Source organism: Equus quagga, chromosome 10 (genome assembly GCF_021613505.1).
Source record: "Equus quagga isolate Etosha38 chromosome 10, UCLA_HA_Equagga_1.0, whole genome shotgun sequence".
NCBI lineage: Eukaryota > Metazoa > Chordata > Mammalia > Perissodactyla > Equidae > Equus > Equus quagga.
The window spans coordinates 1,590,149-1,705,703 of record NC_060276.1 but is presented as its reverse complement, the minus strand read 5'-3'; the positions used below and the strand labels follow the sequence as shown (position 1 = coordinate 1,705,703).

The 115,555-nt window shown below is 55.0% G+C and overlaps 7 protein-coding genes across 18 annotated transcripts in view; 2 read left to right on the top strand and 5 right to left on the bottom strand.

The window, feature by feature from the left end:
* Nucleotides 1-1,156, bottom strand: part of L1CAM (L1 cell adhesion molecule) — a 25,915-nt gene extending 24,759 nt beyond the window's left edge. For all 3 annotated transcript variants that reach the window (XM_046672610.1, XM_046672609.1, XM_046672612.1), the window contains exon 1: nt 577-1,156. The gene's annotated coding sequence lies outside the window, so the exon portion shown is untranslated. The remainder of the gene's footprint in view (nt 1-576) is intronic.
* A 20,420-nt stretch (nt 1,157-21,576) lies between these two features.
* AVPR2 (arginine vasopressin receptor 2) lies at nt 21,577-23,975 on the top strand. The gene is made up of 4 exons (XM_046672629.1): nt 21,577-21,586; nt 22,066-22,119; nt 22,532-23,416; nt 23,627-23,975. The coding sequence occupies exons 2-4, from the start codon at nt 22,095-22,097 to the stop codon at nt 23,830-23,832; spliced, it is 1,116 nt and encodes a 371-aa protein (XP_046528585.1). The 5' UTR covers nt 21,577-21,586; nt 22,066-22,094; the 3' UTR covers nt 23,833-23,975.
* Nucleotides 23,976-24,528: 553 nt separating this feature from the next.
* ARHGAP4 (Rho GTPase activating protein 4) lies at nt 24,529-41,202 on the bottom strand. The gene is made up of 22 exons (XM_046672628.1): nt 41,074-41,202; nt 36,816-37,023; nt 36,577-36,739; nt 36,277-36,339; nt 35,803-35,991; nt 34,894-35,022; nt 34,591-34,812; nt 30,476-30,577; nt 30,131-30,322; nt 29,954-30,038; nt 29,680-29,707; nt 29,326-29,428; nt 28,617-28,677; nt 28,429-28,506; nt 28,211-28,345; nt 28,005-28,110; nt 27,662-27,895; nt 27,499-27,572; nt 27,226-27,409; nt 26,945-27,037; nt 26,541-26,655; nt 24,529-25,151 (listed from the first exon to the last, which is right to left on the bottom strand). The coding sequence occupies exons 1-22, from the start codon at nt 41,138-41,140 to the stop codon at nt 24,918-24,920; spliced, it is 2,865 nt and encodes a 954-aa protein (XP_046528584.1). The 5' UTR covers nt 41,141-41,202; the 3' UTR covers nt 24,529-24,917.
* A 4,084-nt stretch (nt 41,203-45,286) lies between these two features.
* NAA10 (N-alpha-acetyltransferase 10, NatA catalytic subunit) lies at nt 45,287-50,260 on the bottom strand. Its single transcript, XM_046673881.1, has 8 exons — nt 49,955-50,260; nt 49,440-49,538; nt 48,981-49,039; nt 48,105-48,150; nt 47,903-48,018; nt 47,657-47,701; nt 46,244-46,328; nt 45,287-45,608 (listed from the first exon to the last, which is right to left on the bottom strand). Exons 1-8 carry the CDS (start codon nt 49,973-49,975, stop codon nt 45,372-45,374), a joined length of 708 nt encoding a protein of 235 aa, XP_046529837.1. The 5' UTR covers nt 49,976-50,260; the 3' UTR covers nt 45,287-45,371.
* A 139-nt stretch (nt 50,261-50,399) lies between these two features.
* RENBP (renin binding protein) lies at nt 50,400-57,306 on the bottom strand. Of its 3 annotated transcripts, XM_046673878.1 has the most exons (11): nt 57,208-57,306; nt 56,807-56,916; nt 56,621-56,696; nt 56,305-56,380; nt 55,957-56,129; nt 55,108-55,332; nt 54,438-54,519; nt 53,944-54,119; nt 53,145-53,276; nt 50,640-50,727; nt 50,400-50,550 (listed from the first exon to the last, which is right to left on the bottom strand). In XM_046673878.1, exons 1-11 carry the CDS (start codon nt 57,232-57,234, stop codon nt 50,417-50,419), a joined length of 1,299 nt encoding a protein of 432 aa, XP_046529834.1. In that variant the 5' UTR covers nt 57,235-57,306; the 3' UTR covers nt 50,400-50,416. The 3 variants fall into 3 exon arrangements, with proteins under 3 accessions (XP_046529834.1, XP_046529836.1, XP_046529835.1); XM_046673880.1 differs by lacking the exon at nt 56,621-56,696 and having other exon boundaries at nt 57,208-57,229; XM_046673879.1 differs by lacking the exons at nt 56,621-56,696; nt 57,208-57,306 and having other exon boundaries at nt 56,807-56,931.
* Nucleotides 57,307-60,159: 2,853 nt separating this feature from the next.
* On the bottom strand, nt 60,160-86,105 carry HCFC1 (host cell factor C1). Of its 7 annotated transcripts, none has more exons than XM_046673086.1 (26): nt 84,687-86,105; nt 78,421-78,569; nt 78,042-78,202; nt 77,209-77,417; nt 75,785-75,869; nt 75,180-75,286; nt 73,834-74,013; nt 73,394-73,753; nt 72,953-73,113; nt 72,167-72,364; nt 71,568-71,792; nt 71,321-71,425; nt 70,846-71,065; nt 70,387-70,529; nt 70,103-70,241; nt 69,656-69,876; nt 67,441-68,953; nt 66,996-67,159; nt 65,925-66,498; nt 65,137-65,460; nt 64,881-64,999; nt 64,653-64,790; nt 64,055-64,240; nt 63,110-63,410; nt 62,440-62,503; nt 60,160-62,231 (listed from the first exon to the last, which is right to left on the bottom strand). In XM_046673086.1, the coding sequence occupies exons 1-26, from the start codon at nt 84,877-84,879 to the stop codon at nt 62,192-62,194; spliced, it is 6,279 nt and encodes a 2,092-aa protein (XP_046529042.1). In that variant the 5' UTR covers nt 84,880-86,105; the 3' UTR covers nt 60,160-62,191. The 7 variants fall into 7 exon arrangements, with proteins under 7 accessions (XP_046529042.1, XP_046529040.1, XP_046529041.1 ...); XM_046673084.1 differs by having other exon boundaries at nt 65,925-66,501; nt 84,687-86,104; XM_046673085.1 differs by having other exon boundaries at nt 65,137-65,457; nt 65,925-66,501; nt 84,687-86,104.
* TMEM187 (transmembrane protein 187) lies at nt 83,417-91,747 on the top strand. 2 transcript variants are annotated; one of them, XM_046673092.1, is made up of 2 exons: nt 83,417-84,069; nt 90,357-91,747. In XM_046673092.1, the coding sequence occupies exon 2, from the start codon at nt 90,588-90,590 to the stop codon at nt 91,419-91,421; it is 834 nt and encodes a 277-aa protein (XP_046529048.1). In that variant the 5' UTR covers nt 83,417-84,069; nt 90,357-90,587; the 3' UTR covers nt 91,422-91,747. The 2 variants fall into 2 exon arrangements, with proteins under 2 accessions (XP_046529048.1, XP_046529047.1); XM_046673091.1 differs by lacking the exon at nt 83,417-84,069 and adding an exon at nt 86,864-86,909.
* Nucleotides 91,748-115,555: the final 23,808 nt, after the last annotated feature.

The window sequence follows — 115,555 nt, the reverse complement described above, 5'->3', positions numbered from 1 at the left end:
CCCCCCCCCCCCCCAGCTTGGGGCGGAGGGCCAGGCAGCGTCCAGCCCTGTGCCCTCCCCTCCCCCCATTGCAGGGGCAGCCTAGCCCAACCTCCCCCCTACCAAGCTGGCGGCCAGGTTTTCAGCCTAACAGGGCCTGGGGAGGAGGGGCAGCCACGCCCAGGGCCACACCCCACGGCGGCCGATGGGGGTCACTCGCCCCATTGCGCTCCGTTTCTCACACACGCACACACTCGTAGAGACGTGCCAACTTCACCCCCACCTGCCCGCACCGACCCCGCCTGACTCCCACCCGAATGTCCCTCCCCGTGTCGGCATTCTGGGCGCCGCCCAGGTACCCCTCACCTGTCGGTCTCTGGCCCCTGGCCTCCTTCCTCCTCCCCACTCCCGTCCGCGGGGCCCGGAGCCGGGTGCCCGGCCTGGGTGGGGCTCCGACCGTCCTGCCCGTGACCGCGGGCCAGGCCGAGCGGCACTCCCCGCTCTTGCCACCCGGGCAGGGCTGGGCTGCCGGGGGACCAGGGGGCCGGGGGCGTCGCAGCTGCGACGTGGGCGCGAGGGCAGGTCTGCCCGCCTTACCTGCGCCGCGGCCGCCGCTCCGGCTGCCCACCCAGCCTCCGCGCACGCCGGCTTCGGACCCACCGCCCGAGCGCGTCTGTGATGCCGATGCTGCGGCGGCGGCGGTGGGGCGGCGGCGGGGGCGGGGCGGGCGTGCGCGCAGGGGAGGGGGAGGGGAGCGCAGGGGAGGCGGGGGAGAGGGAGTGAGATCACCTCCTCGGCCGCGCGCCCCGCCCCGCCGCGCCCTAGCCCCTTGTCCGGGCGGAGCCAGACTGCGGAGCGCGGCGCGGGCTGAGAACCCTTGGTGGCCCCCTCCGGGAGCTCAGTGGGACCCCCGCCACCAGGTCCCGCCGGCCCCGCGCTCGCAGCCTCGGAGTCCCTGGCCCGAGAGTGCCCCGCACCGGGGCGCCGGCGCAGCAGTGGAGGCTCGGGCTGGAATCGTGGGGCGCAGGTGCTCCCGGGCGCGGGGCTGGGCGGTGGAGAGAAGAGTCGGGTGGGGAAACAGATCCCCTCGGCCCTCAAGGGCGCTGGCGAGCTACGAACATCCACAGGCAGCGCCGTCCCGGCCTCGCCCTGGTCGTGGTGTGTCTGGACGCCCCCCCCCCCCCCCCCCCCCCCGCTTCCTGAGTCACTGAGCTCTCCCCCGAATCCCGCCAATCCTAGACGCCCGGCCCGGAAGGGGCGCGGGGGCCTTGATCTCAGCCCCCCAGGGACACGCAGAGGGGCGTGGGCTCCTGCGCAGCCCAGAGCCCCGGGGGCGAGGAGGTCGCGAAAAGGGCGCCCCTCGAGCTGCCACTCCCAATTCCCAGATCTTCCTCTGACTGTCTGCCAGTTTTCCCAGGCCTGGCGTCTTCTTTCTTTGTCGTGGCGATTGGCCTCATCCCGACCTTTCCCGGCGGCCCCGCTCTCCCCGCAGCCCTGTACTGGAAGCCTAGGGAAGGCGCTCCTCCCCAGCGCCCCCCAGGCTCGCGGCCGTGACCTCTGAGGCGAGGCGGAGGGCGCAGGAATTCCGGAGTGAGCCGAGCTGGCCGCAGGGCAAGGAAGGCCTAGGGCCCAGATGGCAGATTGCAGCCCTGGTGGCCGCGGTATTTTTATGGGCATGCCTGTTGCCCAATGAAGCATTCCAGGGCCCTCAGCTCAGCCTCCGGAGACCCTCCGAGTTGTGCAGGGGGCCCACGTAGGAGGGACCCTGGCATCCTGGCCTGAAGTCCCCAGCCCCTTCAGGAGCAGCGAGGAGGCCAAGCGAAGTGCAGGGCCAGTGGGCCTGGAGCTGGGAGTGGAGGGCGGGCCTGGGCACCCAGGAGGGGGGTATTTGCCACGGGGCACTGAACTGTGGTGGCTTCCTGCCTGCTCTGATCTGACCTCTGATAGGCTTGGCCTCTCTCCTCTCCAGCGCCTCTGCCTCCACTAACCCACCCCCAGCAGGTTCCCAGTCTCTTCCTCAGGCCCCAACGACCACAAATCCTTCATGGAGTATAGAGTTGGATGCTGATTGCTGCGGTGGCAAAGACAGAAGTGAAGTTAGAAGGGGATAGAACCCATTTAGCATGCTCCTGAGGTCTCCAGTCGTACTGGTATTCGTTACACCCTTACACTAAATCACCTTTACTGAGCACTGCCGTGGGCCTGCCATGGTTCTAAGCACATTTCATGGATTAGCACACTTACTTTGCACACCAACCTGGGGAGCTCAATCATTAGCCCACATTACAGATGAGGAAACTGAAGCCCAAAGAGCTCAAGGAATGTGTCCAGGGAGCACAGCTAGGAGAGTCTCTTTCTCTTCATTAGCTCATTGCATCCACACGTGACCCTATGAGGAAGGATCTGTTATCATCCTCACTCTCCGAGTGAGGAGTCCGGGGTCTGGACAGACAGTCACATGGCTAGGAGGCACTGTGCCAAGCATTCCACATGCCCTTGCTCACCTACTCCTCAGCCCTTCACTGTGAAGTGGGCACCATTATTGCCCCCATTTCACAGGTGAGGAAACTGAGGTTCAGACAGGTCAAGTGACTTACTCAAGATCAATCAGGCGGTAACCGGCAGAGCTGGGATTTGAACTTGCTTCTATATGACTGCAAAGTCTGCTCTCCCACTTCCATGTGCTGAGATGGAAGGGCCAAGGGGAGCAAGAGCAGGAACAAGAGAGGACCTTGGGCAGAGCACGTCCCTGGAGAAGTAGGAAGGATTGGCCATGAACAAGAGGTGAGCCATCCCGCCACTGCCACCTGCTCCCCAGGGAGGCGGAGAGGGCACTGGACGGATGCCTGGGTCCTGCCCACTTGCACCCCCTTTGATGACAGCTCCCTCTTGGGCACAGTCAAATGGACGAGGGCAGCCCCTAGAGTCTTGCTAGGTCACCCCCGAAGATGAAGAGCCGTGTCATGAAGGGCTGGGAGCACAGAGGCCAGTGGAGCGGGACAGCGTGCAGCGGGCTGGCAGGGCGGCCTCAGGAACCGCACAGTTTTCTCTCTTCTTCTCCTGTCTGTCTTTCTGTGTCTTCATGTCTTCTTGTCTCTTTTGAAAGAGCATATAGTTGGGATTTGGTTTACTTTGATCCAGTCTGACAGTCTTTGTCATTTTTTAAAAAGCAGCTTTATTGAAATATAATTTACATAAAATTCGCCTTTTTGAGGTATACAGTTCAATGGGTTTTGATAAATGTCGTGTAACCACCACTAAAATCAAAATATAGAACGTTTCCATCATCTCCCCAAATTCCCTCCTGCCCCTTTGCAGTCAACCACTCCTTCCAGCCCTGGCCCCCGCCCCAGCCCCGAATGGTCTGCTTTCTGTCTTTGCTAGAATGTATTACAAACAGAATTGTACAGTGTGTACTCTGTCTGGCTTCTTTCGATAAACGTGGTTTTTGAAATTCATCCATGTTGTCATGTCCGTCCTTTTTACTTCTGAGCAGCATCCCATTGTTTGTATCTGTCATGGCAGGTTCAGCCACGCGCCCGTCCAGGGCATCTGGATTGTTCCCAGCCTTGGGCAATGATGGCAAGAGCTGCTCTACACACTGACGCACAGGTCGTTGGGTGAGCACGCTTTCACCACTTTCCTTTCTGTAAGATGACCACGGTGGAGCGGGGCTCCTAGTTGGGCGGTGCACTCCGCGCCGCATCCGTCTTTTCCCAGTAGGGGCTAGTTGATTACACTGATGGGGGTTGCTGTGTATTTGGATTTATTCTTGCTCGCTTATGAAGTGCTTCCTATTTGCCCTGCTTTCCAAATTTCTCTGCCTCTTCCCCCTCTTTCTATCAGTGGTGGTTCAGGGCAGGAAGCAGAAATCACTGCAGCCATCTTACACGGAAAGGGACTTTGTACAGGGAATCGAAAGTGTACACAACCATTGGAGGGCAGAGGAATGTGCTCTGAGTGGGATCCACAGGACACCACCATGGAACCTGCACCCCGAAGGAGCTGCTACCTCTGCCACCAGCAGCAACTGCTGAGTTCAAGAAGACAGCACCACAGTCGTGAGCCACGGATCAGCCAGCTGGGACCTGGAAGTCATGGCTGCCACAAGAAGCGGAGGCCAGACACAGAAGCATTGCTGCTGAAGCCCCACGCCACCTTGACCTTGACAGCCAGCACAAAACACCTCGACACAGACACAGCAGGAAGACGGTCCCCCTTCCCTCAGCTTCCAAAGCTCCTGTGAGTGCAACTAATTGGCAAAACCTAATTTGCCTCCCAGAGGCTGTCGCACAAAGCTGGGAAAGGCCCTGCCTAGGCTAGCCTGCGGAAGTGCATTATAAAAGAGGTGGGAGTGGGTGGGGAGTGTGATTGACCGTCCCAGCAGCTGCCTTCACTCTTGGTCATCTTTTAGATGGATTGAATTTGTTTCCTTGTTTCATTCCCACCCCCCATTCGTTTAGAAGCACTATATGAATTTTTTAGTATTTACTCTAGCTATTTTTAACATTTTTTTTTAAAGATTTTATTTTTTCTTTTTCTTCCCAAAGCCCCCTGGTACATAGTTGTATATTTGGTTGTGGGTCCTTCTAGTTGTGGCATGTGGGACGCTGCCTCAGCGTGGCTTCATGAGCGGTGCTAGGTCCACGCCCAGGATCCAAACTGGCAAAACCCCGGGCCACCAAACCGGAGCGTGCAAACCTGACCACTCACTCGGCCACGGGACAGGCCCCTTGACGTGCATTCTTAACAAAATCTAAAGTTAATCGATATCTCTGCTCTGGTGGTTTTAACCTAGGGCCACAAATTCTTGATGCTCCTCCCTTCCAGAGGTGAAGCCTACGTCCCCTCCTCTTGAGTGTGGGCTGGACTTAGTGAATCATTTCTTTTTTTTTTTTTGAGGAAGATTAGCCCTGAGCTAACTGCTGCCAATCCTCCTCTTTTTGCTGAGGAAGACTGGCCCTAAGCTAACATCTGTGCCCATCTTCCTCTACTTTATATGTGGGACGCCTGTCACAGCATGGCTTGCCAAGCGGTGCCATGTCCGCACCCGGGATCCAAACCGGCGAACCCCAGGCCGCCGAAGCGAAACGTGTGCACTTAACCGCTGCACCACCGGGTCGGCCCTGGCTCATTTCTAATGAACAGAGCGAGGCAGAAGTGACTGCGGTGGGCACCTTTGGGGAGCACGACATAAAAGGCACTGCTGCTTCCTCCTTCTTCCCTTTCCTGGATTGCTCTGTCTGGAGGAAGTCAGCTGCCATGTCGTGGGGGCACTCCACAGCCCTACGGAGAGGCTCCTTTGAGGCTCTTCTCAATGGGCTCGGCCACCCTCTGCTCCTTCTTGTGCTATCTCTCTGCCTTATTCACCAATGGCTCCCAACTTTTCCCTCACCCACACAACATCCCAACCTCTCAGTTTCTGGACCTTCTTAACTCCAAAGGCCTTCTTGACCTTGCCTCAACCTCCCCGTCTCACAGTTATGCGTTCACAGTTATGCGTTATCGTCCTCGTCATCATCCACAGAATTACTCTGACATGTTAAGTTCCAAATGCCAACTCTCTGGGCATGATCTGCAACCTGTTCCTTCTGGTTCTCCAGCTTGCTCCCTTCCACCACCCCTGCATTTTGATCTCACAGAGCTTTCCAGTCCCTTGACCACTGCACCCAAGTCGTATTATCAGATCTCACTTGGCCTTCCTCTCTTCCATATCCTGCCTAGGCCCTAAAGTGTATCTCTTCAACATGCTCAAGTTTCTTTATTAATAAAGGATTCATGTGGGAGCTGGCTGGGTGGTGTAGTGGTTAAGTTTACCCACTCGGAACCCAGGCACGGACCTACACACTACTCATCAAGCCCTGCCATGGTGGCATCCTACAAACTGTAGGGGAGGAAGACATTTCCTCTCCCCAAATGTGGGTTCGTCTGGCCGGAGAAGGAATTAAATTCACATGAGACAGAATAGCAGGAGAAAATTAAACAAAGCTTTATGAGGAACCATGGCCCGGGGCCTTTCTTCCCGAAGGAAGAAAGGGCACCGAAGAAGTGGGGTGCACAGAGTGGTTATATACCCCCAAACAGGGTGTTTCACATGTGATTGAAATGTCCCTCCCACAATAGTCACAAGACTGCCCTGTCGGCACAGCGCTTGTTGGACACAGCAGGTAGTGGGTCTGCTATCTCGGAGGGTGTAGCAGGAGGCAAGTTTATCGTCTGGAGCTGGGCGGTCACAGGTGAGCGCAGCAATCAGTTCCTAGCCTAAGGAAAGATGCTTAATCCTTAAGGAGACGCCAGCGTTGGGAGGGGGAGGGAAGTCAGTTGCAGGAGGTTACCAGACAAGCACAATAAACAAATGCAGATTTAAGTCCTTGCCTTTGGCATTGATTAAGAGTTTCTAGAGAGAAGGTCATCTCCTTTCTTCTTCCTGGTACAGAGAGGGAGGCACCTTTACAGATAGAGATTTACCTTACAAATGTAAATGTGTCCTAACCAAGGGCAAGTTCCATTCCTCAGAGCCTCCTTCCCTGCCCCAGTTTATCAAAAGCAATCAGCCTCAAATAATCCTCATGCCAAAGAGACATATCTTGGGGTGGCCAATTTCAGGTCCCCACAGTACAAAATAGAGGAAGACTGGCACAGATGTTAGCTCAGCGACAATCTTCCTCACCAACAAATACAAAATAAAAAATAAATAAAGGGTTCATGTAGGAATGAGGAAGACAGTTACATTAGTCAGGATTCTCCAGAGAAACAGAACCAATAGGATGTGTGTGTGTATGTATGTGTGTGTAAAGAGATTTATTACAAGGAATTGGCTCGCGTGACTATGGAGCCTGAGAAGTCCCAAAACCTCCGGTCGGCATGCTGGAGACCCCAGAGCACTGACACGCTGGAGACCCCAGAGCACTGACAGTGTAAGTTCCAGCCCAAGGGCAAGAAAAGGCCAATGTCCCAGGTCTAGCAGTCAGGCAGGAGAGTTCCCTCTCCCCAGCCTCTTTGTTCTATTCGAATCTTCAACTGATAGGATGAGGCCCACCCCCATTAGGGAGGGCCATCTGCTTTCCTCAGTCTACTGATTCAAATGTTAATCTCATCCAGAAACACCCTCAGAGAAACACCCAGAATAATGTTGGACCAAATGTCTGGGCACTCCATGGCCCAGTCAAGTTGACACATAAAATTCACCATCACAGCAGTAATCTTAGATGTGTGGACCAGAGCCCAGCGAGAATCATACACCTGAGCTTTGGGGAGTCTGAACCAGGTTTTTAAGCAGCTCTAGGGACCAAGTTATCTTATCTACAACCCCAACTTCTCACCCTTGAGCTACTGTTATGGTGACTCAGGCCCTGCTGCTTCTGACACCACCAACGAACGCTACCATCCTCTCCTCTGTGGCCACTTTGCTTCATTTCTTGGCTCCCGCCGAATCCTGGTTTCTGCTTCCCCTTGGCTTCTACCACTTCATCGCAATTACACACTACCTTTCCTCCACATGCCTTTTGGCTTCACTGCAGTTCAGGTCCCCACGAGAGAGAAGCTTATTGGCCCAAATACTCACTGTCCTCATTGGGCGAGAGCTCTCATGCCAGGTAGCCTGGTAGGCAACTGACGAGTCTATCAGTTGGCTGCTCTTGGCCAGGTGCTTGCTCCTGGTCCAAGCAACCGAGGCCAGGTTGGAGCAGGCTATGTGATACACAGTATGGCCATCTGTTATGGACTGAATTTTGTGTTCCCTTTCCCAAATTCATGGGTTGAAGCCCTAACCCCTTTGTGACTGTATTTGGAGATGGAGCCTCTACAAAAGTAATTAAAGTTAAATGAGGTCATAAGTGTGGGGCCCTGTCCGATAGGATTGGTATCTTTATAAGAAGAGATGCCAGAGAGCTCTCTCTCTTTCTGCTATGTGAGGACGCAGTGAGAAGACAACCAGCCAGCCAGCCATGAAGAGAGCCTTCACCAGAAACCGACTCTGCCAGAACTTGATCTGGGACTGCCCACCTCCGGAACTGTGAGAAAATCAAGGTCTGTGTCTAAGCCCCCGAGTGTATGGTATTTTGTGAGGGCGACCCGAGCAGACTAAGACAGCGTCTGTGTGTAATCACTGACTATTGGTGCTCCCACAGCAGAGAGCTGTGTCTTGGTAGGTATCTTGCTTGGCCTGCCCACTCTAACCACACTTAAGCCACCTATTCTCTTGTTTTTCCTAAAAACCTCCACTGAAACGGCCCAGGTGCGTCACCCTACAGTGAAGCCCGTAGTTGATAAGCCCACACCTTCCACGAAGCTTTTGGGTATCCCATTCTTAACTATGAGAGGAAGCAAGGGTTGCTAGACATCTGAGGAAGCCTCTAATGTGAGAGCATGGGAGAGAGAGGTCAGAACGAAGAGGATGACAATCTGTGGTGAACGGGACTATGAGGGATAAGAAATTATTTTCTTCAAAACTCCTTAAATTCCTCATGGAGATAATAGAATGTGACTATCCATGAAAGAAGAATAGGGTGCTGTAGAAAAGTCAGAGAACAAACAAGAACTTTCTGTGGCAGCATAAATTAAAAAGTCAGTAAATGGATATTTTGCTTCTGCCTAGGAGACAGAAAGTCACACGCCATTACTTCCACCTAAGCTATGAGAACCTGGGTAACCTACAGAATCATAAGTTTTTCTTTTCTTTAAGCCTACCAAGGAGCTGAAGGTGCCAAAAAAAAAAAGTGAGCCAAAATGTAAAAGATGACAAAGGCTTGCGAGGCGAGGCCCCATCGCTGCTTTGCCCCTCGGCAGCAGTAGCAGCGGGAGACTCCAGAGACTGGGTAAGAAGAGAACAGAGGCCTTTTAACACATTTTTAAAGGCCAAGTATGGGGTGGCATGACAGTTTGAGTCCTAGGAGCCTCAGACACAAAGAGAGTTTGTGTCCACCCACCAACTCTCTCCCATGGGCCTTCACCAAGAAAGTTCGGAGGCAGGGCAGGTGGGCTGAGAGATGGTCTCTGCGGTGGGGATGTGCCAGGAGTGCTGAACGCAGGGCAGGAGACCTGAGAGAATCCACACTCCAGACCTTCCAGTGGCAGTTGGTGTCTGGGGAAGGGCAGAAAAGCTGAGAGAGATCATCTCCAGGCTGGGGGTACACAGTGCCTGCTGAAGTCTTAGGATAGAGTAGGAGGACTGAGAGAAACCTTCCAGGCCCCTTGAGGCGTACACTGAGTACAAAGCAGCTGACTGCCATGGCGGGAGTTGAGGCAGAAGACCGCAAAGAGGCACTCCTGTGGTGCATGTTCATGGGTCAACTCAAGTCTAAGGGCGAGGTAAGACTGAAATGAATCTCCCGGGTACGCAAATCCCAAGTCCTGCTAAAGAGAAAGTTCCGATCCGACCTTAATATACTTTGAAGTCTGTTTGGAACTGAATCCACCCAAAGCGGCAAGAAAACGTAGCTTAACATCAGACCAGATTGACTCAAAATCACCCTCCAACACACACACACACAGATGGCCTAACAGAAGAGGCATGTCATTTTTTTGGCGTAAATGTTATTTATTATACTCCCTACTGTTCTATTACATACAATGTCTGGCATGCAATAAAAACACTAAGATACACGTGAAAAAGCAAGGAAATATGACCCATCATGGAGAGGAAATGGTCAGTAAAACCAGACTCAGGGGGCCAGCCCCGTGGCCGAGGGGTTAAGTTCGCGCGCTCTGCTGTGGTGGCCCAGGGTTTCGCTGCTTTGGATCCTGGGTGCAGACATGGCACCGCTCGTCAGGCCACATTGAGGCAGCGTCCCACATGCCACAACTAGAAGGACCCACAACTAAGATATACAACTATGTACCAGGGGTTATTTGGGGAGATAAAGCAGAAAAAAAAAAAGAGAGAGAGAGAGATTGGCAACAGTTGTTAGCTCAGATGCCAATCTTTAAAAAAAAAAAAACCCAGACTCATAAATGGCCTAGATGTTGGAATTATCAGACAGATACTTCAAAATGATAACATATTTGTCATAATTCCAACATCCCCTAAGCATTTCATAGTCAAACTGCTGAAAAACAAAGACTTTTTAAAAACCTCAAAAGCAGTCAGAGGAAAAAAGATCCTATACACAGGGGCAGAAGCAGAGTGACAGCAGGCTCCTAATCAAAAACTGATAGAGGCCACAGGAGAATGGACAACATCTTCAAATGCTGAGGGAGAAAGTTCCAATCTAGAATTCTATATCCAGTGAAAATATCCTACAAAAATTAAGACAAAATAAAGTTGCATGTCCAGATAAGAATAAATAGAGTTCATTTCCAGCAGACTTACAATAAAAGAAATGCTAAAATAAATTATCTAGTTGGAAGAGAAATTATACCAGACTGAAGAAAGGAGTGAAAAACATCAGAAAGAGTAAATGTGTATGACCATTTACTGTGGAAAGTACAAATGATAACAATGTGACGTGGAGTTATCTTTTTGTATATTGTATGTAAAAACAAAACATATGACAACCAGAGCACAAAGGTTGGGACTGCAGCAATTGGAATGCTGTTGTAACATTCTTACATTGTTCATGAAGTAGTAGAATATTCTTTGAAGGTAGAACGTGCTAAGTTAAAGAAACAAATTGTAATCTCTAGAGCAACAATTTAAAAAATAACACAAAAAAGATATATAACTAAAAAGTCAATAAAGAACAGGAAATACTGAAAAAGTCCAATTTGTTCCCTGAAAAAAGGCAGAAAAGGAGAAAAACAAAACAAAAATGGATGGGACAAATAGAAATCAAACATTGAGATGGTAGACAAACTAAAAGACAGCAATAATTATATTAAATATAAATGGAGTAAATGAACTAAAACTCTATTCCAAATATTCTTGCTGCATAAAAAATTCCTCCAAAATTTAGTGTTTTAAAATAATTACAATCATTTTCTTTTTTTTTTTTTGGCCTTTTTTTATTGCAGTAACATTGGATTATAACATCATATAGCTTTCAGATGTACATCGTAACATATTTCGAATTCTGTGTAGATTACATTATGTTCACAACACAAAAACTAATTATAGTCCATCATGTGAGCCTAATCACCCCTTTTGCCGTCCCCTCTCCCCCCTTACAATCATTTTCTTATTGCTCATGAATTCTGTGGTCAAGTATTTGGGAAAGTCATTCCCCAAAGCTTAAACATGGAGTTCTCATATGACCCAGCAATTCTACTCCTCGGTATAGACCCAAGAGAATTGAACATATACATCCGTGCAGAAACTTGTACACAAATGTTCATAGCCGTTAAAAGGTGGAAACAGCCCAGCTGTCCATCAGCAGGTGACTGGATAAACGAAGTGTGGTGTGTCCATCCGATGGAAGGTTATTCCGCCATAAAAAGGGGTGAAGTTCTGCCACATGCTACACCGTGGATGGACCTTGGAAACATTATGCTGAGAGAAAGGAGCCAGACACAAAAGGCTGTAGATGGCATGATTCCATTCCTATGAAAGGTCCAGAAGACGCAAATCCGTGGAGATAGAAAAGAGATGAGTGGCTGCCGGGGGCTGGGGGGTGGGGATCTGGGGGAGAGACTGCTAATGGGTACAGAGCTTTTATTTATGGTGATAAACAAGTTTTGGAAATAGGAAAAGGAGGTTATAGTTACACAACATTGTGAATGTAATTAATGCCACTGAATTGTACTCTTAAATGTTAGATATATCTGTATTCCACAAGTTTTTTAAAAGGAATTTGGGAAGGGCTCAAGCTGTGTAGTTCTGGCTGAGGGTCTTTCACGCGGTTGCTGTCAGAAAGTGACTGAAGCTGGAACAGTGTGGAGCTGGAGCAACTTAGAGTTGGCTGGGCATCTCTCTCTCTTCATGTCCTCTCAGAGCCCTTCCATGTGGTCCCTCTGTGAGGACTAGTTTGGTTTTCTTCATGGCATGGCAGCCTCGGGGAAGCTGGACTGGTTAGGTGGTGGCTAAAGGCTGGAAGAGTGACTCTCCCTGTTCACAAGGCAGAAGTGTGCCTCTCTGAGTGAGCCTCTGAGACCAAGCAGCATCACTTGTACCATAGTATGGTGATTACAAGCAAGTCACAAGCCTGCCCCATTATGGGGGGGGAGGGTTAAATTCCACCTCTCGATGGGAAAATGGCAAGGTTCCAGAAGAGCATGTGGGATGGGAGAGATTATTGGGGCTACCTTTGAAAAACATGATCTGCCACACACCAGTGAAAAGGCAAAGACTGTCGAAATAGGTAAAATGGTTATATGTTATTTACAAGAAGCACACTTTAAGCATAAAGACACAGAGAGGTCAAAAGTAAAAGGATGGAAAAAGATACACCATGCGAACACCGAGCAAAGAAAGCTGGTATGGCTGTACTGATAGCAGATGGAGTAGAATTCAAGGCAAAGAGTATTACCAGACACAAAGAGGGACATTTCATAATGGAGAAAGAACACATAATCAAGAACACATAATCATTTTAAATATGTAAGCACCTGATAACAAAGCTCCCAAATACATGAAACAAAAGTTGATAGCACTAAAGTCTTCTAGAAACAGACGAATCTCCAAACATAATTGGAGACTTCCACATCCCTTTCTCAGTAATTGACAAAACAAACGGAAAAAAGTCAGTAAGAATATAGAAGATTTGAACAACACTATCAACCAAAATGATCTAATTGATATTTACAGAATGCTACACCCAACAACGAGAGAATATACATCCTTCTCAGGTAGCATTCACCATAGACTACGTTCTGGGCAGTAGAACAAGCCTCAGAAAATTACAAAGGATATGGGGCCAGCCCGGTGGCACAGCGGTTAAGTGTGCACATGCCACTTCTCAGCGGCCCAGGGCTCGCCAGTTCGGATCCCGGGTGCGGACATGGCACTGCTTGGCACGCCATGCTGTGGTAGGCGTCCCACATATAAAGTAGAGGAAGATGGGCACGGATGTTAGCTCAGGGCCAGGCTTCCTCAGCAAAAAGAGGAGGACTGGCAGTAGTTAGCTCAGGGCTAATCTTCCTCGGGAAAAAAAAAAGAAAAGAAAATTACAAAGGATAGAAATCCTAGGATTTCTGACCACAATGATGTTGAATTAAAAATCAATAACAACAAAAAGCAGGACTAGAAGGGCCTAAAACTAGAATATACAACTATGTACTGGGGGGCTTTGGGAAGAAGAAGAAAAAGAAAAACAAACAAAGAAGATTGGCAATAGATGTTAGTTCAGGGCCAATCTTTAAAAAAAAAAAATCAATAACAAAACAATATCTAGGAAGTTTCTAAATATTTGGAAATGAAAAAATATACTGCTAAAATAACCCATGGATCAAAGGAGAAATCACGAGTTGAATTAGAAAATATCGGAGCGGCTCTGTGGCCAAGTGGTTAAGTTTGCGCACTCTGCTTCAGCAGCCCAGGGTTTCGCCAGTTGGGATCCTGGGCACGGACATGGCACTGCTTGTCAGGCCATGCTGAGGCGGCATCCCACATGCCACAACTAGAGGGGCTCACAACTAAAAATATACAACTATGTACCGGGGGGCTTTGGGGAGAAAAAGGAAAAATAAAATCTTTAAAAAAAAAATTAAAGACTCTCAGACCAAGTGTTGGCAAGGATGGGAGCAAACAGAACTCTCCTCCATTGCTGGTGGGAGAGTAAAATGTTACAACTACTTTGGAAAACAGTTTTGAAGTTTCTTATAAAGTTAAATACGTACCTTAAAAACATAATGAAAGAGAGGGCACCACTGCAGATCTTAGAAACATTAAAAGGATAATACGGGAATATTGTGAAAAACTTATGCCAATACATTCGACGACCTAGATGAAATGGACAAATTCCGTGAAAGATACAAACTATCCAAGTTCATTCAGGAAGAAATAGATAACCGGAACAACCCTATATCTAATAAAGGAATTGAGTTTGTAGCTAAAAACATTCCCACAAAGAAAACTCCAAGCTTATATGGCTTCACTGGTGAATTCTACCAAACGTTATGGAAAAATAAACACCAATTTTACACAAACTCTTCCAGATAATAGAAGAGGAGAGAACACTTCCCAACTCCTTTTACAAGGTAAGCACTACTCTCGTACCAAACCCAAAGACATTACACAAAGAGGAAACTACAGACCAGTATCCCTCATGAACACACATGATGTAAAAATACTAACCAAAATGTTAGCAAATCAAATCCAGCAATGTATAAAAAGAGAAGACATCGTGACCAAGTAGGATTCCTCCCAGGAATGCCAGTTTGCTTTGACAGTTGAAAACCACTCCATGTCATTAACCCTATTAACAGAGCGACAACAACAAAGAAAAACCACATGATCATCTCAATAGATGCAGAAAAAACATTTAACAAAATTCAACACTACTCGTGATAGAAGCTCTCCGTAAAGTAGCCTGATAAAGGACGTCTGTTAAAAACCCACAGCTCCTGTCACAGTTAGTGGCTGCTGCCTGCCTTCCCCTGACGATCAGGAAGAAGGCAAGGGTGCTCTCAGAGCCTGGACACATCTTTGCACTGGAGTGTCTAGCTAGTGCAGCAAGGCAGGAAAGAGGGATAAACGGCGTGTAGATTATAGAGGAAAAAAGAAAAGTGTCCTTATTCAGAGATGACATGATTGTCTACGTAAAAAAAAAATCCTAAGAAATCTACAAAAACCAGCAGAACCAATAGTGAGTTTAGCAAGGTTGAAGGATGGTCAATATGCAAAAATCAATCATATTTCTACATCCTAGCAATAGACCATCAGAAATTGACATTTCAAAGTACCATTTACAATAGCACCAAAAGCATGAAACACTTAGGGATAACTTACTAATATATCTGTAAAACCTTTTTTTTTTTTTGGTGGAAGCTGACACACTGATTTTAAAATTTACACGGAAATGCAAATTATCTAGACTCGTCAAAATGATTTTGAGAAAGAACAAAGTTGATTTATACCATCTGATTTCAAGACTCACTACAAATCTACAGTAATACAGACAGTGCAGCACTGATAGGAGGATGGGCATATAGATCAGTGGAACAGAATCGAGGGTCCAGAAATAGACCCTCCCACACACACACGATCAATTTGCGGCAAAGGTGCCAAGGCAATTCAATGAGGAAGGGACAGTCTTTTGAACAAATGGTGCTGGAACAACTGGACATCCGCCTGCAAAAGGATGAGCCTGGACCTTTACCTCATGCCACGCACAAAACTCAACTCCAAGCGAATCACGGACCTCAATGTAAGAGCTAGAAACATAAACCTTCTAGAAGAAATCATTGGAGAATATCTCTGTGACATTGGATTAGGCAAAGCCTTTTTATTTTTATTTATGTATTTATTTTTGGTGAGGAAGATTGGCCTGGAGCTAACATCTGCTGGCAATCTTCCTCTTTTTTTTTCTTTCTCCCCAAAACCCCAGTACCTAGTTGTATATTCTAGTTGTAGGTCATTCCAGTTCTTGTATGTGGGACTCCACTGCAGCATGGGTTGATGAGCTGTGTGCAGGTCCGCACCCAGAATCTGAACTGGCAAACCCGGGCCGCCGAAGTGTAGCACGCCAACTTAACCACTACGCCCCGGGGCCGGTCCCCTAGACAAAGACTTTTTATTTTTTAAAGATTTTATTTTTTTCCTTTTTCTCCCCAAAGCCCCCCTGTACATAGTTGTGTATTTTTTTTTTAAAGATTTTATTTTTTCCTTTTTCTCCCCAAAGTCCCCCAGTACATAGTTGTATATTCTTCGTTGTGGGTCCTTCTAGTTGTGGCATGTGGGATGCTGCCTCAGCGTGGTCTGATGAGCAGTGCCATGTCCGCGCCCAGGATTCGAACCAACGAAACACTGGGCCGCCTGCAGCGGAGCGCACAGACTTAACCACTCGGCCACGGGGCCAGCCCCCATAGTTGTGTATTTTTAGTTGTGGGTCCTTCTAGTTGTGGCACATGGGATGCCGCCTCAGCATGGCCTGATGAGCGGCGCCATGTCCGCCCTCAGGATCCGAACCGGTGAAACCCTGGGCTGCCGGAGCGGAGCATGCGAACTTAAACACTTGGCCACGGGGCCGGCCCCGGCAAAGACTTTTTTAGATAGGACACAAAAAACCCGAACTTCGGAAGAAAAAAATGGATAAATTAGACTTCATCAAAATTTTAAAAGTTTGCTTTTTAAAAGACATCATTAGTAAAATGAAAAGGCAAGCCACATACTGGGAGAAAATATTTGCAAACCATATCTGTTAAAGGACTTGTACCCAAAATATATTAAAAATGAAAAAACTCTTACAACTCAATAATTGAGAAAACTCCTAAAAATTGACAAAAGGTTTGACTAGATAATTCACCAGAGAATATATACAAATGGCAAATAAGTATATGAAAAGATTCTTACCATCATTAGTCATAAGGAAAGTGCAAAATAAAACCCCAGTAAAATACCACTAAAATAGTTAAAATTAAAGAGGCTAAAAAAAATTACAGACTGATCATAGCAAGTGCTGGCTAAGATGCAGAGCAAATGGAACTGTCACGTCATACGCTGCTGGTGGGAACACAAAACGGTATGATGAACGTGGAAACAATCTGCCAGTTTCTCATCAACTGAAACACTACACCCTCACGTGACCCAGCAGTCCTGCTTCTGAGGATTTACTCTAGAGAAGTGACAACACGTGCACACAAAGGCTTGTACTCGTGTTCAGAGCAGTCTCATTTATAACAGCTTCAAACTGTAAACAACCCATGTGTCCATCAAGTGGTAATGGAATAAATGATCTGTGGTCCATCCACACCTCGGAACTCTACTCAGCACAGAAGAGGAACTCCTGATACGCACAGCAACAGGGAGGACTTCAAAGGCATTCTGCTGAGTGAAAGCAGCCAGACACAAAATACGACATACTTTATGATTCTATTTTTATAAAATTCTAGGGGCTGGCCTGGGGACACAGTGGTTAAGTGCACACGTTCTGCTTCAGTGGCCCAGGGTTCGCTGGTTCGCATCCCAGGTGCGGACATGGCACCGCCTGGCAAAAGCCATGCTGTGGCAGGCGTCCCACATAGAAAGTAGAGGAAGATGGGCACGATGTTAGCTCAGGGCCAGCCTTCCTCAGCAAAAAGAGGAGGACTGGCAGCAGATGTTAGCTCAGGGCTAATCTTCCTCAAAAAAATGAAATAAAATAAAATCCTAGAAAAGACCAATATATAGTGATAGAAAGATCATGGTTGCCAGGTTCCAGGTGGGGGAAGGAGATTGTAAAGGGCCATGAGAGAACTTTCTGGAGTGATGGAAATGTTTTATGTCATGATTATGGTGGTGATTACATGACTGTACATACGTCAAGTCTCGTTGAACAATTTGTGAGTTTTATTGTATACTAATTATACCTCAATAAAGCTACTTTTAAAAAGTCATTCGGGACAAGGAGAGAAATCGCTGCCTGGGCCATGTTGGCCAGAACAGTGGAGGCACTGAACACTGATGAGGTGGCTCTAGATGCAGCCATAATGGAAGGGGAGCAGGCGGAGGAAGAAGCGGGTGTGGTGGTGGCAGTGGTGAAAGAGGACTAGAGGTTCACTTCTGAGCAAGACGGAGGAGCTTACTCAGAGAGCCCTTGGAAGGAGCCACAATCGGGCGCCTCTGGGAAGAGGAAACGGGGAGGGGCGGCTGCCGCTCTTTGTTACAAGCCTCAGCCTCGGAACAATCTGCCACTTTAAACCACATGCCTGTATAACTCTGACCAAAACGGAGACGCCTCCTGCTGGACTGCCTTCCCCTCAGATGAGGACTTCATGGCCATCTGGGGTCACAGCCCTCAACTGCTCACCTGCCTTCTACCCCCCAGCTCCTCAGCCCAGGAGAGGGGTGCCCCCCAGCGCCTGCTGGGGACCCTGTCCCTCCCAGCCCGCAGGGCTCCTAATCCATCAAGTACCATTCTTCCTCCCTCCCGAAACTCGCAAACAGGCTCTATCTAACTTTCAAAATTACTATTCACTTTAATTTGGACCTCAGGTAAGTGGACACCCTGTCTTCCTGTCGTCATTGGCCCATGCATGTCCCAGCACACACTCACATGCACGCACGTGGTTTTATTAAATTTATTTTTCCCCTTTGGATCCCATCCTCTGACCCAATGCTCTTCCACCCCATGGGAGCCTCTAAGCATTTGATTCACAAAGGCCTCCCCTCCTCCTGCTCCTTACTCTCATTCGGGTTGGTGGGAGCTCCTTCCTTCTGCCGCTGCTGCGCGGGCTCCCCCACCTGCATTGCATCCCATCCTCAGGGACACCCAGTTGGGGCGCCTCTCTGCCTCCCAGGGCGTGGCCTCTCAGCAGCTTTACTGGCGTCCTTCCTTCCTTTGGGGCATCTGTCTCTCCTCACAGCCTGTGAGCCCATGCTTTCCTGATTCTTCTCCCAGCTTTTTAATCAGTCCTCTCCGGGTCCTTGGCTGGCTCCTCTTTCTCTTTCATCCCTGAAATGTCCTTCAAGGGTCTATCCAGAGTCCATGAAATGCCTTTTCTCTCCACCCCCACTGCCTGGTGGCATTAATTAGGTCCCGCCTTTTCTCTTCTGAGTGATGGCAACAGCCTCTTCTAGCCTCCCTGCCCCCACTCCTCTTGGCAAAGGACTGTGTGCTCCTCAGGGCAGTGCCCAGGTCCTTCCACCTCCACACCCACAGCGCAGCACCAGCAGCACTTGCTGTTTGTGAGCAAAGGGTTCTGTTTGCCGGGAGCCATTGACAGAGCAGGACAGGGCGATCTGGAGTCCTGCCAGCTCTGATCCCCTGCCCAGGTGGCTGGCACCTGGGATGGTCTGTGCCCTCCACATCCTGGGGCCTCCTGTCCTCTTCTGCTTGGGCCCTGGGCTGGGGGAGACACAGACCCACACCTTGGCAACCCACAGAACCCTTTCTGCAAATGTAATCTTAGAGGGAGCTCGGTGGGGGGCACAGACGGGGCTGCGCTGAGGGGATGGGACATGCGGAGAGTGTCTGCTCAGTCCCAGGCCCGGGCCTGAGGCCCACTGAGGCTAACTCGCCAGCCCCATGGCCAACCCCTTCTCCAGCCTTCCAGAACCAGCTTCCCAGTGCTCCCTGTGATGAGCATGGGCCCTATTCGGCCACCTCCTCAAACACTTCTCAGGGATCCTTTCTTCTCTCGCCTCTCCAGGGCCCCTCACCCATCTGCCTGTCTCAGGGAGACAGGCCCAGGGCCATCTGTGCAGCCCAAGGAGGGAGGGCAGCGCACCCCCTCTAGGTAGGTGCCCTGTTCTTAGTTCATACTGCCGAGGGCAGGGGCTTCTGGGCAGCCCAGTGCTATCTCTGCCAGCTTACATGGCCCTGACAGTGAAGAAGCCAGTCGGCCTTTCTTCTCATGAACTGCTTCCCAGCCCCATCTTTCTAGGCCCCTGTCGGGTGACTGGGGCAGAGGCCTGCCCAGAGCCTCCAGCCTCTGATCAGCTCCTTGCTGCAGGCAGTGGGATTGGCCCGGCCTGGCCCGGCCTCCGTGCAGGTGGCATGGCACCCATGCAGCACCTGCACACGCACCACCGGCTCCCTGCTGAGGAGCCAGAGGCTCCCTGGCAGTCCTCTTCCCCGGCAGCTCTCTGCTCCTCCGGAGGCCCCCAGCACACGTTCCCGCTGAGCAGGGGAGCTGCATGCACGACTTCCCCTTACGTCCTGGCTTTGGTGTGGACACAAAGCCCTCCCCTTGCTTCTTAGAGCCCAGAGAAAACTGCAGAGGGGAGGCCTTCTCCAAGGCTTTTCCCTGGGCTCAACAACAGGAAACCAGGAATGCAGGGAGCAGAGAGGCGGCTGTGGGCCTGGCCTCATGACTCAGGGGCCCCAACCTGTGCCAGCACTCCGCGGGGATCCAGCCCTGCACGGCCTCATTTAGGTCTGGGCAGAGAAACCCATAAGGAGATGATTGCCCGTTTACTGCACAAGGCTGGCCTCACTTCCTCAGCCAGTCCCAGGAGCTCCAATAGCAAGTGATTTCTGTGCTGCTCGGTTAATAACGGTAGTGTGGCTACAGGGCAGAAAGTGAGGAGCTTCTTGTCCTTAGGGGGTGCAGTGGAAGTGTTCGGACCTGTGATGGCAGCATTCTGCAGCCCATTTCCTAATGGTTCTGCAAAAAACAATAAATATGCATGTGCAGTGTGGTGGGGTATGGGGTGTGTGTGTGAGCCGTGTGCATGTGTGTACTGGGTGTTGTGTGTGTGCTCTATGTGCGGCACATGTGGACGTAGTATGTGTGCTGTGTGTGTGGTATGTAGGGGTGTAAGACACTCACCCCCATGTCCCCTGCTGCCCTGTCAGGGGCTGAGAGGGGCTGAGGCGCCACCAGGTTCTCCGGCCAGAAAGAGGAGGCCGAGGCCTTGGCCTTGGCTGTACTTGGGCCTGGTCAGTGCAGGTCACCACAGAAGACAGAAAAACAGAAGAAAAAGGCCAATCCTGGCCTAGAGCCTGGCCCCAGGCAGTGTGCAGGCTTCTGCCTTGGGCTGGGCCAGGCCAGCCCCTGTGGCAGAGATGGGAAGAGGTGGAGAAAGGGCTCAGGGATGGGAGGAAGGATGGGCTCGAGGGAGGAGGGGTCCTGGAGCCTGAGAGGGAAGAGGAGAGAGGATTCGGCCCTGCAGCCCAGCCAGGGAGCTCCTCTCTCAGGGCCTCCACACAGTGTTCAGGATGTGAGTGTGTATCTGTCTGTGTCGAGTGTGTGCGCCTTTGTGGGCATGTGGCTGTTTCACGTAAATGAAGGTGTCTGTGTGTGTGTGTATAAGAGAGAGAGAGAGCGCGAGAGCTGGAATGTGCCATCTCTGCCAGCCCACATGCCCCCTCCTCCTAGGACAGGTAGCTGCAGGTGGGGGAAGAGGAAGAGGGTCGTCATCTCCCTGGCTCCCACAGGGCCTTAGGGAGGAAGCTGCATCTCACAGGACACCTTAAGCCTGGCTTGGCCCCGCCCCACCCCCTCCCTTCTGTCCCTCATCTCCATGAGGCCCAAATTGAGGAGGGGGAGGGGCCTTCATAGGCCTGGGAGAGGCCATCCCTCTCTGCGGTGGGGACTCTGTGAGCTCTCCCTGCTTCCCTCGCCTAGGCCCAAAGAGGGACAGAAGGAGCCCGACTTGGGAAAGAGAAGTCAAGCTTTGCCACGAAAAAGCTGTGTGATCCTGAGGCAGTCCCACTCCTCTCTGGCCTCAGCTTCCTCATTAATAAAACGGACGCTTGAACTAAGTGGTCTCCCAGAGCCCGGCCAGAGCCGACCTTCTAGCAAGGTGGGCCTTCTGCGGGGAGTGGGGGAAGGATAGCCGGTGTGGTGGGCACAGCTGCGCCAGCCGAGGAGGGCTCAAGGTGCTCAAGAGTGGGGGGAAAGGAGTCCTGGGGACTGACCTGGGGGGGCCGCGGCCAGGTAAGGAAGCAGAGGAGGCCAGGAGCTTATTTTCCGGTGCCCCAAGCAGGAGGCCCTGGGAGGCGTGGGGGGAGGGGTGGGGGAGGAAGTCCCCTCCTGGGTAGGTCCCTCCCAGAGGCTGGGTTGGGGCGGGGCGGGCGGTGGAGAGCAGATCTGAGCTCCTGGGCCACCTTCTCACACAGCTGCCCGCCCAGGATCCCGGGAGCCTGGCCAGGTAAGGTGCTGTGAGGGGCTGCGGGGGCACGCTGGCCCCTCCCGCCTGGTCCCCAGCCCTCCTATGGCCACTTCTCTTGACCTCTGTCAGGGCAGGGGGGTCATATGTTTGCCTCAGCCCTCGTGGGCTGCCTAGGTGGGTCCTAGGCTTGGTTCATCCATCTGTCTGACTGTCCCTCTCTCTGTTTTCCCCTGCCCAGTCCTGGGAAGGAGCGTAGCAGTGCCCAAAGGTCCATGTCTGGTTCAGTGGGGCCAGACCGCACTAACCTTGATGGAGCTAAAGGTGCACCCTCAGTGCCCGATCACTGGCACGCATGCACACATGCAGTTGCATGTACAGGCTGGACCCTCAGCCCACCACGTACACAGACAGGGACCTGGCCACCCTAGCACCTCTCTAAGGACCCCTATCCAGAGACTCTGGGCAGCCAGGCCAGCCCCTTGAACAGGAAGCTGACCTCACCACCCTGTCTCCTCCAGGCACTCAGGACACCTGCCCCGGCCCCATCATGCTCAGAACACGCACCACCTCCGGTGAGCTTCCAGCTTCCAGCTACCAGGCCCCTACACATCCTCCACCCATCCCCCCACCGGGATGAGCTGGGTGGACTGAGTGGGGTTGGACGAAGCCAAGAAGCCCCTCTTGCACAGACCTCCTAAATCCTCCTCTCCAGGCTGCCATTGGCGGGAAGAGAGAGCATAGCCCTACATACTCAATGGGGGCTGGGGCTACCCTTACCGCCCCACCACATGAGGCGGGGGGGATGGTGTGTGCTCTGCTGGAAGAATGAGAGCCAGGAAGTGGGAGGTGGGAGGGAAGCAGGAGGCCCAGGTTGACGGGCTGCCCAGGCCACCAGCTCTGCCTGTCCAGTTGGAACCTCCTTGGGCCCGGGGTCCCTGTAGAGCACACTCCCTAATTTGGCCCTCTCCCTCCACCCCTGCCCAGCTGTGCTCCAGCCCCCCTCTCGACCCACCCCACCTGGCAACAGCAGCGAGGAGGAGGCACTGGACACCCGGGATCCGCTGCTAGCCCAGGCAGAGCTGGCCCTGCTCTCCACGGTCTTTGTGGCTGTGGCCCTGAGCAATGGCTTGGTGCTGGGAGCTCTAGTGCGGCGGGGCCGGCGGGGCCACTGGGCACCCATGCACGTCTTCATCGTCCACTTATGCTTGGCTGACCTGGCCGTGGCTCTGTTCCAAGTGCTGCCCCAGCTGGCCTGGGATGCCACCGATCGCTTCCGTGGGCCTGATGCCCTGTGCCGGGCAGTCAAGTACCTGCAGATGGTGGGCATGTATGCCTCCTCCTACATGATCCTGGCCATGACGCTGGACCGTCACCGCGCCATCTGCCACCCCATGCTGGCATACCGCCACGGAGGTGGAGCTCGCTGGAACCGGCCTGTACTGGTGGCCTGGGCCTTCTCGCTTCTTCTCAGCCTGCCCCAGCTCTTCATCTTCGCCCAGCGTGACGTGGGAGATGGCAGCGGGGTCTTCGACTGTTGGGCCCACTTTGCCGAGCCCTGGGGCCTCCGTGCCTATGTCACTTGGATCGCCCTAATGGTGTTTGTGGCACCAGCCCTGGGCATCACCGCCTGCCAGGTGCTCATCTTCCGGGAGATTCATGCAAGCCTGGTGCCAGGGCCGGCAGAGAGGGCTGGGGGGCACCGCGGAAGGCACCGGAGAGGCAGTCCCAGAGAGGGAGCCCGGGTGTCAGCAGCCATGGCCAAGACCGTGAGGATGACGCTGGTGATTGTGATTGTCTATGTGCTGTGCTGGGCGCCCTTCTTCCTCGTGCAGCTGTGGGCAGCGTGGGACCCAGAGGCACCTCGGGAAGGTGGGTGTGGCTGTGGCTAGGGGCACGGTAGGCGGGGGGTGGGGCACGGGTCTTGGTTGCACACACACCTCTACTCCCCCCTACACACACACATCTAGCTGTGGGCTCAGGAGCACATGCATGCTAGCCCCTAGCAGGCACAGAGGGGTGGGGAGTCGCGCCCCTGCCCAGGCACCCTCAGCCCCAGCCCGGACTCCTCCACTCCCACAGGGCCCCCTTTCGTGCTGCTCATGTTGCTAGCCAGCCTCAACAGCTGCACCAACCCCTGGATCTACGCCTCCTTCAGTAGCAGCGTCTCCTCAGAGCTGCGCAGCCTGCTCTGCTGGGCCCGGAGGCGTGCCCCACCCAGCCCAGGGCCCCAAGATGAGTCCTGTGCCACTGCCAGCTCCTTCCTGGCCAAGGACACTTCCTCCTGAGAAGCCAGGGGGCGCCTTCCTTCCAGAGGCTCTACCAAGTTCAGCTGCCTGCCTGAGGCTGGCCCTAGGGGCTACTGGGAGGGGGGCCGATTGGGAATTGGCTCCGGGATTGTGAGGGGCCCCAGAGGTCAGCTCCTTGGTGCCAGGTGTGGGGAGGGGCTGCAGAGTCTGAGGGTGGCACGTAGCTTCCACCCCAGCCAGTGCCTGCCCAAGAGGTCCAGGGTGGGGGTGGGGGGCGCCAGGAGGAAGGAAAGGGGCGGGGCCAGGGGACCTTCCTTTCTCTGCCTCTAGTCCCCCTCTGCCCTCCCTTCTCACTCTCTCCCTGATAAAAGTTGCAGCTCATTTTCCATCCGAGAGTCTCCTTGGATCAGGGTAACAGTGGAAAGACACTCTCAGACCCCCCACCCCACACACACACCCCCACACCCACAGACACATGCACAGCTCTGGAACCCGTGAGGCAGGCGACTGAGCCTTCAAAGATGCAAGTCCGCAACCCACACAGCCCTGTCGTGGAGAGCTCTGTGCCAAGGGACCCCTGGTGGAAGGTGTTCCAGTAGCCCAACTTGCTGCCTCTTGCTGATTGCCCTGGCATCTGTCCTGGAGCAGTTGGGGCGCTATGGGGCTGGCCCTGTACCCACCTGCCCAGCCCCCTAATACAGAGAACTGGCTCACACAGGGAAGTCAATGCACAGGTCTTTATGAATGGCTGCCAACACCTGCCAACCCCACCATGCTCGAACCCTCAGCTGAGGCAGAGACAGGCCTGGGCACTGGTGGGCCTGCTTATCTGTGCAAGGGCACCTGCCACCCAACAGCCACTGAAGAGCCCTCACAGCAAAGCCAGGGAGGGGCTTATCCCCAGCCTCCTTCCTCAGCTGCCTCCCCAAGGGGCCTAAGCCAGGGCTGGGGGCAGGCCGGGGCATGTTTGGACAGCCACATGGTCCTCTCTGCAAAGAGTCAAGAGCAGGTGTTTAGCACTTGCTGGACAGGGCCAGGGAGAAGCAAAGGGCCTGGGGAGGGCGGCCGGTCTCACCCGTGGCCGCCTAGGGTGGGGCAGGGCCTGTGAAGGAGCCAGCAGCACCTCAGTGCGGCTTGAGGGGTGAGTCCAGGCCCTGGGGATGGGATGCAGAGGGTGAGGCGGGGGCCCCAGGGCCACGGGAGAAGCCTTTGTTCTTGCCGAGGCGGCTGGAGGCTGGAGGCTTCGGGCTACGGGGCCCGGGGCTGGGGGAGTTGGTGGACCCTGTCCCGAGGCCCTGACGGACAGAGGTCTTTCCCAAGAGCTCCTTAAACACGGAGTCCATGGTCTGTGCCACGGCCTGGCAGAGAGGAGAGAAAGGGAGGGCATCTGGCGAGAATGTCCCCCACCTGTCCATCCACTCCCACCACCCCCAGGTCAGTGTGTTGCCAACTGACCCAGGAGTGAGGCTCTCCCACCCTCTGATGCTCAAGCCTCCACCAGAACTCTCCCCACTCCAAAAACAATCCTTGGCCACCCCCTCTCCATGGCCCCCACAACTGCTGTCCCTCCTCCTTTGCCCAATTTCCCTCCTGCCACTTTTTTTCAGGTGAGCAAGACAGTCGCTGAGCTAACATCTGTGCCAGTCTTCCCCTATTTTGTATATGGGACGCTGCCACAGCATGGTTTGATGGGTGGTGAGTAGGTCCGCCCCAGGGATGTGAACCGGCGAACCCTGGGCTGCCGAAGCGTAGTGCACAAAGTTAATCACTACACCACGGGGCTGGCTCCTCCTCCTGCCACTTTTGGTGTGGCTGTCACAGCCTCCTCTGGAGACAGCAATCCTTAGCCCAGCCCTAAAGTCGGGGCCCCTCTGGCTGGGCCACGGGCCTCCCCTCTTGTCACGCCCTCTCTCTCTCTGGCTGAGATCATAACCACTCCACACCCCAACCCCCTACCTTGGGGGCCTTGGGGACCACCAGCGTGCTGGGGACTCCCAGGTCAGAGTGCACCTACCCCCCACCCAGCCCCACCTGCTGCCTGCCTCCCCTGGGGTCTCCCGGCTGCCCTGCCCCGCCCCCACCGCCTGGCTCCTGCTCCTCTGGCCGTCAAGTCTGTGTGGCCCAGCTCACCCCCCTGTCCCCGGGCTCCTAAGCCTGGCCTTTGGGGCACACCCGGCACACTGCGTGCTCCCTCCCCGTCTCTCCTCAAGCTCAGACTGTTCCCAGGGCTTTCATCAGCCCAGTGGTGCTCACTGGGGGCTGGCAGGTGGGTGCGCTGGGCCCATCGGACAGAGCAGGGAGCCGGGGCTCCCTAGGCTGCACCCCTCGCAGGGGCTGCGTCCAGTACCCACTCTCTCCCTCTGCGAGAACCACTGCCCCATCTGGCTCCCCAGTCAGCCACCCCCTCCAGTCTCTCTTCCATCTGTCCCTTTCATCCTCCCTGGCCCGCCAAGTGCCTGCCACGTCACCTAGCCTGGCTCTAGACACCAGCCCTGAAGTCTGTCCGGGAACCCCTCACCCACACCACTCGAAACTTCCCGCTCAAGAATCAGACATGAAACCCAAATGCGTGAGCCCCCACGTCCCCCTTGACCCAGCCTCTGGGCCCGTCCTTCCCCCCGGCACTCACACCCTTGCAGGCCTCCCCCCCCCCCCGCAACCCTGGGCTGGCTCCAACCTTGGGAGGGAAGAGTTTGGTTCATGAGGGGAGGCAGAGAGTTCCCAGAAGAGGTGCCCCCCCGCCTCACCTTATCCACCTCCACGTGTCGCTCTGGGGAGGCTGGGACCAAGTAGTGCCGTCTGTGCCCAGAGGGGTCCCCGGGTATGCCCAGAGGGGCCTGGGGTAGGGTGCACGGCTCTGGCCTGCAGGGTACAGACAGTGAGCCTGGAGGGGGCTCCTTGGGAAGCTCCTGTGCTAACCTGGCAGTGGCTCCTCCCAAACCCAGGGCGTGGCCAAGGGAAAAGGAACAGGGAAGCTGGTCCAGTGGGTCCATTCTGTCCTCCTTTGGTGTCCCTCACCTGGACAACTCTCTCCCCACTGGGCCCCTCTCCAGCTGGGAAAGCCTGACCCCAGCCTCCTCCGGCCTGGCCAGGGTGGGCAATTGGGGCCACCAGAAGAGGTCTTCCCGAGGGCCGCTTTCCCCTTGCTCACCGATGGATGAACTCCGCAGCCAGGAGGCCTTCTGGACTGCTCACTGGCTCCCCTGAAGCCTGCAGCCCCTGGCCCGCCGTAGGCTTCTCTGCTCTGGGGTTAGAAAGATAGCCTGTCTAGAGTGCTCTTTCTGGCACAGGCTCTGGGGCCAGCGGGCTCAGTGTCGGCCACAAGTGGTCGGAAAGGCTTATGGAAGCCGGGACTCGGGCGGGGGAAGGGCCAGAAACCCAGGTGAAAGGGAAGCAGGGTTGGGGGTTGGAGGGGTTGTGCCGCTCGCTCACCCCGCGGGCAGCGTGATATATTTGTGTGGGATGAGTCCCCGGGCACCGGCGTGCTCGCCCCGCCACCAGTCCCCCGAGGCCCGCTCGTGCAGCCGCAGCACATCTCCACGCTGGAAGGTCAGCTCCTGGGCTGTGCGGCCAGTGTAGGCAAAGCAGGCCACGGCCTCCACAACCCCTTCCAGGTCTAGGGAGAAGAGAAGGTCCGAGTAGGGGGGGTGGAGTGGGCACCCAGGGGCAGGGACAGGGCGGGGCCCTCCTCTCTGCCGCCCTCACCATCCTCCTGGGCTGGGGTCCCAGCTTCCATCTCTGGCTCGTTCTCCCCTGCCAGGCCCTCCAGCTGGGTGTCCCTAAGGTTCAGAGCAGAGTGAGACAGATGAACAGATGAGGGGGCTCCCCTCCGCTGGACCCTCCACCCCAGGCAGCACAAAGAGTGTACCCCAGGCAGCTGGCAGAAGGCGGGGCCATGCACTTCTCGTAGACAGGCCCTGGCAGCAGACTCAGGGGCGGGAAAACCCGCGCAGGCTGCACGATGAGCGTCTGCACCAGCTGGTTCACCCGACCCTGCAAGGCTACTGGGTCCTGCCCAGCAGGCACGGGTAGCAGCGTCGGCCCAAAGCACACGGCCAGGTTGTAGGGGTCCATCATGTTCTCATCGCTGTACTGGGCCAGGCTGGAAGCACACACAGGTCACAGGCAGGGAGCTCTAGTGTCCTCTGCACCCCCATTGTCAGCTGGGTGGGGCTACCCCTTGGCCACCTCGCCCCCCAAGAAGCACTCACTGGTTGAGAAAGGTGAAGAGGTAGCGCAGGACCACCAGCACCGATCCAGGCAGCCGGGCCAGGAGGCGGCTCACGTGCTCCACTCGCTCCGCCACGGCCTCCAGCTCTATGCCAAGGCAGCCGCCCCGGAGAGAAGTGGGTGAGTGTGGCCGAGGTCACAGTGAAGCAGCCCCTCCCACCCAGCTGGCCTCAGGCCCTGGCCTCACCCGCAGAAGCCAGCAGCTCTCCAAACAGGTCCGGGGGGAAGAGCGGGGGATCCAGGCTCCGGAAGTAGAGCTTCAGCACCCCTGCCACCGAGTCCAGGTCGTGGGCTGTGCAGCCTTCCACTAGTGGGTCCTCCCCTGAGGGCGACACGCAGGGCGAGAAGTTTGATCACATGGGCTCTAGGGAGCCCTCCACCCCCGCCCGGCCCGGCCAGTCCCACCTCTCTCGAAAGCGTCGCGGATTTCCGAGACCCGGGGCTGGGCACCAGACACCCGGAAGATGCCCTCGTGCTGCAGGCCTGAGAGAGGACGAAGAGCCAGTGGGCGGAGTCCCCTCCCCATCCCCTCTGGGACCGCTGCCGGGTGCTGGGTGCCAGGCCAGAGGCAGGAGGGCCGGGGTCTTGCTTACCATTGAGATTAATGAAGCGAACACAGCTCTCCACCACCAGGGGCACGGGTTGGCCAGAGCTCTGGGGACAGAAAGGTGTTCACTCCACTGTGGACATGTCACGTCCCACCTCAACATTCGCTCGCTTTTACTTTCTCTTAACAAGGCATGACGATTGTGGGCAACCAAGGAGGCCACCAGCCCATGGCTCCTCAGCTCCCCCCGGGGGTCTGGTATCCCTGGTGCAGGTTTAGGGAGACCCTGACATGTTATTTGCTGACCGTTTATTGCTGGCATGTGAAAACGCAATCGAACTCTGTAGGCTGACCTCGAATCAAGTCACACTGCAAGTTCATTTAAATAGACTGTTGATTCGTTTGAATGTTTACGTATATAATCACATCATTGCAAATAATAGTGGTATTTCTTCTTTTCTGATCTTTCTTCTTTCCCTTATTTCACTCTCTAGGACTCCCAGTACCATGCTGGCCAGAAGCTCATTTCTCACCCTGAAAAATGCTGCCACCAGAGGCTTTCTGTAGATGTCTGGTACTAGCTAAGGACACTCCCTTCCATGAGTGGAGGCCTGGCAAAGGCCCACCCAGGAAGGGACAGTTAAACCAGTGGTTGGCAACGGGGAACACTGGAGTCACAGGCAGCTGGGCTGGCGAGAGACCAGAATATAGGGGGAGGGCCTGCCCTCAGCTGGAGTGTGAGGCAAAGTGAGTACCTGAATAAACTTCTCCATGTCTCCCCCGAAGAGTTTCTGGTTGTACTGGGAGGTGGGGCGGGGGAGGCGGCTCTTCTGGAATCTTCTCTGTGTGTACTGGGTCCTGTGGTAAACAGGAGCTGGCTCTGAGGGGAGTGGGCATAGAGAATAGGATGCCCCACCCCCAGCCCAGCCAAACAGGGCCCTGGAGCTCGAGAGTTATTCCAGAACCCACTGGGCAAAGTGGGAAATTGAGGCCACAGAAGAATGAGTAGCGGAGCTGGGCCCCAACGAGAGGGAAGGTGGGGACATCACAGCTTGGCCCCTGCAGAAGCCCGGCACCTGGGAACAACCCGGCCCTTATGAAAGACTCACCAAGACACCTCTCGCTCTCCCTTGTCACCTGGGGAGGAGAAAACATTGGTGTGCCTCTCGGGCCAGAAGGTCCTCAGTGCACCGCAGAGAGAAAGGCTCGGCCTGAAGGCCAAGGGTGGGATGGGGGCCAGGACCCTTGCTGGGTCATTTCCTGCATGCCACTCGACTTCTCTGGGCAGACTAGGGTTCCCAGGGAGGAGAGCTGAGAGTAGGTGACGCTCCTGGCCCTGGGGGTGGGGAGGAAGGGGCCGAGGGGGCCAGGAGCGGGACCCACCTCGCTGAATGGCCTCTTGCAGTTTCTCATGCTTGGCCTGCAGCTTGGCAAGGATGCTCCGTCCACTCAGGTACTCCTGCAGCTTCTGGGAAACCCCAAGAAGAGCCCGAAGTTTTAGTCCCAGCTCTGGGCCCTCCCTGCGACCCGGCCCTGCCTCCCCAGGCTAGCTCTCCCCACCGTGATGTAGAAGGTCTCAGTCTCCTGCTGCTGGCCCCGCCTCCGGCTGGCCTGCCGAGCACCCGGATCTGAGCTGGTGGACTTGAGGGACTCAGTGGAGGGGCTGGCCTGGAAGGAGTCAAGCACATCCCCATCTTCCGACGCCACCACCTCCAGCAGGGCCTGCAGTGTGGCCTTCAGCGTCTTGTTCACCTGGGGAGAGGACAGCAGCAGGGCAGGAAGAAGTGGTGGACAGGAGAGGGACAGGAAGTCCAAGTCAGAAGGAAGGGGGATGGGAGACCATGGGCACCTGGCTCCACGTCTCCAGGTCCCTGTCCCCATGCACATCTCCTGGGCCACTCATACCTCCTCTGTCTCGATGGTCTGTCGGTCCAGGCGGCTCTGGATATTCTGGGCTCTGGGCAGAATCTCATCCCGAAGCTCCATCTCAACCTGGATCTCAGCCACCTGTGGAGGGAAGTATCCAAGGGGCTGAGGGCCGAGCCTGGGGACATTGAGTTCAGACATAGGAGAGGGCCTGGGCAGTGGGCACCAAGGTCTCTGCGAGGTCTCCGGGGCATGAGGGAGCCAGGCACATTTCCACTGCCTCAGTGGCTGCCGTATAGGACCACCAGGCCTGACGCCTAACACTCCCGGCTCTGAAGAAGGGTGAGGGCGCCTCTGCAAGGAAAAGGAGCACATCATGCCCACTGGGCCCTGGGCACGGACGCTCACAGCAGCACTAGGCATGGTCGCCCAGTGCTAGAAGCAACCCAGGTGTCCGTCCACAGATGAGTGGACAAGCAAATGGGGTGCGTCCGTATGGTGGAATGTCAGTTGGCCACAGAAGGCAGGAGGTCCCAGCGGCTCCCTGCTGCTGTGCGGGTGAATCATGAAGACGTGCTGCTCAGTGAAAGGAGCCAGACACAAAAGGCCACTGTCGTACGATTCCATTTACATCAATGGTCCAGAAGAGGCAAATCCATAGTGACAGAAAGTAGGACAGTGGGTGCCAGGGGCTGGGGAGGGGAAAGTGACAGCTTAATGGGTCCGGGGTTTCTTTTTGGCTGTTCTGGAATGAGATGGTGGTGGGGGTCACACAACTCTGTGAATATACTAAAAACCACCGACTTGTACACTTTGAATGAGTGGATTGTATTGCATGTGAATCATACCTCAATAAAGCAGTTTATTATCAAAAAACGAATGGTCAGAAGGGCTGGGTCTGAGACAGAAGAGGAAGGGCCCAGCCAGACCTCCCCTGTGGAGAGGAGAGGGCAGAGAAACCGTTCACTCGAATCAAGCGCAAGTAGGTTCCTAGTGGCGTAATGAGAGTGGCTTTGGGAAGTGAGGAATTCCTCACTTTGGAACATGTAAACATCCAGGGAACTCGGACATCAAGTTAAAAGTGAGAGTGAGGACTTCATCTATCCACAGCTGACTAAAGGCTCCCTGTAGGTCCCACCGTAAGGGGCGCACACAGGTGCAAGTCACAGGGACACCCCAGGCAGATCGGAGATGACGACCCGCGAGAGATGTCAACAGGGCTGTGGAAGATGGAGCCTGGTGTATCTGCCTGAATGGAGCCCAGACAGAAGCCAGCCAGAGCGCGCAGTTGAACCTGGGAATGCTCAGGAGACCGAGGCAGTGAGTGCCTCCCCGGGGCAGGGGGCATGGAAGCCAGGACTGGTTAAAAGTCTATCTAGGAAACAGTACAACGGTTCCTCAAAAAATTACACATAGACTTCTATAATCCAGCAATTCCACTTCTGGATCTGTCCCCAAAAGGAGGGAAAGCAGGGTCTCAAATAGATATTTGTACACTTGTGTTCACAGCAGTATGATTCACAGTGGCCAAAAGGTGGAAGCAATCCAAGTGCCCATCGACAGGTGAACGGATGAACAAAATGTGGTCCATCCACACATTGGAATGTTATTCAGTCTTAAAAGGAAGGACATTCTGATCCGTGCTACAACCTGGACGGACCTTGAGGACATTATGCTGAATGAAACAAGTCAGACACAAGAGAACGAATAGTGTATAATTCCACCTGTATGAGGTCCCTAGAGTAGTCAGATTCATAAAGACAGAAAGGAGGATGGGGGTGCCAGGGGCTGGGGGAGGGGCAGGGGGTTCGTGTTTCCTGGGGACAGTTTCCATTTGGGAAGATGGAAAGTTCTGGGGATGGATGGTGGGGATGGCTGCGCAGCAGTGGGAATGTACTTAATGCCACTGAATTGTACACTTAAAAATGGTTAAAATGGTACACCTTATGTATTTTTTACCACAATTATAAGAAAGTCTATCCAGGCCCGAGGGAACACTGACATTAGAAGACCCGCAGCCCCAAACCCACACAAGTAGCAGAAAACTAGAGATTTACTCTCGGGAAATGATCAGTCAGAGGGATTCTGGACTCAGGGACACTAGTCACAGCTGAAGAAGGGGACAAAACTCCCTCCTGATGAGAAAGAGCAGAGCAGCAGCCGCCAGCTGGGGCTGGCCAGGTGCTCACAGCTGGGCCTTGGGGTTGTCCTGTTGAAAATGAGGAATGTCACAGAGCACATCAGACAAGGCCACTCTGTGACCATGATGGGTGAAGACAAGAACTCCATCCAAGCCACAAAGAAGACCAAACTGCCCTCTGTCCTGGCTAATATGCACTGACGGCAGCTTTAGCCTCCCTTCATCCCGCCCACCCCCCATCTTCTAGATAATATTTGCTAAGACACCCAGTCAGAGTTACCCCTGCTTCCTGACAGCATCCAAACCAGGGCCAAGCCCTCCCCCACTGCCCCTAGCCCTAGCCCAAGTCCTACAGTCCCTTCCAGCACCCTCTTAGCAAGACGCGCCCCCCCCCCCCCCCCGCCTCGGTCTCTGGGCAGCAGCGCTCTGAGCCCCTGCCTCACGCCCTGTGAGGAATCCTGCTGCCAACCAGCTCTGCTCACGGGCACGGAATCCTGTCTCCCTCTTGGCGCCTCCTCCTCAGGAGGGATGCTCTAAGCTGGAAGACACAGAGTGAAGCGAGCTTTTTAAAACTGCAAGCAAACAGAGAAAATGCAGGGAACAGAAGCAAATGTCAAGAAAACAAAAACGAACATTTCAGAAAGATTTGAGAAGATACTGTATCCATGAAACAAGAACAAAGGGTTATTTTAAACAGGAGTTTGGGAAGCTGGGAAACAGAACTTAAAAAGAAAAAATCAAAAATAAATTTTCTTAAAAAACTCAAGAAGGGGTTGGAAGAGATAATTAGAGAAATCGCTAAAGAAAGCAGAATTAAAAGGTATAGATATGGGAAATAGGAAAAAGAAAAGACAAGGAAGTTAGAGAATCCACCCATGACGTCCGGCGTCCAATTACAAGAATTCTTGAAAATGAGAGAAAAGAAAATTAAGGGGAGAAGATTATTAAAGGATTATTAATAACATGAGCCCCAAACCGAAGGACACAACTTTCCACACTGACACTGCCCACTGGTTGCCCAGCACCGTGAAGAAAAAAGGATCCCCAGGGCAGGGCAGGGCAGGTCGTCACAACATTTCACAACCAGGGGCAGAGAGACTATCCTAACAGCCTCGCTTGTAACAACGCCTTTAACATTCTAAAGGGAAAATGATTTTCAACCTTGAATTCCAAAAAAGAGGAAGATACAAGCCCCAGGCCCCAGAGGGTGTGCCGCAGGAGAGCATGGCAGGGCTGCTGAGCAGGACCCCTCGGCTCCAGCAGAAGAGAATAGGGACTGGAGGGACTGCACGGACAGCACGGAGGGAGCACTGTCACAGGGAGGTGGGGGCGGGCTGATGGTCCATGGAAGGAAGTCGGTGGAGGCTTTGGAAAGTTGCAAAGCAGCTCGCAGCCTGCTGTGTTCTGTGCACACCTGGATGGAAGCACCAGAAGCAGCAGGGAGCAAACTGGAAAGCAGCTGTTTCTGGGGAGTGGGAATCGCGAACAGAAAGGGGGAGTGAGAAAACTCCTGGGTGCTGTCATAAGACTTGAGGGATGCTGACTTTTTCAACTATTACCTTGGTCAAAATACACATTAAAGAACTAAAGGCTCTGTCAGCCCAGTCCATGCGCAATGCCCATTCGGGCAAACTGGTAAAAGACAAAAACAGCTCAGAGGCAAGTAAAAAGATGCCTATATTTTACTGCTTGTAAGGTTTATTTCCCCCAAGTCTGTATTGTGAAATGTCTAAAATATACAGAAGAATTGCGAGAAGAGTTGATGGAGACAGCTGTACACACTGGTGATCATTTTGCTGTTTGTAGTTGTAGGGGGCAGGGGTGTGAGTTCCCTGCCTGAACTGCAGAAGTTTGCTTGCTTCAAATGCAAGTGGGAGACCTCTAGTGAGCCTCATTTGCCTGGAGGCCGCTGAGAGCAAAGTGGAATTGCTTCGCCTCACCTCCCCTTCCACTGAGCACCACACAACACAAAGCCCTCGGCTGGGGCATTAAGCGGCGGGGCAGTCACCCTCACCTCATCCCCGTCATGGGGCTGGTAGTCAAAACGCAGCGGGGGACAGAAGGCGACCGCATGCACCTCCAGCACCTTGGCCTTGTCCCCTGGAGGATCTAGGGCCTCCACTGCCTCTTCCAGGCTGCCCAGGCCCTGCATCTGGGAGGCTTGGGTACGGCTCTCAGCAGCTGTGTAGCTCCGGAGCACCTGCCCCAGGGCCAAGTGGAACCCTGTGTCACAGCACTGGGGAGGAAGCAAGGACACAGCTCGGGTGGGTCCCAGTGCCCTGGGCACCAGCCCCCGGCCCGCCCAGCCAGCACTCACATCCATGAGGTCCAACACATCACGCAGGTAGTAGTTGCTGACAGCAGCATTGACACTGGCCAGGCTGAGCAGGTACTCGTTGCGCGCCTTCGTGCACTTCAGTTTGTGCTCCAAGAACTTGGCCTGACGCTGCTCGAGACCATACAGGCACCCCAGGGTCATCCCTGCTGCTGGCCAGGAAGCCCCCAACTGTGGCCTACCATGGAACTCCCACTCCCATCCCCTCCCACACTCTCTCCCCTCCCCATGTGGACAGCTACGCCCCATGTCCCACAGGCCCCTCAAACAACACAGCCCAGAAGTCCTATCATCCTCCCCAACCCCGCCCTGCCCCACACAAACTCTCCCGTCCAGGGCCAGCAACTCCTGTTCCGCTCCAGTTCTGCCCAGCTTGGCACTTCTGTTCTGGCATTTCTGCCAGCCTCAGCCTTCCCATCCTCTCTTCAGGAGCCACCTCAAATGCTCTTTCTCCCTGCATGTCACCAGATCACCCATCCTACATGTCTTCTCGCCCCTCTGAAACCTCACAGCACCGTGTGAGGCAGGGACGGGTGAGTGGAGGGTCCCCAGGCTTGGGAGCATGAAAGCGCTCTTTGCCTCAGCTGGGCTGGGGGGGACCAGCTAGGAGCACGGGGAAGACTGCATCGGGCTGTCCTAGACCCAGTGACTGTTCTCCTGTCCCCTCTGTCTACCACCCCAGCTTGGGGAGCCCTCCAGAGCCAGCAGGGCTGACCAGGCCCAGGCCCACCCCTTACAGCCTCACCAGAGGTCTGCGGCTCTCCCCTCCCTAGCCCTGCCTTCCCCCTCCATGCACCACCTCCCAGCAGATGCTAGTGAGGACTGGGGACCAGCAGGGACAAAGGCCAGGAGCCAGCACCTTCGGAGCTAGACAGTGCCCTCCGGGCCCACCTTCTCCACCAGCCGCCCTCCCTTCTTGAGGGAGCTCTTGCGGAGGGGCCCTGCTTCGGCGGTGGCGGTAGTGGCGACGACCGTGGTGGCACTCCGGCCTGCCCGCTTCTCCTCTTGCCGCTCGGCTTCCCGGAGCTTGGCCTCGGCATTCATGCTCTCTGTGTGGTACACCTGGTACGTCTTCTTGGCCTGCAGGGAGGCCCAACGCCAGGCAGCCCTGCTGAAGGCCATGGCCACGGCCAGCCTTCCCCCCCCTCCTCCCGGCCCATCCGGGACTGGGACCGGAGAGCTAGGCGATCCCACATGAGCACTTAGCCCGACCCCCCTGTGCCCAGAGCAGGGAGAGAGGGCCATGCTGCGGTCCTTGAAACCCAGGTCTCTCCTGGACACCCAAGCCTACTCCTCGAGCTTGGCATGGGGAGATGTGATGGCATGGCCTCCCTCTAGTTAGGGTGGGCCCTGTCCCGTCCTCACCGTCTGAAGCTCTGACACCACCTCCAGGAGCTCCTCCTGCAGTTCTTGTTCCAAATCCTTACTCTGGGGAGGAGGGGGAGTGTGACCACAGGACTGCCCCAGTGTGGCACCTGCTGCCCTCCTGCTGGCCGCCACACCTTAGCTCAGCACTCAAGGTTCCACCCAGCTCCCTTCTGCCTGATGCCCGCCTGGCCTCCCATGCCCTCCCAGCCCTGACGCCTCTGGATTGAACGCCCACGGGCTGCCCCTGCTCGATCCCAAGGCCGTGCACACCTCCTGTGTCCGGGGCAGGGGCCTTACCTTCTTGACTATGCGCCCCACATCCTCAGCGATGTGACTTAAGCGCTGGGCCAAGGGCCCGGCCAGTACCTCGCTGAGGGCCGCACTCTCCCGGCTCTGCTGCCGTGTCTGCTGCAGCAACACGGCCCAGCAGTGCAAGGGCGACAGGAGGGACGGCTCCTTCCTGGGGGCAGAGGGGCACTCAGACCAGGAGCAGGGCCTTGGGCCCTGCCACGGCCATCCTGCCAGCCAGTACCTACCGGAAGCTTTGGTGCTCCCGGCTGCTGCCCCCTAGGCGGCCTCCTCGGCCGGAGAAGCGCTCGGCCAGCTTGTCCAGGCCGCGGGAGTACTCGAGCTCCACATCGGCCCGCCGCCGCATGAACTCAGCCAGCTCCTGCAGCAGCTCCCGCCGCAGCTCGCCCTGCAGCTCCAGGCAACGCAGCTGCTCGCTCAGCTGCCAGCGCATCTCTACAGGGGAACTGTGGCTCAGGCCTCGGTGGCGGGGCCCGGGGGTGCAAGAGGCAGACACAGCCCCCGGTCCCGTCTACCCCAGGGGTGAGGGCTGGGGCCGAGGAGGAGGAAGGAGGCTGGCTTCCTGGAAGACGTTCCGGGCTCAGCCATCCAGCTGGGCTGAGGCTAAAGGGAACAGGCAAGGCCCAACCCATTGAAGAGGAATGGGAGGGAAGGCTGTTCCGGGGAGGGGGGAGAGCCACGCGAAGGCCCAGGGGTGAGAGGGAGTGGGGTAGATGCGGGAGGGTTGGAGCCGGTTGTGATGGTGGGAACCTAGAGCAGCCCCAGCCCCATCCTGTCCTGTCCCCAGCCAGGCGCCTTTCACTTGGGCTTCCCATCACTCCCTGGTTCCTGGAAAGCCCCCGAGTTGCTTCCCCTGAGACTTCCTGCCCCTCCGGTGCCCAGGACTCCGGGTAGGGCAGCCTACCCTGCAAACACATAAATGCACTGGCTGCAGTGAACTTGCAGCCTCAGGGCTGGGAACTCTGCCCTCGGCCCCAGGGGCAACGGCAGCCCCACAGTGCAGACTCCCCGTTTTCTGTCCCCAGGGCACTTCCACCCCCACCTCCTGGCAGTGAGAACCACACCCAGAGCCCTCACACTGCTGGCTTTTGACAGCTTATTGCTGGCTCGATTTGGCAACAACACCGCTTTCCTCACACAGACCTAAAGCAGAGAGCTGCCTGAATGACAAGCTTAAGCAACCTACTGCAAACATTTTTGCCACTCACTGGGTGCCCAAGTGGGCACTGAGGATCCCAGGTCAATAAGGCACTGTCTTGGTTTCTGGCAAGTGGGTCACCCATTCACTAATCTCCATCCACGTGCCCAGGGAGGGACATTAACTGATTTCTTCATTCAGCAGAATGTTGATTCTGTACCGAGTCTGTACCAGGCACATTCTAGACACAGATACAGTGGCAAAGAGGGCTGACCGAGTGCCTGCCCCCACAGAGCTAGGATGGGAATGAGGGAACAGACACATACTAGAATGTCCAGGAACAAGGGGTGCTGATAAGGCGACCACAGCAAAGCAAGATCAGAGCAGGAGGTGGGGACGGGGACAGGTTCTTTTAGAGGAGGGCGGTCAGGAACAAGCAACTTTGGAGTAGAGAGCTGAAGGAAATGACAGAGGGGCCGTGGAGACATGTAGGGGGAGAGTGTTCAGGTAGAGGGAACAGTGAAGGCTACTGGGGCCAGTGTGGCTGAAGCAAGCTGTGCCGGGGAATCTGAGAGGCCAGTGGGGGTGATGTGACCTGGCTTCGCTCTCAAGGCCCCCTCGGGCTGCCATGGGGAGCCGAGGCGGAGGTCAGATGACAGAGGGAAAGCACCCAGCCCAGTTGGCAGCTATGGCACCAGTCCAGGCAAAAGACAGCAGGGGCTCAGACCAGAGAGCCAGCCTGGGAGGAAGGGAGAAAGTGTAGGACCCGAGGGGGCTGTTTGAAAGGACTCTACTGTGAACAGCTCGGTACTGGTACTGTTTGGATTTCTGTCTCACTACTGAATTCCCAGGGGCTGTGAGGTGTGTGGTGGCCTCTGTGGCTTCTGCCTGCCTGGCATCGCCATCTTCTCTGATTTCTCTTTGGAGACTGTCCCCTTCTTATTCACAGCCCCTGGGTCCCTCTCCCTGACTCAGCATAACCCATCCCTCGGCCCCTCCACCCCGTCCACCACCAGGAAGGGCTCAGGATGGGACCCGGGGCCAGAGTCCTCACTCTCACTGGAGCACTCTCTTTTCATCAAGGGGTCAAGCTGAGTAAAAGAAAACCCGTGTGTGTGTGTGTGTGTGTGTGTGTTGGGGGTGGGGGGTGCTTCCTGACAGCGAAAGCAATGCAGAGCAGGGCAGAGGCAAGTGAGAGACCCGGAGTCTCCTTATACCATCCGAGGCTGGGCTCCAGTGCTGACTCAGCTCCACAGGCCAGGTGGAGTGTGCTCTAAGCCACTTGCAATCAAGAGAGTCTTCATTGAATCAGAGTAACATTTTTTGGATAAAACTAAATTTCATTTCATTCCTAGAAAGGTCTGCTATCCCAGTTCACCTCACCTTCTCTGGCATCTGCCCAGCCCTCTCGGAGCAATAGTTCCCTGGGGAGCTATCACAACTGCACAGTGATGAGTGGACCAGCACGCCAAACTGTTCCATTTCTTCTTCAGTGCAGCCACACCTCAGTCAGGATGCAGACACGTGCACTGGCTGGTGTCAAGTAGGAGACTTGTGAATGAGCACCATCTGGGCACAGTGAGCTGGTGCCCAGCCCCCCGCCTCTAGGCTGTGTCACTGTCTGGCTCTCAGGTCTCAGCTCAGAAGCAATCATCAGGGAACCCTTCCCTGACCACCTCCCAAACTAGGTCTGGCCCTCTTCCCACCCCTTTTCTTGACATCCGTGCTTTCCCTTTATAGCAGTCATCATCACCATTGAAATGAACTGCATGATGGGTTGTTTACTCTCTGTCTCCTCCACTAGACCTGGGAGCCGTAGGCGGGCAGGGACTGGTTCTCTTTTGCTCAGCACTGAATGCCCAGGGCCTCGGACAGAAGAGATGCATACAAACATCTGTCAAAAGGAAGGGACTCGGGCCCCACCAACACTTCCTGCGAGCAAGGCATATGGTCTCACTTCTGCTGACAAGCAGAGCAGAAGAGAAGATGGCCTCCCAAACCGCGACTGTGCTGACCTTTCAGAATTTAGGGTGTCAAGACAGTGATCCTGTTTTTCTAGCATGGTAGGAAGTTTCTTTTTTGGGGGCAAAGGGATGGGGAACAGAAGTTAAAATGGCTGGAGACCCAGAGCAGGCAAGGACTGTCTTAAAGACAGACTTGCTCAAAACCCCAATTCTCCAGTGTGAATTAACTGACCCGTATTTGCTGACTGAAGAGTTTCCAAAGTCTTTCAGCCTCATGACATTTTGGGGATACAGGATGGGGATCCTTATCGCCATCAGAGAAACGACGAAGGTAAGGTTTGAAGAACTGGCTCACCCTGCATACAGTCACCTAAGCTGGCTCTGGGTAGCAGGCCACCTCTCCCAGCCCTGGAGGACTCGTGCATACTTTGGTGTAAATTGCTTGCATTGGATATTTACGTTGGAACCTGCATCTCTGGGTTGAAAGGAACTTCAAGGGTCATTTCATTCTACCTTCTAGGAGCTGTAGTGCTGTGTGACCATGAGCAAATTTACTGCTCCGCTCTGAGCTTAAGTTTCCTTCATAGGTAAGACAAAGCAATTGAGAGTGATCTATGAGGTCACACATCTGAAGGTACCAGGAAACCTTATGGCCCCAAACTGCTGGTGCTTGGATGCTGCCTTCTTTCCTCTGCAAGAGCTACCACACCCTGAATAAGACCATCAGAAGCCATGACTAAGAATTTGCAAAGCTGATTTGCATGTAATTTGCACAGTGTTTACCAGAATCCAAAGAGGTCTACTCTCAGAAGACTGCAAAGCTGGCCCTGTTGAATCTCTCAGCCCAAGACTCACTGCACCAGCTTGACGCAGAGACAGCGGCCCTCAGCTCTGAGCCACCTCAGTGCCCAAGGGAGGGCAAAGGGACTGAGCTACAGAGACTGGAGTGGTTTTAGGGCAAAGCCACCACTAATCCATCCACTTAGGCACTCGGACTCCCCTACCTGACCACCTCAGCAAAGTCAAGGTGTTCGATTTCACTCTGCCTAGAATGCCACTTCTGGGGGGCACCTTAGTTCACCCGGTGCCCCCTTTCCCTCCTCAGGCTCCCTGGGTGAGGTGTAGGGAGAACCAAGAAGGGCAGAGCGACCAAAGGAAGACAGGAAGGGACGGAGGGAGGGAGGAAGGGGGAACAGCGGATGGTTAAGGCCAGGGGGGGGGGGGGGGGTGGGCAGGGGGCTCTGGCTCCCTTCCCCAACTCCCTCCAGAGGTCGCTGGGGAAGGGCAGCGGGCCCTGGGCCAGCGGCGGGACTTTTCGGGCTCTCCCACAACCCTCGGGGTCTCCGCAGGGAACCGGGCGGCAAGCGCCCAGTGCCCGCTCACCTTTGACTTGCGTCTCATACTCTGCCTGCGGCCCCCGCTCCCGGCGCAGCTTCCCGTGCGTGGCCATGGCGGCCGGGCGGCCGCGCCGTCGAGCCCCGCTGCTCCCACGCGGCCACGAGCCGGCCAGGCGCTGGGACCTGGGGCTCTGCAGCCAGCACCCTGCGCCAGCCCCGCCCCGCCCCGCCCCGCCCCCAGCGGGCTCCCGGGGCTGGGCGGCCCAGGCTCGGTACTTCCCTTGAGGGGCTCCTGGGGTGGTTTCGCTGCGGCCGCAGGCCAGCCCGCCGCCCCTTCGCGCCGGGCGCTGGGAGCGCACCTGGGCTGTCTTGTGCCCTAAGCTCGGCTGCCACGCAGCCAGGGCCGGTGTGAGAGCTCCACGGTGCCCAGCAAGCGGGCACCCTCTGGCTGCCGTAACCCGCCCCCACCTCCGGAAGGCTATCTGCTCACCACTGCCAGACCGTACCCTTCACAGCATGGCTGTTGGCTCTCAATGCCAGTGGGCAGAGACACCATAGCCGCTTCAGACCCTGGACTCCTCTGGATCACCTGCTTCTCCCAGACTCCCAGGACATCAGATGGGGCCCACCCTTCCCAAGTCACAGCCCTGAGTGATAAGCACAAGGGGCTTGGAGACTGGGTGGGAAGTTCCCAGGATGGTAGGAAGGAAGGTGGGCATCAGAGAACAGAAGCTCAGCGGTTGTTCCCTCTAGGCTCCCTTGGTGGGGGAGGGCGGCAGGGAGAGCAGGGTTCAGCTAAGGTTCCCTTTCTGCTCAACCCCAAAGGGAGGAACAAGCCTCATTTCCCCATAGGTGGTTACCACTTCCTGCTGCCGGAAGAGACTCTTCTGCCTCCTTTCCCCTGCAGCTCGCACCTGCCCCGTCCTCGGCCTGGGGAGCAGGGGCAGCCATTCTCCTGCCCCCTCAGAGCAAGGCCTTAGCAAGCCTGGGTGCAAGTCTTGGGACCTCCCTTATCCAAGGGTCCTGGAGATTCCCTCCACTCCTCTCTACCAGCTTGAAGCCACAGGGCAAGAGCTTTTCTCCAGTAAACTGAGGAGGCAGGATGCAGGTGGCAGGTGACAAGCCAGTCTAGACAACAGTCTTCAGCTAGGTGACAGAAGAATCTCTGGGGTACAGATAGCAGGAGAGGGGTGAGGCAGTTAGGCTCCAGACTCGTGCCGGGGGAGCAGGCCTGGAAGCACTAGTGCAATGGGTCCAGGCCTGTGTGTGCACGGATGTCAAAGTCAGGCTCTGTGCAAATGTGGGCACACGTGACCACGGCCTGTAGCTCTGAGACGGAGGGGAGGCTGTGCAGGTACTTCCTGCCTTTCAACTATGAACAATTCTCTTGCCCAGAAGGGGAAAACATACCTCCTTGGCTCCCTGCCTCCCCGCCCCAGATGAAGGCCCTTTTCCAAGATGCCATGTGTCCACAGGGCCTGGGGATGGAAGGCCTGGGGAGCTGGCCAAACCCCAGCAGGCCCAGGACTTGGACTTCCTGGAGCTGGTCTCAGCACACCACCCTTCATGTCCTCCAGCAAGGTGGACGAGCCTCCTGCCCCTTCCCGCAGCACACACACGCGCACCTGCCCCCGAAGCTGCTCCCCTGTCAGGAACTCATGCCCCTCATCAGCTAACCCCAACACACCTTGCCCCCTATCTTCCAACCGAGCCCTGACTGGTTCCGAAAAGTCCCTTACCCATCCAGCAGAGCTAGGCCTAGGCTGAAGCCCACAGGAAACTGCTGCTGAACTGGCCTCAGCTCCTTTCAAACGCCCTGCTCCATCCTTTTCTGACTCCAGAAATACTCGCCTGATACCCCATTCAGTCACTGCTCTAAAATCTCCAGTAGGGGCTGGCCCCGTGACCGAGTGGTTAAGTTTGCGTGCTCCGCTGCAGGCGGCTCAGTGTTTCGTTGGTTCGAATCCTGGGCCCGGACGTGGCACCGCTCATCAAACCACGCTGAGGCAGCGTCCCACATGCCACAACTAGAAGGACCCACAACAAAGAATATACAACTATGTACCCAGGGGCTTTGGGGAGAAAAAGGAAAAAAAAAATTTAAAAATGTAAATATAAATAAAATAAAATAAAATCTCCAGTAATTAGCTCTAGCTTGTAGGACGCTTGTTTGGCATTTAAGGCCCTGCTGCTTGTGCTATCCTCAGCTCCACTGTTCCCGGTCAAAGAATCCAAAAGCCTGTTATCCCACAGAAGGCAAGGACCAGATCTGCTAGACCTTACTAATCCTGTTGACCAGTGGCCTGTACACTTGGTCCTGAGGGGTGACCGCAGGGCTGGCGTGCTCAGGTCTGCTGCATGGAGGACAGACCAGAGGGAGATGAGATCAATGGGGAGGCTGTTACAGCCGTCCACGTGAAATCGAGAATAAATGAGTACGTGAATGCGGCAGTGAGGGTCCCACATGAAGATGCTGTGAGGCCCCTTCTATTTTCCTACAAGTCAGCTTTCCAGAAAAAAGCTGGGCATTTAACAACGGGGGCTTCAGGGGTCAAGGTTATGCACCTCTGTTTATAGGGTCATCCCCTGGGGAGATGTCCCTGGAGCCCACTCCCAGCCACAGGGTGAGGGGTCGGGGGGCCCGCTTTCCCACCCTCGGCCTTCCAACCTCAGCTCGGCTTCATGGCAGAGAAGCGGCCCCTGCCAGAAGCGGGTGCTGCAGAGGCGGGGGAAGTGCTGGGCCCCAAAGGCCAGTCGGGCCTGCGGCTTCCCCTCTCTCCCCCCGCCCGCCCGCCAGCCAGCCACAGCTCCCACCTCCGCCCAGGAAACCCAACCGCCTGGGGGCGGCCGAACGTTAGCCCGCCCGCCCGGGACGCAGGGCACGGAGGGCAGAGGGCGGGCCGGCTGCCTGTGGGCCGGGCGGCGGCAGAGAAAGAGCGCCGCAAGGCGCCGTGGGAGCCTCTGCCGGCTCCCTCCCACCAGCGCTGGGGCGCGGCGGAGGCACCGCGCATGCCCACCCACCCCGCCGCGCGGAGCCCCCTCCGGACCAATCAGAGCCTGGGACCAATCAGAGCCTGGGAACGAAGCCTGCCGCGGCCTGCGAACCGGAAGGGACTGACGCCAGGCGCAGAGGGCGGGGCAGGGCCCCGCCTCCGATCCCTACCACGGAGCCTGGGACTTGAGCCAATCAGAACAAAGCCTCGCCGGAGCCGGCGAGCAGGAGGGCAGGCGCGGGCGCGTATTTTCGGCCCCCACCACCAGCCCCTGGTCTTAGCTTCCTTGGCCGCCTGTGGGTCACGTGCCAGGCGCCAGCCAAAGAGAACCGAGGTCCAGGCCCCGGTGGCGAATTATTCAGCCTAGTAGGGGAGCAGGCGTGCCGTCTGTATTAGCAGAGGCCTAAGATACAGTGACAGCTCAGGAATGCTGAGCTCCACTGGAAGGTGGGCAGCCCAGGCCGAACCCGCCCAGGGACTAGGAGCAGCAACTGATGGCGCTGCAGCCATCAAGGGAAGGGCAGCTACGAAAGGCACAGGAGCAAATTTTAGGGTTAGAGTGAAGCCATGACAAATGGAGGGCTTATATTTTGCATGGAATGACATGAGAATTTGTCAAAATCCATAAACTGTAACACAAAGGGAAATATAGACCCTGGGCTAGAGTTAACAATAATGTGTCAATATTGGCTCATCCATTCTAACAAATGCACCACAATGCAATATGTTGATAATACCGGAAACTGTGAGTGACTGGGGAGTGGGGGTACGTGGGAACTCTGTACTGACTGCTCAGTTCTGTAAATGTAAAACTGTACTAAAAATAAAGTCTATTATTTTCAAATGAAGGCTCAGGGTTAGGGAGTAGATTCAAGGGGTATTATGGTGGTTGAACACACACGACTCGCTGACCTTTTGGATGGCAGGGGAGGGAGGAATCAAGAACAGTTGCTAGGGCTTGAGCAACTGGGTGGCTATCCATTACCCAGATAGAACATCGATAGGGAAGTCCAGTGAGCAGTTGGACTCACACAGCTGGAGCCCATCAAGGCAGTGGCAGAGCTTCCAAGCCTCGACGGTGGGGCTGGCTCCCCAGGGCCCAGAGATGCAGAAAGCCATCAGACTTGGGAGCCTCCCCCCCTCCAAAGCCCTGATAAAGAGAATCCCTTCTACTTGAGCTTGAGGTCCCCATCCATGGGGACACAAAGGGACCAGAGAGAGGCACACCCCCTGAATGTGCACACTCGCACACACAAACTCCCCAAGGCCACTGGGTGAAGTTTATTGTGAAACCTCACAGGGTGAGGATGGGATGAGCAGGCCAGGGCAGGGAGAGGAGCGCATGCAGGCTCTAGGAGGCCGAGTCAGAGGCCTCTGAGCTGTCCTTGACATCAGTGCTCTCCGTGGTCTCGCTGACCTCGCTGAGGTCCTTGCTGTCACCACCGCTATCCTCAGCAGCCAGGCCCTTCTCCTCACGACAGGCCTCTCCCGAGCTTGGAAGTGAGTTGCCCTTGCTCTCCACCTTGTTCTCGATGGAGCCCAGCACCATGTGCCTGCCCTTCTCCTTCAGCTCCAGGTGCCGCCTCAGCTGCCGCCAGAAGCCCAGGGAGAAGTGGGAGGAAAGAGACAGGGCCTCAGGCTCCAGACCATGTAGGCCCTCTCTGGCTGCCCAAGATGGGGGGAGGGAGCCTGCACTTGTCACTTGCTGGGGGCAGGGCAGGAAGCACAGCACTGAATCAGGAGAGACGAGTTGAGTCCTGGCTCTGCCCTCTCGGGGCCTCCATTTCCTCTCCCCGCAAAGTGAGGGTACTCATGCCTCCCTCACACGGGCTGCTGAGAAGCCCTGTGAACAGCTCTGGCCCCCAAGGAGCCTTGGGCAGGACCTTGACTTTCTCCTCAGCCCAGTTTTGTCTTAGCGCTGAGCCTTGGGGCAGGCCAAGGCTGTCCCCAGGCCCCCACAGTTGTTGTTGGGCCCCAGCTCTCAGCACACCCAGGGGCCCCCTCCCTTGCCTCTCACATCACGCCTCGGGGCTGTACCAACTTCTTCCTCAGAGAATGGGATCTTGGGCCAATAGCCTCCTTTAAAGGCCCGCCAAAGCCCAGCTCCCCACCTGACAGCTGAGGAAACAGGTGAAGAGAGCCCCAAGCTGCACCTCCCCTCCAGCAGGGCCTTGCTCATCCTCATCTGCGGGGACTGCAGCCCCCAATTCACGGGACTCTCACCTCGTCGGCCATCTGGGTGAGATCCCGCTTCATCGCATATGCATCTTCCCCATCTGCATAGTATTTGGGCTCCACTTCGCTGATCCTGGGAGCAGGGGGTGGAGAGAAGGAGGACAACCCAAATCAGGGGGCAAGTTCTCCTCGGCCTTCTGGCCTCAGCCGCTGCTACGACAGGGCATCATTTCTCCCCGAAGGACCCTCTGGGAGAAGGCAAGCCCCACTCCCAGCGTGGCCTTCCCTCTGCTCTCTCCAGCAGTAAGCAGTAAGTAGTGCCCAGCGCTTCTCCCCCGCCGGGCCTGCCACCATCCTGCACCCCTAACCTGGCTACCGAGGATGTTTCTGTGGTTTCTTCTGAGCTGAAGCCTTGCATTTAGCCATCCCCTTCCCTCCCTGCCCTGCTCCCTGTCACTTACTAGCCGATTCCTATGCCTGGGAAGCGGGGAAGGGTGCTGAGGCCTGTCCCTGGCAGTCGTTGCCAGGTGGCGTGGCCCCAGGCCCGAGCCTGCACCGGGAGGCCTGTGTGCAGACTCGAGTGCCCTGACGCTGGGAGGGGAGCTGCACTCAATGGCCTAGAAAGGCCCTGTCAGCCCTAAGACCCCGGAACTGTTGACCACCAGAGGCATCCGCATCCAAGTCAAACATCCCTCCTCAAATGCCCAGCCCTGAGGCCACTGCCCCTCCCAACAGACCCACCTCACCCCCAAGCAACCTGAGTGCCACCTCAGTGCGCCCTCCAGGGGCCGCCCACCCCAGCCTCACTTTCAAGTGGCTTTTGGCACCATGTACTGGGTGTATCAGTTCGCTACCAGGCTCTCTCTGTCCAGTGTTGGGCACACAGAGACTCCCACATCCCTGAGCGGACATGCCCTCATCCGCCAGCATGCCCAGGGCTCTAGATTCCTTCGCTGCTCTTGCCCATGGCCCTTTCTGCCTGGATGTGCTTGGGTTTCTGTAGCACCGCATTCTCCTTCCTTCCGGGCCCACTTAGATGTTTCTAGGTGCCTGGTCAGTAGGTCCTGCTCCTTGGCTTCTGCTCATGTCCTGGGCCCTCAGCTCTAGTCCTGCAACTTCACTGAAAAGCCTGTGTGCTCTTCACCACACTGCCCTTCACTCAGCCCCAGCCAGCATCCAGCAAGCACTCCTCCACCCAGCAAGAGACGCTGCACATCCTCCTGTACCACAGCACGCTGCGGGCAGACTGCAGTGGGCAGGTGCTGGTGCCACTGAGAGTGCAGGAGGCATCCGGGCAATGTGTCGGCATCCACGGCCTGTTCCCCATCTCAGCTGACTCCGGCTCCTTCCTCTAGCCGCCCCCACCCCCCTGCCTGGAAGGCAGCTCAGCCCATCTCAGCCGCCTGGATGAGCTAGACCTGGGACCACCCCGCTCCGTTAGAAAAATCTAGATCTACTTACTGAAAGTTGAGGGTGTTGGAATAGAGGTGCAGGGCGGCCCGGTTACTGCAGGGGAATAAGGTACTGCTGAGCTGCACAGACTTGGCCAGGCAGGGACAGCATGTCCAGGTCCTGCCCCTCCTCTTGGTCCCCCCTCCCCAATAATCCCACTTCCCGGATCTTCTCCAAAAGCCAGGGCACCCCAGGACCCACATCAAGACAGTATCGCCCCCACACACTCCCCCTTCCCTGGGCCCCGGCTTTCACCTCTTCCTGACATGCAGGGAGACATATTTGGCGTTGAAGTTCTCTATCATGGCTCGGGAGGCCTGGTCCATCAGTTTCTGAGCCAGGCCGAGGCGCCGGTGGGAACGCTTCACAGCCTGGTGGGAGAACAGTGGGACCTCGAGGGCTGCCCCAACTAACCCATACTTCTACCCCCACCAGAGCCCGGGTGGGCCCTACGAACCAGTGAGGTGATATGTCCATGAGGCACGTCATCCGGGTCCTCTTCCCTAGAGCAAAAAGAAAGGAGAGAGGCTAGAAAGGAGCCTGGTGCAGATGCAACCACCCTCCAGCACGTGCACACAGCAGGAGTGCAGACTCCTCTGGCTGGCCCCAAAGTCGCCCCAAACGCTGGGGTCGGGGAGCGCTGGGACTGCAAACTCCACGCAGCAGCCAAAAGACATATGCAGTGTCAATGGAATACAGTGGAATATTGCTCAGTGATAAAAAGATGAGCTATGAAAAGACAGAGAGGAAACTTAAACACATATGACCAAGTAAAAGAAGCCAATCTGAAATGGCTACATAGTGTATGATTCCAATCATAAGACATTCTGGAAAAGGCACAACTATGGAGACAGGAAAAAGGTCAGTGGTTGTCAGAGGGGAGGCGGGAGGGAGGGATGAACAGGTGGAGCACCGAGAGTTCTTAGGGCAGTGAAACTACTCTGTATGATACTATAATCATAGATACATGACATTATGCATTTGTCCAAACCCACAAAAGGTACAACACAAAGAGTGAAACAATGTAATCTATGGACTTTAATAATAACGTAGCAATACTGGTTCATCAATTGTAAGAAACGTATCACAAGATGTTAATAACAGAGGAAACTGGGGGGAGAGGGGAGGGTTATATGGGAACCCTCTGTACTTTCAATTTTTCTGTAAACCTAAAACTGAACTTAAAATATAGTCTCTTAATTAATTTTTAAAAAACAATCCAGGCAGTATTCTCCAGACACGTGTGGTATCGTTGCCCGCCACCCTACCCACCCAGCCCCGAAGTCCCCCCAGCTCCAACACTAGGTTTCTCTCTCTCTCCTTGGTGACTCACATTTTGGCCAGGACGTACCCCACAATCTTCCCATTCTCATCCTCAGCGATGTAAGAGAGCTGGTGAGAGGGAGGAGAAAGAAGTCAGAAAACAACTTCCTGTCTGAGCTGGAGGAGCCTTTGGCGGACTGCCTGCCTCTGGCTGTGTGCATGACAGAAGCGGCTCAAGTGGCGAGTTCAGTGACAGCTCCTGACATCCAGGCCAGGTGTCTTGGTTTCCCCACACCACACTGTGCCCCCTGTCCTTAGTCCAGAAGAGGAGGACAGACACAGGTTGGAGTCTTGCCCCGCTTCAGGTACCTCCTTTCCATTTGTCCCACCTCCAGCTGAAAACACCGCGGGCCTCACTCACCCAACACGCCCCGGGCTCTTTCTGCCCTTGCCCACTTCTCCCAAGCCCATCCAGGTTGGATTTTTCTCAGCCTGGTTTCCCCCGTCTCCAAATTCAAAAGCGGCCCACCTGGGGCCAGGACAGGCCGTGGTAGAAGTAGTACTTCATCTGGTAGTTCTCGGGCAGGCACAGGAGGTTGCAGTGCTGCATGTTCATCAGGTCCTCTGGCTGCGGGGACCAGGGCAGTGGAATGCGCTCAGGCCAGGGGCTGCGCTAAGGAGGCCTCAGTTGTGCTAGCACCCTGCTCCCCAGCTGTCTACTCCCCGACACCCCCCCGCCGCGCACGGCTGGGCGGGCGCTGTGACTATCTGCCTTGCACAGGCCGGGCCCAGAGCCGCTACGCCAAAATCGCCTGCCCCAGCCATGAACAGCAGCGCCGGGAGGCTCCCGGACACCATACACCTAAGCCCCGACATCCCGCACCGAATGGGTCCGCAGCCCCAGCCCTGCGCCCCCGGCTCCCCCGGCCTCTTCTTCGGGGAGGTCCCGCGCCCGGCCCGGGTTCGGCCGGGCCCCTCGGGAGCATGCGCACGCGGCCACCGGGCCCCGCGCCCACGCGGCGCGGACAGCCACCGGCCCCTCACCCTCGCATTGCGGATGTTCATAACGGCGGCGGGGCTCGCTGCTCCCCGCGGGGCGTGAACGCGCAGTCAGCTGCCGCCGCGCTCCGAAGCGACGCCGGGGCGGCCGGGCCGGGACTGGGGCTGGAGCTAGGTCTGGGCTCGCGGGAGCGGCGGCGGAAGGGGCGGTGCGCGCCGGGCCCGGCCACCGGCCGGATGTGCGCGCCGCCGGACCCGCCCTCCAGGCCGCTCGGCCAACGCGCGGGGCGGGCCAGTGCCGGGGCGGGGCCTGTCTGCGGGCCGGGGTGGGGCGGACCAATGGCCGGGCGAGCCCCAGCGCGGGGCGGGTCTGTCGGCGGGGTGGGAGGGTCCAGCGAGCCGGCAGGCCGCCGTCCCGAGGAGCAGGTGCCCTCCGGCCCGCGCGGCACCCCGCGCCTCCCGCGACCCCACAGACGCGCGCACACGGGCAGTGGAGTAGGCTCAGCTTTATTCCGCTCCTTGGCGGGCGGGGACAGCGGGCGGAAACCGGGCGCCGGGGGCCGGGGCCAAGGCAAGGCGGCTCAGCAGGGCTCCCAGCATCTCCTCGCACATGGCTAGGCACCGTGGCACGTGGAAGCAGCCTGCGGGGAGAGGCGTGATGTTGGGTTGGGAGGGCGGGGGGCAGCCGAGTGCCCCGAGACCCTGCGGCCCCGCCCTGACCCCCACTCACCTTTGAAAGGACCCCCCTTGATGGTGAGGGCGACCTTCCCCTCACGGTTCAGGTAGCCAAACCATTCCCCGAACTCTGGATCGCGAAACTAGAATAACAATGAGACAGTGACAGCCAGCGCCTGCCCAGACAGCAGCCCCCCAGATGCCAAAGGCCTGGGGAAGGGGTGCTCACCGTCCCTACTGTACCCCTACCCCGGGTCAGAGCCTGGGTTGACCCCAGGTAACGTGGGCTCCAGATTCAGTGCTCTTAACCGTGATAACGTGTCCTGGACAAAGATGAGACAAAGGGGCTTTCCTTTTTCCTCTTTCTGCAGGGGGGTAGAAGTCTGCAGCTAGATAACCCACTGGGGGAAGGGACCACAGGCTGTAAGATGAAACACTGCAAGATGGAATAAAAAGAACCCTGCTTGGGGATGACAGAAACATTCTATATCTTGATTGCACTGGTGGTTACACAGATGCATACATTGTCATAACTCAGTGAACTGAACACAAGATGGATACATTTTAGTGTATATAAATCGTACTTCAATAAAATTGATTTAAAGAAAGAAACAAAGAGAATCCTAATGGAGGTGCTGACCTGTCACATAACTTTGTAACAAGTTACTCCCTTGGAGCCCCTGTTCCCTTCTTCCCAGGCCTGTCTTCCAGTAGGTGAGATTGTGGACATGCAGCACCAAGATCTGACTCCTGCCTTGTTCGCTGCAGGTCCTAAACACATCTCCTCCCCCCTCAGAGCCACCTGGAATCTGCGCCTGCCCAGCAGCTCTGCTGACCCATTCCACATTCCTTCCTTGTCTCTTGCCCGCATCCCATTGAGCGCCTGTCCCAGAGGCTTGTCAGTTCCTTCCAGATGCCCCAGGATGGACCTCAGAGGCCTGGCCTCCACCCTTCTCTTTCCTCCCCCAGTAGAGACTTCGGTGGAGCCCCTTCTCTCAAGGGTCATAGATGAAATCAATGACATTGAAGTCCACTATCAAAATGTCTTCTTAAGTTGGAGCCTATGAGTTGGTGTATTTTTTTTCGTAGGAGGTATAACTCGTTCTGTATCTATTCATTCTATCTTTCTAGGGACATTGTTCATGTTCCTTGTTCTTATTTATTTTTCAACTGCTTGATCTGACGTGGGAAGATAATGAAGAATTTAACTGTTTTCCTGTTCAGTTTTTCCATGGATGTCTGAATTTTTGTTTTTTGTATTCTGTTATGTTGGTTAGTGCATAATGATCTACCTGTTGATTATAACTTTTGTAATTGTTCAATGCCATCTCTCTCTGTTTAAAATGTATTCCTTAAATTTCACTTTATGCAGTTAAAACTAGTGGTTTCTAAGACATGTTCTTTATGAATGCATTCAAGATTAAAAGAGAGCCAAAGGCCTCACAACTCCTGTATTGGGAAGCAGTGATGAGCATGCGCGATACTTGGAGATGCCTCTCTAACTGCAACATAATATGAACACATTTGGGATTTCGATCGGTGACAAAGTTGAGCACTGCTAATACCACCGTGGCTCACCGCCTCCGTTCACAACGGAAGCACACACTGGATTTCAGTTTGAGGTTAGTGCAAACAACGATGGAATTTGCTCCTAGGTTTCGAAGGCCACAGACCCCAGAATAACGCCCCCTGATATAGTCCCTCCCATACTGGGGTTTACCAGTGGAGTGAGAGGTGGCTTTACAAACACATCAGGGATCTTCCTTCATTCACCACCAGGCTCAGCACCCTTGGTAGCAGCTGGTACAGCTCATCACTCTGCTCATAGCACTTTGGCCTCTGGGCGCCCCTGGCTTCTTCTTGTCTCCTTTACTGGGCTCTCCTACTCCCTCTCCTCTTCTCCTTCTGTCCTCAAAAGCTTACAGTACCATCTATGTTCTATGCCACCTGAACGATTGTGGCCACCCAGACCTCTCCCACTCAACCAGACTCTGAGCCCTCTCTGCCCACTGCAGCTCGCTTCTCAGGCCAGGCCCTGTCCTTGCTGGCTGAGATGACAGCTACAGCCTCCTGTCTCCCTGCGGTTGCCCCGGGCCCTACAGCCTCCCCTCCCAAAGTCCCAGGACCCATAACACCTAAGTCAGACAAGGAGACCCCTCTGTGCAGAGCACCTCTGATTCACCTTTATTCCCTCCTCTCGCCCCCCACCCCAGTCCCCTGACCTTGCTTTATTTCCACAGCTCTCATCACCATCTCTATGTTTGCTGGCTTGCTTGTTTATAATCTGTCCCCACTCCACCACTGAAATGTGAGCTCCAGGAAGGCCAGGGCCCGCTTCATTGACTGAACAGAGGGCCGGCCTGGACCTCCAGGAACTCTCAGCCCAGTGGAGGGACCACGCTCAGTGAGGGGGGTCGAAGGGGGTGTGGAGCGAGCCTCCTCATTCCTGCCCAGCCTTCCCAGACAGCCCAGGCCTGCCTGGGGAGGAAGGGCTGCCTGCTGTCTCCTCCATACCCCCATTGAGCCCAGAGAGGGCTCTGGTCCAGGAAGCAGCATTTACCTGGCGGAAGGTGTACTCAGCCACCTGGTAGAAGAGCTGTAGTAAGGCAGGGTCCCCACTGTCACTGTAGCCCATGAGGAAGGCAATCATGGCTTCGCTGTGTGGCCACCAGAGCTTCATGGCCCACTCAAGCTGAAAGCAGAGCAGAGGCATGTGTCCGAGGCCCCTGAGCCCCACCCTCCACTGCCCCTCTCAGCAGGAAAGTCAGTCAACCCCATGGTTCAGATCCTGGCTCAGACTCCATCTGGCCTGAGCACTTGGAGCTTAATCATGGGATGGTCATCCCTGGGAGTCTGAACAACCCCTCAGAGGTGGACTAGCTGCCCGACCCAGAGGCTCTCTGAGTAGCCCCTTCCAAAAGGCAAGGGTGGGACCAGCTCCCATTTAGGCCTGGAATCGAAATGCTGTCTGTTTTGTTAGTCTATCTAAAGCCCCTTGGATGCTCAGCTCCTGCTAGTGGCAGGGCCAGCCCCCTCTATAGATCGCAGAAGGACCAAGGCCTTGGTCAGAGGGAATGGACATAAAGAGAGGAAAGCTGCTCCAGCTGCTGATGCCTCAGAAGGCCAGAGAGCCTTTCAAAGACCAGGGGGACACGTGTCGCTGCACTGGCCTTCCTATGCATGTGAGGGTGAGAACCACCAGCACAGAAGTCAAGAGCTGACCACCGGGGTCACGCTGGGCAAGTTCACCACTCCAAGTCCCAGGTTCCCTTCTATGAACCAGCCAAGGACAGCACCCACCTCCCAGGACAGAAGGCCTTGAACAGGCTAGTACCATGTGGCCCTAGGCACATTCCCACCTGGGTGGGGCAAAGGCCGTCGGCATCCTGGAAGTAGAAGAGGCCTCCGTGGTCAGGGTCCCATCCAGAGCGGAAAGGCAACAATAGGAACTTCTCAATAACATGGGCTCGAAGTTCTGGGTCACCTTTCCGGGTGGCGTGACGGAGTAAGAACCAGCCAGCTTCCAGCGCGTGGCCTGGTGAGGGCTTGGGGTAAGACAGGCAGCCGATCCTTCCCCAGGCAGGGGGGCCCAAGCCCCTGCACTGACCACAGTGCCTTCCCTCCTCCCTCCCTCCCAAACACCCCTACAGAAAGCTGGCTCTCCCGGTCTGTCTCAGTCTCGCTCTCCTGCTGCTGACGCCCCAGCCTGAAAGGCTGGTCCCTACTTCTCTGTCTGTGTGGAAGGTGGAGGGAGGAAGGCAGCCCCCAGGTGCTCACCACATCGAAGCCCAGAACCCAAGGCTGAGCGCTCGCCTCCCCTGAGTGCAGGCCTCCAGCCCACCCTGCCTCTCACCTGGGTTCTGGTGTCTCCCCAGGCAACCAGAAAGTTCCTCGCCGCCCTCTGACACGTTCTCCAGTATAGCCTGCCCATCCCTCTGCCAGAGGAGGAGCAAGAGAAGGTAATACTGCCTTCAGCGCCCCCATCCAATCAGAAAGACTCTCCTTCCCCCCCTCCCTCCCTCCATGATCTGCAGGCTCAGCAGGCCTGGCTGAGAGAGGCATTTGAGGGAGGGGCCTGAGTCACTTCAAGGGCCTGGACGGATTCTAACACTTGCCTCGGGCCTGAGTCCCTGAGGTGGGAAGGGTAAAACATTGAACGGGGGCTGAGATTGGGTGGGCTGGGCTGCCCCCTGAGGCCTGAAAGGACTTGGGTCTGGCCGGGTTTCCTGCTCTCTGGCATGCCCAGGGGCTCTGGCACCCTCCCTCCTGCCCTCAGCCCCACCCGACTCTCTGTGGTGGGGTGTGTGGACTCTCCTGGGGCCCTCCACCTTCCCGAGGGTCCTGGGCCGCACCTCACCCCGGCCCAGCCTTCCCGTGTCTCCCTGTCTGAAGGAGGCCATCAGGGCCCAGATTGAAGGTGGGTGCGAGTAGAGGGGGTGCCCCGGGGGGTGGGGAATGGGGGTTTCTCTGCCCCCCAGCTCCCAGGCCCCCTCTGGCAGCCGGCATCAGCCTCCTGCCCCCACCTGGACGTGCTGAAGGATCCTCTGGGCACACCAGTTGCCCAGCTCCGTGTAGTTGCCTGCTAGCTCCTCGTCCGCCTCCCCAAGCTGCTCCACTAGGCTAAGCAGCATCATGGGCACCGCCATGGACTCCGAGGCTGGGGTCCCCGGGAGCTGGGGCCGGCCAAGCCCTGACGGGTCCTCTCGCACCCAGTGCACGATCTGGTCCATCATCTCCACTGCTTCGCTCTGGGACAGGAGGTGAGGGAAGGCCCAGGCTGACGCTGCCTCCCATGCAGTCTGGTCCCTCACGTGCTGACCTGCAGGGTCCCCAGGACTCGGCGCCGGGGTGAGAGAATTGTGTCCTCCCACCCACTCGTAGGACACCTTCCCCTGGGCCCACTCTGGGCCTCACCCCAGGGTGCGTGCTGGGGGCTGGGGTGGATCTGGCCCACCTGCCTTGCGGGCTCCCAGTCTGGGGGTGCAGGCCACTCCCAGGCAGTGGGGTCGGGTCTGAAAGCACAGGGGGCCCAGGGAGGAGAGAGAGGCCCACCCCCCAGCCCGGGCAGGGCATAGATTGGTCCCTCTGTGCCCAGGGCCTCTGTGGGAGTGTGTGGAGGAGAGTTCAGAGGTAAAGGAGACTTCTAGGGGGTCACCCATAGACACATGGTGACAGTACAGCACAACAAAGGGGGTGTTGCCAGCAGCCGGGCTGTGGCGGCCCAGAGGAAGGCCTGACATTGACAGACCCAGCCTGCAGACAGGGCTCCGGCGGGGGCAGGGGCTTGCACAGGGAACAGGAATGTGTCAGGTGGCCATTCCCTGCACAGGCTAGGGCCCAGAGACTCACAGGGTAGCCTTCCTCACACGCACCTGGTAACGCGCTTCCCCTGTTACCCGCCACAGCTCGTTCATGGCCATGGTGTAGAAACACTCGCTGAAGATGGTCCTCTGCACCTTGACAGGGCGGCCGTCCCGTGTCAACACAAAGGCACACTTCTTCCCAGGAGGTGCCACTCGGGCATGACGCAGCAAGAATTCACCACCTGGTGGTTGGGAAGTTGGCATGCTAGACTTTAGGTGAGGAAACCCCCACCTCCCCCTTCCTTCCTCCCTGTGAGTGTCCGCAGGCCCTTTGCTGCTTCTAGACCCGCTAGGAACTAGGCACACGTGCACTAACTTGGAGGGACCTCTGGGGAGATGGGGGCAGAGAGGAGGCACCTGCTTTAGCTGAATCCAGAAGCTCAGGGAGGCGGAAGCGCTCGAGCTTGCGGTACAGGCGACAATACATCCACACCTGTGGGGGAGTGGAGGGAACACGCCTTTAACGGAGAGCAGTGGGGGCCTCAGGGCTGGCATGAGGGGCAGTGAGTCCTAGGTGCTCCTGTTGTGGGAGGAAGAGTGTTGAGATGATGGGCCTTGTCGTGTATGTGTATGGTGTGTGTGTGTGTGTGTGTGTGTGTACCGAGGCAGGACAGCGCAAGGCAACTCTGGCTTCCACCCCTGGGAGAGCTGCCAGCCTGGGCACATCCCCTACCTGCCTCCCCTGCAGCCAGACATACTTGAGATCGTCATACACTCTCCCTTCGCGACTGAGGCACGTGAAGAAGCCCCTGCAGGATGTGCAGCATTAACAAAGGGGGAAGGGGCTTCGCACCCGCCCACCGGCTCGCCGCCCCTCTGGGCTCAGCAGATCTGAGGGCACTGGGAGGGGGAGGCGCACCCATGCTCCTGGTCATGGGAGTGCTCCATCCAGAAAGCCACCACTCGGTCCAGCTCCTGCCCCACTCGCTCCTTCCAGGCTTGCAGAGTCTCCTGCTCCTTCTCCATGTCCTGGGGGAACTCGGCAATTAGAAGCGCAGCTCCCTCACAGATCTCCCCATCTTCCCGGGGCCCAGCCTCCTCAACGGGCTCCACTGTGCCCCAGATCACTCCAGACTTAAGTGGGACCCAGGGCTACCTGAGGCCCCCTAGGCCCTCTAGGCCCCCCGGCCTTGGGACCCAGCCCTTGGGCTTTCCCCCACCCTTGTTCGGGGCTGCCCTCCAGCACGGGACCGTGCTGACTCCACCGTCCCAGGGACGCTCCAGGACTGCACCCTCCCTCCCACGGGCCCCACCACTGGCCTGCAACACTCGGAGACCCCCGCTCATCCCTCCCTCTCCTCCAGGAAGCCAGACGGAGCTGGTCGCGGTCCCGTGACTGTCACTCAGCTGACCCAGCCGCGCCCCACCCACACCCTCCTATCGGGGGTTCCGCAGGGCTCGGAGGCGGGGCCCGCGGCAGGGGCGGGACTTGGCGGTCGAGGGCCCCGCCCCTGCGCTCTGGCTCCGCCCCCACGCTCAGCCCATCCGCGACCCTCCGGCGGCGGTAGAGTCCTGCAGGGCTTCGAGATGCCGGCTGCTAGGCGCCCTTGGCTCAAGATCCTCCTTCTGGGAGATGCTGGGTGGGCTGGCAGAACGGTCTGGGGCAGGAGGGGGCGGGGAACGCGGGGCCGCCCCCTCCACCCCCCCGCAGACACCTTTCCCCACCCTTGAGCTGAGCCCAGAGAGGGGCCCTAGTGGGCGAGGGCCTGCCTGATCAGGGCAGGGCGACCGAGGGCGGTGGCCCCAGCAAGGGCGTGAGGGTGCAGTACAGCAAGAGAGGGGACAGCTGGAAATGCCTGAACCCAGAGGCTCCTCTGACCTGTGACCCCACAGGGTGGGCAAGTCCCCTCTGATGAATCAGCTCCTCACCCACTGCTTCAGCAGTCAGTAGCAGGCAACCGTTAGTGCTGACTTCTTCACTCAAGTGATGCAGCTGGAAGGCCAGAGGGTAACTGTGCAGATAAGTGTGGGCATCCCAGGACTTCTCTGCCTTCAGGCCCCACCAAGTTCTCCAGACCTGTCTTCCAGCGCTCAGATCTGCTTTGTGTGGCTCTGTGACTGTCTGACCTGATCAGGTGCTCCAAGGAAGGCTGGCCGAACTGTCCCTCACTTTCCCTGCCAGCAGCAGTTATGTGGAGAGAGTGTTCCAAGGGCCAGAACGCCTGAGGCCCCTGGGTTCCCAGTGTGGCTCGGAGGATCTTGGACTTCTGGGTCGGTCATCCTTTCTTCTGGAAGGATCCATGGCAGCCCAGGAGTGTAACTGGGCCTCTCCACCTCATCAGTGCAGCACTGGGCCACAGCCGGCATGGAGAGGTTCCAGTTCCTGGGCATGGTGCTGTTCGGCGGCTCCCACTGCTGTGTGCTGGTGTCATTGTAGCTGCCTCCTTCCAGGCTATGGCTGCATGGCGGGCAGAGTTCCTGCTGCAGGCTGACCCTCCCAACCGAAAACAGTTCCCCTTTGTGATGCTTGGGAATAAGACTGATGCTCCTGGCCGGCAGGTAGGTGTATACTGTAGCTGCTCTGTGTCACCCCCACCTTAGCTTATGCTTAAAGTGTTCTGGCTTTGGGCCCAGTTGGGCTTGTGTTGACCCACTCTGCTTGCAGACACCTGTCACTATTTATGGCATATTTCCCTTCATGTCCAGCCTCTCCCCTGCCTTTCTTGCACTCTGTCCCCCTCATACCTAGCCAAGGACAAGCTTTGGTGTGTGGAGGGTTCCAAGGTTCCTGTGGGTGGGCCCCCTGGCCCTGGGTCCAGTGGGTGCTGTGCAGGTCTCTCCCCAGGAGGCTGAGCCCAGCATTTGGAGACCAGCGCCAAAGACGCTACTGGTGTGGCCCTTGAGGCAGGTGAGCTGAGAGATGGCAGAGCGGGGTGGGAAGAACCCCTATAGCCCTCACCAGGCTAAGCAGCCACAGAGCCATCTGTCCCATGTCTGGCAGATCTGCACAGGCCCCTCCCCTTCTGGAGTCAGCCCCACATGTACTCTTTGCCCCAGCCGGCCCATGTCTTCCTACCCCTGGGGATTGCTCCTACTGCTCCAATCTGAAGAACACGTATCTGTCCCTCTTCCTGGGCCCCTGTCCCCCATAAGGCCACTGGGCTCTGGGTCATGTCAGAGTTGGTGAGGTGGGGAAGACAGAGCCATAGCTCCCAGTGCCAAGATCCACAGGACCCCATATGATACAAGACACCATGAGCCCAGTGGAGTGAGCACCAGAGAAAGAGCTCGCCTTTGGAGCTTCCTGGGAGAGGTGGAATTGGACTGGGCCTTATGTCCGTGAGTTCAGCCCATGGGCGCGTGCACGCACACTCACTAGGCAGAGATGGAGGAGGTGGCTTTTGGTACCAGTGACTGGGCCAGAGGGGGAAATGAGGGGGGGCATGCTGAAGAAGCGTCTCCCCATGCCCCTTCTCTCCCTAGCACCAGCACTGGGACCAGCGTGCCCTCTGGCAGCATTGTGCTGTTCCCCTCTGCCCTGTCTGGCACCAAGACCCACACCTGCTGAGCCCTGGCCACACTCCTCCGGCTGCCTTGCCCCGGGTTCTCTGGGCCTCCTGGATGGTTGGCACTAAGTACTAATTCCATCCATCTAACCCTGCCTATACCACCCACCCTAGCAATACCACCCCACCTCAACAGTGGGACTGTCACAGTTGGTTCAATAAAAGTTAGGCTTCTTCCCCTTTGGGGTCCTGGTTCATGTGCCAGATGGAGCTAGACAAGAGGATTCCCACCTGCAGCACCTGCTGAGCCCCACACAGGGAAACCAGCCTGTGGGTAACGCCAATCTGTCCTGCACAGCTGACACTCCGGGGGCATTCTGGGGGCCCTGAGCTCCTAGGGGAAAGAGCTCCAGCTCGGCCCTCCCTAACCATCCAAGGAGGCTGGTGGTTGGTGACCTGCCTAGGCCTTTGCCCTAGTCCCGTCCTCTGGCTGGGGAGGGAAGGAAAGGTGATCCAGTCTCGTGACAGGGAGCCCCTTGGCCTGTGCCCTGCATTGTGGGACCTTCTGCGGGCAGCCTGGCTCAGTCCCAAGGCCAGGAATGTGATGGAGTCTCGAAACTTGGGGGGCAATTGGGAAGCAGAATCCTACTCATGGCAGGCCCAGCAAGCAAGAGGCTCCCAGGGGGTTCAGTGAGCCCTGGGGGCTCAGTTCCCCCCTCTGGCCCCTTCGTGTCAGAGGCCTGGACAGAGCAAGGGGCAGCAGATGGTTATTTCAAAAAAAGTCTTTTAATTGTTCAAAATAGCACAAAACAACATCGCACTATGGTAATATTGAGTCACGGGGTTACTCTACAATAGATGACGGGTGTACTGTTCTCAGAACCGAGAAATCAAAGGGCACTCAGGGGAAGGGACCGGGGTCAACAATGGGACCAGGCGAGTGGGCTCCAAGGTGACTAAACGGGACGTTTTCCACAGCGAAATCTACTAGAATACAACAAACCAGGGGCCCAGAGGCCACTGGCTGGTGGTGGGGGGGGTGTGGGGGGGGGGGGGTGTCTGTGGAGGCCCCAGGCCACAGCTGTCTCCAGGGTGGGGTCTGAAAAGATTGGCTGCTCCTTTTAAATCCTTCTGTAACCTGCTTGCAGCCCTGCTGGTTGCCTAAAGCTGGGGTGTGGGGCAGAAAGCTGTCTCATTAGCCACTCCAAGCAGAGCCCCAAGCCCAAGTCTGGCCCTAGGAGGATGGGCTCGGCCTGGGGACAGCGCTGCAGATTCATAGAGCTGGTGGCTAGTGCTCTTGGCCGGCTCCTTCCCAGGCTGCCTGAGCCCCAGTTCCCCCAACCCCCTTTCCTCACAACTTTGCCTGGAGGTGGCGGCCGCAGGAAGCAGCAGTGGAGGAGTCAGACACTCTAAGCCAGCTGTGCCCAGGAGGGAGCCTGGGGGTGCTGGAGGGCACTGGGAACCCAGGATCAGGAGGATGGCACGCAGCTGCTCCCAACCCCCAGCCATCCTCAGAAACCTGACCGACTGCAGGCTCCAGCAGACTCTCAAGCTCGATCCTATAGGTGTGGAGACCATGTGAGTGAGGTCTGACTGCTCACCCTCCCTTGTCCCAGAGGGCAGGGGCCAGCAAGAGGAAATCGGGCTGGGCAGCAAACACAAGGCCTACAGGGGAGATTCCCCTCCTCTCCTGCCCCAGCTGCTCCCAGGGCTTTTCCTCCAGAAAGATCCCTGCCAAGGCTTAGCCAAGGAGAAAAAAGTAAAAAAAAAAAAAAAAAAAAAAAAGATACACATTCTGTACACAGCTAACAACAAAAAAAAAGGGACAAAACCCCACACACTAAGGCTAAAATTACAATAAAAATGTTAACTTCATCAATTTCAACTGAAAACAATACAACCAATGCAGCAGTTGGCGATGTGGCCCCAGCCCGACCCGGGGGGCCGAGGCCAGGCTCGGGGGCTACTCTAGGCCCCACTGGGAGTCGGGAGGTTTTCACAGAACACTGCTCAGGCCACCACGGGGCTCCTTCTTCGCCCCTTTTCTTTTTCTTTCTTTCTTTCTTCTCTTTTTTTAAATGGGAAAGAAGAGGGAATGCGAGAAGAGGTGGGAGTACGAAGGCCTCTGAGAAAACGTGTAAGCTTCCTGTGGGATCGCCGGCAAAGACAGGGTTGGGTAAGCCAAAGGGGGGCCCCTGTTAGGTGGCAGAAAATGCGAAGGTAACAAAATAAAATACAACCAGCCAGACACCCAGCTTGGGGTGCCCCACAAAGCCTGTGGCAGCAGGCGGGGGCAGGGGCATGAGTGGGCGGCGCCTTTCCTCAGCTTCCATGCCTGCACCCCCCAGCCCTTGGCTGCCCCCTCGAGCCAAGGGTGACAAACAGCAAGAGGTGTGCAGGTTTTGGGGGTGCATGCATTCCGTCTCCTTCCTTCTATGCCGTCTCCTTCCTTTTAGGTTTCTAGTTCTCTCCCTTGAGGGCCTCTGAATTCTCTGGGCTTGCTCAGCTCTCAGGGGAAGGCGCTGGCGGGGGAGGGGCGGGTGGGGGAGGAAGGCGCATTGCTCTCACTTGCTCACTGCTCTTCCAGCTCTGCCTTCCACTTCCTCCCAACAGCAATGGTAAAATGTGCTTTCTTGAGATAATTTTAAAAACAGAGAGGGAGAGAATGAATGGCGGCCAGTGGCTCGTGAGGGTGAAGTGTGAGCGCCGAGTGGGTGGGACGGGCGGGCCCTGGCAGGTGGCGTTCCTGAAGCAGAAGGGGTGTCTGGAGAAGCATCCAGGCGCGGGGCAGTTGCCTCTCACTGACCGTCTGCCTTAGATTTCTTTGGAGCGGATTTCCTTGGAAAATGGAAGGAAAAGGTAAAGACAGTGTTAGCATGGGTCCTGACAAGTCTCTGCCTGGTACCTAGAGGGGCTTCACACCCAGTTGAGCCCCCCCCCAAATCATTTAAGGAGAAGTGGAGCCCTAGTATTCCCACTGTTCCTTCCTCCCAGAAGCTGCCCACCCCCAGCCTCAGAAGGTTTCTGAAAGGGGCTTCCTGCTTACATTTCCGGAGAGGACATGGGCCGCTTGCTGGCCGGTTTGGCGCCAGAGCTGTCTTTACTGGTTTCTGAAAGGGAAGAGGGAGCGGTGAGCAGCTGAGCAAGGTGGACAGCAGGACTCCAGTCCCACAGCAGCACATGGGCCAAGAGAGCAAGAGCAAAGGAAGTATCTGCAATCCCTTTCCCCTCAGCACAGCCAGCTGACCTCCAGAGCGTGACAACCCCTCCCGTAGGCATGCTCCCCATGGTTCTGGCCACCTGTGTGCCACCCCCAAGGGTTGCCCTGAACTCAGGTTAGAGGCCCTCACTGTCCTCCCTGGTCAGCCTCGTGGGAGTTGGCATACAACCTGCAGCCTGGGCCTCTGCTCCCCACCCCGTGCCTTGCCCACTGGGCTCCAGCCTCCCCTGGCGCCTCCTACTTCACATTCTTGCCATTCTCCCCACCCATCTACCTCAAACGCCCCTGGGAAGCTTTCCCTGTATCCCCAGATGAGGCGAGGTACCCCTGCAAGACACCTCCGTAGCACCCTAGGCCATCAGGCGCCCCAGATTATAAAGCTCCAAAGTCCAGCTTGAAGCTGGGCCACTCTGCCCCACCTGATACTCAACCAGGGGTGTCCACTCCTCAGCTCCCACCCAGAGGCTGCCCAAGGAGCCCAACAAATGACACCTACCTTGCAACCACCTCACTTGGGTGGCTGGGCCGTAGCCCTTCTCGTTGCGGGCAGCAATGCGGAATATGATGGCAGGCTTGGTGGTGTAGTCGATGTGGGCGTTGGAGAGGCTGGAGGACTGCACGAGGCAGGACGGGCTGGGCCCGCAGTACACCCGCATGAAGGCCAGCTGAGCCGGGGTGGAGCTCTTGGGCTCACCACCGGCCTGTGAGCTCTGTATGGCCAGGTACACGGAGTACTCAATGATCTTGCCCGAGGTCACAGAGGGCGGCTCCCAGGTGAGGTGAGCACCATCCGGACTCTAGAAGCAACGGGGAAAAGGTCAAGTGATGCTGTCTTCGGCCTGTGGGACTTTATCCCACTCTGCCTATCTGTGAATAGACGAGCTAGAATGCCTTGCAGCTTCCAGAACTGACTGCTCATACTTCACCCCTCTTCCTGACACAGTGCTATTTTACAGCAGAGTTCAAGAAGCTCCAAAGAGACGGCCTCATCTGCCCCACTCGGAACACAGCCTGCCTATACTTGCTCTGCCCCTAATCTATGACTTGTCACTTAGCCTCTTGGTGCCTTAGTTTGCTCATCAGGAGCATGGAGCAAACAACAGGTTCCATACCTCCTCAGGATGTTTCAAGGATTGGATAAAAGAACATGTTGAATGTGGCATGTAGTGGACACTTGCTGAACATCAGCTGTCATGTTACAGAGAGGGAGACTGAGGCCAAGAGAAGGAAGGAACTTGCTCTTGTCACCCTGGCAACTGGTGACAGGCTTCACTCCAGACCTGGCTGACTCTGCCTACATCTTGGGGCCCCTCTTGGGTCACCCCTATCTGCCCCAGCATAGAAGGGAGTTGCGTGTGTATGGCCTTAGCCAAGGCCTGCTCTGCTCCAGGTGAGCAGGGAACCAGCCGGGGACAGAGAGCCACACCACAGAAAGACTCACTTTGCTGATTTTAATAGCACAGGGGGCCCCTGGGAAACCAGGCAGACAAGTCTTAAAGGCTGAGATCTCGCTGAAGGGCCCTCGCCCACAGGCATTGATCCCGGCAACACGAAACTTATAGGCTGTGCCCGGCTGCAGCTCCTGCTTCTTTAGCTGGTTATAGTCTGGGACAGTGCCCGAGTCATCCTGGGGAAAAAGACAGAAAGAACAGGGAGAGAGAGAAAAAAGTGACATGAACCTCACCGTCGAGATGGCAGCTCTGGATGGGGTATGGCTTTGGGGCCCATAGAGCAGTTTTCCACCTGGGGCATGATGGAGGTCCATGTGAGAGAGGAGTGGGGGGAGGGGGGAGGAGGGCAGCAATGGCAGCCCCTTCGTGACAAGGGAGGACATGGCGAGGTGGACAGAACTGGGCTTCTCTGGTGCTTCAAGGGGTGCAGGACGAGGCAGTGTGTGGGGAAGGCTCTGCACCTGGCTGTCCTTGGGCCGGCCCCAAGATGCCACCCCTGGGGAGCTTCAGAAGTCCCTGAAAGCCCCGGTACCTGCCTCATGGCCAGGATCCACCCACCCGAGGGCGTCAGCACCTAGGGACACTTACATCAGATGGGACAGCATCATCTGGTGGAAGGAAATAGTGTGTCACCATTACGTTGGTGCCCTTAATGACCCCCACATCAAACCACTGATTCTCCTTCTTCACAGGGGCTTTGCTGGGTGGAGGTGGTAGGTCCGGCTTCTGGAAGACAGAAAGGGGAGAAGAGATCAGGCCCTCAGCCCTCAGAACCCAGAGGCAGTGCTCCCTAAATCCCTGTCACACCAGACTTACCACGCCCAGGGACTCGATGCCGTTAGCCACTTCAGTGAGGGTAGCTGCAGCCTGCAGCTTCGCGGGGCTGGCTACCACGACTGGCTGGGGAGCCACAAATGTGTTGGAAGGGGCCAGGCCTGGGAGGAAAGAAGGCGTCAACGGGAAAGGCCCCAGAGACCTGGTTTCTGTGTGGGAGCTCCTCCCTTGGGCCAGACCACACTCCCCACCTCTGCACAGGGGGGCCCACCCCAGAGCAGGTGCTGCAGGAACTTACTCTCAGTGGCTGTGGAGGGTAGCAGGGCCACAGTGCTGGGAACAGCCCCGGCCAGCTCATTGAGGCAGTTGCTCTCAATAGTCGGGTCATTGAGGCTGTCGGCAGGGGCCAGGGCCTCGGTGGGGAGGTGATGGTGCTGCTGCTGGGCCTGCGCCTCCTGCAGCTGCTGCTGCTGCTGCACCAGGGCAGCCAGCTCCTGCTGTGTCAGCACGATGGGGATGGTGGTGGCCTGGCCCTCCTGGCCCTCGGCTGACAAGTGGCCCAGCTCTGCCTGTGTCACGGCTGCTGCTGCCTCGGACGTGTCCATGGGTTCTCCAGTGCCTGCTCCAGGGTGGAGAAAAACACTACTCAATAGGAAAGCCAGCCAGGAGGAGCCTGTCCCTGGCTTCCCACTGTCACTCCCCTCCCAGCCTGGTCTCTCCACTTGAGCACTATGGGCAGTCCCAATAGACAAAGACCCTTAGAACCTGTCCCCCGGACCTTGTTTCCTGGCTCACCTCTACCCTCCCCTTCCCCAACCAAGGGGCCCTGCCTCCTTCCTGGGTGCCAAGTCCAGCCTGTCCGATGTGGCCATCCTCCCCTTCACCTCTGACTCATGCCACCCTGGCAGGAAGTGAGCCTCCTCTTCTCGAGCTGCCCATCACTGCAGCCCTACAGCCAGGACCATCAACAGGGACACTCCAGAATCCCATGTCCTTGCTCCTCCAGAGGGGGCCATCTTCCCCTCAGGGCCCCTGTCTGGCCTCAACTGAAGATAGCGTGGAGAGCCACCCTGCCCCAGCACCTACCCATGACAGCCTGCTGGGCGGCCTGGAGCACTGCCTGGATGGCCAGGGCCTGGGCTTCCTCTGTGGCTGCGGCCTGGGCAGCTGCTTCAGCAGCAGCAGTCACTGCCAACTCCTCAGGGGTGAGCCCTGTTACCATGAGGGTGGTGGTGCCCGCCTGGGCCTCAGCCATCAGCTCTTGGGGAAGTGACAACTGGTCTACTTCAGACTGTGTGGGCGGGGGTGGCTGGACCACCACAGTGGCTACCACAGCTGAACTGGCAGGCTCCTGGCCTGAAGATGAGTCCCCTGTACTGCTCAGATCCACGGCGGCCTGGAGCTCAGGGGTCTGGGAGGCTGACAGGACCTCGGTGGACTCCCCCATCAGGGGTGTGGAGGCGGGCTGCAGGAGTTGCCGTGGCGGCAGCTGCTGGCGAGGCCCTGGTGAGGCCTGGAGTTCCTCTGGGGGCTGCAGGATGTCAACAGCAGAGAAGGGCATGTCAGAAGTTTCTGTGTTGGCTATGGTCACTGTTATCGTGGCCGGAATGGGGACTTCGGTGGTCAGAGCCCCTGGGGTAGTCTCAGTCATTGATGAGATCTTCTAGAAAGGGAGAGAAGCCCCCGTCAGAGGGGAGGAGAGAGAGGCCAGAACCAGGCAGCCTTCATCTTTCCCTGTGGGCCTGGATTTTCATTCTCAACAGGCCAGCGCAACCCCGTGAAATGGGGAGGGGGCGGCAGGAGGCGGCGAGACCTTTGAGACCTGCTGGTCATTTCAACCTGCCCTCAGAGAGGCCTCCTGGTCTAGCCAAAGTGGCACTCAGACTCCCACTGTGTCACTCTCATAGGCTACAGTGAAATGACAGGCTGTGGGAAACAGCTACGGAAATGAAAGTGCCTGTGAGACTCCAGAGGATGGGGGACTCCTGCCTCCTGCCTTGTCATGCACCAACCTGCCCTTTTATGGTCTGGAGAAGGGACCAGGAACTGCACAGTGCCTGGTACAAGAGTGACACCTGGTGTCTGACTCCAGAATAGCACGGCCAAAGGCACAGTGGGCAACAGGGAGGCAAGAGGGGACCCAGCCAGGGCTCTTACCGGCACCGAGGGGCCAGGGACCGGCGTGGACTGTGTCACAGTGGTCACAGCCCGCGTTAGCGTGGAAGACACAGTGGTCGTGATGGCACTGGAGCTGGTGAGGTTCACACTGTCACTCTGGGTGCTCTCCACCTCTCCCTGGTCGCTGGTAGCTGGTGGGGGATCTGTGGGGAGGAAGCAGAGTGAGGTGAGAGGCACTCGGCCTGGAGGAACCTAGGGAGGAGGCTGGGTGGCAGGAGCCCTAGAGCCTCCCTCCACATGGCTTTGCCACCATGAGACACAGCTGCTTGGAGGACCCGTGCCCCACCCCCGCCACGTAAACTGAGCTCCCCGGAATGTACCTGTTGGCCTCTGGCTAGACAGACCTTTCAGCCACCACTTCCCTTATCCTTTGAGCCTTGGGCTCTGAGGGAGCAGAAATGCCAGGCCGGCTGCCTTCACTCACCTTGGTTTGAGCTCATGTTGGAGGTGACAGTGGTGGCCGTGTGCGTGGTGCCTGTCTCGTGTGTCTCACAGGGGGGATTGGAGCACACCCTCTGTGTCGGGAAAGGAGCCAGTAACGAAACGCCGGCCTGGGGGGTAACCGTGGGTGGTGCTGCCACCTCCAAGGTGGACTCCAGGGTCCTGGGGGAGGGAGTGGTGGCAGGGAGCAGGGCTCCTACGCTGACCGACATGGTGGTACCAGTGGAAGTGGTCTGGTGTGTCTCACAGGGGTGGCCAGCAGGGGGCTGCTGCCCACCCTCAGGCTGGCCCGCAGCCCCGCTGGAGGTGGCGGTGGTAGGTGTATGGGTGGTGCCCGTCTCGTGGGTCTCGCATGGCGGGTTGGAGCAGACCCGCTGGGCACTGCCTGCGCTCGAGGTAGTGGCTGTGTTGGTGGTGCCCGTCTCATGGGTCTCACATGGCGGGTTGGAGCACATTTGGACCACGGTGGCCGAAGGGCACAGCAATGCCTCCAGGGCTGTCACAGTCACAGCGGCACCAGATGAGCTCTCGTACACAGGTATGAGGGTTCCCTGTGCCTCACCGAGCTCTGCGGCACCCATGGTGGAGCGGGCTGTGGTGGGTGTGTTGGTTGTGTGGGTATGATGTGCCTCCAGCTGGTGCCCTGCAGACACCAGCTGACCTAGGCCAGCTATGGGGCTGTCCTTGCCGCCAAGGCCGCTGGGCCTGACTTGGCTGCTCACAGGGGCCAACTGCACAAAAGTGGTGCTGTGGCCGCCAGCCTCCAGCACCAGGCTTGGCCCAAGGAGCGGGGCACTGGTGGCCATCACAGTCATGGTGGTGCTGGTTGCGCTGGTCTGGCAGGTTTGGCACGAGGGCTTGACAGAACCCTGGGCTCCCTGTGACGCCCCAGAAGCCAGGCTGACCCGGACCACAGCAGGAGCAGTGCTGGCCACATAGGCATGCCGGGCATCTCGCTGCTGGCCGGTACCGATGGTTGACATGGCGGTGGTGGCGGTGCTGGTGGTGCCTGTCTCGTGGGTCTCGCAAGGCGGGTTCGAGCAGCCGTGCTGCCCCGCCATGTTGGAGGTGGCGGTGGTGGCGGTGCTGGTGGTGCCTGTCTCATGGGTCTCGCACGGTGGGTTCGAGCAGACGCGAACCACGCTGCCATTCTGCTGCCCCACTGGTGAGGTCACGAGAGAAGCAGCTGCCTCTTGTCTGTCACAGACAAACTGCACCTGGGCGGGCTGGGAGTGCCCCCCGAGGTTAGCCACAACAGTGGTGGTGGCGGTGTTGGTAGTGCCCGTCTCATGGGTCTCGCACGGCGGGTTGGAGCACACCAGCGTCACGGTGCCAGGCTGCACATCACCCTGGCCTGAGTCAGCAATGGTAACTGTAGCTGTGGGCTGTTCTGTAGTAGGCGAGGCCAGGATGGACACAGGGAGGTCATGCACAGGCTGGGCCTCAACCCCACTGGGTGCTGTGATCAGAGTCACCTGGGTAGGCTGGGAGACAGGCTGGGGGAGATACCAGACGGGAAGAGTTAGCATGCAACTTCTGCCTGCCTGTCCCTCCCACCATCCTGCAGTGTCACCCACCCTGGCTGATATTACCGACCTGGCTCCTAAAGCAATAGCCCTGGCAAAGCCAGGACCTGCTTGCCCTCTGACCGCAAGACAGTGCCTCACTCAGAGACCAGGGAAGAGGTACTGCTTGGCCTCAAGGGCCCCAGGGACTGGGAAGGGGCTGTGGGGGTGGGGCAGGGGCGGGGCCTGGCTGGGGCGCACCCTTGGTCACGGGCCCTGCCTGAACAGAGGCCAGCAACAGATGCATCACCATTTCCAGGAATTCAGCTTAAGATGCATGAAGAGAAGAAAAATGCTATATGTACATGAAGGTGAATTCTCACACCCACTATAACACCATGAGAGAAAGACCCTAGTATTCAGAAACTGGAAATGGGAAAAACGTGATGTCTCCAAGTGACGGACTATTAGGCAGTGATGAAGAATCATGATTCTGTAACAAACAGGGACACTGTCCCACGGGTTCTACACGCATGAAGGAAGAAGAGGAGCTGGCTGCCTGCAGCAGCAGCAGGAAGCCTGGCAAGGATGGTCCCAAGACGGAGACTAGAACAGTCAGGTTGGGGCTCACATGCTTTCCGTAGTGTCACTGACATGCAACCACACACCCTCACGGTCTCCCGGCCACCCTACCTGCATGGTGATGGTGGGGGTGGTGAGCCCGCTGGCCGCCGTCAGCGTGGTCTGCGCGGCTGACACAGTGATGGCAGTGGGGTTGATCACCTGGCTTGAGAGGGTGGCGATAGTGCCCAAGGTGGTGATAGGTGTGGCCAGGGAGGCGCTGGTGCTGTGGCCCCCAGCTCCAGCAAGGCTGGTGGAAACGGTGCCTGTCACCGTGCCTAATGTTGTGACACCTAAAAGCAGGGAGGGAGGCAGAGATGGGTGAAGCCTGTTGTTGGTGCCTCCTTTCCAGGAGCTTTTCTCCCTGGGTGGGGCTGGGGGCAATGGGAACTCTGAAGTGCACCCAACAGGACCAGAAAGCTCCAGAGAGAGAGTACCTGCATCCTCCCCCAGCCCTCCTACAGGGAGGTGGTCCTGGGAACACTATGCAGACTGGCACCCAGCCTGTGGGCTACACACCTGTGGTACCCTTCACAACCAATGTGGTAACGGCCGGTTTGACGGCGGAGACAGTGACGGGGGTGACCAGACGAACGCCCCCCATGGGCACAGTGCGGAGGATGGTACCTGGCTGTCCAGGGGCCCCCTTTAGCACCACCTAGAACACCAGAGGAAAGTGCCCCTGTCACTCACAGGCTGGCCGGATCCTGTCCTGCCCCATCCCAGACCCCTCAGGAGGACACGTGTGGCCTGCTGGGGTCCTGGACTGGACTGGGGTGAGGAGAGGGCCAGATCTGCCTCACCTGGGTCACTCCTTGCTGCCCATGGCCAGTTGCAATTTTGGGGACAGCAGTGATGATTTTGGCAGGCGCTCCAGTCCCTGAAGTCATAACCTTGGTGGTGATGATGGTGATGGGGGACTTGATGCCAGGGCTGCTGGTCACACCTGGATGGGAGACAGGGCGCAGCTGGCTTCAGGCCTGCTGCCTCCGGAGCTCCACTCTGCGCTAGCTCCCATGGCCCGTTTCCCTTAGGCCCCCTTTTAAGTAGTCACCCCTGCTGCCCCTTGATTAAAATGCAACAAGTACAATCACAGCCTCACCCCTGCCACCTCCCGACAAATCTTCAATAAAAGCCAGAGAGAGTAGGGAGGAGGGAGAAAGAGAACAGAAAGCAAGAGCACATTGTAGCCCGGCCTCCATCCACCTATCTGGCTTTAGCCCAACACACTTCCTCACTGGCGCAGTGGGGGAGGTCCCTACCTGTGGCGCCCGCCTGCGTGATGATGGCCGACATGGGGATAGTCTTGATGATGGTCGTTGTGCCAGGCTTCGTAGTGCTGGGGGACACACTGCTGATGCCCAGGATGGTGGGTTTAGTACCGGCCCCACTGGCCTGCGTGGTAGTGATGATGGTAGTGGGCTTGCCATCTGCTGAGGTCACCAGCTTGAGAATGGTCCCGGCTGGCAGGGGCCCTTTGGTCTACAAGGGGAAATGACGAGGTGAAGGAGGGTGAGGTAAACCAGCATCTTTGCCAGGACGGGAAATCTGGTCCAGCTACTCGCCACCGGTAGCTCAAGCATCTCAGGGAATATTCTGAAGACTGCGGGTGACAAACCTGAGCAGCAGGACTTTCTGTGCCACATGTGATCATGGGATCTTTTCTAGGCAGGGATGCAAGTTCCACCTGTGGCCCAGCGCCCACTCTTGCTTGTGTCACAGAGCCCCCAAGCTCACCTGGATGATCTGAGTCACCGGGCCCGTAGACGCCTGGCCTGTGACTGCCGAAGTCTGCACTGGTTTAGTCTGGACCACTGACATCACTTTGCCCAGGTTGGAAATCTAAAAAGGAAAGAACACAGCAGGGAGTGATCCAGAAACCAATCAAGGGCACGGCCTGGGCTAGGGCACTCCTGGCACGGGCCCAGGGCAGTGCCACAGCCTGGCAGCTGTCACATGCAGCAGGGTGGCACCCGTCCCTCACCAGAGCACTGCCTCCTGGGACGGAGATGGGGCTCTTCACCAGGGTGATGGTCTTGGTGACCCCACCCACCACCGTGGTCACCACCTGGGCTTGCTGGGCCACTGTCACAGTCCCCGACTTGTGCACCGTGATGATGGGGCGGGTAGACGTGTTGGCAGCGGAGGAGACGGATGTCCCCACCTGGGCAGCTGCGGTCTTCAGCATGCGAGTGGCTGGGTTGCTCACCTGGAGGGGACAGAAACGAGTGATGGGCAGGGCTGAGCGCCTCCACTGGGAATGTCCCAGTGGACCCACAGCTCTAGCCTGGCTAGTTACCTTTCTCCTCCTCCTCTCCCCCTCCCCCTCCTAGACTGAAGAACAGCTCACTTTGATTTACTTTTTCCTAGCAAAGCAAGGGAAGGGACCTAGCGACAGGTCTAGCCTGAGTCTGGCACACCCCTAACGGTGACAGTTTATTCCACAGCTCACAGCAAGCACCAATTATGGACTGATGGCCTTTGTGGGGTGGTTCAAAACCCAGAAGGAGCGACCGCTGTCTGACCACAGTGCCCAGAAGCCCCAAGGCTGCCAGCTCAGAACCAGGCCCAAGGGATGCTCACCATGACTGGTGAGGAGGCCACCTTCACAGTGGCCGGGAGAGTGGTAGTGCCAGGTGTCACAGCCACAGTTTTGACGATGGTGGTGCCCGCTGGGACACTCAGCACTGTGGGCGCCGAAGAAGGAGGGATCTTTTGGGTGGCGGCGGCTGCGGCCGCCAGTGCAGCCATCCCACTCATCTGCGGGCTGCTGCCGATCACCTGCAGTGGGCACAGGGAATGTGAGCCCGCGGGCAGCGTTGGGACGAAGGCCGCCCAGCTCCCTGTTCTGTGGACTCCACCAGAATCGGCCAAGAGGCTCAGCCTTGCTCTGAGAGCCTCCTTCCCGTCCAGCGTGCCTCACAGCAGCATCTCTCAGCTTTTCGGACTGCCAGGCCCTGCTCTACTGGCTCCAACCTGGACTCCTACCACCCAATCAGGCGCGCCAACCCAGCAGCAGGAGTCTGCCAGCAGCCGTGAGTCTTTTCTAAAGACCGTGGAGTCAGATGCAGCTCTCTCCTCATGGGCCTGAGTCAAACCCCAGCTGGCTAGATTCTCTCCTCAGGCTTCAGGACTAGAAAGTTGATGTTTGAAATGCTCTTGGGATCAGAGAGCAGGGAGGTCCTCTGGAAGTGTTCATTTATGAACTCATTAACTTAGTAACGAGAGATCGCCTTATTAGTAATTTACAGCTGAGAAAAGCCCAGGATGAATGGTGCTAGAGCTGGGTGACATTCAAACCTGGTCAGGGCACCATCAACCACGAGAAAGTCCTGCCCCACCCAGCCCCGTCCAGGGACAGCTCCTCACCGTCCCCTGGGCGCTCTGCGTCGGCACGACCATTCGCACGCCTGCAGGTAGGGAGGTCACGGTGACGGGCGCTTTCCCAGCCTGGCTCGCAGGTCGCATGGTGACTAATGGGGTTCCTGTGGTAGCCTGAGGACCAGTCACTTTGAGAACAGCAGGGACACCTGGCGGGAGAAGAGGGCAACCATCAGCAGAGCCCCAGCCCCTCTGTTGCATTCAGCGTGCAGACGTGAGCTGCTTCTGTGACCTGCCTGTGCTTCGTGTCTGGCCCTTCCAGACACTCCCAGTGACAGTCTTCAAGGGAGGGACTGAGGCCCTCCCCACCCCCAGGAATAAGCCTTTGCTCCCAGCTGCCAGGGGTGCTGTCTTTCAGAGGCCCTCACTCAGACACGCAAGCTCCCGGCGGGCCAGCCCCTGCACTCAAGTGCCCGGCCCCCAGCTCACCTTGAGTCCTGGCTGCAGTGGGCACGGAAATCGAGCTGCCAGGCACTGTCGGCAAGACCTGGATGGTGGTGGTGGTCGGGGGCGCGGCGGCAGCCTGGGGCAGGAGCGTGATGCCTACTTGGGTCAGCGGCTGCACGGCAGGTGCGGCTGCTGCCGGGGCAGGGCTCTTGGGAGGGTTGGTAGGCACAGACGGGACTGGATTGGGTGTGGGGGAGGTGGCAGTAGCAGCCGTGGCAGGAATGTCATATTTCTGGAGCTGCAGAAGGTAACTGTCGGCTGTTGCCACTGCCCCCCAGCTCACCTCCAGGGAGTTGGTGTTGGCTCGCACCAGCTGTACCCGGGCCGGGGGTGGTGGCTTTTCTGTAAGAGAGCACAAGTTAGTGAGAAGGGGGGAGGTGGCAGCTTCAGGGGTGGGCAGGGCTGCACTGTGGTGGCCTTACCTGTTTCCAGGTACCAGAGGTCCTTGCAGCAGACCTGGTTGTTCCAGGCCTTTCGGTAGCCATCGCGCCCACTCCAAATGTACAGGCGGGTGTTGATTGCTACAGCGCAGTGGCCAGCTCGGGCCCGGGGAATATTGTCCTCCAGTGTGTCCATCAGGATGGTCTCCCAGGCCATGGTATCTGGGGAGGGCAGGAGGTAGAGGTCAGCAGGGAGGCAAAGAAACCCACAACTCCCAGTAGCCCTTTGGCCTTTTGCTGTCAGGGATGGGGAATTAAAACCAGGAAGTCATCAAGGATTACTAAATTAAAAAAAGACAAGGCGAAAAACAACAACTCTGTATGGCAAAAAAACCATACAAACTAAAACTATAATCCACGAACTAGAAACTGGGAAAATTCCTTGAAACGCACAGCCAAAGGCTTCACTTGTTGCACATCAAACAACACAAGAGCCTATAGAGAGACGGGCAAAGAGGAACGCAAGTTACGGAAAGGCGACAAGGATCAGAGAGAAAATACACACCCTTGCTCAAAACAAGAGAAATGCAAACTGAACCCGGGAGGGGCCTGGCAGTTTGGTTTCTATGCCCACTGCAACCAGGCTCAAGGTGAGCCAGGGGCAGGGGCTGGCCCACGGGGAGACTCAAATCACCAATGGGCTTGGTGAGGAGCGAATGCTCGGCCGGTGCCGGCACCGCCAGGGGCGTCTATGTGGGTGCAGCCTCCGTGCAGGGCAGCTCGGCAACATCCTTTTGATGGCAATTCTACCTCTAGGTTTTTACCTTTCAAACACACTTGCACGTGGGTGAGAACAATGCAGGGATACTCACGGAGCAGGGTCTGTGCAAGTTTCGACACCACGAAAGCAATTCAAAAGAATGAGGCTGCTCGCTGTGCAGGAGTGGATGGTCTCCAAGACAGAGTAAACGGAAAAGGCCAGGTGCCGCACCGCCATGGAGAGCGGGCTGCCGGCTTGTTTGTTTGTTTTTAAAGGAACCTATAGGCAAGGCTTGTCTACATAGAAAAGCCCCTGCAGGGCGGAGGAGGAGCCACCGAAGTGGCTGCCTGAGGAGCAGAGCGGGGCAGGAGGGAGGCCCTGCGCCGGCATGCTGGCTTGCTTGTGTCCGTTCACGTGTTGGACCACGTGTGGGAAGAGCCTACTCAGAAAATGGAAAGGAGGAGCGTCCCTCAGAGCGCTCTGACCAGTGGCTACTTCTGGTACATTTGCCAGGCATGGGCCTTAGAAGAAGCTTCGCTCCCTGCACACCCGACACAGCTCTCGGGGCCGAGGAGGGCCAGCCTCCCGCAGCCCTCCGCAGGCCACTCCGAGCCCGAGGAGGCCATACCCAGGTTGAGACAAGCCAGTGTGTTGGTACACTTCCACTCCTTCTCGTGTGTGGCCACTTTGACGTCATCCATGACGAGAGGCACCCAGCCACCAAACACGTACATTCTGGGACGAGGGAGGGAAGAGTAGGAGAGGATTGTAGAGGAGGTGCAAGCTAGAGGCCACCTCTTCCATCCAGAAAGTTCTAAACAAGCTTGGTCCCCTAACTCTCCCCAGGAGTGACCCCCAGGAAGCACGAAGCTCCTGACGAGGCCTTTTCCTACTTGGTGGCTCAGCCCTCACAAGAACTGTGTCACCTCCACCATGAGGAACCACTCACCTAAAACTCACCTCAGGCCCCGCTGTTTTATACTCACTTTGGGAACCTTGGCATTGACAAAAACACCCAGCTGCTCGTGTACAGGATCTAGAACACTCTGTGCCCCTCTATCCTGAGTCTGCCCTCTCTCAGTCCCCCAGGATTGTAATGGAAAGACGGGGCTGCTAAATGCCAGCCCAGCCAGAAAAAGCCTTCTCAGGCCTTAGGGATTGCTAGAACCAAACTGAGAGTCCGGTGGGTACAGGGGCAAGCAAGGAAGAGAAAAGCGATGGCCAGCTACTCACTTGTTTCCTATGGTCGTGGCCGAGTGGAGACTTCGAGGAAGTGGCGCCACCCCGCTGAGACTGGGCTTATTCCATGTCAGAGTCTCTGTGCAGAGTGATGGAGAAAGGAGGGTTACCCACACTGGATCAGACACACGCCCTGCGATCAGGAAGATGTTTCCCAGATGTGGGGAAGGCTCTGGATGGCGGGTGCCAACCCAGTGCAAGAATTTCATGCCTGGCCTCTCTGCAGCCCGTGGGAGGCCCTCAGATCACCAGGTTCCAGCCTCTCCCAAGCTGTGTTCACCCTCCTGCCAAGGGCATCTCTTTGAACACTTTTCTTTTTTTTTTTAAAGATCGGCACCTGAGCTAACAACCATTGCCAATCTTTTTTTTTTTCCTTTTTCCTTTTTCTCCCCAAATCCCCCCCGTACATAGCTCTATACCCTAGTTGTGGGTCCTTCTAGTTGTGGCACGTGGGAAGCCACCTCAGCGTGGCCTGATGAGTGGAGCCATGTCCGCGCCCAGGATCCAAACCAGTGAAACCCTGGGCCACTGTAGCAGAGCATGCGAACTTAACCACTCGGCCACGGGGCCAGCCCCTCTTTGAATATTTTTGAGCACCTGCTAGGAGCTAGCACTGCTCTTAGAATGGGGGTAGGGGTGGTGAGCAAATCCTCAAGGCACGCTGCTTTGTGTCCTACTCTCCACAAAATGTGTTCATCCCCACACCACCTCCACCGTGTACAGACTGTGTCCAGAAGCACCGTGCTGCTGGGAACTCCACTCATGATAAACTTTTCTTTTCTTTTTTGGTGAGGAAGATTGTCCCTGAGCTGACATCTCTGGCCAATCTTCCTCTTTTTCTCCTGAGGAATACTGTCACTGAGCCAACATCTGTGCCAATCTTCCTCTATTTTATGTGGGACGCCGCCACAGCGTGGTCTGACCAGCAGTGCTAGGTCCACGCCCAGGATCTGAATCTGTGAACCCCAGGCCGCCAAAGCAGAGCATGCAAACTTAACCACTACACCACCAGGCCGGCCCCTGATAAACTTTTCTTTTGAGTGCTGACACTGATCTACAGAACAGGCTAACCCTCCAGAGACATGTCATCAGCCATCTTCTCCCCTCAGCCTTCTTCAAGTCAAACACCCGAACTTCCGTCAACTACTCTTGACACTCCACCTAGTTATCAGCCCAAGTAGCCCCTAGAGATCTTACGGCCTCTTGATCCCATCTGACCGTGACAGACCAGGGTACACTACTCCTGGTACAGTCTGATCACTGATCACAGGGTCCTGCCCCTACTCCACCATGACAAGACAAAGGAGCTAAGCAGGATGCTCCCTCTTCCCAAGAGCCCCACCTCACCGTCCCACGCTGGTCGCCCAGCAGACTAGCTTTGCTCTGAGGCCAGTGGAGCAGCCACGCCCACATCTTACCAATATCCAGGGTCCAGAGGTCCCCCAGCCTGCAGCCACTCATTCCTCCGTAGATCACCAGCTTGGACTTCTTGTTGTCTTTCTCAGTGTAGACCACGGCAGTATGTGACTCCCGGGGTGGGGGCAGGACACCGTAAGTGATGGGGATGTCCCAGGCTACCACTCCAGAGCCTGGCCGCAATTCCAGGATGTATAAGTCATTCAGGTACCTCGAGATAAAAGGTCAGATATGGCAAGCCGCAACCACTGCATGCGCCAGAGGCCTCATCAGCATCTATGGGCAAACCGTGGGGTCCCTGGGTGACAAAGGGGGCTAAGGCCACATGAACTCCAAGTTATTCTACCCTCGCCTGCAAGAAGGAGCTGCCAGAAGCGCCTGAGGATGAATGGGAGTCCAAGAGCAGCAGGGGAATGGGGCTGGGCTGTCTTGCACACAAAACTGGGTATTAAATGAGGGCCTCCCAGGGGAAGAGGAGGTGCTGGTTCAGGACTACCTCCAGATTTCAGAAAGGCCGTGGGCCGCTGGCCTTGGAAAACACCCATCCTTAAGCCTGCAGGCAGCGGAGGCTGAGAAGGAAAGCACCAGCTCTACCCGTGCTCTGAGGAGTAGGCGTCAGCCCACGGCAAAGTGGGTTTCTACTTCCTGGCCCAGCCCTCCTCCCACGAGGCCACCTCAGGATTAGAGACCTCAGAGCCGGAAAGCTCCTTAGAGGGCACCTACTGCCACCCTCTCGGTTCACAAAGGAAAGGGACTTGGCACGGTGGGGTTGGCTGGCACATGGGCAAGCACAGCTATGCTTGTGGGATTCCACATGAAGAGAACAAAGTCTCACCTGGGAATGTTGTTCTTGGGATCCTCGCTATCGTTGGCCAGACCCCCAAACAGGTAGCATTTGTTACCCACAAGGGAGAAGCTGTGCCCAAGCCGAGGACATGGAGGGGGCCCGTTTTTGGGTGTCTTTGCTTTGAGTCTCTTCCACTCCCACCTGCTTGCCTGCAAAAGGAAGACATGACGATTGAATCGGGGATGAGATGGCCGCCGTGGGGGCCTGGGCCATTTGTCATGTAGTGAGGAGCTGGTCAGGGTGAGGCTGGCACATTCAGGATGGCCTAGGCAATCTCTTAAGCAGCCCCCTCCACCTCCTCTCTCCTGCCTCAACCCGGCCCCTGGCTCCCCAGCAACTACCATAAGCAGCACAGCAGGGCCATTACCTGGAGCTCATAGAGGTCATTGCTGTATTTCCCATACTCCACCATCCCACCAAACACCAGGAGGCGAGTCCCGTCGCACACAAAGCCATAGGCTGCACACCCAGGAGGGATGTCCCCTCTCACGGCCGGGATGAACCACTGGTTAGTTGCTGGAGAACAAAAGGAAATAGAAGTCAGAACACCTCGGGAGCTCCCAGAACCAGAGCCCACACTTCTCCCACTCCCCAAATCCACCAGCCTTCAAAATGTGGTCCGAGAAAGGAGGGGCTGAGACAGCGCCTCTTTTCCCAAGGCTGCGGGACTCTCTCCTTTCGGTGTTCAAGGGCCAGCCCTCTACCTAAGCCATCTTCCAAACCCCTCGACCTCAGAGGCCACCTCAAAGCGACCTGTGATCACCTTGCTTCTTGTCAAGACTGTCACAAGCAGGAATTCACTGACCAAGATAACTCATCAGCTTCTGGGAATGTACCTACCAACTTTCTTCCACTACTACTTGGTGGGTCATTGGAAAGAAACTTCCAACACCCAAAACATCCTCTTGGTGATCCTGTGCTCCTCCTCTCGTGGGCCCACGGCTACACCTTTAAGTGGCCAAAAGAGCAACCGGCACGGGCAGGGGCCCTCCCTCCTGCAGGTGCTAGCAGCAGGCAGTGAGCAGGCGGGGGAGGCCAGTCGAGGCAGCCCAGCCTGCTGGCTGAGAGAGCCACCCGGGTGAGACTCAATCTCTGCTTGCATCTCCTAGGTGATGGTCCACATCGCCTCTCCCCCTATGCCACGCCCACACTGCTCCAGAAAATTCTCAAGAGCCAGAAGTGGCAGCAGTAGCATGAGCTTCTGTGGCAGCATCACAGCCTCCGCCAGCCACAGAAGCTTCCCCAAAGTCCATCACCTGTAGCTGGGGGTGGGGTGGGGAGGCCACCGAGGAAAAGGGTAAATCAGAAGCCAGGCAGGACCTGGTGGCCCGGCCTTCGGCCTTCAGCTAGATCCACGGCTCACCCTCGTTTCAGGCTCCCACATCCTTGAGTTCAACTCCCCTCAAAGTTGCCATGCCAAGACTTCCAGGAAAGCCATGGGGCAACCATCCTCCTGTTTTGAGGCGTCTCTTGCATTACGCACTATTTAAAGGGCTGCTTCCTAAAGGATATGCCACATTCCCTCCAAAAACCTCAAACTGGAGGCCAGATACAAATCTGATTCCGTGCCCCTAAATCAGTTTTTGGTCAAATGTGACCAAGTAGGTTGGGACTGAGGAGCCGGCAGGTGGGGAAGGGACCTGGGTGTGAAAAGAGCACACCCTGGGGTCTGACTAGGACTCAGGATATTCCCATGGGGAGGGCCTTAGGAGGCCCCAGCTACTCACTGCTTCTCGGCCTTTCTGCACAAGCACACACTTGGTTGTTGATACTCAGCCGCCCCTCCGATCCTCATGGTGGGTGACCCAAGTCCTAGGTTGTCACCCCCGAGGCCCACCACGCACCGTGGCCAAAAGGCCTGCCCTCATCTAAAAGCACATCAGTATCTCCTTAAGGCCTTTCCCAGGGTAACAGTGCACCCTCACTTCCTGCTCCCCACTTCCACAGGGTAGTTTGGAACTCCACAGTTTAGTGGAGTCACTGGGCCTTCAGGAGGCCTGGCACTGACTCACCTCTCCTCTCCTCTGCCATTTTCCTACTAGAGGTGCAAAGCTGTGCTGCCGGCCACACGCACGCATGCACGAGCGCACCCACATCCCAGCCCTCCACCTCCTTCTCATCCCTAGTGCAAACACAAACCAAGAGAAGCAGGAGCTTTCCATGCCGAGGCAAGTCACCCCTGCAAAATGGGGAGAGAAAGCCTCCTGGGAGCCCTGGAAGAAGGTTCATCCAAGGTTACCAGGGTAAAAGCTGAAAGAAACCTCTAATCACCTCAGCCAACCTCCCTCAACTGATAAAGAAATGGAGTCCAGGAGGGGAAGCAACTTACCTGAGGTCACAGAGCAAAACAGACAGAGAGACAAGAATCTCGTCACCAACTTAAAGTGATCGCTAGATGCCCACCTAAGGGCCCCACGTACAGGGAAGCCATTGCTGCCCTCGCTCACCTGAGCATCCTCATGGCCGCCACACATGGTTATGGGGCCACTAGGGACCATCGGTCAGCACTGGGACAAAGCTGCATGGCCAGTGAGGTCACCCCACAGCTTCCCCCATCACACTTTGATCACTGAGCCAGCTGGCCAGGCTGGAAATGACCTGTGATGTCCCCAGAGCTCATGATCACCAACTCATTCTATGGTACCCAAGAGAGGCTGATCTCGTTCTAGAACACTCCAGGCAAGGCAGGGGCTCTGCTCTCTGCACCCTGTCAAGAGCAGTCTGTCGGGCAGTACAGTTTATAGTATGAAGCCGCAGCTTGCCTCTCTTTGTTTCACACGCGGTCCCAGTCCTGCCCCTGAGAGGGCACAAGCGACCATCTCTTAAATACAACGACTGCTTTCAACTGTCCCTTAATCACATGATCTCTAGTTCACCCAGCAGGGTGTCCTGTAACTCAACCTCTGGGTCCCTCATTCTAGATATGCTCTCGCTTGTCTCTGCTCTCAGCTGGGAGGAGGGTTTGAGGAAAGGAAGCTGACGGCACACGGGACCCTTCATGGGATGACCAGAAGCACGACTCCACCTTCTCCCTCCTCAGCAAGACCAAAACCCCAGCTTCCGTGTTTTATCAGCTCCCCTCGTGCCTTTCCACGCTTTGCCAACGTGTCCTCCTGAGGGGCCTGGGAAGGGGCAGGACAGGTGGTTGCTGCCATCCCATCAAACTCTACATGTCACCACCTGGAGACCTATACCCACATGGTGGAGGGCCGGTCAGACACCACCAGCTGCTGTTTTGCTTGCTCTGTCCTGCTGGGGCACCGCCTGTGTGGCAGATGCGGTGCCAGGGGCTGGGAGGCAGAGAGGAGCCAGCGCCAGTCCTCGAAGTCCCTATCTCGTAGGGAGACTGTGGTGCCCTCCTCCCACGCCGGCAAGAACTCTGCACCAAGCGCGAGCCCGAGGAGCACAGAGCAGGGGCGATTACGGGGAGGGGGCTTCTCAGAAGAGGCGACACTGGGGCTAGGTCTTGAGGGGTGAACAGGATTTCCTAACAAATGAAACTAGCAGGGGCCAATCAGGAAGTGAGCGCAAGAGCTGAGTGAGAAGAGGGGAGGGCCCCGAATGGAGGGTGAACAGACTGGAGACAGGCTCAACTTACTGACCAATTAGCTACAGGGACGGAGGAACTGGGGGAGTTTCCAAGGTAGTGGCCTGCACCTGTTAACTGAAGGAAGAGACAGCCCAACAGTCTCTGTGAAGGTCTGTACTCCCGCCCAACTCCGCCACCAAGTGGTAGGGTGACCCTGGGCTCGTCACTTCCCCTCTCAGGCCCCAGTTTCCTCATGTGCAAAAACAAGGAAGTTTCACTAGATATTTTCCAAGGCTCCTCCCAGCTGTAACAGTTGAGGGACATTAAAGAACCGGTGAGGCAGACCAGCCTTGGGCAACTGGTTGGGGGACCAGTCACGCCCTCTCCTTGCCAGGGCACACCCCCTGCCAGCACTCGGAATCCTTTTGCTCCAGTCCTCTGGGTAATCCGCTTTGCTATGTTGAAATAAAATTCCCTGAGGTCAAGGACAGTAGCTACCCTAAAACCTCCCAAAGGCCAGCCAAGTGTCCTGCAGCCACTGTGGTGACTGCTGCCAAAAAGGAAGGACACACCCCGCCCTTCGAGTGCACACCTGCCACCTCCCAGCCCTGTCACCCCCAGGTCACCCCCAGATCGTTGAGCTAACCAAGACAGTGAAGCATGCACGCGCCCCTTAAAGCCTTTTATCTTAGCAACAGACAATGCTTCCAAATCAGCTCTCTCCCCAAAGGGCGAGCCTCTCTGAGCACTAATCCTGCAGAAGGAAAAGTACGAGAGAAGAGGCATAAAGACAATATGCTCCGACCTCACTTAAGACAAAACAAAGCTAAGCGGGAGGCAGCCAAAGATGACAGGATCCATGCCACCACTGGTGGAAGAGGGGCGACACTAAGCCCTGTCTCTCCCACGAACAACAGAATCTCACAGCACGGCGAGGCGAGAGGACACCAGATACTGGACAAATTCCTGCTCTGTCAAATAAGGCGTCAATGCTGGGTGAGGAGCAGGGAGTAGAGCCTGCTAGCCCCTCTCCTGAGAAGTCACAAAGGAGGTGAACAGGGCAGTTTCCGAACTGCTACCCTGGAGGAAGCCAGACTGCAGCCTTCTGGAAGGCGGGCTACTCTCTACTACAAAACACGTCCTTGCAGACAGGGAACGTATCAAGGCCAAAGTGGTCAGTTCATTTTAATCAACCAGCGAATATGCTGTAGAAGCCCCAGGAAGGAGCGGACTTTGGAGCTGATGGTAATTAGGCCCCTGCCCTACTTTCTAAAATCGTGTTTCCCTGCCAAGGAACCTGCTCCAGGCCTTATGAGAACAAAGTTGGTCCAAGGAGTCTAGGAGGTTCTGCTCAGGGTAACAGCCTCTCTAAAAACAGCCTTGCCCCTCGGCCTTACCTTACTGGGCTAACTGCTGCCACCACAGCTGTCTGAGCTGGCACAGAGCACCACCAAAACCAGCCCGGCCTCGCTGGAGGCAACAGGTGCTGAGACTCGGAAGGCAAAGGGTCACCAGCAACCTGCCAGGCTTCGAAAGTCAACTTGGTAGGGCGACAACCTATAAGGTGCAGAGAAAACTGTACTCTCTGGGTGGGGGGGGGGGGGGGCAGAGATGGGAAGCACCCAACCAAGAGCCCAGCTCCAACCCTGGCCACCCCAACCAACTTCTCCCTCGGTTGCCAGCTCCCAGCTCCAGGGCAACCTCAAAGCTGGGAGACAGTACCCATACTGAAGGAGTCCCTACTGCCAGAACCCTGGGAGAAGATGGACCTGGAGCAAAAGGAGCTTGCCAGATGTGACGGCAAGTGGGGAAGAGGGCCCCTGACCACCACCAACCCAAATGGGGGCATCTCCCCGCTGGGGAGGGTAGCCTCCTACAAGACCACTGAGGGGGCGGGGGCAGGCTTTCGCGGGCCACGCCTCAGTCTCTCAGGCTCTCAGCCAGAACAGAAGGTACACAGGCCCACATACACCTAGGCCTGCCTTCCCAGCAAGGCGAGGGGCAATGGGCCAGCATCCATTCAACAGGCAGCTCCGGCCAACAAGGTGATAGTTGTGCAACTCAGGCCAAGTGGCCACCATGAGGGAGGAGCTGCAGGAGGATGTGGCCAAGCCCTAGAGACCTAGCAAGGACACCAGCCAAGAAGCAGAAGACAAGCCAGCACACACACCATCTCCCGAGACAGAGGCACACCACCGCCTGCAGTCTACCATCGAGTCCCGCTCCTCGCAATCAATGAGGCCTTGCAGTTGGGGGAGGCATGAAAATGGGCAGGGCAACCTCCTCAACCTCACAGAAGAGAAGAGTCAGGGCCCATCTGGCCTGCTGCGGGGCCACTGGAATTCACCTCCTACATCAGACCGCCAATTTGAAGAGAGACACTGCAGAAGTAAATGCCGAAAGGGGAAGGCAGCAATGCCTTGGGTCCCCAAGCCTCCTGCACACGCTGGGAGACGGTTACCCACCGAGGCACACAACTCGCCAGAGGTCAGGACCAGGTTGCTCAACTCTCCCCCTTTTCTTGAGATAGACAACTAATCTGTAATTTCGAAGTTGTCATTTCTCCCGAATGAGCACTAAAGATGAGGAAGAGCGCAGCAGGCGCAGAGAGGAGGGAGGTGGGAGGAGGGGAGGTGGGAGGAGGGAGGGGGGAGGAGGGAGGAGGGAGGGGGGGGGAGGGAGGGGGTGGGACTCTGCCTGCGCCAAAGGGACGCATCCGCCCGCCCGGCGGGCTAACGGTGTATGTCTGAAGTCACCACTGCTGGCGACACCCCCGCCCCCTCACGAGCCGGGCTACAGGGTTCGACTCCAATAATGAAAAGCATCCCTCAAACGCAGGAGAGTCAGGGAGGCTAAGAACGGGAGAAAGAGAAGGGAAAAGCAAAGAAGCCGGGCAGAGCAAAGGGTCGTGGAGGGGAGGAGAAAGCAGATCGGTGCCGAGGAAGAGAGAGGCCTGGAGAACAGGGAGAGAGCGGGAGGGAGGGAGGAAGGAGCGGGACGAGGGCGGAGAGGGAGGAGAGAAGGGGAGGGAGGAAAAAAAAGGAGGGAGAGGGAGGAGATGGAGGGAGGGAAAGATCCGAGGACCCAGCGGGCTTTGCACTCACCCGTGTTGTACACGTGCAGTTCGTCCACTATCCCCTCGTTGCCGCCGCCGAACACCACGATGAGCTCCTTGATAGCCACGGCGCGGTGGCCGTGGCGGGGCCGGGGCACTGGACCCGACCAGCCCACCACTCGCTTCCAGCGAGGCTGCAGGAGCACCGCTGGCGAGTTGGCGGGCGACACGGCCGAAGCCATAGTTCCGGGAAAGGGCGCGGTAGAAAAAAGTCACCAAGCGGGAAGGGGGCCCCCAATTCCTCTCGCACACACCCCCTTTCCTCTAAGGCAGCTCTCACGGAGAAGCGGTTCCTCACACAGCGGTGGACGGCTCCATGGAGGCCGCCATCTTAACTATCCTCCCTCCCTTTGGCTCTTTCCCTTTTTTTCGCTCACCCCGTGTCCTCAAGAGCCTCGCGAAGCCGTCGAGCGCCTAGGCCCGAGAAGCTAGAGGCCGTCGAGTCCCGCCGTCCTGACTACTTGCCCGGACGCTCCCGCTTACAAGCTCGGGCGGGAGGCCCTGGGAGCCGCCATCTTGAGCCGCCTCTCTCTCCTCCCTTCCTCAGTCGTAGCCCTACTCCGCCGGAAATGGCGGAGCCCCGGCCCGGTTCCCACACCCCCCAAGTCCCCTGCACTGGCCGGCTTCCGGGGCGGGTGGAAAGGAGCCACAAGCGCCGCGGTTGTCCCAGCCCTGCCGGCGCTCAGACCACAATTGTGGGAGCCGCCATCTTGAGACCGTCCCGCTTCCCCGCCCAGCGCTTAGTGCAGCCGCCGGTCCCAAGACAGCTTCGACACTCGTAAGAAATAGAGGCGCGCCAGAGGCCAGTGGAACGAGCTCCAATTCTCCGGGGCTGCTCGGAGGCTCGCGCCGTACAGCTCGTGAGGTCTCGAACCTCTCCCCTTAGTCCGCCTCTGCTGCTCAGGCTGCGCCTGCCGCCCTGGGAGTCGCCATCTTGAGACTAGATCCCCCTTCCCCCCTATTCTCTTCCTCCTGGGTCAGTTCTTCCACTGCAAACCAAACGCAAGGCAGTGTCCGATCCTGGCTTCGCTCCTTATGACTCCTTCCCACCGGAGCCGCTCCAAAGAGCCAGAGTTAGGCCCCGAAGTAGCAACTGTACGGCAGGAGGAGCGGTAACGGCAGGGCGCTCATGCCTCCTCCCTGGGAGCCGCCATCTTGTGTGAAGAAGTAACAACTAAACATGGCGGCGGCGGCGGTCGGGCGAGGGGGCGGAGTTGGGCGACGTCACTGCCCCCCTCCCGCCCTCGCACGGCTTTGCCTCTGGGCCGAGACCTCTTAAAGGACCCCCGCACTGCTCCGCGGCGAGGGTCCAGGGCCGCTGCGCGCTCGGTTTGGTCTCAGGCCGCGTTCAGGTCAGGCGCAGGCGCGCCAAGCCCCGCGGCGCCCCCCCAGTGCGCCTCCACGCCTCCGCCCTGGGAGCCGCCATCTTGCCACTTCCCCTCGCCCGGCCGTCCGCGGGCGTCAATAGCGACTTTCAGCACAAAACAAAGATGGCGGCTGCGGCAATTGGGGAATGCCCGGATGAGAAGGCCTCAGACAAGCTTGGCCCCGCCCCCCTTGGGAACTGTCCCCCGGGTCGCAGAGGGGACACACACCCGAGCAGTTGCTTTTAAGTAGCAGTGGGGACAGGGCATAGGTTGCTGAGAGTGGTTGACGGGAGGCATTAAGTTCGCGCCTCGGGCCAGGGAGCGGACGTTTTCCCGCTCTACACACTCAGTGGCCGCAAGAGAGGCGGCCCGAGGTCCGCTGCGGGTGGAGCCGGAGGCGGGGCGAGAGTGGGCGGTGACGCGCCCGGCTCCCAGGCTCCCAGGCTCGCCAGCTCCGCCCCCGGGCGCCACCACCTTCGCCCGCGCCCCAACAAAGTGAGCCGGGACCCGCGCCCAGCGCCGCCGCGAGCTGGACCCCTCTGGCTCCCGCCCCATCGGCCGCAGGGTGGGCAGTCAGGCCGACCGGCGGAGCCCGAGCCGACCAGGCGCGCGCGGTCGAGTCCCCCGCGGCCCGGCGTCACCTCGCGTCACCCCGCCTCGCCTCGCCTCACTTGCTTCCCAGAGCTTCCCGCCCCGCCCCGCGCGCAGGCGCACGGCTGCTCTTCGGGTCCGCCCTTTTTTGAGATTTGAATTTCCCCTAGCAAAGCGAGAGAAACAAAATACCCGGATGGTGATCGCTGGCCTTTTCGCGCCAATCCTGTAAGTTCCCACAACAAGCTTGAGAGGTGGGTACCCAGGTCGTCCCCATGTTCCAAATCTTGCAGAAGGCCGCCGAGGCGCCTGGGCTGCACCGTCATCCTCACTGCCAGACGCAGGCTGTAGTGCGCGGTTCCTGCGCTAATGTCCGGGAGCTTGGAGCGACAACAGATGATTTTTCTACTTTCATTTTTTTTTCACCGGCCTGTAGCCGAAATTTGGCCTTTCCTGCAATTACTTGTGTAGGCAGCAGAGCGCAGAGCGTTAGCCTGGTGACTTTGTCACCAATGGAAATGACAGATCATTTCAGATCATACAGCTTTTGTTGTAGATAGCCTGAAATTAACTAAATTCCGAGACGTACTGGCAAGCAAAATAACTACTTTGAAGTTACTGTAGTTATTCAACCTGCCCATAGCTCCTGTGATTTAACCTATTAATGAAGAAGCACATATGTTACCGTATGACACAATTTCAAAAAAATTTTGGTTTTTTTGAGGAAGATTAGCCCTGAGCTAACTGCTGCCAATCCTCCTCTTTTTGCTGAGGAAGACTGGCCCTGAGCTAACATCCGTGCCCATCTTCCTCTACTTTATATGTGGGACGCCTACCACAGCATGGCGTGCCAAGCAGTGCCATGTCCGCACCGGGGATGCCAACCGGAGAACCCCAGGCCGCCGAAGCGGAACGTGCACACTTAACTGCTGTGCCACTGGGCCGGCCCATCAAAAATATTTTAATAACGTCTTTCGACAAATTTATGTCTTAATTCTCTGTCTCAGCTTATGCATTTGGAAGCATTTGTTTGAGAAAGGCCAAAGAGGCCTGTGACACAGCCGTAGGACAAGAGGCCTCACCTGTGTGGCTGTGCCACCAACTGCCCTAAGTGACCTTGGCTATACACCTCATCTCTCTGGCCCTGAGTCCCTCCCCTGTGAACTAAGGGAGCCAAGCTGCCGATCACCAGGGGCCTTGGCCACGTTCAGCAGTTCTCTCCCCAGAGTTCAGGAATCACTGTGGTTGCTCCTGGCTCCTTGGGCATCCAGTGGCCCAGGTTGACCTCACCTGCTGGGGGTGTCCCACATTACAGCCCTTAGGCTGGCATCCCCTTATCTGCAGAAAGGCAGCAAGGTTGGTCAGGGGCACAACAAGCAGTTGTCATAAATGTTACAGGCCAAAGAAGCCACCAGTGTGACAGGTCGCAGTGGCTCCTGCTTAGACGCATACAGCCCTAGGAAGCAGGAGACTGAAAAGAGCATGTTTAATCCCTTAGCCAGGAGACTGTCATGCTTTTCAGGACTTCTCCACAGAAGACCCCAGAACTTTGGGCCTATGCGGTTAAGCCCTAGGCCTTTATGTGCCAGGTGCTGGGGAAAGCTGCGAAGAACTTTGAGTGTCAAGTAACCAGGGTCATGGCAGTTTGGGGGTATGGAGGAGCTAGTCCGTAAAGTACCCACCCTGGTCTTCCTGGTGGACTCGGGAAGTTTGCTTTGGTTACATGTCGCTTTCAGCTTGCACAAGGGCTCAGGCAGACTCTGCCTGGCGCTGCAGAGGAGTCTTTCCACACCCTTCCTGAACCCCTTTCTCTATCGACAGTGTTTGACTCCTGCCCCGGCCCTCCTCCATGCTTGCTGGCAGACAAGACGGTCAGGCTAGCGTGGGCCACATGGGGCCCCGAAGGCCTGGCACTTCCCACCAGGGAGCCAGGCCCCAGATGGGTGCAGGGAAGGACCCAGAGCCCAGGTGGGGCCTCAGCTGGTGTCTCAGCCGGAGTCAGGAGCTGAATGGGGAAGCGCCCGAGAGGAAATGACAGCTAAGTTGAGGGTGTGAGCAGGCCAGGCACAGGATGGAAGGAGGACTGCAGAGTCCCATTCTAGCTGGAGGACAGACTGGGCCTGAGGAGCTTGCAGGGCCACCTGGGAATGGCACTTTGATGTCTGGCCAAGAGGTTGGGACGTGATAGTGCGTGGAGTGGAGAGCCGGCCACTGAAGGGTGCTAAGCAGAGGCTGACATGAGCCAATCCAGGGGCACTTGAGGAAGATGCTGGCGGCTGCTGTGTGCAGATCCCGTTAGCAGTGGTCAGCCCCGAAGTAGGAACCCCGGGGAGGGGCGGCCCCCTGGGCCTGGAGGCTCCTTAGAGAGGAAGGGGTTGGGGGAGGTGTGCAGCAGTGCCATGTGCTGAGATGGAGGCTTGTGGTCAGCGAGGGGATGCAGAATCGGGGTAAGGGCTTCACTTCACTCATGGAAATGCTGGGCCTCGTGCTCCTCTGAACAACAGACCCCCAAGGCAGAATAGGAGCAAGAAAGCTCAGCAGTCCCCTCCCCGGAGAATCCAGGTGGGCCTCCAGGGCCCATCTGAGAAGTGAAATGGCAAATAGGACCAGTGAGGGCGAGGAAAAGGAGCAGAGGCACTGGCTTTGTGCTGGAGCTGAGCTGACCTGAAATGGAGCAGGTCTGCACTGGGCCCGAGGGAGAGCAGCCAGAGCCTGCGCCCTCCCTCGGGGACCCCACCTGCAGGCGGGGCTCTGTGCCTCGAAGTGCACGAAATACCACTGCTAAGGGCACTACATCGATAGGCACTCATTTAATCCCTGTGACGACTCTGCAGGAGGGAGGTGCTGATGGCGCCCTTGCTCTACAGGTGACACAGTAGACAGTCCCTCTCGTTCCAGTACCTGCCTGCCTGCCATCTTGGCTTTGAGTCATTTCCAGAGCATCACTGCTCTTCTCTCTTTTATATTAATACATTTCTCGGCTACTAGGCAAACTCACACCACAGCTGGCTGTGACAAAGCAGTTGACAGTAAGTCCACATTGTTTCTAAATTGTCTGTCTGCTTCTGTGACTGCAGGAAATGGAAGGTTTTATTGTGGGCCAAGGAAAGGTGATTTCGGACTGTACAGCAGTTTGGGGGAGGGGAGGAAGCCTGGGGGATGGCGCCCTTGCTGCCTGGCCTCACACCTGACAAGCAGAGGGGAGATGCTTATTATGCTTGTTGTCCCCTCCTCCCCCTCCCCCTCCTCCACCGCCACAGCTGTGCCGTCCCTTGCCTGGGATTCCAGAACTCGGACCACAGCTAATGGACTCGAGTTCAACTGGGTATTTGGTTAAAAGGGCTTTGGGGCTGGCCTGGAGACGTCCACGTTTCTAATGCCGCTGAGGTGGGAAAGCCCGTTCTGAGTTGTCACAGCAGACCTAGGGAAGGTTTGTCTCTGAATGCAGTGACTCTAAAGGAACTAGGGCAGTGAGCAGGATTTTTATAGCACACAGATGAAAGAAGAACAGCACAGGTGTCAGGAGAGACAATTCTAGAGGCCCTGCATAAGAGGGCGTCCATACTGTGGGAATCACTTCACTTTGATCACTGTTTTTCTGATGAAAACTGTTGGTGGATCCTGAGGCTGAGAGTCGGGAAGATGGAGGCTCTTTTTTGGATGGTTTTCTTTCTAACCACACTCTTTTTGTAACCACAAAGGAAAAAGGCAGAACGTTCCTCCGCTCGTGCCAGCCAATCAGCGGGAGCCCCGGCTTCCTCTGGCCTGCCCCCGCCACGCTGCTGGGCCGGGCGGCGGCCGCCTCGTGGGCAGCGTGGAGATCACGGGACTTCTTCCTGCTGGCTGCTGGCTCAGCGGGGAGGCCGAGGAGCGTTTGGCAGAAGCTGTTTATCTGAATTCTGGAAGAACCGTGGAGGCCGCCGCTCTTTTAAATGCTCTGCCTTGAGTCACACCTAGGCTTCCAGATGAAGCCTGAGTCGGGGCGGGCCCTCTTCCATGTGGCTGTGGCCAGCTGCCTGTGCGCCGCCACCGTCTATGCGGGCCTTTTCCAAGGTGTCCTGGTCCAAGTGGGCTATGAGCACTATGCCGAAGCACCGGTAGCCAGCCTCCCCGCCTTGCTAGCCATGCCCTTTAACTCGCTCATTAACGTGGCCTATGTGCTCCTAGGAATGTACTGGCTACAGAGAGATGCCAGCGCGCCGGGGCGCCCCGTAGAGGTGCAGAGGGTTCGGTACATGAAGGACGTTTTTGCTGGCATGGCCCTAGTCTATGGCCCCGTTCAGTGGCTGCGGATCGCGACACAGACATGCCCTGCTGCCGTGCTCGACCAGTGGCTCACCTTGCCCATCTTCGCATGGCCAGTGGCCTGGTGCCTCCTTCTAGACAGGGGCTGGATGCCCTGGGGCTTCCTCACCATCGAGTGCCTCTCCCTGTGCAGTTACGGCCTTGCCCTGCTGCACCCCTGGGGGTTCGAGGTCACGCTGGGTGTACACATCGCAGCCACTGTGGGCCAGGCCCTGCGTGCCCACAGGCGCTATGGCAGTACCTCCTCAGGAACATACTTGGCTCTGGGTGTGCTCTCCTGCCTTGGCTTTGTGGTTCTTAAGCTGTATGACCGTCAGCTCGCACGGTGGCCTCTCTTCCAGCGGCTCACAGGCCACTTCTGGTCCAAAGTCTGTGATGTGCTCCAGTTCCACTTTGCATTCTTGTTTCTAACAAATTTAAACACTCGCCAAAGACTTCCTCCTGAGGGGAAGATGCATTAAAGTATGGAAAGAAGCTACTTACAGCCGCTGCCCCCCACCATCGACGTGGACATGGACTAACAGATGACACTCTGTCATCAGTGTTCAGTTTCCTGGGTGTGAGAAGACAGGGTGATTACACGGAAGACTGTCCCTTCCTTCAAAGTGATGGGCTTCCGTATTTAGGGGTGAAATGTTATACTCTCTGCAACTTAACTTTCAAAGAGCTAAAGCAAATATCTAGGTTCAGGGGATGTGGGGTTTATTATACTATTCTTGTAACTTTTCTGTAATTTGAAATTTTTCAAAATAAAATGTTGGGGGGAATGACCCCAAGAAATCCATCACATTCGCAGTTGGAGAGAGAATGGTTGTTTGTAATAGCTTTGGGATCTTGGTTATAAGTGCAGGCCGGTGACAGCAGGGTTACTGGTGAGTGTCCCCAAAGGTGACTAGGTTCAGGGAGACTGAGTCACATTAAACACAAGCCCAGCAGACTGATGGGGAAATCAGAAGGCCAGAGCATGTCACCATGACATGACATCTGTGACTGACACAGGTCACATGGAAGCCACGTCACCTCAGGTCCTTTGTAGAACAAAGCAGGGCACGTCTAGATGAAGAAACACGTATAAATGTCCAAAGTTGGATTCTCAATAGGATGTTGCTTGGCAGGTCTACCCTCAGAGCCAGCATGTGGCTTAGATGTCCTTAGTAGCTAGGGTTTCTCAGGTGTCGTGTGTCTGTCGCCATTAGAGAGACCCAGAGCATGGTCTGAGCGATCCCTGCATTCCTGTCACCCCAGGTCCTTAGGAACCATGATGTTTGATGGCATCTCAGGATGGGGCCCTGGAGTTGGCATCTTTAAACCCCAAAGCGTGCTTCTTGTACAGATGACAATGTTTGAACCAGAGAGCCTAGGGGTGACGCTGGGGCCCAAGAGATGCTGAGGATTCTGCCTTTGGGTTGCCCTCTGCAGACCCGTGGAGGCCATGCCCTCTGCATGCTTTCCTCCCACTTGTTCATGTATCTTTAGAAGCCCGCTTCATCCCCTGCAACCTGAAAGGCATCTGGTCTTTAGAGACAAGCAAGGGCAGAGCAGAGCAGACGCCTGTTCCTGCCGAATGCTTCTCAAGACCAGCCCCCGACATGCCTCTGCGCAGTGGCCCCTGGGGCCCCTCCCCCTGGAGCCTCCCTGGTTGACCTACAGGCCGCTGCTATGACTACCAAGATGCTTTTGAAACTGAGTACCTGGACCAGATGTTCTGTCCATCTCAGGTGGGTGGTGGGTCTAAACCAAGCTGTCACCTGAAGAACCCAGCAGGTGAGAGCCCACAAGCATTGCCTCTGCCTGGGCGGCAGCCAACCAGCCTCTACTCCTCCCCCAAGGCCTGCGCAAATGGTGGGGCCTGATCCAGGCCTTGGGGCCCAGAGGCAGGGTATGCAGGCATGTGAAGAGCAGGGGCAGCATTTGCTTGGGGAAACAGCTTTGGTACGTTCGTTGTCTCGGAGGCTCTATACGCCCCAAAAGAGGAAAAAGGCAGGCCGGCCCAGTTGCGCAGTGGTTAAGTTCCCACGTTCCGCTTCAGCGGCCTGGGGTTCCTGGTTCAGATCCTGGGTGTGGACATGGCGCCGCTTGGCAAGCCATGCTGTCTCAGGCATCCCACGTGTAAAGTAGAGGGAGATGGGCACGGATGCTAGCTCAGGGCCAGTCTTCCTCAGCAAAAAGAGGAGAATTGGTGGCAGTTAGCTCAGGGCTAATCTTCCACAAAAAAAAAAAAAAAGGAAAAAGGTTATAGGTGTCTCCAGAGAGGCCACCTGTACTTGGAAGAGGCCAGAGAGAGGGAGGGGGGAGATGCACTTGCTTGGGTGGCTCACGTAGAGACGGGGGTTGGGAGAGTGGAGGAGTGTGGGGGACCAGGGTCTTGTATAGGGCGGGCTCTTCACCTGGTAGCCAATTGAGTCCCCACTTTGCTGTTTCTCTCTTAGTGGCTGTCCCCTCGTTGACAACAGAATTGTCGGGCCTTTGCATTGTCTCATTCATTCCACACTTTCGAGCTCCAATAACATTTTATTTTATTTTGTTTTATTCTATTCTATTTTTGCCAATACCTATTTAATAAATAACCCTGAGAACCTTCTGGTTTCTATTCCACTCCTCTGTCAGGCTGCGTCCCCACAAGAAACAGGTGGCACACTCAGATTAGGGTGATTCAGGACAGTTTCATGGAGTACTATGCACACCACTGGGAGGAGGGGCCACAGGGAGGCCCTGGGCGCGGGGGACTCCACCCAAAGGAGAGACCCGTGTGGAAGGGACACCTCGGGCGGGGCAGACTTCCAGAATCCCAACCCTACTCTCTCCTGCCGGGGCTCCCATCCAAAGATGTCAGATGGAATGCAGGACAACGAATAATGTTTTAGTACCAGTGTCCCCCAAATCTCACATGAGACGTGCTTATACTAAAAAATTGTTCATTGTTTATCTGAAATTCAGGTTTAACTGGTGTCCCATCTTTTTATTTGCTAGACCAGACAACCCTACACTGAGCCGAGCCGACCAAAGCCAGAGGCCTGGAACCTTCTCTCCCTGCCCCCTCTTTTTGATCAGTGTTTCTCAAAGTGTGGCCAGCGTTAGCCACACGGCTTCCTGCATCCCCACCGGCCCTGGCCACCTCAGCCCTGCCTCAGGGTTCAAGGGTGCCAGCAATGTTTGAGATGCTAGAGGAAAGAGGCTGGTGGCTGTGCCCCCTCCTAGCTCTGCCCTGAGCTCTGCAGCCCTTTCGTCCGCACTGCCTCTGAGGAGTTCTTCTTGCCCCTCCCTGTTCATTTATCCGTTGTCGTTGTTGTCACTGTCTCCGTCTTACCCCGCACAGCTGAGAAGCCAGTGCTTGCCAGATGGGCCCTCTCCCTGCGTTTGGCCTAACGGTTGCAAGGTTCCAAAGCTGGGAGGGATCTTAGAAACTATCTGTGCCAACCCCCTCATTTCACAGAAACTGAAACTCTAGAAGTTGGGCTTGGCCAAAAGTTGCAACACTGAGCATCAGAAACTCAGGCGTCCTGCCTCTTCACCCAAAGCATGGCTCTCCCTCTCCCTCGAAGAAGGGACAATAGTGTTGCCACCTGGCCTCTTCCTTGCTTTCCCATACCATAGCCTGGGAATTTGCCCCCCAGTGAAAACAGTTGTAGTGTTTTTGCTCTGATTGTATAGGTAATACAGGCTCATGAGGGACAGACAGACAATGAGCCATCTGATGGGCACAGACACTGCCCCAGCCCGGTTGCGCTTTAGTGATGTTCCGTGCTCAGCTGGGGGCTGGTACCAGGCTCCTTCACCCTATCCTCATCCAGTGCGGGGATGCCTTCCCAGCTTTCCTTCTACGAGCAGTGCTGCTGGAAACTGCGCATCCGCCTCTGCAGCACAGAGCCCGCCGTCCTCCGGGTCAGTCAGGGGTGCGGTGGAAGTGCAAGCTCGCGCGGGTTTCAATCCCTGGGTGCTTTTCCCACTGACGCTCATGATGCACATTTCTCCCGGCTAGGCATTAGCACGCTGTTTCAGTTTGTGCCAATCTGATGGGGGCGAAGTGAGATCTTACTGTGATTATAGCTCATGCCCCTGCCACACACACGTGCAACACGCACAGGTGCACAACTGGTGCGTGTGCATTTGTCTGTTAGGAGTTAGTATTTGTTCTTCTGTAAGTTGCTTCTTTATGTCCTTTCCTCATTTTTGGACTTTTTCTTCCATTTGCAAGAGCTCTTTTTGTAGTATTACAAACATTAATCATTCATCTGTCACACAGATGATAAATATGTTTTCTTAATCTGTCGCTTCTCCCTGGCTTTGTGGGGATGTGCAGGCAGCATGCATAGCACACGTAGTCGCGTGTGTCTGGATTCTTGTTCTTTAGAGCCTGGGGTTCCGGCCTTGCTTACAACAGGCCTCTGGGGGCCCCGGTTCTCCTTGTCTGTGCATCAGTTGGCTCTGTCAGGTTTCAGCATCTCCTATAGCTGCTTCAGATGTTTGTCATTATAAAATTTTAATTATAAGATTATTAAAAGTAATAGTTGTTATAAAATAGTTCAAATTTACACTTAGAAATAAAACACTGCAGCTGTGATCATTGTCAACATGACAGTGTCCCAAACCCTGGTGAACTGGTGCCCTCCGTGGTCATGTCTCGTGGGGAGAGGAAGTGCCGCGGCCCTGTGTGAGCTGTTTCACAGCAGCACAGCCAACAGGCAAAGCATTTCCCTCCTGCCTCTGAAGGTCTCCAGGAGCAGAAATCTTTGGATAAATATAAACTAGGTGATTTACATCCTCAAACGAGCCCCCAAATAGTCGTGTGCTTAGGGGCGCCTCTTCCCCGACTAAGTGGAGGCCTGCGGCCCTGTCTGTTTCAGCCTCAGTATATTTCCGCCGCCCCCCCACCCCTGAGTGCACTGCTGCCAAGCGGGCTTCATCCTGGGTGCCCCTCACACCGCCGCTGCCTCGCTGCTCAGTGAGCGGGGGGCTGGCTGGTTTCCAGGGCCAGGCCCCTGTGGGGCTGGAGAGCCACCCAAGCCTGGTTGCTGTTGGCAGCACGGCAGGCCCTTCTAGCCATTTTCATGTTTTTCTAGTCTTTTCTTCCGCTTCCCGCCTTTCGCTTTGATCTTTGTCCTCTGTGTCTCTTCAGAACCGCTGACTTCTGGTTTTACTTCTGCCTCTTCTTTCTCAGCCCCGCCTGACTTCCACTGGGGCCTCTGCCAGGGTATCTGCACCGCCACCAGCTCAGCTGTCTCAGGTCTCTTCCTTTAAAAGACATGGAACCTGACAGATTCAGTTGGAGCCCCCAGGTGACCACCATCCGAAGTTGGGGAGCCCCTACTCCTGGCACACTCTTACGCCTTTCCCGCGTGTCGGCATATGCACCAGCAATGTATACTACTGCCTGGCGTGTGTTGTAACTTTCTACAAACGCATCATGTGGTCCACATCCTTCTCCCACTGGCTGCAGGCCTGGATCGGTGGGAGTTTTCCCCCGGTGTCCTGGGGCGCCCATTAGGGTAGTTCCTCCTTTGCTCCGCGCCTCTCTGCTTACCTGTGAGTGCTTCGCAAGGAGATCTGCCTGCGTGCAGCACAGCTACACTTCCACTTGACTACAAGTTGCCAAATCCCTTCCCAAAGAGCTTGCCGAGATTACTGCCCACCAGAGTTCTGTTGCCCCACAGCCTCACCAGCGCTTGGTGCCGTGAGAGGATTTACTGTCTGCCGGTCTGATGGGGGAGACTCGAATTCCATTTCCTTCTCCTTTGCCTTTCCTGGCTGAAAATCAATATTGCCTGAAAAAATTAGTCATAGTATTACCATAGATCCAGCAGTTCCACTTCTGGGGGTCTCCCCAAAAGAAGGGAAAGCAGGGTCTCAAAGCGCTATTTGCACCCCCATGTTCACAGCAGCGTGATTCACAGTAGCCAGGAGGTGGAAGCAACTCAAGTGTCCATCAGTGGATGAACGGACAAACAAAATGAATATTACTCAGCTTTAAAGAGGAAGGACACATGCAACAGCATGGATGAACCTTGAGAACATTGTGCTAGTCAAACCAACAAGTCACAAAAGGACAGATACTCTGTGATTGCATTTGTGTGAGGTCCCCAGAGCAGTCAACTTTGCAGACACAGAAAGGAGGCTGGCGGAGGGTGCCGGGGCTGGGGAGGGAGAGGGAGTTAGTGTCTCATGGGGACAGAGTTTCTGTTTGGGAAGATGGAAACTTCTGGGGGTGGATGATGGTGATGGTTGCACAAAATATGAATGCTCTTAATGCCACAGAGCTGTACACTTAAAAATTGTCAAAATGGTAATTTTATGTTATCTGTACTTAACCACATTTTTAAGAAAATCGATGTTGATCTCTGCAGTTCACTAGCTGGGAGACCTTGGGTGAGTTTCCTCAGCTCTCTGTGCCTCAGCTTCCTCTCTCTACAAGGAGATGCTAGCAGCAGTCTCAGAGGGTGCAGGGTAGCGGTGAGGAGTAGCAGAGGGAGCCCCAGAGCAGCCTAGGCGAGAGGCTGCCCAGAGTGAGGGGTCGCTCCTGTCACCTCTGCACAGCCTCGCTGCTTTCCTACGGCTGCATTGTTGGGGAGAAAACACCGTCAGTGGTGGTACCTCACAGTTATGGAGGGTTTACTGTGCCAAGGAAAGTAAGTTTAGAGAAGTTGAATGACCTTCAAGTTCACGGAGGTAGGAAGTGGCCAAGGTGGGGTTTGCCCTGGGGCCTACAGCCCTCCCTCCCTCGGCGGCTGCTTTGTTGTTGTAACTGCAGCCTTCGTCACCAGGACTTGGGGATCCGAATTTCATTTTGAAAAAAATGTTTTTAAATTGAGTAATAAATCACTTACTGTCCAGTTCACCCATTGAAAGTGGACAACTCAGTAGGATTTAGAATATTCAGAGGTGTGCAGCCCTCACCACTATCTAATTCTAGAACATTGTCCTCACCCAAAAGAAACCCTGTGCTTGTTAGCCGTCACTCCCCATCCCCTCCCCCCCAGCCCCTGGCGCCCTCTCATGTGCCTGCTGCCTCTGTGGATCTGCCTGTTGTGGACATCTCAAGTTCATGTCCAGTTCAGGCTGGTTGAGACCACCAACCCATCAACTGGACCTGGGCAAATGCTCAACGAGTGACCTTTTTGACATCAAGAAGCTAAAACTTCACCCTCAGATCATGGGAACACTGCCATTTTGTACATATGCGTCCTATGAAGAGCCACGAAGCTTGACTACACTTATGCAGATCATTGGTTACCTCACTTCTCCTTCCCTCCGATCACCCATCCCCACACTCCAGCCTGCCCCACCCCCTCATCCCGGAAATAGCCCTGAGCCCCTCTTTTCAAGGAGGTGGATCTGAGATTGAGTCTCCTGCCTCGTCACTTGGCTGCCTTGTGATCAAACCCTTTCTCTTTGCAAACTCGTCATCTCGGTGATTGACATAATCGTGCAGTGGGCAAAACAAACCTGGTTCGGTAACACCAGCTTCTCAGCTTCCCCAGAGAGCACCCTGCCCTTGCCAGGTGAGCCATCCGGAAATGTTAACTGTTTGAAACTCTTCATCTTTGCTATTCAGGTGGGCTTTTTTTCTAGATTGTTCTTTATATTGTACAACCCAAACAGGTGGAAGCGCTGAGCCTGTGACACCCAACCCTGAGCCAACCTACCCACCCTACTGGGGGCTTCTGTGGGGGTCAACACAACAAAGACAGATGTGACCTCTGAGAGGGCTTTGGATGGGAGGACTGTCAGAGATTACAGAGATTGTCATATTGTATCAAAACCGCAACCTCCAGACATTTGGTATTTACTAGAGACACACCTAAAACATTTCCGTGAAGATACGGAAAATGTGAACAAGCCCAATAACTAAGGGCGCTCTGATGGGTGAGTGTCCTCCCCCGCCCCGCCATGTCCACCACGAGTGGCATCTAAAGACAATGGCAGCGTCCTAGCCATAAAGCAAGAAGCAAGTAAGTTCAAAGACTTGGTGTCAGACCACATTCTCGGAGCACAGCACACACACATACACAATCACCATACCTTGCAAAGCTTTAAAAATGATAATGAGAATTTAAAAATACTTAGAACTACATTAATCAAAATAACTACACAATAAAACTGGTGGATGATAGTGACAGTGGTACTTGAAGCTTTCAAAGTTCACATATTTAAATAATTTCTTTGAGCCGAAACATGAAGCGTACAACTTGAACCTTCCACACATGCACAGTGGAGCTTCCATCAAACCAACCCCCAAAGGTAAACACTATTGTGACCTCTGTCATTACAGATTGGTTTTGCAGGTTCTAGAGCTTCATATAAATGGGAGCACAGAGCATGTGACAGTCACACACACGTCAGCAGTTCATTCCTGTCTACTACTGAGTGGTGGTCCATGGTATGGACAGACCACAGCTTTGTTGAGACCACAGCTTTGTTGATCTGTTTGCTGTGGCCAGGCATTGGGTCGTTTCCATTTCCTGGCTGTTATAAATAAAGCTGCTGTGACACTCATGTCTAAGCCCTTGTATGGATGTGTGCAATCATTTCTTTCTGGTACACACCTAGAAATGGAGTTGCTTGCTTAGGGTAGGTGAAGTTCAAGTTCATGAGACACTGCCCAACAGTTATCCAAAGTGGCTGTCCTAGTTGACACTCCCCCTGGCTCCTCGTCCCTGCCGACACTTGGTATGACAATCTTTTTCATGTTAGTCATTGTCGTTTTTATCTTGCATTTCCCTATAACTGATGAGGTTGAGCATCTCTTCGGCTGCCTCTGTGTCTGCCCTAGTAGGGAGAGCAGGAGGCAGCAGCAGAAGAGTGGGAGGAGGGGAGGGAGGGAGGGCAGAGGAGAAGGGGGGTTCAAGGAGGGGAGTGTGCAAGCAGGGAGGGAGGGTGGGAGTAAGGGCAGGGCCTTGCAGGGCCAGGCTCCTCACTCTCGAGCGACTTGAACCCTTGAACCCCAGGCAAGGTACTTTCTCTGTGGTCTGAGTGGTGGCTCTGCTCCGGGCCCGCTGGCTCCTGGCTGGGAAGCAGGGAGATTGGCCACAGAGGAAAGAGACCAGCTGAGCAGAGAAGAAAATGGGGAGAGTTGTCAGAGAGCCACCCCTGTACCAGCCTCAGGCCTAGTGAATCCTCAAATGAATTCTTTCTGGCCTTTCAGAAACAAGTAGTCCCAGTGTATTAAAGAGAGTAAAGGAAAGCTTCCAAATGTGTTTTATAAAACCGGAAGAACCTTTTTCTCCCAGGAGCACATTAGCACTACACAGACAGTCTCTGTGGGTCTTGGTCAGCTCCATTCCCAGAGTCCAGAGCCACGTCTGCTGCTCCATGGGCCCTCCTGGGCTGACTGACTGAATGAATCTGGTTTCCAGACTTGACAAAGATCACACACCCACACCACAAAGAAAACTGCAGATCATTTTCACTTATAAATATCGATGCACAGCTTAAAAATATTAGCTAATATAATCCAAAAGCAGATTAAGAAACAAATATACCATAACCAGTGGATTCATTCCAAGAGTGCAGAGATGATACAGTTAGGAATTACGTTACTATAATTAGTAATATTAATGTGTCAAAGGAGGAAAACATGACATCAATAGATGTCAGAAATGTATTTGAAACAGTTTGAGCATATACCCAAAAGAACTGAAAGCACAGATAGGACCAAATATTTGCACACCAGTGTTCACAGCAGTGTTACTCACAATAGCTGAAAGGCGGAAGCAACCCAAGTGCCCATCAGCGGATGAACAGAATGTGGTCCCTCCACACACTGGAATAACATACGGCTACGAAAAGGAATGAAGTACTGACATGTGCTACAACGTGGACGGACCTTGAGGACATTATGCTAAGTGGAAGAAGCCAGCCACGAAAGGACAGACACTGTGTGAGTCCACCTGTGTGAGGTCCCGAGAGCAGTCAACTTCAAGGTCACAGGGACAGAGGGGAGGGTGGCGGCTGGGGGGGGGGGGGGGGGGGGGGGGGGGGATGGGTGCACAACAATATGAATGATCTGAACTTAAATGCCACTGAACTGTACAGTTAAAAATGGTCAGAATGGTAAATTTTGTATGTATATCTTACCACATTAAAAAAAAAGGGACTCAATAAAGGAAAGAAAGAAAGAAAAGGTATTTGATAAAATTCAATGTTCTTAATAACATAGAAATTGGAATAGATGATGTTCCAGTTAACTATTGCTGCATAACAAACTACCCCAAAACAGTGGCTTCAAACGATTCCATGCGCTCATTTTGCTCATGAATCTGCAACATGGGCCGGGCTCATCTCTGCTCTCTGTGGTGTCAGCTGGGGCAAGCCCACCGAAGGCCAGAGTGTCCGTTGCCAAGTTGGCAAGCGGGGGAGTTGGTGCTGGGTGTTCGCTGGAGGCTCAGCTGGGGCTGAGGGCAGAGGGCAGAGGGCATTGGTTCCTCTGCGTGTATGCCTTGCCATGTCCCCTTCCTCACAGCGTGGTGTCTGGTTCCAAGGGTGAGCATCCCAAGAGAGGGACCTAGCCTTGGAAGTCACTAGTGTCCCTTCTGCCGGACTCCATCTAGTCAAGGGAGTCACAGAGGCCCACCCAGGGTCAAGGGGACTCCACCTCTTGCTGAGGGAGTGGAGATGTTCTGGAAGAGCAAGTAGGATGGAAAATATTCCAGCCATTTTTGGAAAGAAAAACTTGCAACAGATGATAGCTTCATGAGCTGATATATATATATATATATATATTTTTTTTTTTTTTTTTCAATATATCTATCTCAAGGCAAAAGGCAGTGCTTTGCTTAGTGGTGAAACACCAAGAACAAGACAACATCCCTGTGATCACCATTATTATTGAACACTGGAAGAGAGAAATACAAGGAATACCTGGTGGAAGGGACAAAGCAAAGCTGTCATTGTTTGTCAATCAGATTTTGTATAACTGAAAGTCCAAGAGAGTCAACTAAAAAAATAAGCACACACAGTCAGTTGGCTGGTTACAAAATTAACACCATACTGAAAAAGGGTGGGTTTCCATGTGAAAACGAGGTAGAAAATGTATCGAGGGACCCTGTGCTGTCCCCATTTCCTGTAGCAACACCACCCATGAAAAAAACCAACCAATATGCAAGAGAGCTGGCATCTTTCCGCTCTCAAGTGTCATCTGGTGAGCCGCAGGGAGGTGCTCCTCCTGGCGACCAGGCCCCACAGCAGAGAGGGCTCGTCCCCTGCCCGCAGCTCTGAGGGGGGTTTCGGAGACAGCCGTAGTGGTGGTGAGCCCAGCAGCTGCCCCTCATCAGTCAGGGAGGCACCTTTCCGGTCCCAGTGGGCTACAGTGGCCTTGGAGGCAGGCCTGCTTCTGGCTCTCTTTGCTGGGCCTGCCCTGAGACCTCACATAGTTTTCTCCTGGGGCTTGTCTGATTTGATCATCAGGTTTCACTCCTTTACCATCTTTGTAGTAGTCTCAACTCCTTAAGACAGCAGAGGCTGAGGCCATCATTTTTCAGGGCCCCTGTAGTTTGTCTCATTGTGGTTCTTAAACCCAATGGTGTTCATTTTCAAACATTACCCTTGTAACCAATTCAAAGCACTCCCCTGCACAGGAGTCCATCTGCCTTGGGCTCTGACCTCTTCCTCTCCTCTTAGCTGGGGTGGGGGGGCTCAGTAGGGGATCCTTGTGGGTAAGAGTCAGTGACATGGCTCACTTGAGACCCACCCTCCCTTTGCTGTGCCAAGCGGTGGCTGAGCAGCTGCCTGGGCCTGGGCCTGGGCCCACCTCAGCTGCCATTCACGCCAGCCCCCAGCACCAGGAGCTCGGCCACCTCCAGATGAGACCGGGGTGATTCAAGCAGCCCTAGTCTCCAGGAGTGACTCTCCTGAGGCACCTCTCCCTTGTCTTTGCAGAGGGCAAGCCCCCCTCCACATCCTCCCTTCAAACGTTGCAGCAGCCAGTGCCCCTCGTCGCCCGGGCACCAGCGGGGCAGCTGGCGGTGTTGGTGGGGCCAGTGCTGCTCTCAGCGTCTCTCAGCAAGCCTGAAGGACAGGCGACTTCACCCAAACGCGGCAGCTTTTGACCTCAGAATGTGAGCTATGCAGCCGAGAGCTAAAAGCACAGACCATCACCCAGCCTCTCATCTCCCCGTATTAATGTGACTTTACTAGGCCAGGAAATTCTTGTCTAGGAAGAGGAAGTTGCAAATAACTTTATTGTTTATTTCAGGAACTTCCTGAAAATCCATTTGTCCAAACATTAGATTATTCAACTAGCCTTCATCAGGGGAACAGCCCCCCAGTGAGAACACTCGATGGCTCAGCTGGGCTTGTCAGGGGACCATTTAGTCTCCCAGGTTACCCTCAAGCCCTCTCCTTGCAGGGCCCACCCATCGTACACAAGGTGTGCTCTGTCCCAGTCAGATGTCCCCACGGAAAGACCTGCCTGAAACTAGACTGACAAACCAAATTAAAAACACGCCACCCTCAGAGCCGGCCCGGTGGCGCAGCAGTTAAGTGCGCACATGCTGCTTCTCAGCGGCCCAGGGTTTGCAGGTTTGGATCCCGGGTGCGGACGTGGCACCGCTTGGCAAAAAGCCATCCTGTGGTAGACGTCCCACATATAAAGTAGAGGAAGATGGGCACGGATGTTAGCTCAGGGCCAGGCTTCCTCAGCAAAAATGGAGGACTGGCAGTAGTTAGCTCAGGGCTAATCTTCCTCAAAAAACAAACCAAAAAAACACCCCACCCTTGACCTCACCTTCCAAGAAGCTTCTACGGCTTTATCAAGGTTGTGGTCTCCCTTACTGCAGGCAGCAATGAGCTTGGATTTGCTTGTCCAACTAGTCTTGGTGGTCTCAGAGGGGAGTGGGAGCCGACAGTAGCCTAGGGGTCTTAGTTATGAACTCCAAAAGCAACATCTTTTCCTAGCCCTATGTTAAAGAAGAGCAGGAGCAAACGGTCCTTCCCGGCTCCAGGAGAAACCCTTCTGGGACCAGGTATTTATTCCTATTTCATTGTCAAACTGGGGACGGGGCAAAGGAAACTAGCTTCATTTAATCTACAAGTTCAAATGTATTGGCATAAAGTTTTAGTATTTAGTATTTTTAATTTTAATTTCCTCTTTAAGCCAAACTTTATTTAGAAGGGTGATTTTAAATTTCCAGTTGGAGATTCTACAAGGAGGAGGTGTTATCTTTTCCTGGTTCATCCTAATTTCTTTGCATTGTATTCAGGGGTCTATCTGATTTCCACTGCCCGGAATTGGTTGGCATTTTCTTTGTGGCCCGCAGCACGATGCTTTTCTGAATGTTTCACGTGCGTTTGAAACGAGCGTGTTCTCTGTTTCTTGGGCGCAGTTCTGTGTGTACACCTATCAGATCAATGTTGGTCTTTTGCATAAAATATTTAAACATTAAAAGATAAACTCATACCAGAAGAAAACATGAGTGGATTTTTTTTTTTAAAAGATTGTATTTTTTTCCTTTTTCTCCCAAATCCTCCCGGTACATAGTTGTATATTTTAGTTGTGGGTCCTTCTAGTTGTGGCGTGTGGGACGCAACCTCAGCGTGGCCTGACGAGTGGTGCCATGTCTGTGCCCAGCATTCAAACCGGCAAAACCCTGGGCCGCCAAAGCAGAGCTCGCGAACTTAGCCACTTGCTTATGGGGCCAGCCCCCATGAATGGATTTTTAAAATGATCTTGAAGTGGGGAAAGCCTTTTAAAGCCTGAGATTGCAAGTCAGAAGCTGTAAAGGAAAAAATTAAGAAATTTTTGCATGGAAAGTACCATGAACATACTCAGAGACACATCACAAACCAGGATAGAATATTTGCAATACATATGGATAGAATATGGACCCATCTCTCGCTACTGGTAAGAAAAAGACGCATGGGGCCGGTCCCTGTGGCCGAGTGCTTAAGGTCGCACGCTCCGCTTCGGTAGCCTGGGGTTTCGCCGGTTCGGATCTTGGGCGCGGACATGGCACTGCTCATCAAGCCACGCTGAGGCGGAGTCCTGCATGGCAGAACTAGAAGGACCCACAACTAGAATATACAGCTATGTACTGGGGGGATTTGGGGAGAAGAAGGATAAAAAAAGAAGAAGATTGGCAACAGATGTTAGCTCAGGCGTGAATCTTAAAAAAAAAGAAAAAGACTCACAACCCTGTGGAAATCTCACCACAGATGTGTCTAGATAGCTTACATGAAAAGAAATTCAAAAGGCCAATGAAGACAATAAAGGCATGTCCAATCTCACTCAGACTGAAAGAAATGCAAATAAAAAGCAAGATACGCTTTTTCACCCATTAGATTTGCAAAGGTGAAACTTTTTCCAAAACCTAGCGTTGTGTGGGGGCCACTTTGGGCTACATCTATCAAAATGACCCGGGAATCTGGCTCCTAGGAGTCTTGCCTAAAGATCCCTTTGTCTAAGTGTGCAAAAAAACATGTGCAAGGATGCAGGACTGCTTACGATGGCAAAAGCACAAACAGAAAAACTGGAAGCAGCAGAGGACGTTAAGTCATCTTCTGCTCCCGCGGTGTCTCTGGGGCGGGATCACCAGCGCTGCCCGTGGGAGGGGAGTGTAGAGGCTGGTGGGGCTGTTCTGCTGGGGTGGGGGCGAGATTGCAGGCTGGGAAAGTGAGAAGGAGTTTTCCTACTCTGCACACTACATGTCTGTACTGCTTGGCTTTCTTTGTAATGAGCAGGTATTTTTAAAAGGAAAAGTTTGTTTTTAAAAAAATGGGCTCTGAAAATGTTCTGGCTAGAAAAAAAAAAATGGCCACATGGTGGCTGGGACTGAGACTCCCTCTGATCCCAGGTTGGCTTTGCTCCCAGCCTGCTCACTGGTTGCTGTGGAAACAGGCTGAGCGAGGGGGAGTCGGTTATCTCGGGTGGCCATTAAGGCAATGACTCAGCAGAAAACCCAACCCAAGAGGTACGTCTCCAGTCACTGTCTTTGCCTGCTGACTTTCATTCTCTTCTAGAAAAACCATAGCGACAGAGGATTTCTGATGTCACATTTGCAATTTGGTGAGATGACAAGAAATGGACAGGGTGGAGAAGTCAACCTTCTCTTCTAGTTTCTCTGCTCTCGTGTCCCTAGGAGACCATGGGTCCCCTTCCTGCTGCCGCCTGTCCTTTGGCTCTACTGAATGTGCCGCCTCCACTCATGGTGCTTCGCTCGAGACTATCCTGCTGACAGTGTAAAGCAAGCTTCCTTTCACGAGTGCTCACTCAAGGTTGCTACAACAACTGGTGGCCTGTCGACCACAAGCATGGCTCTTGGAGATTTTTAGAAAAAAAAAAAATCAAAAAAAGCCACCCACCACTAGTGGTGGGACTGAGTATGTTTTTTGTTTTGTTTTGTTTTGGTTTTGGTGAGGAAGATGGTCCCTGAGCTAACATCTGTGCCAGTCTTCCTCTACTTTGTATGTGGGATGCTGCCACAGCGTGGCTTGATGGGCAGTGTGTAGGTCCATGCCTGGGATCTGAACCTGTGAACCCCCGGCTGCTGAAGCGGAGTGTGTGATCTTAACCACTACACCACCAGGCCGGCCCCAAGTATAGTTCATAAATTCAACTGAGAGTAAAGCTAAGGGACACAGGTTTGGTTTGACTTCATTCTGGCTGGCCTGGGCACAGATCTGTCTTGACTGAGGGTAAACCAACCACAGAGTTTCATATCTGAGTTTTGTGTTCATGTTGACAGAAGTGAGAGACCCGAGTGGCAGGAGAGGAGCCCAGAGGGCCAGGCAGGGGTGGAGCACCTACAGTAGGGTGGCAGGCTGCTGTAGCTATCCTTGACAGACATGATGGTGGCCTGGGCCAGGGTGGGGCCATGAAGGTGGTACGAGGCAAATGGGAGAAATATACAATTTGGAAGATAAGATGCCTTGGTTATTTGGTGTTGGGGGTGTGCGTGAGGGAATGAGAGGAGTCAAGAATAACTTCCTGAGACTTTTTCTGATTCTGGCCATGATAGAGTATATCAGGTTAACTGTCACTGATAACAACTATAGAAGCTGGACAAAGTGTGTATTTTTAAAGAACCATTGGAAGGCACTGGGGGACAAGCAGTGAAGGTATGATGAGATAAGGGCGCACGCAGGAGGCAAGCACTACAGTCACCCTGGCTTGTCCCCAAACAGCAGGGGAGAAAGGACAGAAGCAATATTTGAAGAGATACTGGCTGAGAATTTTCCAAAACTGACAAAAAGATATCAAACCCCAGATTCAAGGATGTTATAAACATTAAGCAACATAGATACAAAGAAAATCTGGGCCAGGCACGTCATCAGAGTCACACTGCTGGGCATCCAGTGCAGAAGAGAGCTCTTCAAAGCAGCCAGAGGGAAACAAGACGTTGCCTGCAAAGGTGCCAGAATGAGACCAACAGCTGACTTTTCGACAGAAATAATGAAAGGTAATGGGGTGATATCAGTAAAAGTGTGGAAAGAGAAAAACTGCCAGCCTGGAGTTCTATACCCAGCAAAATATCCTTTACAAATGAGGGCAAAATAAATCCATTTCAGGCAAAGATTCAGGCAACCCAATGCCAGCCTATCTGGACTACAAGAAATATGGCAGGTTGTTCTTCCAGCTGAAGGAAAATGATCCTACACCTGACAGGATGCTCAATATCATCAGTCAGTAGGGAGGTAGAAGTCCAAACCACAGTAAGATAGCACTGCACACTCACTCGAACGGCTGTCATCAAAAGGAGGGACAATAACAAGTGTTGGGGAGGACGTGGACAAATTGGACCCCCCATACACTACTGGGGTGGAAATCGTTTGACAGATCCTCAAAATGTTACACATAAGTGACCATATGACTACATGAATGATCTGAACCTAAATGCCACTGAACTGTACAGCCCCAAACTGCCCATCAGCTGGAGACGGTTTGTGTGTGTGGTCTCTGCACAGGATGGAAGGAATGGAGTCCTGACCCATGCTGCAGCATGAGTGGGCCTTGAAAACCAATGCTAAGGGAACGAAGTCAGACACAGAAGACTGCCTTTGTATGATCCCGTTTATATGAAACGTCCAGAATAGGTAAAACCATAGAGACAGAAAGTAAATTAGTAATTGCCTCAGGCTGGAAGGAGGACAGGGGAGGATGGGGAGCGGCTGCCAGCAGGCACAGTGTTTCTTTTTGCAGTGCTGAAACTGCCATAAAATAGGCTATGGTGGTTGGGGCCAGCCTGCGGCCGAGTAGTTAAGTTCATGTGCTTCACTTTGGCGGCCCGGGGTTTCACTGGCTCGGATCCTGGGCGCAGACCTGGCACCGCTCATCAGGCCACGCTGAGGCAGCGTCCCACATGGTAGAACTAGAAGGACCCACAACTATGTACTGGGAGGCTTTGGGGAGAAGAAACAAAAATAAAGTGTTACTCAAAATATCCTGATGTCTATGTTGTGGGACCCACAGAGGGCTTTGGGTAATGTTTGTAGGAGTGGTCAAGATCCGAAACAGCTGAGGATGGCTCATAGTCCTTAATGTCTCCTATAGTGATGTTATCCTCTCATGATTTTCTTGACCCCATTTTTCTGCCAAGAAATGAAGTAATTTGAGAAAGAAAGGGAGGGAGAGATGGAAGATGGAAGAACAGCTCTGCAGTGCTCCACGGAGACCACTAGGAAGGGAGGACACGTGGGTGAAATGCAGGCGAGAGGGGTGGGGAATGCAGGGATGCAGACACAAGTGACATGGAAAGAAGGTGAGATAAGAGAGGGAAGGCCTGAAGAGCAGATGGGACAACAGGAATCAGTAACACAAGCACATCAGGCTCCTGCTCAGCGGGCACAGAGGTTCTGGGTGGGGTTTAGCTAGTGGTGGTGGGTACATCACACTGCTGCTGAATGGGATACAAATGGTTCAAATGACACATATCATGTCACATATATTTTACCACCATAAACACACACACACACACACACAACCATATCGGCAAAAACATTCAAATGTCCATAGATAAACAGTGGTTGCCAGGCTGGATTAAAGGGAAAAAACAACAACAATATACTGCTTAAAAGAGACACAGTGTATTTTTTTTAAACAGCCTTATTGAGTTAGAAATGACGTAAAATAAACTGTATGTATTTAAAGCCTACACTTTGACAGTTTTATTCGTGAAACCATCACCACATTCAAGAGACTAAACATATTCATCACCCCCCAAAAGTGTCCTCCTGCCCCTGGTGGCCCCTCCCTCCAGCCCATCCCTCCCCACCCACCCCCGGGCAGCCACTGATCAGCTTTCTGTCACAAGAGATAAGTTTGCAGTTCCTGGAATTGTATATAAATGGAGCCAAACGGTGTGTCTGCTTTTCTTGTCCGGTTCCTTCCACTTGGTGTAGTCATTCTGAGCCCAATAGTGTGCTCCCTTTTATTGCTAAGTAGTCTTTCGTTGTATTAACACACAATTTGTTTCTCTAGTCACCTGATGGCCATTCGGGTTGTTTCCCCTGGCCGGCTCTTGTGAACTGAGCTGCTGTGAACATTTGTGTATAAGTCTTTGTGTGGATGTGTGAATTTATTTCTCTTGGGCAAGTCCTAGGAGTGGAATAGTTGTAATATAGTATAAGTGGATGCTAACATTTTAAGACACTGCCAAGCCATTTTACAAAGTGGCTGAACCATTTTACAGCCTCACCAGTAGTGGATGAGAGTTCCAATTGTTCTACCATTTATACGGAAATACAAAGGGCCTACAATAACTAGGACAATCTTGCTTTTAAAGATTGGCACCTGAGCTAACAACTGTTGCCAATATTCTTTTTTTTTTCTGCTTTTTTCCCCAAATCCCCCCAGTACATAGTTGTATATATATTTTTTTAGTTGTGGGTCCTTCTAGTTGTGGCATGCCACCTCAGCATGGCCTGATGAGTGGTGCCATGTCCGCGCCCAGGATCCAAATCAGCGAAACCCTGGGCTGCCGAAGCAGAGTGCATGAACTTAACCACTCGGCCGCAGGGCTGGCCCCCAAACTAAGACAATCTTGAAGAAAAACCAACTAGAGGGCTCCCTGCTAATGGAAATCAAGATGACGCTAAGGCTACAGCCAGGATGCTGCCGTGGTTTTGGCCCAGGGACAGAGAGAGGGACTGATGTGACAGGATAGAGGCTAGAAACAGGCCTGTGCAAAGACAGCCAGCAGATTTATGACAAAGTCCCCACTTTGATTCTGTGGGGAAAGATAATCGTTTTGCTAACTGCTATGGGATAAATTGGATGTCCACGTGGGAAAACAGGACATCTTGCCACACACCTATCACTAGAAGCAAAAATCAATTGAGCATAGACCTAAATACGAAAGGTAAAGTAATGAAGTGTCTAGAAGTCAAAGGAGAATATCTTCATGACCTTGGGATAGGCAAAAATCCTTTAGACAGAGCATGAAAGCATTAACCAGAACAGAAAAGATCGATAAATTGGACTTCACTAAAATTAAGAACTGTTCATCAAAAGACATCATTAAGAGAGTGAAAAGGTAAACTCTAGAGTGGCAGAAGGTGTTTCTGGTACACATGTCACCCGGAGCTCGGATCCTGAGTAGACACAGAAGTACTCCACATTAGCAAGAACGACAACCTATTACACAATGTGTAAAAGACTTGAATACGCCCTTCCTTGGAGAGGATGCACAGACGGCCAACAAGCAGATGAACTGAGGCTCGACATCATTAGTCATCAGGGAAATGCAAATTAAAACCACAAGGAGCTACCATCTCACACCTGTTAGAATGACTATAATTAAAACATGCTGACAATACCAAGTGTTGGTGAGGATGTGGAGCAACTGGGGCTCTCAGATACTGCAGGGGCGGGGGAGGAGGTAAACTGGTACAGGCCCTCTGGAAAACGTCTGGCAAGATCTACTAAAGCTGACCACATGCAGTCCTACTCCCAGTATATATGCCTGTGCTGCTTTTGTAGTGTGTCGATCTAGCTATGCTGAAACTACATTTCCCAGAATCCCCTTCCTTGTGTGGTCCTAGGTCAGGGTTGGCCACAGGAGATATTTGCATGGGATTTGGCAAGTAGGAGAAAAGTCATAGGCATTTTTATGCTATGAAGGCTAGTGTAGGGCCAGGTGCCTTTCTGGCCAGGGCAGCAGCCACCAGTAGCAATTCCAGTCACTCCAAATTCCAGCCCAGATGTGTGTGCACTTTCATGGTGAAAGATACCTGCTTGTCCCATTGGCCACTTGCATCATCAGCATTTGCATACAGTGAGACAGATGCAGGCTCTACTTGGCTTTGCTACCCAAACAAATGGCTGTCTCTCCTTTCCAGAGGCCAGCCCTGCTGACCTGAGGCCCAACACCAACTGCAGATGCAACAGCCTCGGATGGACCACCAGGTCTAACCCCATCTGTACGGATTATTCTCTCACTGATAAAGGTTCTGCTTCTCGGACTGAACCCTAACTGAGACAGTACCTGAGAGAAGTAAGGGCATATGGCACCAAGATGGGCCTAAGATGTTCACAGCAGCTTTGTTTATACCAGCCCCAAACTGAAGATAGCCCAGCTGGCCCTCAGGGTAGAGGGGACGAAATGCGGCATGTTCACATGAGGGAGCACCATGCGGCGGGAAAACCGACAAGCTACTGCTGCTCGCAACTACACAGCTGCCCCTCAAAACGATTCTGTTTACATGAAGTTCAAAACACACACGATGAATTTTTGTGTTGGAAGCCAGGATAGTGTTTCTCTTGCGTGAGGGACCTTTCCAGGGTGACGGAAATGCCCTCGTGCTTTTAAAGACGTCCACGGATTCTTCGGCCCTCCTCCCATCCAAAGCTGCGCTGTAACTCCTTCCCCCTTGAGCATGGCCTGGCCTCAGTGACTTGCTTCTAACGAAGAGGGTGCAGCAGAAGCCAGGCCATCAAAGGTGACACAACTCCTCTGGGCTTGCTCTCGAGACACTCATCCTTAGAAGCCAGCCCCCGTGCTGGGAAGAAGCCACAGGGCCACAAGGAAGAGGTATGTTTAGGTGTCCTAGCCCTGGCGGAGTCCTCAGCTGACAGCCAGCATCAACCACCAGACATGAGCAGGAGGGAGCTGCTGGATGGTTCCAGCCCCCAGCCTTTGGGCCAGCCCCGCTGCCAATGAGCAGAGCAGTGAGCTCCTGCCCTGTCTGAGGCTTGCCCAGGTGGCCGGTTCATGGGGCAAAAGAAACGAGGTCACCATTTCAGCCCTTAAATTTTGGGGTGGTTTGGTACCTAGCAACAGATACCTGGAGCAGACTTACGCCTCGGTCTGAGAGGTGGCTGCCATATGGCTGTATACATACATAAAAAGTCTTTAAGCTGTACACGTACAGTTTGTGTACTTCTCTGCCTTTAAGTTATACACCTCTAACAAAGTCCATTAAAAAAGCACAACTTCTGAGGGTCTGGCTTGGGCCAACGATGAACTCTCTTTTAAGCTTTTCACCCACACTTCTAACTGCCTACCACACATGTCCTCTTTGATGTCTCACAGATACCATCAGCTTACATGACAAAATGGACCTTTGGATTCCCAGTTGCCATAAGTTCCCCATCTTTGGATGAGTGGTGGCGTAGGAGCCAGCTTGGAAGGGGTTGAAGAGGGAATGAGAAGAACTAAAAAAAATAGACAATTACTCTGAGAAGTTTAGCTCTAAGAGGAACAGAGCATTGGGGTTGTGATTGGAGAGAAGTGTTGGGTCAAAGGAGTTCTCTAAGAATGGAAGCTACTAGAACATATTTGATGAAAATAGACCCAGGAGCAAGGAAGACATTGATCATGCAGGAGAAAGATGGGGTGACCTTAGGAATAAAGAATTCCTCAGAAAAGAAGGGAAACTTATGATTCTGGTCATGATGGAATAACTAATCCCAGGATAGCCCTCTGGATGTAAACAACTAGAAAACTCGGCAAAATACCTGAAACCATTACTTGCAGATATTGGACAAGAGGCACTTTGGAAGGATCAGAGGGAAAACAAATGCAGTGACCCCTACAAACACCCTGGATTTCTGCTTTTGTGCCTATGAGGCACTTTCCGATCATGGTGCAAGAAGGGGGCTCCTGAGCAGAACCAGTGGTCGCAGTTATTAGAGCTAACAAGACAATAGTAGAGAAAAAATAGAATACCAGAAACATTTGATTAATCCCAAAGAAGTCAGGAACAGGGGAAAAGAGGAACAAAGAACAGATGGGACAAACAGAAAACAAATAGCCCAACCACTAAATGTAAATAGATTAAACAGACCAATTAAAAAGCGGAGATGAGGGGCTGGCCCCGGGGCTGCGCGGTTAAGTTCGCACACCCTGCTGTGGTGGCCCAGGGTTTCACCAGTTCAAATCCCGGGTGCAGACGTGGCACTGCTCATCAAGCCATGCTGAGGTGGCATCCCACATAGCAGAACCAGAAGGACCCACAACTAGAATATACAACTATGTACTAGGGGGCTTTGGGAAGAACAAGGAAAAAAAAAGAAGATTGGCAACAGATGTTAGCTCAGGGCCAGTCTTCCTCAGCAAAAAGAGGAAGATTGGCAGTAGTTAGCTCAGGGCTAATCTTCCTAAAACAAATAAAAATAAAAATAAATATAAAGACACTAATAAGCTAAAAGAAAAGAACAGGGGGCCAGCCCGGTGGCATAGCGGTTAAGTTCGCATACTCTGCTTTGGTGGCCTGGGGTTTGCGGGTTCAAAATAGATGCAGCAAAATCTGACAGAACTGAAAGACAAACCCACCATTACAGTTGGAGACTGCGATACTTTTCTCTCAGTCTGCCAGACAGAACTGGTAGACAGAAAAGCAGCAAGGATACTGAAGACTTGAATAGCACTACCAACCACCTTGACCTCACTGACATTTATAGAACATTCTACCCAACTGCAAAATACACACTCTTTTCACACACACATGGAACATTCACCAACCTAAACCATATGCTAAGCCATAAAAGAAGTCTCAATATTTTTTTTTTTTTTTTGGTGAGGAAGATTGTCCCTGAGCTAACATCTGTGCCAATCTCCCTCTACTTTGTATGTGGGACACCACCACAGCACAGCTTGATGAGCAGTGTGTAGGTCTGCACCCAAGATCTGAACCCATGAACCCTGGGCTGCCAAAGCAGACTGCTTGAACTTAACCATTACGCCACCTGGCTGGCTCCTCTCAATAAGTCTAAAATAAATGAAATTGTACAGAGTAAATTCTCTGACCATGATGGAATTAAAAATACACAACAAAAAGATATATGCAAAATCCCCAAATATTTAGAAGTTAAATATACTTCTAAGTAGGTCACTGGTTAAAGAAATAATCACAAAGGAAATTAGAAACATTATGAACTGAATGAAAATGAAAACAGAATATATCCAAATGAGTAGAATGCAGCTAAAGCTGTCCTCAAAGGAAACTTATAGCTTTAAATGCTTATGTTAGAAAAAGAAATGTTTAAAATCAATGATTTAAGGTTACACTTTAAGAAGCTGGAAAAAGATGAATAAATTAACCCCAAATAAGTTTTATTACTCCAAAGTAAGTAAAAGAAAGGAAATGATAAAGAGTGGAAATCAAGAAATTAGAAAATGGGCAAACAATGGAGAAAAATCAATGAAACCAAAACTTGGTTCTTTGAAATGATCAGTAAAATTGACAAGCGTCTGTCTCGGTTGATCAAGAGAAAAAGGAAGGACACAAATTACCAATATCAGGAATGAAAGAGGGGACATCACTACAGATCCTCCAGACGTAAAAGGATGATAAGGGGGTATTATTAACTTTATGCCAACTTAGACAAAATGGGCAGGTTCCTTGAAAGACACAAATTACTAAAGCTGACACATAAAGAAACAGAAAATCTGAATGGCCTGATATCTAATTAAAGAAATTGAATTTGTAATTAAAAACCTGTCCACAAAGAAAAGTCCAGGTGCAGACGGCTTCACTGGTAAATCCATCAAACATTTAAAGAAGTAACACTCAGCATACACAGGCCCTGCAAGAACATAAGAGAAGAAGGGTACACTTTCCAACTTATTTTATGAGGCCCTGATACCAAAACCAGATAAAGCTATTACCAGAAAACTGCAGATCAATATCCCTTATGAATATAGATACAAAAATTCTCAGGAGATATTGGCACATGGAATTCAGCAATATATGAAAGGATAACACAACATGACCAAGTGCTGTTTTTATCTAAGGAATGCAAAGTTGGTTTAATACTTGAAAATCAATTGATGTGGTTCACATTGACAAAATACATCTATGACAATCCTATAGCTAGCATCATACTTGGTGGTAAAAACACTTTGCACCTAAGATTGAGAACAAGGCAAGGATGTCCACTTTCACCACTTCTATTCCACATTTGATTAGAGGCCCTAGCCAGTGCAATAAGGCAAGAAAAAGAACTGAAAGTCATACAGATTGGAAAGGAAGCTGTAAAACTGTCTTTATTTGCAGATGAAAGGATTCTGTATAGAGACTATCCCAAGTACCAAAAAACTACTAGGACTAAGCGAATTTAAGCAAGGTCACAGAATGGAAAGCCAATATATAAAACTCAATTGTATTTTTATACACTATCAATGATCAATTAGAAAATGAAATAAAGACACCATTTACAATAGCATCA

Bases quoted from the DNA above. Each gene is read 5' to 3' on its own strand.
- HCFC1 (XM_046673084.1), bottom strand. From the start codon at position 84,879: ATGGCTTCGGCCGTGTCGCCCGCCAACTCGCCAGCGGTGCTCCTGCAG. The intron at 65,461-65,924 runs GTAGGTGCTGGG...TCCACCCTGGAG, and splicing joins CGCCCAGCAGGCTGTCATGG to CAGGCACTGGAGAACCCATG. The intron at 62,504-63,109 runs GTAGGTGTCATT...CTTCCCTTTCAG, and splicing joins CCAAGTGAGGTGGTTGCAAG to AAACCAGTAAAGACAGCTCT.
- RENBP (XM_046673878.1), bottom strand. From the start codon at position 57,234: ATGAGCGGGGGTCTCCGAGTGTTGCAG. The intron at 56,697-56,806 runs GTGCGCCTCCCC...CACATCCTGCAG, and splicing joins TCCCATGACCAGGAGCATGG to GGGCTTCTTCACGTGCCTCA. The intron at 56,381-56,620 runs GTAGGGGATGTG...ACTCCCCCACAG, and splicing joins TCTGGCTGCAGGGGAGGCAG to GTGTGGATGTATTGTCGCCT.
- ARHGAP4 (XM_046672628.1), bottom strand. From the start codon at position 41,140: ATGGCCACGCACGGGAAGCTGCGCCGGGAGCGGGGGCCGCAGGCAGAG. The intron at 28,678-29,325 runs GTACTCACTTTG...TTCTGTCCCCAG, and splicing joins ACATGGAGAAGTTTATTCAG to AGCTCTGGCCAACCCGTGCC. The intron at 27,038-27,225 runs GTGAGCGAGCGG...TTCTAACCCCAG, and splicing joins TATATCACGCTGCCCGCGGG to AGCAGAGAAGCCTACGGCGG.
- NAA10 (XM_046673881.1), bottom strand. From the start codon at position 49,975: ATGAACATCCGCAATGCGAGG. The intron at 49,040-49,439 runs GTGGGCCGCTTT...CCCTCTCACCAG, and splicing joins ACGGCCTGTCCTGGCCCCAG to CTCTCTTACATCGCTGAGGA. The intron at 48,019-48,104 runs GTTCGTAGGGCC...TTCTCCCACCAG, and splicing joins ATGGACATATCACCTCACTG to GCTGTGAAGCGTTCCCACCG.
- TMEM187 (XM_046673092.1), top strand. From the start codon at position 90,588: ATGCTCTGCCTTGAGTCACACCTAGGCTTCCAGATGAAGCCTGAGTCG.
- AVPR2 (XM_046672629.1), top strand. From the start codon at position 22,095: ATGCTCAGAACACGCACCACCTCCG. The intron at 22,120-22,531 runs GTGAGCTTCCAG...ACCCCTGCCCAG, and splicing joins CAGAACACGCACCACCTCCG to CTGTGCTCCAGCCCCCCTCT. The intron at 23,417-23,626 runs GTGGGTGTGGCT...CCACTCCCACAG, and splicing joins CCCAGAGGCACCTCGGGAAG to GGCCCCCTTTCGTGCTGCTC.